The 140181-nt window shown below is 55.2% G+C and overlaps 1 protein-coding gene across 4 annotated transcripts; it reads left to right on the top strand.

Annotated features, from left to right (window-relative positions):
* The first annotated feature begins 5980 nt into the window (after window positions 1-5980).
* STARD8 (StAR related lipid transfer domain containing 8) lies at window positions 5981-45357 on the top strand. 4 transcript variants are annotated; one of them, XM_059859693.1, is made up of 14 exons: window positions 5981-6005; window positions 35259-35330; window positions 36639-36720; window positions 37740-37803; window positions 38076-39442; window positions 40078-40251; window positions 40718-40877; window positions 41132-41330; window positions 41449-41659; window positions 41818-41932; window positions 42212-42427; window positions 42640-42857; window positions 43448-43624; window positions 43733-45357. In XM_059859693.1, exons 4-14 carry the CDS (start codon window positions 37747-37749, stop codon window positions 43848-43850), a joined length of 3012 nt encoding a protein of 1003 aa, XP_059715676.1. In that variant the 5' UTR covers window positions 5981-6005; window positions 35259-35330; window positions 36639-36720; window positions 37740-37746; the 3' UTR covers window positions 43851-45357. The 4 variants fall into 4 exon arrangements, with proteins under 4 accessions (XP_059715676.1, XP_059715675.1, XP_059715677.1 ...); XM_059859692.1 differs by lacking the exon at window positions 5981-6005 and adding an exon at window positions 15378-15579; XM_059859694.1 differs by lacking the exon at window positions 5981-6005 and adding an exon at window positions 21310-21391.
* Window positions 45358-140181: the final 94824 nt, after the last annotated feature.

Genomic DNA, 140181 nt, shown 5'->3' on the forward strand with positions numbered 1-140181 from the left:
GGAGCTCCGGTGCAGCCCGTGGTTTGTGTGGCAATCCTCATGTGTCCTGAACCCTCTCAATGTGCCCATGCCCTGCACATCCCACTCGGGAGCTACTGGAGACTGAAGCACATCTGGATTATTTTAAATGAGGAGCTTTTTAATGGAGAAGCAGCGGTGGCAAGTGGGCAGGGGGCTCACAGGTGGCATGGGGCAGCTGTGGGACTGCGGGGAGCTGGGGAGTGTCTTCTGCTGCCCCTGGGCATCTCCCAGCTGCCTTCCTGTGGTCTGCTCGTGGCGGTACCTCTTTGGTGCCATCAGAGACATTTGGCCTCTTGGGCTGGAGCTGGGCACCAAGCTCTGAGCAGGGCTGGCCCCACAGTGCAGCCCCAGCCCTGGGGAGCTGTGGGGAGCCATGGGGTCCTGTGTGCTGGCCCTTGCCGGGCACAGCCTCCGCTCGGGGGCACAGAGAGGGGTTCAGCCCTGTCCTTGCCCTCTCTGCCTCCCCACTGGGGGCTGCAGTTTCCCCGCCTTCTCCCTCCCCCGTCCCTGTCTCACCGCCCTCGTGGTGTCACAGCCCCAGCACCGCCAGCACCCGCCCCGTGTCCGGCGTCGGGAGAAGAAAAGGGTCCCTGTTCCCGCTGTGCTAATGGGGAAACGCCAGCTCGGCGGGAGCTGCGCCCTTCCCAGCCTCGGGAAATGCCTGTGCCCGGCGGAAAGTGGAAAATCCCCGTGTGCCGCCGGCTCGGGGCTCGGCTGGCCCAGGGGAGACCCCGCTCACAGCCCGCGGTGCCAGCGCGGCTTCTGTGGCTGCGGGGACCCGGCCTGGGCTGGCACTGATCCTGGGCGACAGCCGCCACAGCAGTAGCTCATCGGCACACAGAAATAGCTCCGGCCCTGGACACGGGATCCTCCTTCCAGGGAATGATCTGTTGTGGGGAGAGGCTGTACCTGTCCTCCGAAATACCGGCCCTGTCCCGTGACTTTCGGAGAAGGCGGGATGTGTGTGGCGGTGGTGGGGCTGGTTGGTGACATCCTGGTGTCTGTCCTGGCTCTGGGCAGCAGTGGGCAGCTCTTAGTGAATGTCTACAGGGTGACAATTTCCTTAGAATCAGCTTCTTAAAATTAACTCAGGTTTAAAATGGGTTCTCATGTGGGTCTGAGGAGGATAGTGACACACACACATGCACACACACGTATTTATTTATAGAATGAATGGGTATTGCTTTTGCTTGTCCTGTAAGCTTGTCTGCAGAGTGGGTACATTAGGAATTTTGGGACAAGCCAAATGCAGCAGTGGGGTCAGTCCCCTGTCCACTCAGCAGAAATACCCATTTGGTGTGCACAGCTCCTGACACTTCCCCATGCATCCAGTCCCCAGGAGCTATTCCTGCCGAGGACAGTGTCCTGGCATGCTGAGGAAGGATCCAAGATGTAGCATTACTGGAATGCTTTTGGGATGACCGGGTAGGAAGAAGCTACACAAGTATGCAGAAACCGCTGTGGTTTGTCTCCCAGGCCTGGGAATGAGACAGCCTGCTTCTATTTGTGCTAGCTTGGCTTTTTTAGCTTCTGGAGGAAGTGGGAGAAGGACCTGATGCCACTGGAGCCAGCAGGGGCAATTCTCTGGGTCCTGGCAGGGTTATGGCTGAAGCAGCAGGGCCTGTCCTGCCCCAGAACAACACACAGTGCTGAAGGGTGAGCCTCTGATGGGAAGAGGAGCCCAGTGCCACCAAGCCTGGCAGTGCCTGCCTCTCTGAAGGGACAGTCCCTCCTGTCACAGCTGCCTTCAGCCTCACCCAGGCCCTGATGTCCCACAGCCTGTAAAATCATTAAAGAGTCTCCTTGGACTCCTCAGAATGACAATGGCAGAGCCTTTCACTGTGCTGGCAGTGCCCCTCTGTGTCCTGGCCACGGTGGTGGTCCCCTGGCAGCCTCAGCCCCAGGGCAGCAGTGCCCAGCGAGCTGAATGGAGGTGTCTGGCAGTAAGCAGTGCCCCAGCTGCCTTCATCCCTGCAGGGGACTATTTGCAAGTCCTTGGGGTAAAACTGCAGCTCTTGAGGCAGTGGTGGGTGAGTTACTGAGGCTGGGCAGCAGCACTGGGCTTTAAATCCCATGGAGAAAATCCCTGCTAGGAGAGGTGACCCTGGTGGGCAACGTGCCACAGAGGTGAGACTGTCTGTCCATCCCTGGGTTTTTGAGGGATGAGAAAAGAGTGGTGTACAAAGCTTGTGCTGCCTTGGTGTCCCCAGCCCTGCTGGGGACATTACTGGCCCAGTTACACCAGCAATGCAGGGGACAGGGTGAGGAGCTGCAGCTGGTGCCAAGGCTGGGAGCAGTGCCAGAGCCCGCTGAGGAATGAGTGAGGGGGAGATGGAAGGAGGCAGCTGGAGCCGGCGCCGGGACTGCTGCTGCCTGTGAGCTGCTGCTGGGGCCATGGCAGAGCTGTGCCAGTGCCACCAGGGCACTGCTGCATGTCTAGGGCCCTGGTGCTTCTCAGGTCTGCTGGATGCTGGATACGGGCAGTGCCTCATGCCATCCTCCCCAGGCAGGTACATCTGACATGGCTGTGCCATGGTCTTCCCTGCTTTTTGTGCTTGCCTTCTCTCTCTTATCCTTATGCTTTGGGGCCCCACACCCAGTCCTGGCCTGCCCTGACACGTGGCACTGGACACAGCTGCCACAGGCACCAGCTGCTGGGGGTTGGGTACAGACATGTCACATCCTGAGCAGAACCATTGTGCTTTGGCTCGTGTTCCTCCTGCAGGTCCTGTCAGAGTGGAGCTGACACCAGCCCGAGATGGGCAGTGGGCAGGAACAATCCCACTGGAGAGCCTGATGCCAGTCCAGGGTGGGTGACAGCCACCAAGGGTCCTTGGGAGTAGGGCGAGTGCAGACATCACTGTGGATCTGCTTGCCCTTGCTCCTTCTGAACTGCTGACACAAATCACCATTTGGGGGGTGTTCTTGTGTTCCTGCAGGAAGAATCCTGATCCGAGGGGCTGTGAGTGGGGAGCTGGCACAAATGTTTGTGACTTGACCTTTTATTGTGGCGCTTGTGAAGGAATGATGGTTGCAGAAGGCAGATACGGAGCTGTGAATAGCTGGAGTGAAGGGCTCAGACATATTTGATGGCTGGAGAGATTCCCTTGGGTTGTTTGCCCCGATGGATCCCACCAGCAGACTGGCCTTGCTCGACTGTGCCCGTGGTGAGGCCAGCAGCACCTGAGCACCCAGGGATGGCACCATGGCTGGGTACACCTTGTGCCTGCAGAGGAGAGCGCCGGGAGCTGCCAGCCGGCTCAGGCACGACCGGAGTGACAATCTGAACCGTCCAGGGTTTGGGTTTCTAACGTCCTACATGTGCCTTTGACAGCCAAAATCCCCTTTCTCCCACTCTGGAGTGTCGGTCACCCCTCGCCCCTTCCCACTGCCTGGGAATGGAAGCAGCTCGGGTGCGTTCCAGGCAGGAAGGAAAGCCTGGAGCTGTTTAAAACTCGCAATCTTCAGGGAATTTCAATCGCGTCCAAGCCCGTTCCCAACCAACTGAATAACGGTGCAGGGTTTGAATGCTGGCCCGCCTCCGCCGCTGCCTGCCGCTCCTCCCTCCGCGCCGTCCGCACCGGGCTCTGCCGGCTCCGCCGCCGCAGCGCTGCCATGGGGGTGCCGGGGGGGGCTCTCCCCGCTGCCAGGGGCAGCGCCGCTCTCTAAGGGGGTCTGCCGGGCCCCCCGGCACATCATGCCATTGCTGGACTTCTTCTGGGCTTGCTTCAAAAGAGCCAAGGTAGGGGAGCGCTGCCCCGCGGTGTCCGTCGCCGACACGCTCCGCTTTGCGAAGCCTCTGCAAGGGGCGCTGGGGACGCGTCCCCGGCGGGGCTCGGCTTCTTCGCGGTGTTGGCGTCTGCTCCGGGGGTGTCGTGCCCGCGGAAGGTTTAATTTTGGCTGGGCCGTGTGTAGGTGCGCTGGTCCCTGTGCACTGAGCTCGCCCGCTGCCCTTTCCTGGGTCACCGTGTCCCGGCAGCGACAGCCCTGGGCGGGCAGAGGGCTCTGCCCGGCGAGCTGGGCTCTGTGTGTGTATGTGTCTGTCTGTCTGTGTTTTTGTGTGTGTGCACACCCTCAGCCCCCCGAGGTGGTCAGCCCATGCCAGGAGGGTCCTGCAGTGCCTGCCTGTATGGACATCCTTCCCAGCCCAGAGGCTCAGGTCACCCGTGGCATGGCTGTGGGACTGTGGCCAGCCTGAAGGGTCAGGGCAGCTTGAGCAGGATGACAAAGGAGCAGCAAGGCCAAGGGCCCCCAGTATTTTATTTCCTGCAGCAGCAGTTCTCATGGCGTGACATCTGAGATTTTTCTCTAGGGTTTAATTCTTCATCTGCCACCTTAATAACAAACGACTCTCCCTGCCTCCTCCTGGTCACTGTTGGTTTATTGTGTTCCAACCCATGCAGTGTGGTGGGAGGTGAGCTGGGGAGATTGTGGAGTTATAGTTAGTGTGAATTTCAGGAGTTTCAGATTGGGAAAAGTGTTAAAATCCCTTTTCAGACAGTGCTGTACACCGGGCTGTGCTGAGTGAGTGGATTTGCTGTGGTGAAATGAATGTGGAATGCACGCTGTCCCCCTGGGCTTTCAGGGCAATGCTTAAAATAGTTGAGTCTAAAAATGACATTTGTGAAATTCATTGGTAATATTAGTGGCTGTCTTGTCCCTGCTGTCTCATCCCCGCTGTCTCTGGAGAGCTTAGCTGTCCTCATTAACCCTGTTTGTCCCTGTGTGCTGCGTGTTGGCATTGCCATCATACTGGTGGTGGCACGGACAGTGACACCGGGTCCTGCATGGCCACTGGCACAGCTGCAGCTTGGGATGGCTCCAGCCTGGCCTGCACAGGCTCTGGTGCCCACAGGTTTCAGCCTCCTTGGAAGCACCCAGCAGTCCCCTGCCTTCAGCCCATCTCTTTAGCCCAATGTGGGGTCTGGTGGCCCAGCAGGCCAGGCCACCACCCTCCTGGTTGCCTTCAGTGGCCTCCTGTAGGGCTGAGCCTTCTGCTTCAGCCTGGACCCTCTCTCCTCCCCATGCCAGCGCTGCTCAGCTGCTCACCACCAACAGGCGAGGAATTCTCACCTTCCTTGCTGAGGAATTTCTTGAACAGGGAGAAACGTGCTGGGCTCTGTCTGTGGGATTAAAGCTTTCCAGGCTAAATGAAGTGGATCTTGGCTGGTGGAAGATTTCATGGGAAAAGGAAAGTGTGGGAACAGATTGGGCAATGCCAAAGGATCCAGAGGATCTGGATGAGGGCACGCTGTGAGGTCCAGCAATGACTCCAGCCCTGGTGATGGCACCCCTCGGGCAGGCAGTGCTGGGGAAGCAGAGCAGCAGGGACATGGTTAAGCCTGGCTTCCCCGGGCCAGCTCAGCCCTGCTGCCCCGGCAGGAAGAGGGGTCCCGGGGTCCGTGGGAAAGCCGGGCTCGTTCCACGGCGCATTCCTGCGGTGATCCCGCCGGCACCTCCGGCTGTTCGAGGGGCAGCAGCACTGGAGGGGCTCAGTCTGCACCCAGAGAGGGACTGGGGAGTCTCCTGGGCTCTGGGCTCACCTCGGGACCAGGAATGGGGACCTTCTGCTGCTCCTCCACTCTGCAAAGTGCTGCTGTGTCCCAGGTGCTGCCAGGCCCTGCTGTGAATCTCGTTTCTCGTGGCTTCCCTCGGGAGCTGGGCTGGTGGGTGCCAGGTTTGCCATCTTTGCCCGGTGCTCAGGGCCCTTGCAGTGGCAGTGGTGTTTTACAACTGGGGTGATGCCCTTGGGAGAAGCCTTGTCCAGGGCCCCAAGCATCATTGCTTGTTCCAGCTCCGGGTCAGCACTGCTGGTCTCAGGTCACTTCTGGGCACAGGGGAGCTGGAGCAGGGACTGAGCCCAGATGTGAGGGGCGGCGTTCCACAATTGTGAGAATCAAAATGATAAAAAAAATTATTTCTATTTTTTTTTCTTTCTTTCTTTTCACAGAAATTCACGTTGTTAGAAGATAAAAAAGATGCAGGTAAGCTGCAACAATAATCTTTGGGGCAGGAGTGCCCTTGCTGTTAAACAAGGGCAGGTGAGCAGGGATCATAGGAAGAGAAATATCCCCTTGCTGGGTTCTTCTGCCAGCAGTGTGATTTTTCCCCCAAAACTGTTATTTTCATGAGAAAATATTTACAAAGGGACCTTGGTTCCTTTTCAGGTCCTCTTGTCTTTGTGGTGAGCAGCTTTGTGCTCAGCAGATAATCCCATGGGGAGCCCCAGAGCCTTGGCACTGCAGTGCCATGGGCAGGAAGGGCACCCCTGGCTCAGAGACCCTTGGCTTTGTGTGCCTGGGGTGTCTCACCCATGACTGTGGGGCAGGAGGGACTAGCAGTGCAGCTGCAGGCTGATCCTGGGGGTTGTGCACGGCTGCTGCTGCCCTGATCAGACCTCTGCCAAGGTGGGGGCACAGGCTGGGGATGGGGCTGCCCTGCCATGAGGGGTTTCTGGGTGCTGGGGAGGCTGGTGGGGGTCTCTGGGAGCAAGAGGAGGAGGAGGGGTGGGGGAGGGTGTGTGCCAGCAGGACCAGGAAGCAGGGATGGGGATAGGGCTGTGGCAGGGGGGCAGAGGAGCCTTTCCTCATCCCTCTGTTGGTGCCATGGAGGTCTTTGTGCAGTGACACCTCCATGTCAAACCCGTCCCATCCTACACAGGGTGCCCCATGGCCATGGCTCTGGTGGCCCTGGTGGCCCTAGAAGTGGAGGGACCTGGAGCTGGGGTAGCTCTGCTGCTTTGGGCACAGGGCTCAGGACGCGCCCTGTGGATGGTGGCTCTGGTGTCGGAGGTGGGGGCAGTGGGGCTGCCCACACTGCTGGCTGGAGCCCTGGCACCATGGAAAGGGAAACCCACTGTGCAGGGAGCCCATAGGATGTGCCTGGGGATCTCCAGGCAGTTCCCTGCCCAAAGGGAGGTGCACTGAGGGCCTCTTGTTCTCATGCACATAAGGGTGAGGTGAGCTCTGAGTCTGGCTGGTGAGAGCCCAGAGCACAGGAGAGCTCTGGGTAACAAAAGGTGCTTTGTGAGAGAGCCCCAGAGGTGTCTTGGGTGGTCTCTGGCCCTTGCATGGGAGAGATTAAGAACATAAAAGTCAAGAATTAAAGAGCCCTGTGGAAGGGAAGGGGCAGGGAAGGCTCCTATGGATCATGCTGTGACTGGGATTCTGGGGCAAAAAATGTTTATAGGGTTTTTTTCCCCCTTGGTTAAAACTGCCTGTAGAATCCAGGTCTCTCCTGATGAGGGCTCAATAACATGCAAATGACCCCAGTTGACACTTGCCTGTCACCTGTCCCTGTCCCAGCTCTGGCTGCTGGAGGGATGCTGGGTGGCCATGGGCTCTGGGGGCAGGAGGAGCAGGAGCTTCATGTCCTGAGCAGGAGCCTCGTGTCCTGAGCAGCTGCAGAGTTTCACACTGTGGGATTTGTCACCTGTGACTTGATGTGATGATGGGGCCATAGCAGCTCCTGGTGTCACTGTGACCTGCAGCAGCACAGTGCCTGGGGCAGGCTGCAGTTCTCCTTTTCCCATGGATTACACTGGACAGGAGCAAGCCTGCAGGGAGGTTGTGCCCTCCACTGGGAATAGGCCGGGGCAGATGCCTGCTGTCCTCTTCACCCATTGTCCCCAGAAGATGCTCAAACAAAGGGGGCATTCAGGCCATGCGCTTGGGGACACCATTCCTTTCCCTTATGATGATTTTCAGTCTCCTTGGATGGGTGGCACGAGGACCTCAGCTCCCAGCACAGTGGCACAAGGCAGGGTGAGATGGTTCTGCTTTATCCCAGCAGCTCTTGGCAAAGTGTCTCCTCCATCAATTCCCAGAGCTTGTCTCTGGCTTTCCCCCTTCAGCACTGCTGCTCTCCTAGCACACCTGGCAAATTCCCTGAGCTGCTTTCCAGGCAAGGACAGACCCACTCCCAACCCCTATTTGGAGCTGTGGTTGTGCTGCCACAGCCCCTTCCCTGAACATTGGCTGGATAAGGTCACTGTGGCTTCCCCCAGCATTAAAACACCTGGGTATGCCATGGCAGCTCCTGCAGCAGTGATGGTGGAAAAGAACTCGGATTTCATCTGCCTTCTTGGAGGTGATGTTCCAGCCGTGGAGCACATGGGGACTCCTCTGTCCCTACTCTCCCTTCTGCTGCCCTGTTTTGCATCAAAGCCCTCCCTGGCCCACCCTGAAGTCCCCTTGGCTGCATGGGACACAGAGCCCCTGCACAGCCCCAGACTGAACCACTGGAACAATCCCAGCTGGGTCAGGTTTCCATGGATTTCCTAACCCTTTGTTTCCTCTCCAGCATTCACTTCCCATGTATTGTTCTGGACTGAGCAAAAAGGAAAAGCTTGAAGAAAGGAAAGGCTCACAGCCTGGCCATGCACCTGAAAACTGCATCCTCAGAATAAATTCCTACCGAGAGCAGCACCAGGCCCCTCCAAAAGGGATTGGGAGGTGTTCTGCCCATGTCAAAGAGCAGTGGCTCCTCTTGCTGCTCAAGGACAGGGACGGAGCTGGTGGCTCCTGCCAGCACAGCCAGACAGTGGTGTCACAGTGGTGACATTGCAGCATTTCAGGGTGGGCTCCTGTGGCTGGATGTGGTGAACTAACAGGGAAAAGCAGCACAAGGGACTCAGCTGAACTTTTGCCCCTGCATGAAATAATAAGGTTGTATTTACTCAGCATCTGGATCACCGAAAATAACCTGCTAAATTTAGCTGTTGTTGATGTGTTGTCACAGCTGAGCTGTTCTTCTCTCCTTACACAAAAATCTCCTGCACTGGCTTGGTGGGCTTGTGGCCTGGGCACGAGGGCCCTGTTCCTCACCTGATCTGAGCCCATGAGTGTGGTTCCTGGGTTTGGGGGGAGAAGCAGAGACTGGGATCTGGTTTTGTCATTGTCTGAATGTGTTGGAAGGGAGACGGGCTGGGGGCTGACAGGTCCTGGGACCCGTGGGTGTGCAGGGGCTGCTGCTCTTGGCACTGGGGCCATGCTCTGGTTGTGGCATCAGAGCCAGCCAGGGAGATCAGAGGGGACCCATGGAGTGAGTGGGATGCTGGATGTGGCAGCAGGGACCCATTCTGGGCACTTCTGGAACTCCTTGAGAAACTGCTGCTCTTACATGATGGAAAAGGCAGTCATGGGGCTGGGCGTGGGTCAGAGCGCTAGGAAGTAGAAAAGCTGAACCGAATGTGATTATTTGTGGTTTTGGTGGGACATGTGATGAGGGGATTCTGTGCTGCTCCTTCCTCTTCCTCTTCCCTGCCCTCCTGGGTTCTGGCTTGGCTGGTGAATCACCAGTTCTCATTCTTGTGTCCCTCTGCCTGTAAAATTATTGTAGCTTTGACCCCCTGATGACTACTGCATTGACAGAGACCCCTCCCCCAGCTCAGCTCCTTCCTTCTGGGCTTTAATTCCAGGGCTGGAAATTTTCCCATTTCCTGTAGCTAACAAAATACAGATTCCCCCCTCTGGACAGCAGGATCCGCTCGCAGGTTGGGGAATTTTCTTTGAAGGCCAGAAAGGAAGAGCCTCGGTTAGAGAAAAGGTTTTTCTGTGTTGGTGAGCTTCAGAGCACGTGGGAAGTGCAGGGAATGAGCTGGGAAAAGGCCCCTTTAGCCACCTCTTGCCCGAGCGTAGCCAAGTTTTTCCCATGACAGCAAGGAGTGACTGAGACTGACTGGAAAGTAACTGCAGGCAGGAAAGCACATTTCTATCTGCATCCTCGGGTGGTTTTCATGAGACTGAAAGGAGCTAGAGGGAAGTTCCGAGTGTGGTCATTTCCCTGAAATTATCATGAGAAAATACACTGAAAACTGGCAGAAAGGTTTGGCTGGGCAATGGTTTTCTTTGGTCAGAACTTTGACATGCAAACTGCTTTAACTATCACGGTAAGGTAATCCTGTGCCTGAAGTAGCCCCTCAGTCCTTCTGCGTAAAGGTGGTGCAAAGGGAGCAGGCATGGGGCTGTGGCAGCCTCCTGGGTTTGTGTGATGCTCACGGGAGTTTGTTTTCAAAGCCCCGAGATGTCAGATGGGGGAAAAGTGGTGTGAGGTATTGGCAGGCCAGTCTGATCACGTTAATTCCTTCCCTTCTTAATGAAGAGCCACTGAGCCCTGCCCGGCGCGTCCGCAGGGCTTTGAACATCCGCCCGCCCCCAGGAGCGGAGGCGGCAGCGGAGCGGGGGTGACTCAGTTTTGGGAGGGTGCAGGTGAAACACGTGGCTCAGCATCACCTTCACCTCGGCCCCTGGTGATGCCCGAGCCTGGGGGAAGGGGCTGAGCGGGCTCCCAGGTGAGCGTCCGGGGGATGCTGCGGGCCCCGGCGGGGGGGGCGTCCACCGGGGCCAGCGGCTTCCTCGGCCGGAGGCGCGGGGAACGGGCGGAAGGGGAGCGGGCGTTCCCCGGGAGCGGCCCCGGTCCCGTGCCCGCATCCCGGCGGGGGAGGAGCCGCAGCTCGCCCGTCCCGCCGGAGCAGAGATGGGTCGCCGGGACGGGGCCGGGGTCGCGGCTCCGCGCTGGGGCTCCGGGCGCTCCCTGGGGCTGCGGCTCCGCCGCGCCGCGGCCGCGGCTCCGTGCGGGGGGAGACGGCGAGGGCGGGCAGGTGAGTGCGGGCCGGGGCTGCGGGGGCGAGCCCGGTGCGGGGTTTGCGAGCAGCCCGGTGCGGGGCAGCGCCGGGAGCGGGGCCGGCGCGTTCGCTGCTCGGCGGGCGGGGGACGGGGCTGGCGCAGGGTGGGCTCGGTGCGTGTCAGTGCGGCGGGCGCAAAGGGCAGAGCACAGACAGGGGATGCGGCTGAGGGGCGCGGGCTCTGCTTTCCGTCCAAACCCGAGCGATTTTGGTGGCGTTCTGGGCCATGCCCGGCTTTCTGTCGTGTCTGAGTGATGCCGGTCCCGAAGCCGAGGCGGGGGCTGTTCTGAGCCGACTGGTAAAGCAAATCATCCGCCCGAGGGTCGGTCAGGCGAAAAGGACTGCCACTTTTCATCAAAGAAAGAGCATTATTTTGTATTTGATAATGTTTTAATGATGCTTGTATCAGTCCTCTTGTCAAGGCTGTCAAAATGCTTAAGGAAGTTTTTGTTCATTTAGAACTCCGGTGCTAAAACTGGTTTGATGTGGCTTGTAAAGATGCCTGTGATAACAGGGTGTGGGTAATGATCTTGAAAGCCATTTATTTTGGGTTGTGTGAAGGAGGAACTGCTGCTGCCTGGTTTCTCCATTGGCTGTGATGCTTAGTGAACAATTCCACCTCACACCTGGAAACTCTTTCTGCTGATAAATTATCCCTTCAAGAATGCCCCAAAACACACTGGATGGACAAGGGCTATTCCTCAGGGATGAGTAGATAGGCTTAATTTGTTGTAGGCGAGGGGGAAGTGGAGTTCTCTAAAGATCTCCCACTGTTAGACCCCGTGCCAGTGACATTGCCTGGCTCAGAGCTGGCACATGTGGCAAGTTGTAGTCAGGGGCTGTTTGCCCCATGGATCAGAGGGGACAGGATCTCCTGCAGGGGAAAGGAGATTGTTCTGGGATCATCCACATGGGAGCAGGGAGCACAGATCCTCTCAGGCATCTCCTGGAGGGTCTGTGGTTGCTCCCAGGAGCCAGCCCTGCTAGGAAGATTTTCACAAGATTGCTCATCATCCTGTCTCTTTTCACACGTGCTGGTAACCCTGTGCATGCTTCCAAGGATGGACCAGAATGGAAAACCACGTTCTTAGACTTGCAAAGCATGCACTTATTTTTGGGACCACAGCCCACTTGCCTTGCCATATGTCCCCCGAGCAGCCCTGCAGCCCCTTGTGCCCCTGCCTGCTGCAGCCAGGTCCCCGTGTGGGCTGGGGAGCAGGGTCCTCACCCTCCTCTTGGTGGGCCTGTCTGGAGGCAGGAGCAGCAGCAGATATTCCCCCACCCCTGATGTGGTGAGAGGAAGCTCTGACTCGGGTGGGTGAGGCAGGAACAGTTGGATAATGGAGCTGGTTGCTCATCACTTGCCAGCATTTTGCCTTCCAGGAGCTGGGGGCTTTCTGCTCTGCTCCAGCAGTGGCCACATAATCCGGATTCCTCGGATAAATTCCTGCTGTTTCTCCCAGATCTGTGGCTGCTGTTTTAATTGCCTGGAGCTCCAAGCCAGACACAGGACCCTTGTTGCACAAACCCAGCTCCATGAATGATTCTGTTGTGTGTGTCTCTGAGCTTCTCTTTTCCTCCCTCTCGCCCTCCTCCTTTGGAAGCCGGGGAATTCAGCACTGCTGAGATCCTGCCTGCTGTGTTCGTGCAGCTGGCAGCACGGCTCCAGCTGCCATTTCGGCTGTGCCAGTCAACCTCTTTCCCCTGATTTTCCTCTCATGAAGGACATTGAAGCCATCCTCCTCCTCTTGGCTGGTTTGCTCCCTTCCTGGTGGTGTGAGGCCAGTGCTGAAACATCCCTGTGGTCCTGGAAGCTCCACGTGGATGGGCAAAGGTGGTTTCTGGGCTCTCTGTGCTGCAGATTCACTGTTTTCAGGGCTGTTAGGGATGCCCTGTGGGCCTGGGGCTCCTTGTGGGATTTGCTGGGTACCCTGTGTTGGAAGGGCTGCAGTGGCAGCATCTGGGTGATGCTTTTAGGGCTGGGGACTGGGAAAAGCCAAAAGATGTTCTGCACTAGGGCAGCTGGACAGAGATAAATGGGGCATCCCAAGGTGGGCAGGGATGCCAGTATAGGCTGGGCCAGCTCTGCCAGGGGGTGGCACCCTTCATGTGAAAATAACACGAGTTTCTCCCGTTCTCCATCCACAGCAGTGGAAAAACAGGAGCCATGGATAATGCATTAGCAGGGCAGGAGTCCCCTGGCAGCTGGGTGTGACACACATGCCCCAGACCCCATTGCCTATGGGTGCCTTTTGAGGCTCTGTTTGTATTTATATGCCTGAAAGAAAACGGTAACCTTTTTTTATCCCCATTTATTTGGGTTGTTGGAAAAGAGCAGCAGTGAAAAGGCTGTGGTGTGCCGGAGCAGGCTGTGTCCGGGGGGTGCCTGGGTTCCTCTTCTGCGGGGGGTTCCCAGCTGGAGCAAATGTGTTTTTCCTGTGGATTCGGAGTCGGTTTTTGTCCCTTTCCGCCGTTTCCTCGCTGTGACTCTTCCGGGGGTTTAAGGAGCCGGGGGCAGCAGAGGGATCCGTGTCCCGCGGGGGCCGGGGGGGGGTCGCGCTTTGGGACCCCCGGGCCCCGCCTGGGAGCGGCCGCCCCCGCTGCCCCCGCCGCCGCTTTCCAGCTCAGCGTCTCCGCGAGATTTCCTGCTCTTGCCTCCACACCCTCCCTTGTTCCTGCTTCACGCAAGGAACGAGCGGAAAAATGCCTGAAACCTCTGAGCCCGGCGCTTCTCCAGTGGCCGTCACCGTGCTGGGACCACCCGGGTGAAACAACCATCCTGGCTGTCCCCGGGGTGCTGGCTTTTGGGGTCAGCCAGCACTCCAAAGTTCTGCACCCGGAGTGTTTCCAGAGCCTCTGCTCACCCTCTGTCCCTTTTTGTCCCCTCTTCGGGGAGCCGGACTTGCGGGGGTCAAGGCTCGGCTGGGTCCTGACACCCGGATCCCCCTGACCCCTCCTCTGCCCGCGGGTGCTCACAGCCTAAATGACCTTCCAGTGATCCCCCCCGGATCAACAGCTTCTCCCTTCGCTGGGGCTGACCCCGGGGGGAACCGGCTGCCTGCTGTCACCCCCTGCCCGCCCCTCGGGTCCAGCTGGCGAGGGGCTCTCAGGCACAAAGCTGCGGGAGGAGTTTGTAGCCAACAAGAGGCGCATTGAGCAGCCTGTGCTGAGTCCCTTCCCTCCGCGGGGAGAGCCAGGGCAGGGGGGGCTGCGGCGGGGCAGAGGTGGGTGGGAGGAGAGTCAGGAGCTTGGGAAGGAAGGAAGGAGATGTGCCTCTCAGACTATGAAAACAATGGGGAAAAATCCTGTTTTTTAACTTGATTCTCTCGTGTCTGGAGCTTGGGCACCTCTCCAAGCAGTGATTTCCAGAGGAAAGGTGGTTTATGGCATCCCTGCAATGTACCTGGTCTCTCTCCTGCTTTTCTAGTTATCCCACCCCAGATAATTGCCTGCCTCCATCTCACCCTCTGCCTCCTCTGCCTCTCCCTCCATGCTCTGTCTTCTTCCTGACCTCCAGCCCTTTCACCTCTCATTACTCACAAAAATTTCATCCTTCAAGTCCATTTTAAGCACTGTTTTTCCCTCTTGCAAATCTCCTGTGGCTGTGCCCCTCTGGTGTGACAGGTGGTGTGGTCCAGAGCCAGGTTGTGAGGTGTGTGTGCCGTGAAGAAGGTCTTCCTCACTCTGCGCTGTTGGAATAGGAACTACAGAGGAGTGCAAGGGGATTTTTGGGGACATGAGTCCCTGCGAGCAGCCCCACTACTCCTCTCAATGCCACCCTGTGCCTTCCACCCCAACTGTTCCATCTGCTGGCTCTGACCAACAGGGAGAGCTGGGGACAGCCAGGTGTGTCCAGAAATTGTCCTGGGGCTCCTCTTTTGGGGAGCAGCCTGGGGGATCCCTGTGCATCCTCAGCCCCGCGGGGAGGTGGCAGCTGTTGGTGTCCCCATCCTGCAGCCCCACGGGCCAGGCCAGGCCCTGCAGTTGCTGCTGCCAGTCTGGGAGTGGAGGGGGAGGGACGGATGAGCTGGGGGGGGCACGGGGGCCTGGGGCACTGTGGGACATGGATGAGGCTTGAGGTTCCACTGGGTTCCACATGGCACAGAATCACAGAATGGTTTGGGTGGGAAGGGGCCTTAAAGTTCATCTCTTTCCCCCCTCTGCCATGGGCAAGGACACCTTCCACTGTCCCAGGCTGCTCCAAGGCCCATCCAACCTGGCCTTGGACACTTCCAGGGATGGAGCAGCCACAGCTTCTCTGGGCAACCCATGCCAGGGCCTCACCACCCTCAAAGGGAAGATTTTCACCCATCTAACCCTTCTCTTTTACAGTGAAAAGCCAATCCCCCTTGTTTTGTCCCTCCATCCTCGTCCCAAGCTCTCTTGGAGTCCCTTTAGACACTGGCAGGGTCTCTAAGGTCTCCCTGGAGCCTCCTCCAGGTGAACACCCCCAGTTCTCCCAGCCTGGCTCCCTGGCAGAGGGGTTCCAGATTCCATCTCCATGTCCCTCCTCTGTCGCGGCAGCCCCTTCCCCGGCAGCGGCCGATGCGGCACCGGGGAGCCCCCACCGCTCCGGGCCGGCGCCAGGGCTGCGGGCGGATCCCGGGGCGGGCGGTGCAGGGGATGGGGAGGCGGATCCCGGGGATGGATGGAGAGGCGGATCGCGGGGATGGGGAGGCGGATCGTGGGGATGGGGAGGCGGATCGCGGGGACGGGGAGGCGGATCGCGGGCGGGCTCGCGGCACAGCTCCGCACCTGCCGCTCACACCGACAACAGCCGGAGCGCCGGCTGGCACTGCCGAGCCCGCCCGCTGCCCGCGGCGGCCCGGCCACCGCGATCCCCCCTGCGCCCTCCATCTCCTCCAGGGCCCTCTGTGCTCCCCCTCCCTCGACAGGTCCCCCGAGAGCGCGGCTGGACGGGGCACAGCCACAAGGTAAATGGGGACCTGCGGCTGGGTGCGGGGGTCAGTGCAGAGGAGGTGCTGGGTTTTGGGAGAAAGCACTCAGCAAGCTGCTGCCTTTGGGCTGTGCTCCGATTGTTGCACAAGCGTGGCAGAATCTCTTCCTGAAATCACTTACAGCTCTGTGTGTGGTGGAGTGAGTCGACAGGAGGTGACGGGGAGATACAGTGGCCTCAAGTTGTGCCAGGGAAAGTTTAGTTGGATATTAGGAACAATTTTTTCTCTGAAAGGACTGTCCAGCCGTGGCACAGGCTCCCGAGGAGTCACTGTCTCTGGAGGGGTTTAACAGCTGTGTAGCTGAGGCACTTGGGGACTGGGTTAGTGGTGGCCTTGGAAGTTCTGGGGGAACACTTGGGCTCGGTGGTCACAGTGGATTTTCTAACCCGAATGAGATTCACCTGTGGCTCCAGAGAACGCTGCTTAGCCCCGCTGTCTCCAGCAGCACCGGGATGCCCCAGGTGGGATGGGCATGCTCTGGCACCGGTGTCCGTGTCGGGCCGGACTCGGTGCCTGGAGGAGGTGGCTGTCGCTGCAGGTGGGGAGGATGAGGAGCTTGGAGCTGGTATGCAGCTCCTGACAACCTCGTGCAGTAACTGGATCCCCCTCTGTCCTCCTGGGCTGAGTCACGGCCGTGTGTGGTGCAAGAATCCGGGCGAGAATCTGCCTTTGGAGCGGCCGGTTCGGGTTCGGCACGTTCGGCTCCAGCTCAGTCGTGCTGACCCGCACACGGCTGGCAGGGCTCGGGAGGGATGCGGGGTTTGGGCCACCTGCCTTTCCCCAGGGCTCCTCCTCACCGCCTCTGCCTGGGATTAGTGCAGGTAGCCTGTGGCTGGGAAAGCAAGGATTTGCCATCAATCAGGGGACTCCAGATCAGGCCCTCTCCCTGCAGTGGGGGAGGCTGGGCTCTAAGTCCTGGCTTTCAGTGCCATGGGCACGTTTGCAGCTGGTTGGCTCCTTTGGAGCCCTTTGTCGTTGGTAGGGAGGGGTGGATTTGCTGTGTGTGTGTCATTTGTCACATTGTGACCCAGCAGTGCTCTGGGGAAGCGTGCTGCCAAGGTGAGAGGCTGCTTCCTCAGGGGCTCTTTGATGTGCCGAGCTCAAACACCAGCTCTTTGTGTGTTTGGATTTGTGGTTTGTGTTCTGAAATGCTCTGTGTGCTGAGGGCAGCAGAGCCTCTTCTACTTAAAGACCTTTGTACAGTCCCTGGGTGTTGGAGTGCATATCGTGAATTTTTGGCAGAAATCCATACTCTTTTCCACTTGCATACGTGAACTGTTATCAATGGCTGTGCCTTTTGCTGTTTGCACTCTCACCAAAGCCCAGCTGAGGAGGTGGCTGTGCAGCCACCCCTTGCTGCTCTTGTCACACGTGTGCCAACAGGAGCAGGGGCCACGGATCAGCTTGCATCCCATCAGTCTCCCTCCATTCTTGCAGGGGAAAAATCAGCTCCCACCCTTATCCTGACAGCTTGTCAGTATTTTCTGTGTGTGGCAAAACATGAAGTTCGAGCACGGAGCAGGTATCAAAGCTCCTTCTGAGGAGCAGCTCATGTTCTTGCCATGTGCTCGCACTTCCTCCAAGAAATCCTTTTCTGATAAAAGACTGAGTGCATAAATCCAGCCGTGCTTCCGTTGAGAATTCCTTGTCTGCATTGCCTCCAGTGCCCAAACCCCAGTGTGTGTTCACAGAACAGGCTGCCAGCGCTTCAGTTTCATAAGAGAACAAAATGTGGTTGTGCCCAAGGGCACGTCAGTACTTCCCTTTGGTTTTGTACTAATTTCAAAAAGATTTGAAAGTTCTCAAAGTCAATTGAAGTGAATGGGGGAACGAAAGGTCGCCCTTTCCCCGAGGGCATGCTGAGGCTGCTGCGTGACTTTGGGCAGAAGGACCAAGCCTGGAAATTGGCTGGCACTGAAGGGTGCAGGCAGTGCCGAGGGTAAATCACTGCCAGTAGAGAGAAGAACGAAGTCTCCTTCCTTCAAATGATCACCCTGTGGAAAGCCTGAGACAGTTTGCCTGTTGCAGGGGTTTGGGATTTGCCTTTGCCCTCAGTGTGGCTTTGGAAGGGCTTTTGCATTTGGTGTCTGTGGGAGTTTAATCCCCAAATTCAGGCAGGGACTGCAGGGAAGGGAATGCCTTTGGAGTGGTCGCTGTGGCCCTGATGCATGGAGAGCTGAAGGTCCTGTGGTGTGGTGGGGTCAGAGCATCCCCTTACACGGGGGTCTCCTTTCCTCACCCCAGCCCCATAGCAGAGATGTTGCTCCATCCCTTCTGCCCATTGGATTTGGTGACAAGGATTACCAGAGCCCAGGGATGAAAGCTGAGCTGTTTTTGTGCATGTAAAAAGCTTTAGAAGTGGCATGGGGGCTGTAAAAGCTGAGATGCTGTTGCTCTGCCAGTCTTCCCATCCCACGGTGTGCTCGTGCTGGTCCTGCTGCAGCAGCAATGGTACTCCAAGGCAAGAGGAGCCACAGGGAGTAACAGCTCCCCAAACCATGTCACAGGTTTGCTGAGCATGGGAACATCTCCCTGGAACTTGGGATTTCTTATTTCTCAACTTCCCTTCTTGCACATGGTGTTCCACCCCTGCTGGGACGTGTGGCAGAGGTGTTTGGGGGGTTTACCCCTGGAGGAAAGTTGTGCTGGAAAGTGGCTGGAGCCTCCAGGGGCCGGTGGCCAGGGCAGAGGAGCTCCTGTGAACCTTTGAGCAGAGCTGTGGAGGGGACTGGCGGTGGCACATTCCAGCGAGGCCGGGGGTCTCAGCAGGTTAATGATTGAGCTGCTCGGGCCCTTTGGCTCCTGCCATTTGCAGAGGCACCTCGGCAACATGGGAACCTTTCCAGGCTGCCGGGGATTTAAAGAGACAGGGTCTGTCCCTGCATTTCCAGTAAGAGGACACTTTTTCGGTGCTCTTCTGGTGATGGCTTCTGGATTTTTGTTGTCTGTTCGCCTTCTGATTCACTGGGTGTGTTACCTGCATGTCCTGCAGGAGGAGCATTGTTAGTGTGGAGCTGTGCTGGCCTCACTCTGCCCAGGCTCATCACCCTCTCCCTGATGATGCAGGTGTGACCCTGATCCCACAGGATGTGGCTTTTACTGGGTCCCCATGTGTCCCCTGCCTCTGGGTACTGTGACACCCATGGGTGGCCATGTCCCCAGCCTGCTGCTGTCCCCTGCAGCTGCTGGGTTAATCATTGACAGGTCCCCGTGCCACGTGGGCACTGGCCTGGCTGTTTGCAGAACGCTTATCAGCACAGGGCACTTGTCACCCCGTGCCAGTTACAGGCAGAGCAAACGTTAACGGCAGGGCTGGGAGCAGCTTCAGCAGCTCAGGGGACCTTCCCCAAGGGCTCAGCCACTTCCCATCCCACTGCACTGGAGGCACGTGGAACCCCAGCAGGGGTGCAGTGTCAAAGCCTGGGGGTCTACAGGGGAGACAGGCTGGGGGGGTGGTCAGGATGAGCCCTGGGACACCTGGCTTCTGGCGTGGTCCTGGGATGAACAGCTGGATTTCCATGGGTGCTGCAGCCAAGGCTTGGTCCCATTGCTTAAGTGAGAGCAGGAGCTGGTGGCTTCTCCCAGGGTGTCCTGGTGCTGAGCCTGAGGGGTCCTGTGTGCCCCAGCCTGGGTGAGCTGGGGGATCTCCTGCCCTGCAGGTGCGGGGGGGAGGACAGGAAAGCTGGCATTTAAAGGGAAAAGGAAGAAAAAAGGGAAAGGAGTGAAGAGGACAAGGCTTTGCTGGAAGTGCTGAAGGCTGGGCTGGAGCAGGGGTGGTTCTGAGGCTGCAGGTGGGGTTTGCTCTCTGGGGTTTCAGAGGGTTGGCTGCTGGCCTCTGCTGCTCCTGCTGAAACTGGAACTGACCCTGGGCAGGGCTGTCACAAGGCTGCAGGACAGTGCCCACAGCAGTGACGCAGAGGGCACTTGACCTCATTTCATCAGTGTCATTGGGCAAGAGCAGGATGTCTGGGCAGCCAGGGCTGGGTGGTGTTCCAGCTCTGTTTTTCCAGGCACAGGGTTGCCCCATGGCCTCCGGACACCTTCCTGAGCAAATCCCAGGATGGCTGGTGCACGGTGAGAGCCACTGGCATGAGCCTTCTGATAGACACACTGGGGGCACACAGGGACTGTGGCTGGGTGATTTCACCTGGTATGAAGTCGTGGGAGCTGTGGTGCTGCTTTCTTGGGAGCAGCAAGGATGTAGGAAGCAGTGGTTCTCCCCCAGCTAAAAATAATGGACATACACAAAGTGCAAAATCAGGGAGAAGGCAGAGGTTGCCTCTCTTCTCCAGTCAGGTGATCTCTCTCCTGCTGAACCCTGAGCCCTGGCTGCTGCTCTGGACAGACATTTGCGTCCCAGCCAAGTGGCAGCTGACCCCATGCTTCCCTTTCCCATGCCTGGCCTCACAGCTTCACAGCTCTTCCAGAGAAATTCCCAACCACAGCAGGCATGAAGGCGTTCTGCAGCAGCAGCTGAGCTGGATCAAACCACGCAGGGCCTCTGGGGCTGAAAGCACCAAGTGTCTGCTTATTAGGGGATGTTCAGGGGTGCTGGGGGCTGGTGACACAGAGTGCTTTGGCTGTGCCCTTGGCCTTGCTTTGGTCTTTTCTGCTGTACAGAGAGAATGGAATCACCCTCTCTGTGGCTGTGACCTGTGAGTGCACAGGAACACTGCCAGATCCTGGCACTGAGCTTATTTATTGTTTTATTTATTGTGCTGTCCCGTGCTGGAGGGCCTGGGGAGAGCGAGCTCTCTGCTCTCCACACGGGGCTCTTGGCTTTGCTCTGTCCTTGACTGACTGCTGGAGGCAGCTGCTTCTCCACGTCCTGGATTTCCTGTATTTCTTCTCTTTTTGCTTTCTTGTGCCTTGTGTCAGGACGTTGGTGTGAAGGCAGCGTTTGTGCTTCCTAAGCCTCCACGTGTGTCCCTGCTGGGCTGGAGCAGCTGCAGAGCAGGGCTGGCACGGGGCTGGGGGAGCTGCAGGGGCCCGGGGTACCCCATCCCTGCCCTCCACAGGAAGCTCAGGAGCCACATTTCCATCTGCTGGAGATCCCAGCACAGCCCCTGAGGGACCCTCGGAGGGGGGTGACTGACACACCCCACCCAGGGCCCTTGTGGAAAGGGTCTGGGTGGGGAGGGGGGCACAGGTGCAGCCCCCTGCCCCCCCTGGCTGCAGTGCAGGACCTCCAGCAATGCCAACAGCTGGGCAAGTTCCCCTTCTGCCCAGTGCCTCTGGGAATGGAGCCAGAGCTTTTGTGAAGTCAAGAGTGGGTCCCCAGCTATGAGCCTTTTCAGGGATTTGTTTGTGTTTGGATTCTGGGTTTTGTGGCATTTTTTTCAGGATCTGGTGATGCCACAGATAGGCTCTTCTCACATCACCAATGCAGACTCCTGACACCTTGAGATTCCTTGAGGCACACAGGGGTTGCATTTGCAGCAGGGACTGAAAGGGTTAATAAAGCTGCTTTGCAATGTGATTTTAAAAAAAAAAAAAAGCCAACCCATTTCCTTCTTGTCCAGAGACAGTTTATTTTCTGGGCATTCTTCGGGACACAGGGAGGTGCCTTTTCTTTAAGGCATTTCCTGTAAGCAAATTTATATTTGGCCTGGGGAGGGTGGGGAGAGGAGGTGGGTGCTGGGGAGGGTCCACAGCTGAGCCGGGTGACCTCAGCTTTGGCTCCTTGTCCTGAATTGTGGAGGTGGCAGCTGCGGGAGGAGCTGGATGGGCTGGCTGTCACAGCAGGGTGAGGAGCAGGGTCCTGTGGGGTCCTTCCTGTCACAGCAAGGTGAGAGTGGGGTCCTGCGGGATCCCTCCTGTCACAGCAGGGTGAGAAGCTGGGTCCTGCGGGGTCCCTCCTGTCACAGCAGGGCGAGGAGCAGGGTCCTGTGGGGTCCCTCCTGTCACAGCAGGGCGAGGAGTGGGGTCCTGCGGGATCCCCTGTGCCCCGACAGTGCTGCTGCCACTGTGCTGAGGCTGAGCTGGCATCCACGAGGCTGCTTTCAGGCCATCCATTCCATTATCTTTAAGATGATGAAGATAAGGGCTGCTGAACCCCGTATCCTTGCTTGGTGTGGCTGTCTTCCCTCCCCTAGGATGGCTTTGATTGCCACTGAAAAGTCCAACAAGCCAAGGTGGAAATACACCAGATCATCCACATTCACTGTGCCCCTGGGGTGGGTAGTGCAGATTTAACTCTTTCCCTGAGTATCTTTGATCAGACCTTGATCCTGGGCCAGGAAGACCCCGATGCCCCAGGCTGGGCTCCCCCAGGCTCCAGCTGCTCCCCGATGTTCCCTGTGCCAAACTTCTTCTCCCCCATTTTGTTTTCTTTTTATTACCATGATTTCCTAACATCGGAAGAGGCGAGTTATGAAACTGGAGTTATCCAAACACGTCTTGTTTGAAGATAGCGTTTCATCCAGCAGATGCAGCTTCCTGCCCTGTAAATGGCTCCCATTGTTTTGCCTTGGCTCCTGGCCCCGCAGCTCTGGGGTGTCGCTCTGCTCCAGCAGCCACAGGAGTGGTGGTCCCAGGGCTGGACTGGGAGCACTGGTACTCTGTAGGCAGCCTCTGAAAGCACCTGGGACTGCTCCAGGTTAAAGGCAGTGAGCTGGCAGGGTGCTGGCTGGGTTGGCTGCAAACATCACCTGCAAACTCGGGTCCTTGTGTGCTGAGCCAGGCACAGGGGTAGCACTGATGGATGGTGTGTGCATGGCAGGAGGCAGGGAAGAGGGGGTAAATAAAATGAGGTGGTGCTGGTTGGTTTGGTGAGGACAGTTCCCAGCAGAAAAGAAGAAGCAGCACACATTTTAAATTTAAAACATATTTTTTTAGTGTCCAAAGAGAGGGGTCAGAGGTGACCCTCAGGTGCTGCTGAGGCACTGGGAAGAAATTTTTTCCTGTGAGGGTGGTGAAGCCCTGGCAGCACAGGTTGCCCAGAGAAGCTATGGTTGCCCCTGGATCCCTGGAAGTGTCCAAGGCCAGGTTGGATGAGGTTTGGAGTAACCTGGTCTGGTGGAAGGTGTCGCTGCCCATGGCAGGGGTTGGAACTGGATGAGCTGAAAGGTCCCTTCCAAACGAAACCATCCTGTAGTTCCAAGAGTCAATGATTCTCTGATTCCTGTGGTGCTGTGGGATTGAAGCAGTGGTAACAGTCAGATTTGCTGGTGAGCTGCAGTTTTTTGCTCCATGTTCCCCCTGGGCACGGGGCTGCCAGCCTGACCTCGGGTGAGTGTCCTGCAGCTCCAGCCAAGCTCTGGCTACTGCAGGATCCTGGGCACAGGGAGGTGCAGCAGGAGCAGGCTGGGACCTGGTGAGTTTTGGGTGGATGTCCTTCCCCACCGGCAGAGCCTGCTTTGAGAGGAGCTGGGTGTGCCCAAAGCTCTTCCTCCGACTGAGGAAGCCTGGTGGGGATCACGCTGTCCCTGGAGCTCAGGCACGGCTGCTGTGCTGCAGCCACTCTGTGAGGGTGCCTCTCTTCTCCTGCTCTCCATGGCCTTCCCACCTGCTCAAGCAGCAGGGATTGTTTTTTAATTAATTTTTTGTTTCTGTGAACACTGTTAGAGGCTGGGGAGCTGCAGCTGTTGGCTCATTAATGAAGTTCTCTGCAAAACCGTGGCAGGAAGCAGTGCTGGACCCTTGGCTGAGCTCGTAGGTTGATGCTTTTCCTTCCTGCCCTTCTCAGCAAAGCAAACTCGCTTTGTGGCTGCCCCCACCTCAGTCCCTGCTCCCTCCCTGCTTTGGGTGTCAATTTTTGCTCTGAGGGTTGGGCTGGGGTCCCCCAGGCAGGGTCCTGGGGAAGGAGCCTGAGTCTTGTGTCTCTGTTTCTTTGGCCGTAGCGGTTGGAGAAGACATTGACAGCAAGGTCAGGAGTCTCAATGATTGGTGTTTGATAAGGTTCACTGATATTTTATCAGTGGACTCCAAGGACAGAAGGAAACTTTGTGAGTTAAGAAAATCTGTCTTGGCAGGGCCACATGCCCAAGTGCTCAGTGCTGGCTTGGGATGCAACTCAAATCCTCAGAGATCCCAGTCTCTCCTTGCTGCCAGCACCCACAGAGATCTTGGCCGTTCTTGGGCTGTTCTCTGGCTGTGCTGGCAGAGCCACTCACCTGCCCAGCTGCTTCACCTGGGATTTACCTGCTCTCATGCTGCTCCTTGAGCAGGGACTGAGCCGTGAAGGGCTCCTGGCAGCGTGGAAGATGTGTAAGACTGGGTTCCATGGATTATTGAACATTTGTGTTTCTTGGCCAGGCTCCTCGGCCCATTGTGGCACAGAGTGATGCACTGGTGGCTTTGTCAGTGCTTTCCCTGTTTTTCCAGCACTGCTTCCCTTCAGCTCATCTCCAGCTCTGCCGAACTCCTGGGTGGGGATGGGCACGGGGGTGTTCTGCAGTGGAAAGGGGAGGAGATGCCCTATCCCACCTCTCCCTCTCTGGGAATGCTCTGGGGACCGAGGAGAGCAAAGATCAGCTCCTGCAGCCCTGCTGGTGCTCTCAGGCTGCAGGGACCTTGTGCCACTACTCCACAGTCCTGTGGGCAGGTGGGAATGAAGCACTCAGTGAGCAGCCGGCGGGAAGAGCAGCGCGTCCTTGTGTGCAGCGGTCACGGGTCAGTGTCACCTGTCACATGCCAGGCAGGGCAGTGGAGTGTGGCTGGCCTTGTGTGCATGGCTGTGGCTCAGTGAGGCAGTGCTGGCTGAGCAGCCATGGGTACAGGCTTTGGGACTGGGATTTTGGGCAAATCAAGGCACCAGCTGTCTTGGATGGGGCTGAGGGCAGGTGCCGCTTGTCCCTGGAGATGCTGAAGTGTGCTGGGGCTTTGGGTCCCTTCTGAAAACTCACATGTGAGTCAAAAATTAGTCATAAAATTAGATGGATAAAGTTCTAGAAGTGTTTGACGTGATTGATTGACCACAAAGACATCAGCCAGCAGCACTGGGGGAGAGCTTTGCTGAGACAAAGGCTTCCTCAGAAGCACCAGTGGGGCAACTGCTGCACACTGCTGGGATTGGAAAGGAATGTTTGCTTGGGGAAAGACAAGCATTTTAGAGTGCTGTTCTGAAGGACACAGCCCTGAGTGCTGGGGATGGCTCCCCTGCCATGCACAGCTGCTGTGATGGGGGCTTGGCTGGGGAGGTTTCTCCCTGTGTGAAACCAGTGGCTATTCCAGAATGACTGTCTGGAGGCCAAAGTGTTCTTAGTATCACCCCTGGGAAGCTCTGAACAGGCTGAAGCCTTTGCCAGCCCTGGCATCAGCCAACCATCAGGAGGGGATCTGTCACCCACGAGCAGCCCCATCCTCACCATGCCCAGCTCTGGGCACCAATGAGGCCGTTGTGCAGTGAGGCCCAGACAAAAAACCCCAAGTGGGCCTTGCTGTGACAAATCTTTTCCTTACAGAGGGGTTTTCACATGGAAGGGAAGCTGGAACAAACATACCCGTTCCTGCCAAAGGCACTGCTCTGCCAGTAACTGGCCTCTGCTTCCTACTGCAAGTGGTTGATGTGTGGAATTGGGGCTTCCTGCTGCCTGCTGACCCCTGGGCTTCTCCTTCTCCTGACCCCAGGAGCTGTTCCTCTGCTCCTGACCCTGCTGTTGGCAGCCACCACTCTGGCTCCGGTGTGCTCGGCGTCATAACTTCCCGTGAGCCGGAATAGCTGTGCCAGGGTGTGAACTCCTGTGCCTGGAAATCCCTCAGAAGGCTGGGAAGTGCTTGGTTAATTAACCAAATTGAAGAAGAGTTGTTTGACCCATGTCTGGGAAGGGTTCCACCTGACTTAGAGCAAAGGTCTTGGGATTGTCTTTTAGCCACGGAGCAGCCCAGGTCCCTTTGTGCATCCTTGGATCCTTCCCGATCCATGGCTCTCCTCTATGTCTCACAAGGCTTTGCTTGCCTTGGCTCCTCAGAAATGCTGTTTTTTACATAAAGGGCCCCATTTTGGTCTATGCCCGGGTGCAGGGTGGGCTTGGCTGTGGGAAGGGGCACAGGCAAACCTGTGCTGAATTCTCTGGTGGGAGGCAGATGGATGGGACCATGTAAGCTGACTCTGCCATTCCCATGATTTATCTTCCATTGGGATTCAGCATCTTGACTGTCAGACCAGCGTAAGAGTCTCTAATATTGCTTGAGGCCAGGTTTTTTAGCCTGTTTTATAATATTCCCTGACATTCCCCACATTCCTGTCAAGGAGACTTCTGTATTTTATTGAAATGTTCCTTCATCTCTTTGGAAAACTGTGACACCCTTTAAGACTTCTTCAAAATGCTGCTGTCCTGGCATTTCCTGTTAGCTCCATAAAGAACGGGAAGCCTTGAGTTTCAACTCCAGCCCCAAAATCATCTCCTTCCAGTCAGGAGATGAAGAAGGAGGTAGACCATGTGCTCCTGTTTGACTGAGTGACCTCCCTAAACCTGTGTCCCTGCTGTGTTTCCACCCCTGTCTGCAGGTTTCACAGCCCCCCATGTTTTTGGGGTGATATTGGGCCTGTCACCTGCGTTTCCATCATTGTCACAGCCTGTCAGGACAGCAAGGTCTGACAGGCTGGGGACGCTCTGGGTCTGTGAGCTGAGGGCGGGTGGGATGTTTCCCAATGCTGTATCCCTGGATAGGGATGAGAGACCTATGGTGTTTCTCACTGGGAATCAGAAGCAAGGTGAGATGATGCTCAGCTCATTCTGGGAATGATTTGTGCCAAAGCTCTGGTTTGGGAAGTGCAGGCACAGGGAACGTGGTGTTCATTGCTGAGACTAATCCTGTGTCAGACACAACTTTTTGCTTGGACTGTGCTGACCCCTCTGCTTTGGGCTGAGAGGTGAGCACACTCCTGCTGCATGGGGAAGAAGCATTCCCCGGGCAGGTGGAGCATACTGGGCTCAGCACAAACCGTAAATATGTAGGGAATTGGGCAATTTAATTTGGATATCTCAGATTGCAAAGAACTCAAGAACTGCTGTTCTTGTCCCTGAACCATCTTTTTGAGCTTTTTGTCCTCTTTGATATCTTGAGGGACTGGGAAATTTATGATGACCCAGCCTTGGCCACTTTGGGTCACTTTTCCCATCCCTCACACACAGAACCTGCTGGCAGCTCCTGCTGTTGTGCTCCGAGAGCAGCCTCGGCTGAGGCTCACAGCTCTGGTTTGATGACGATGAGAGTGGCCAGTCTGATGATGAGAGGGGGCTTTGGGGTGTCCATCCCGGTGTCCTGCTAGACAGGACAAACTCCCCACCGGCCCCTCTCCCAGCCCAAGCAGCCGGCACCATGCGGGACGCTTCGCCCTTAACCCTTTATTTCTCGGGTTGGGACGGGAAGCTGAGGCTCACCTGGCGGCATCGGGGTGCCGAGCTGGGCAGGACGGTCCCGTGCTGGGCAGGACGGCGGGGCTGGGAGCGGTACCGGATGGAGCCCTGCCGGCGCTCCCACCCCCGCCGTGGCGCTCAGCCCTGCGGGGCCGGGATGTCCTGTTTGCCGGGGCCCCGGGGACACGTCGGCTCGGCTCGGCTCGGCTCGGCTCGGCACAGCCCTGCAGCTCTGCCATGGAGTGCCTGTGCGAAGGTCTCCTGCCGCCGCTGGACAGTGCTGGGTGGCCGAGGAGGGCGTGAAGGAGGCTGGGGGTCATGCTGATATTTTTTCTGCATTTAATCCACGGGTTCCAATGAACAAAACCGGGATTAACAGCTCCTGCCATGGTGAGTCTGCTCGTGTCTCGGCTCTCTGTTAGGATTGGGAGGCTCCAGCCAGCAAACGCTCTCGGGGGAGGTGGGAAAGGCTCTAAAATGACCTTTTTTCTTGTTAGAGATTTCTTGGAAGCAGCATTTCCTGTACAGCAGGGCGGTTTGCTCCGGCTTTTACAGAGCGGGGGCGAGGGCAGGGTTCAGAGGTGTCGCTTGTGTTGTTGTTAAAATTGTTGGGGAGGTTTTTTTTCTCTTTTCTCGAAAACCAGAATTTCCTTCACGTTTTTTCCTGTGCCCGGAGCGGGGCTGCAGCAGGATGTGCAGGAGCCCTCTGCCCTGCTGGGACCGAGATGCGGCTGAGCGGGGCAGGGATGCGAGGGGCGGTGGCGGTGACAGAGCACGGGCTGGCCTCAGTCACACCGCCAGCAGCTTCTCCTTCCCCGCTCTGCTCCCCACGGGAGCTGCAGCAGGCAGAGGAGACCTGGAGCCCTGACAATATTTGGGTTTATTTCTGCCAGAGCCAGCCAAGGCGGTGGGAGCGCTGCGTGCCAACTCCTCCTGTCTCCGGTTGTTTCCTGAGCCAAAATCCTTTCGGTGAGCCCGAACCCCCCCGGCCCTGGCAGGCGGAGAGGGCGGCATGGCCAGGGGTGCGATGGTGCTGGTGCCAGCCGTGCTTTGGGATGTGGCATCACCTGCTGACACCAACTGACTGATTTAAAAGCAGCTTTTAGAAGAAAGAATGAGAAAAGAGCAGGGTTTGGAGCTGTGGGGTGGGGGTGGAAATACCCCAAGTGGTGCCTGTGGGTGTGGGATGCTGCAGAAGGGGGTCCTGATGGGAGAGACCTGTGAGCTGGTGACAGTCCTTCCCCATGGCACACAGACCTGTGTCCCTCTGAGAAATGTCCCTTGGCTGCCCTTTTGGAGTTTGGGTTATGCCTTGATGTGCCTGGAGGGATCCCTGCATGGACAGGGGTTCTGAGGCTGCACCCCATGTGCTGAGAGGGGCCTTCTGCTCGGCTGCACATCCAGGACTCTTTGGGGTTAAACTCCTGAATTTTGCAGATCTTTCTGATGTGGGATGGGATTTCAGGAGTTTAGCACATGCAGGCACCTGTACTTCCCCTGGGCAGCAGGGACCAGTCAATAAACCAAAGCTGAGTCTGATGGGGAAGGAGGAAGGATCTTGTGCGGAGCTGGGAAATACTTGGGGTCATTTTTGTATTGCAAAAGGGAAGAAGAGAGCCCTAAAGTAACCATTTATGCCTCTGCTGGGAATTCAGTGCCTGTTCCTTCTTGCAAGGGCTCATGCTCATGCCAGGGCTGTGGCAGTGGCCAGTGGCTGGGTGTGACAGCCATGGTTTGGGCTCCCTGTCCCTGGGGACGTGTAGGGCTCCCACCAAAGCTGCTGGAGCCTGAGCATTCTTCAGCCAGGATCGGGGTGGGTTTGTGATTCTGTACAACGTGGAAAAAGCTGCAGCAAGACCACAAGGGAATTCTGCTCCATGGGTTCCTCTGGTAACACACGTGTTTATGCTAAATAAATGCATAAAAGTAGGAGGGCATTCCCTTGTGTATTAAGGAAATAACTGTTCTTTAGTGCCTGGATTTAGCAGTAGGAGCTGGGGGTTGTTCCTCGGTGTGGGAAGCAGGAGAGCAGCTGCAGCAGGTCACATCGATGGGAGATACAAATGCTCCAATGGGTGATTGGAGCTGAGAGCTCCCTGCAAGAGCCTCTGCTGCTGGTTCTGTTTTTTTAGCAGAACTGTTGGTGTTTTCCTTTGACTTGGCCTTCCTTGGCCTTTGGTGGTGGTTGGTGTTGGTTCTCGTGCAGTACTCCGGATGCTGACCTCAGTCCATGCTGGGTTTAACATTCTTCCAGGTGGTAAAACTGGAAAAGTGAAAAACTTTTGCTGTTGTCCATGTAAAGAAAAGTGAGATGTGATGGCTCCTCTTTGGGAGATGCAGCCTGGCTGGTACCTGTGGTGGGTGATGGATGCCAAAGCTCTGGCACCGCTGGCTGCCCTTGGAGTGACGGCGTCCGTTTGTCCAAACAAAGTGCGTGTGAGATCCTTGGGATGGCCAACAGGAAAAGGGAGCAATTTTAGAAAGGGTGGACTACAGGATGGGCAAGACAGATTAATTTTCTTCAGCATCCGAGTAGCTGTTTTCATCTGGCTCCTTGTGGATGCCTCATGACTGTTCTAGGCCAGGTTGGATGGAGCTTGGAGCGACCTGGGTTAGTAGAAGGTGTCCCTGCCCATGGCAGAGGGCCAGAATGAGATAATCTCTAAGGTCCCTTCCAACCCAAACTATTCTGGGATTCTCTTCTGGATTTTTCTTTCTGGCTTCAGCAAATACCAAAGAGAAGGAAGAAACTTCACCCCAAGCCTGGATCTGACACAGGTGGCTGATGGCTGTGCTGGTGCTGATAGACCTTCTTGGGGTAGTGCACAGGGTGAGCTGGAGCCAGGGACTCTCTCTGCTCTGAACTTGCTTTGCCATTGCCTTTTCAGAGACGGAACCCCAGGTTCCCTCCATGCTGGGCTTGTTCTCAGACATGGTGGGCTGCTGCTATGTGCTCCCAGCACAGTGGGAAAGTCCTGCCCTCTCTGTTGTTCCTCTGGGTCAGAGCAGCTGCAGAAATGCAGGTGGGGGAGGCAAGGACGGATCAGGGTCCTCACCTTCCTGGCCCTTTGTTTCTGTTCTTCTCTTTTTCCATCCCTTGCTCCCCCCAGACATCTGCTCTGCAGCTGCAGCCTGAGCAGTGGGACGTGCAACCCCCGAGCTGCCGCAGAGCTCCTGCTCCCGAGTGCTCTGGAGCTGCTGGGAGGAGGTGTCCTGTAGGCTCAAGGGGCTACAAGACTCTGAGAAGCTGCCTGGAGGAGGAGGAATCTGTAATGTGCTGTAGGACACTCCCATAGCCATCACAGCAGTGCCAGGGGACACCGACTTGGTCTCTGTCACCCCACTGTGTCCTGCTGCCAATGTCCATCAAATGGCCTGTCCCAGAGCACTCAGTCCTTCTGGTGCATCCCATGCCCCTGAGCGTGGCTGTCCCCTGTTCAGCCCTGCCCTGTGGGGTCTGTGAAGATGTTTTGGTGTGAAGAAGGGACTTGGGTTAGTGGTGGCCTTGGCAGTGCTGGACTCGATGACTTAAACAACTTTCCCAGCTTAAACCATTCCATGACTCCATAATCCTATGCGTCATTTCTTGTGGCTAATATGTCTGCTTCAGTGCTTCCTTCTCATCTTTATTAAGGACAGCACTGACTGCAAACCTGAATTTAGGTTGTTCTGAGTGATGTTTGAGGAAGCAGAGGTGTTCCCTGAGCAGGTTGGGCCCCTCTCCCAGGTGCCTCCTCTGGGTGGACGGGTGCTGCAGCGTCACCTCGGTTTCCTGGTGCCCGCGTTCCTGCGTGGTGCAGCACAAAGCTCTGCACACTGTGGGCGTGAAGGGCTGCTTGAGGTTTTAGAACAGAGTAAACCAGGCCTGAGGCTGCTGTTGGGTTCGTTTGAAGGGAGGAAATGAGAGCTACCACATTCGGCTGATAAGGGTGGTCACACACAGCCCTGGAGCCCAGCGGAGGGATGAGTGGGCAGAGATAAGGTGGGGGGGTGCTCTGGGGGGCTCTGATGCTGCTGCTGGGGGTTTCTGTGCCCAGCCTGCAGGGATTATGATCCACATCTGATCCACACACCCAACAGCCACAGTCTCCTTGCCCTGTGGTGGCCAGAGGGGTTCCTATCTGGGTTGTAGCAGCCAGTACTCACAGACACCATCCAGCAATTCCCGTACAACCTCTAGGATCATTCTTACCCCTGGATGTCCCTCGTGTTCCTTTTCCCAGCAGCTGTCTGGGGGTGGCAGAGGGCTCTGCTGCCATCCTCCCTGCCAGGTGCCATCCCCAGGGAGCGATGCCCTTGGAGCAGACATTTCAGGGCTGGAGGTGAAGGAGGCATTTGAGCAATTCCTGATTGGTGCCATAGCAAGGAGCAGTTCCCAAAGCTTGTGGGACCTATTTACTGTGTGAAGGTTAATTATGGAAACGTGCCGTGTCTGGGAGAACATCCAAGAGCATTCCTCATTCCTGTCCATGTGCCCTGTCCATGTCTGTGCTGGCAGCTCTAAAATCTCTGCACTTTGCTGAGTGGAGCTGGCAGCTTGGCAGCTGGAAGCAGGAGGTGCCCGTGGCTGGCAGATGCCTGTGGCTGTGTGGAGCTCTGTGTGCCCCCTGCCCCAAGAGCCCAGCTGGGTGGGCAGTGAGTTCCACTTGTCCTGGTGCTGGGAGGGTACCAATGGGGGCTTCCTCCAAACCCCCCTGGGAGGGTCTGGGATTGGCCCTTGGCTGCTGTGGGAGGGATGCCTTGCTCAGGAAGGCAGCTTTGATTTCTCCAGGCAGAATCAGTCCCTCTGTCCCTGGTACCTTTGGCATGAGTAGGATTCACCTTTCCCATGGGACACCCCATTCAGATCCTCATATTCTCAAGCAGTGAAGGCACATCACCCTGGTTCAGGAGAGGTGTTGGAACTTTCTGTCATTCCTGTAAAAAGCAGGCAAGAAACTTCTGCTTATAGCTGGGAAGGAAAGTCCCTCTTGTAGGCAGTTTTACTTTCAGACAGGATGGAAAGAAATCACACCGACACGAAAGGAAAAACAGCAATTTTCTCCCCTTGGTGCTGGGGCCGAAGCTTCCCCCGCAGTGCCAGGCAGCTGCTTCCAGCTTTCCATGAGGTAACGTGTGAGCGATTTTGTGGTGGGGTTTTCTCCTCACACACTAATTGGCTGTGTGGGACGTTTTATGGGGATTTGGAACCTTGCTGTGGGAAGCTGAGAGCCTGGCCTGGGACTTCTTGTCAGTTTTGATTGTTAAAGTGAAAGTGCAGAGCTGAGGTTCTGGGAAGTGGCTTTCCTGCCTGTAATTCTGCTGGCCTCCAGTGTTCCAGGTTGCTTATTTTAGAGCTTTTATGGAATGTCCTGGGCTTTCCCCTTTTTTGCCTGGTTCACGCCTGTTCAAAAGTGGGTGGATGGAGCACCAAAGCACTTGAGAGAGAGCTATCAGGCTGCAGACACCCACAGCCAGGAGCCATTCCTGCTGGAGTCACCAGTGGTTGCCCCAGGGAAATGCCACAGTGGAGTGACTGCAAGAAGGAGATTGGGGAACTTTGTCCTTTTTTTCTCCACTTCAGTGTTGGTTTTCATCCTTTTTTTCTGGAACAATGGGAACATTTTTTTCTTCCTTCTATTTTGATTTCCACCCCTTCCTAGGGATGTTAGGAGGTCAGGCTGGGGGGGGCTGGACCCACTTGGGGCATTTCTGATGGACCTGCAGTCAGGAAGCTGGTGGGATTTATCCCCTTGTTTCTCAGGAATGCATGGACTCTGCCTGTACCTCTGCCCGCTCCTCCTGCTATACAACTGGAGTGGGATGAGTTCTGCTCCATTTAAAACACAGATCTCAAAGATACTGAGTTGCTATAAGCTCCTGGAAATTGTTTTCTGACCAGTGGAGGCACAGAGACTTTCTTTGTGCCCTGCTGAGGGTGGGTGTAGTGTTTGATGAGCCTGCATTAGGAATCAGAGAATCCTGGCATCTGGAGATGTTGGGAACCCATCTCTGTTGCTGCTGCCTGGGGCTCGGGCTGAGCTGGGTGGAGGGTGGAGGGTCTCTGGACAGCAATCCCTGGGCTCAGGCTGGATTCCCAGTGGAGGCTGCAGCTAGGGATGTGTGCTGGGCTCAGGTCCCATCACCCTGCCTGACAGTGAGGCTCCTGAGAGGTGACAGGGAGGGCTGGGAACACGGCTGGAATGGGTGACCCTGTGCCCAGCGTCCGGCCATGCCCCACAGCAGGAGTGTTTGCCTGCCCGGCCTTTCCTGCACTTCCCTGGGAAAGCACGTCCATGGGAAGGGTGGGAAGAGGAGGAAGCTGGCTGCTGGCTCCCTCTGGGACAGGACACTTGGAAACCTTTTCTGTGACAGCACTTCTACATCAGGAAGGCTCAGCCTGGGCTGGTCAAACATCCCCCTGCTCTAGGGGGCTTCTCCCTGTTGGAGGGGCTCTGGGGAGAGGCAGGACTAGCCACAGCAGGCAGAGCCTGGGACCTGGCTGCTGGAGAGGAGAGGAGAGGTGGGGGTTTGGGGCCCTGGCCCCCTGCCAGCCCGTGTGTGGGGAGGCGGCAGAGGGAAGGAAATGTCGTGCTCTGACTCCGCATTTCCACCACGATGATGGGAGGCTGAGCCCAGTCCTGCACAGAGAGAGCATCCTGCTGCAGCCCTGGGCTCTGGCTGCTCCCGGCCTGCTGGGTGGCCGTGGTCACGCTGGGTGTCCCCAGGCTCCGCCGTGGCCCCAGCCGGTGCCCGGCCATGCTCTGGTACCAGCTGAGCCCCTCTGCGGGCAGGGGTAAGCTCAGCCACGGCCCTGCTCCTGCTGCCCTCTGCCAGACCCATCCCTGGGGCAGGATCCATGGCACAGGTGGGACATTGCTGGTTTTACTCATGGCTTGGGGCACACGGAGCTGCAGTTGCTGGCTGGGATTGGCTCCATGGAATTCCCACTGGGAGCAGAGTCAGGCAGGAGTGGGAACTGGCAGGTCCCTTGGCAGGGGCTGTGGGAAGTGCCTGTCCCTGGGTCCTGCCCACTCCAGAGTGTGGGAGGGTTCTGCTTCCAGAGCTGGCAGGGCCAGAGAGCATTCCCAGGGACCACCAGTCTTGGTGTCCTTCTGCTGGACAGATCCAGCCATGGGGTGCCCTCTCCATGGGGTGTTGGGTTCTTTGGGAGGGATGTGATGCTCCACATGGACCAGCTGACCTAGGATAGCTCCGGGGTTGAGTTCTCCAATGGGATTGCTGGGTCACTGCCCTGTTGGGGGCAGGAGGGGTCAGCCCTGGGTTTTGGCAGGACTAATGGCATGGTTAATGACAGCTGTGTGGTTTGGACCCAGATCCTGATGATCATTCAAAAATTCTTCCCAAAACTTGCCAAGTATTTGGGTCCAGGGCTTTGGCTTAGTCCTGTCCTGAACTGAGCTGCTTATTTGGAACTTTTTTTTTTCTTCTGTAAGTTTGGAATTGGGAATGCAAACTGTAGCCAGAGCTCTGGACTGAGGCAGTGGGTGGATGGGGATGGAATCAGGGTATTCCAGTGCTGGGTGGGTCTGGCCTCAGTCCTCTCTGTGCCGGGTGCTGCCTCCAGATCAGACCCTGAGGCTGCCAAGGCATTTTCTACCCTTGAGGTCAGATGTTGTCACCCTCAGCAGCAGAAATGTCATCGGGCCAATGGGTGCTGACACTTGGCAATGACTTGCTGTGGCTGCAGGAGCTCTGGGCTGTTTTCCCTCAGTTTCTCTAAACTGGAGGAATTTCCCAGGAAATACTGCTGGCTGCTGAATGGGCTCATCTGGGCAATGACTGATCCCTGTGTGAGGGGTGAGAACCAGCTGGGTGAGGGGTGAAGAACCCCATCAGGAATTTGGTGCTGACTGGGACGAACACCAGCTTGAAAGAAGAGGTGGGGAAGGCTGGGTGGTGGGAAGGAGCTGGGGAGGAAGGGCTCGTTTGGCAGCTTTGCTTGGGGATGTTTGCAGAAGTGATCAACGCTGAGCTTTGACGAGCTCTGAACTGATGATTACAAAGAAAGATCTTCCTCTCCTGCCTGGCCAAGAACTGTGTTTGGTTTGGAGGGTTCAGAAACAAAACGTTTAATCAGAAGGTTAAAACTGCATCTTGTGATCCTGTCATTCAGGTGGCATCACTGTCACCTCCTGCTCTTTGCCCAGTGCTGGCAGAGAGCTGCAGCTAAGCTATGTCTGCCCAGGACCCTGCTGCTTGTGGGAGCCCTGGCTCTGCAGCCACACATCTCCTCTGCTCTGGGCACATGGTACATGGGCTTGGGGTAAGGGCTCTGGGGGTATGGGCTGCGTTCTCAGGGTGCTGCTGCTGTTGGCAGGATGCTCAGGCTGGTTCTTTGCTTTCTTACAGAAATTGAAGCCAAGAAAGCGTGCGACTGGCTGCGGGCAGCGGGGTTCCCCCAGTATGCCCAGCTGTACGAAGGTGAGAGCTGCCTCATGCCACTGACCCTGCTCTGTACCTGCCCAGAGTCTCTATCTCATCCAGATTCCAAGGGGGGTGCAGGGACAGCGCCCACAGCTCCAGGGAGAGGAGGGGATTGTTCACTGATTATGTGATTGTTTGTTACACTTCCAGCGCTTGGCCACGGCCTGGAGAACCAGCCAGTTAACTTCTCTGCATTCCTGAACTTTTCCCCTTCAGGCAGGGCTCTGAGGAATCCTGGGGCGGCTGCTTTGGCCAAGGGCAGCCAGGCTTTGGAGAGCCATCAGCTCTCAAGTGGCTCAGGGAGTGTTTGCTGTGGGTGGGTGCATTGGGGGGGGGCAGCCAGTGTAGGTAATGTGGAGAGCGAGCATGTTTTCCCTCCTTCTGTCCCTCCCCACTCCCACAACCCCTGCCCTGCTCCAGCCTGTCCTTCCTGAGCACTCAGCCTGGAGCAGGCCATGTCCCTGTGCCCCCCCTGGGGCAGTGTTCCTACTCCCAGCTCCTGTGCCAGGCACCCAGGGCGGTGGCAGGGTGGCTGTGGTGTGGTTCTTGCCTCAGGCTCAGCTGTGTGTACTCGGAAGCCGTGGGGGGATGCTGGTCCCAGCCGGTGCGAGGAGCAGCGGTGGCTGCAGCCGGCCCCGTCCGGCCGGACAATAGCGGGAAGCAGGGCCCGGGCAGCCGCAGCCGTGGCCATTGTTCACAATGGCCGGGCACTTCCCCCGCCCCCTGCAGCACCATCCCCGGTGATGGCTTTATGAGCAGCCTGTTTGCTGCCAGTGCCTATTTTGGGGGGCAGGCCCCACGTGCAAGGACAGGCCGGGTTCCTGCCGGGATAGCCAGCCCCAGGTGCTGGCCCCAGACAGTGCTCACAGCTGGGCAGCGAGGAGCGGTGCTGGTGCTGCAGTCTGTGAATCAACCAACCCTTCTCCAGCCTCCGTCCACAGAACTTCCCACATCCTCCAAGGGTTTCCCTCTGTTTCCCTTCCTGTGGTGATTACACTCCATGGCTTCATGGACAGATGGATTGAGACCCTTGGGGCTGAAGGTCCAGGTCCCACATGCATGATCCCAGCAGAGCTGTCTGTGCACAGGGATGAGCAGGGAACTGAATGGAGGCCCTTGGGCACCTTATCACCCTCACTTAACATACCTGGGAAGAGTCGTGCCCAGGGACTCTAGGCATACACCACCTCCAGGTCATCTCCAGCCACTTCGGCCTCTCCTCCCCTTCCCATGCCCACTGCTGCCCTTTGTCCCTGATGGAGCAGCTGGCTTGGGATCTGCCACTGATGTCACTTCCTCCCCCAGAGTCATCATTCCCTCTTGACATCAGTGCTGTGAAGAAGGACCACAGCTTCCTGGACCAGGATTCCCTCAAATCCCTGTGCAGGTAATGCTCCCCCCACATGGAATCAGCAGGGGGATGTGGCACAGACAAGGACAGCGGCCCAGGCTGATAGGGTGGTGAGCTCAGGGGGTGCCTGATGTGGTGGTGGGCTTAGTAGGGTGCCTGCCTTGACCTTGGCTGGCCCAGAGCCCGCTCCAGCACTGTCACTCCCCCTGCAGTGAGAACTCAGTTGTTCAGATCAGGGAACATTGCTGGTGTTGGGTGGTTCCAGGGAAACAGGAGGTTTTTATGCTCCATGTGATGCTGGTCGTCCCACTACCAGGCAACCCAGCCGGGCCGTGCGTTTCCACCTGGGCACGGTGCTGCTGCAGCTGCAGGTTTGGGAGCTGCCCAGGGCTGGTGTGCAGGGAGCAGCGTGGGGGGGACTCAGAGCAAGCCACAGCTGGCACCCACAGCGGGGCACTGACCAATGGTCAGTCTGGATGGGCCGTGTGTCACTCGGTGCTGCAGGTGACTTAGCCCTGCCTTGCCTCTCGGGACACGTCATCACACCCATGTCCCTGTGCTGGCTCCACACCGTCCCTCCCACCCAGAACAGAGAAGAGGTGGGAACAGGGTCTGTTTCCTATTTGTTTCCCAGCAGAGAGGCTGCTGTGCTTAGCAGGAGGAGATCCCCGTGCCATTTCCTAGGTGCAGAGAGGCAGGAGGTGATGAGAGGTCGCTGCCTGTCCCTGCCTCTTTGAGCTTTCAGGTCCTTTAGTAATTTTCTGTCTGGGGCACAGGAGCTTCTGAGGTGATTTTGCTTTAGTAGCCTGGAGCAGACCACACTGCCCACTTGCCACAGCAGCTGGCATGGGCATTGCCTGGCTTGGGCTACCATCTGCTGGCATTGTCCTCTTGTTAGTCAGGTGTCCCTCTGACTGTGGACTCAAAGCAGCGGGTGACAGGCACAGGCAAGGATCTAAGGCAGGAAAATCAAAAGAAGCCAAAGCCATCCCTGTGACCGCAGCAGGGCGGGGACAGGGGCTGGGACCAGGGTAAAGCCACTCTGTTTCTTGCAGGAGGCTGATGACCCTGAACACCTGTGCCTCCATGAAGCTGGATGTTCACTTTCAGCGTAAACAGGTAAATCCTGGATGCTCAAGGCAGGTGAGGGGCAGAGGGGTGCAGGGGATCATGTGCTCAATGGCGGGACAATGACCTGATGAGCTCTGGGACTACCCTGGGCACAGAGTGGCTCCTGGAGACCTCCACTGCCAAAGGGGTCCCGAGCTGGTTTAAGAGGTGACCATGCTGCTCTCCTCCCCACCTGGGGCCATGCTGGTGGCTGTGCCCCTCTGAGGTGGGGTGATGTGCTGACCCTCCTTGGCTCCAACCCTGTTCTCAACTGCCCACAGAATGAAGACTCTGAGGAGGAAGTCGACTTTGCCATCAGCACCCGGTGGTCCTACCAGAGGGACAGCAAAAGGTGGTCACGGGTGGGGTCCGCCGATGTCGTGTCCCAGGGCTCAGAGGCCCTGAGCTGCACCATGCACCCGGTGTCCAGCCACGAGAGCATCCTCACAGACCTCAGCACCAACCCTGAGGCCACGTCCCTGCACAGCATGGGCAGTGTGGGCAGCATGGGTGGCACGGGCAGCACGCTGGGCACTGCGGCTGTGCCATCTGAGCCCCCGTCCCCCCTCCGTGCCGCTGCCACCACCTCCAGCTGCAGCCAGAGTGAGGGTTCTGCGCCGGAGCAGCCCTCGGGCCACGGAGAGGCCTCTAAGGAGAAGCTGAAGAAACGACGGTCTCGAAGCTTCCTGAAGCGGATCGAGTCCCTGCGGAGGAAGGACAAGGAGAAACCCAGCCCAGACAGGAGGGTGGCTCCGCACAGCAGCGCCACTCTCCCGCCAGGATGGGGCCCTCTGAAGGGTGATAGGGACCTTGCAGCCACCAGGACCAACTCCTCTAAAAGAGGCACACCTGCCCCTTTCCACAGCAAAAAACACTTCTTTTCGGTATCATACAGGACTAACCGCTTGCTCGGCCCCGGGGGCACCAAGGGCAGCTCTGACCCCAAACGCGGTGGAGTTTATTTGGAGGATTACGACACAGACACGGCCACTGCTGCCGGTGGTGCCTGGGCTGCTGCCGAGTGCCAGCGCCGGGCTCGCCATGGCGACTGCCTGGTCTATATCCCCTGTGACCACAAGCCCGGCACCTTCCCCAAATCCCTGTCCATCGAGAGCTTGTGTCCCCTGGCCGGCAGCTCCCTGACGCACTGGAGCGCAGGGAGCGCGGCCGTGGGGCTGGGCAGGGGCGGCAGCAGCAGCAGCGTGGAGGGCTCATCCTCCCCGAGGGGCTTCGCCCGCCGGCGCCGGGGCTCCTGCAGCTCCCTGGGCAGCCGCATCAGCGTCTACGACAACGTGCCGGACTTCGGCAGCAGCGAGGATTTCTGCAAGGACGGGGAGGTCAACTTCAAGAACCTCGACGACATCATGCAGCAGGTGTGGAGGCTGCAGCAGAAGGTGGAGCTCTGGTGTAAAGCCGTCTCGCCTGGCCTGGATGGAGAGGAAGGGGGCGACGAAGAGGAGGATGAGGAGGAGTCGGACTCGGGAGGGGAACCCTCCAACCTGCATTTCGAAGAACAGTCCATGTCGGATGTTGGCACGTCTGCCAGTGACTTTGATAGCACTGGGAACTCCCTCAACGAGGCTGAAGAAATCGAGACACGGGAGCGCCGGGATTCGGGGGTGGGAGCATCCCTCACAAGACCCTGCAGGTACCACAGAACCCGAGGTGGTTTGGGTGGGAAAGGACCATAGAGACCATCTCGTTCCACCGCCTCTCTTATGGGCAGGGACATTTTCCACTAGACCGTATTGCTCCAAACCCCGTCCAGCCTGGCCATTAACACTCCCAGGGACGGGGCTGCTGCAGCAAGGAGGGGTGCACAGCCCGTGGGTCTGGGAAGCAGCACCTGATCCCGTCCTCGGGGGCTGGATGATCGCCTCTTCCTGGAAGGCAGAAGCGGGCGGAGGGAGGGGAGTGCTGCCGGAGCCGCGCGGTGTGGGCAGGGCAGCGCAGCGCGGGGCGCGGGTGCGCTCTGGTGGCCATAGGACACCGCTGCCACCGCTGCCAGCACTTCAGCACTGCCACCGCTGCCGGCCCTGTCTGCCTGCACAGACCCGCGATTAAAAGGTTTTCATTAACTAAAAACGAGTGTAAACGCAGCGGGTACGTGCCTCCCCTGTGCCAGTATTCCCTGGGGTTCTCGCCAGGAGAGCAATGGCTGGTGCCGAGCTTTCTGGCTTTGCTCACCCAGTTTGGCTGTGCTGGAGGATGATGTGGAGTAACCATGAAGGAATGGAGAGCAGTGGGGGTTTCCTTAGCTGGGAATGTTCCGTGTGTCCCCAGAAAGCTGCGTTGGCACAGCTTCCAGAACTCACACCGGCCCAGCCTGAACTCGGCCTCGCTGGAGATCAACCGCCAGTCATCGGCCCAGCTCAACCTGCTCCAGAAGTGCTCCCTGCTCCGGCTCACGGCCATCATGGAGAAGTACTCCGTGCCCCACAAGCAGGCCTGGACGTGGTGAGCTGGGGCAAGGGGGACCAGGATGGGGCCCGCGGGCTGCAGCTTGTGCTGTGTCCCCAGCCTGGGCAGCTTCAGGGTGTGGAGGGAGAAAAGCTAAACCAAGGGCTGTCTGCTCTGGCAAGTGTGAGCCAGAGCTGAGCCCCAGGCTCCTGGCATCACCCTGGCTTCCAGAAGGGCTCCTGGCATCATCTGCCACTGTGGAGGCTGCAGGTGTTCATGGCACATTAAAAATGCTGCAGCAACATAAGAGAGTGGGACGGTGGTTTTTTCATAGCCAAGTATCAAAATTATTTTAGCCTAATAAAAGCTGCTGCCATTCCTGCTGGGAAGCTGCCTTGCTTGTATTCCAAATACAGCAGAAAGGTGTTTATGTGTGTGTATTCCCAGGGTCCTGCTCCCTCTTTGAGGGGAGGTGCTGAGGGCAGCTATCATTGCACTGATGTCTCTCTGTCCCACTCTGCAGGACTGTCCCCAAGTTCATGAAACGCAGTAAAGTCCCTGACTACAGGGACAAGATGGTTTTTGGAGTGCCACCCATCGTCAACGTGCAGCGGACTGGGCAGCCCCTGCCCCAGAGCATCCAGCAGGCCATGCGCTACTTGCGCAGCCAGTGCCTGGACCAGGTGAGAATGTGGCTGCTGGGGAGTAGCACTGGGATTTGGGGGAAAAAACAGCTTTGGGGTTCTTTGTTTACCTCTTGTGGTGTGTGCTGAAGCGGGAGAGTACAATTGTCTGTAGGAACCCAGCAGCATCCCCTTGGCCGTCCCTCACACAGTGTCTCCTCTGGGTTCAGGGATGATCCCTCTGGGGAGGAAGTCTTTGTCCCACAGGTGCCCACCCAGGCCGGTGCCCGCTCATCCCCACTCTGCTCCGGCAGGTTGGCATTTTCCGCAAGTCCGGGGTGAAGTCCCGGATCCAGGCTCTCCGGCACATGAACGAGATCAGCCCCGACCACGTTGACTACTCGGGGCAGTCAGCGTACGACGTGGCTGACCTGCTGAAGCAATACTTCCGCGACCTGCCCGAGCCCATCTTCACCAGCAAGCTGACCGACACCTTCCTGCAGATCTACCAGTGTAAGGCCTGGGCTGGGGGTGGCTCGGGGTCTTTGGGGAGGAGGGGTCCCTCTGTTTGGATGGAGGGGATGGGTGGTGGCCGTGGGGATGCCCTGCTGACGCTGCCCCGTGCCCGCAGTCGTGTCCAAGGAGCAGCGGCTGCAGGCGGTGCAGGCCGCCATCATCCTCATGCCGGATGAGAATCGGGAGGTGCTGCAGACCCTGCTCTACTTCCTGAGCGACATCGCCTCGGCTGAGGAGAACCAGATGACGGCTGGGAACCTGGCTGTGTGCCTGGCCCCCTCCATCTTCCACCTCAACGTGTCCAAGAAGGAAAACACATCGCCCAGGTAAGGGCTGGCTGAGCCCCAGCTCCCCAGTGCTCCTTCCCTGCCTGCTGTGGGAGGAGCTGGCAGGGAATGGTGAGACACGGGGGGGCTGTTGGCTCTGCTCTGTGACACAAATGAGGGGGTGCCCACCGGTGCCAGCACTACCTGATCCCCCACAGGGCCATACACAAGAGGGGCACCATGGGGAAGCCGGACCAGAAGGACCTCAGTGAGAACATGGCTGCCACACAGGGGCTCTCCCACATGATCAGTGACTGCAAGAAGCTCTTTCAGGTGGGTGGCAATGGTGTCCCAGCCCAGCGCTCCCCATGGCAGGTGTGATCTTGCTGGCAGGTGCTTGTCCTGGAGCACCTCAGTGGGCAGCAGCCACCAGCCATTCGCCCTGGAGCCAAGCCCAGCTATGTCCTGGGGCAGAAGGTGGTGCAGGCTGTATGTCCATCCTCCCCACTCCCTGGGGACCGAGTTACAGTTCTCTGTGTGTCCAGAACCACTCACAAAGTCCCCACATGATCTCTCTGCCTCACTGAACAGCTGTGTGCTTTTGGCTTGCAGGTCTCCCATGACATCTTGCTGCAGCTGAGCAGCTCCTATATGGCTGCAGATGCTTATCCCCACCCCCTGGCTGACTTGGTGTGCCAGGGGGAGAGCAAGGATTTACACTCCTACTTTGAGCAGAGTGTCCAGAACCTGCTCAAAGAGTCGTCAGAGAAATTCAAGGGATGGCTGAGCACGCCAGGGCCCCTGAACACAGAGCTGTCCTGCAAAAAGGTAAATTTGTGTGGAGGGGCTTGAGAACATGCAGGGAAATGTGTATGGGGTTACCTCTCCAGCAGCCAGAGCAGGTCCCACCCCATCCCTCACTAGCCAGCAGATGGGACCGTGCTGCTCTATGGCAGTGGGAGCCATCAATGAAGCTGCTCTGGGATTAGCACTGGGGGTCCTGTGGGACAGTCTGTGTGACCCTCCCCTCGTCCCCTCAGGTTGGGGACGGGCACCCTCTGCGCCTGTGGAAGGTGTCCACGGATGTCGAGGCCCCTCCTGCCACGGTGCTGCACCGGGTGCTGCGGGAGCGTCACCTGTGGGACGAGGACCTGCTGCAGAGCAGGGTGGTGGAGGCGCTGGACAAGGACATGGAGGTGTACCACTACGTGACAGACAGCATGGCCCCGCACCCGCGCAGGGACTGCATGGTGCTCCGGTGAGGGGGCTTGGGCTCAGTGGGGCACATCCCCTCTGTTGTATTGCACTAAATAGTTTATTTAGTGGTTGTTTTGCACTGAGTGGTCCTTATATTGCACTGAATAGTTGATGTTATATCACGTGGTTTGTTCTTCCCCCCATCACATGGTCTTTCTCTCACCCATCCCAGTACCCCCCGGTGGTCTCTTCCTGGGTGACCCCTCCCCTTGCCACTCCTGACTGGTATCCCATTGGTTGTGGTCCTCCTCTTCCTCTGCCCTCCACTTCCCCAGGGTATAAAAGTCTCCCGCCATCAGGCCACGCCCTCTTTCTCACCTGGGGAGTCACCAGAGCCTGAGGTGTCTCCTAGCAAGACAGTAAACAGAGGACATCTGTCCCCAAGTGGAAAAGAGTGCTCTTGATCTTTTGCTTTTGTCTATGTAAGACCGTGTAGGCTGGGGTCAGTAGCTAGCCAGAGTGGACCCAAACAGCCCACTGAGTCCTACACCCCTCTGCTCCAGCCCCATCTCCTCCTCCTTTCCCGGGCTCTGTTGGGCTCCCACTGTCTGATCCCGTGGTGGGCACGCAGTGACCGCTGCTCTGTCGCAGGCGCTGGCGCACGGACCTGCCGCGGGGAGCCTGCCTGCTCAGCTCCCTCTCGGTGGAGCACGACAAGATGCCAGTGGAGGGAGGTGTCAAGGCCATCGTGCTGACATCCCAGTACCTCATCGAGCCCGGCGCCATGGGCCGCTCCCGGGTGACCCACATCTGCAGGGCTGACCTCAGGTAACGGGACCCTCCGGGGAGGGCATGGAGCAGCAGGATGTGCTGCTCCATGATATTGCCAGGGTCTCTACTGCCCACTGACCCCCTCCTGCCTCCTCTCTCCTCCAGGGGTCGGTCTCCTGAGTGGTATAACAGGGTCTTTGGCCACCTCTGTGCCATGGAGCTGGCGAGGATCCGAGACTCTTTCCCAGCCCTGAGTCCCATCGGCCCCGAGACAAAGATTTGAGGCACCAGGAAGATGCTCTGTCCTTTCAGACGTGGACTTGCCATAGGATCTGGACTGGGGCTCTCAGCAGGAAGCACGGTGTGGTGCAGTGCCCGTGGAGGGGGAGACAGAGGCACATATTTATAAACATCCTTTCACCCCCGGCTGGGCAGTCCCGTGCCACAGCCCAGGTGCTGTGGGGCAGGGCAGCCACAGAGGGGAAGCTGTGGTGTCCCGCAGGAGAAGTCGGGGAGCAGAGGGAAAGAGTGGCCATGGGGTCACCCCTGAATGCAGCCTGTGGCAGGAGGTTGGGCCCCCACACAAGCCAGGAGCAACAGCAGGGGTGAAGGAGCATGGAGTGAGGCAGGAGGAGCGAGTGGGGAAAATGGGGCCGTGTCCGCAGGTCGTAGCATGGGGGTGGGAAGTGGAGGGTGGGCAGCGAGGGGGGAACTGTGTGTGGTGTCACCCGGTGGGGACAGCCAGGGAGTCACTGTGTGGTACTGGAAGAGGCTGCTGTTCTGGGAGGAGGAGGCTGCCTATAGATACATAGGTGTCAGCCCCTGTTGAGGGGCAGATGGAACCTGTTGCAGCATTGGTGCTGAATGCATGGAAGAAGCAGTCCTGTACTCCCGTGCCTTGCTCTTCCTTGGCTAAAAGCCCTCCCTCTGCACTGGGTGTCACTGAGAGGAGGGGTGGATGGACCATGTTCCAAGCCAAGGACATTCTCAACCAGCCAACCTGTTATTTGCATGGGGCAAACACAGCTGGAGCCCTGGAGCAGCTGTGCCTGGGTGGGAAGGGGCAATGCCTGGAAAGAGGCATTGAGGTGGGGAGAGACTCCCCAGACCAGCTCCCCCTTTGTGCTGCCCTCAGTGTTGAGGGCTGTACCCAGAGAGGGAGGAGGGATGGCAGGAGGGGCGGTTGTTTGGGATTCACCCCTCTTTAGGCAGCTACACATGGCCCATGCCCACCTACTCCCTGCACAGACATTTGTTCCCCTTTCCACCCCTTCTTTCCCTTCATGAAGGAACTGTTCACTGGAGCTGTCAGCACCCAGGAGATGACCTGGTTTCTCCATTCAGGCAGGGACCCAAATTCCCAGACATCGTTCCAACTGGAAGGCAACATGACCCATGAGCTGGGGACCCCAGTGTCAGTTTGGCCATAACTGTCTGTCTTTTGGTAAAAAGAAAAGCACAAGTCAGCCTCGAGTCTGTGTTTTTATATATATGTATTTTATATATATATATATATATATATAAAATATAACTAACATGTGGGGGAGTGAATTTTCTCCTGATATTTTTTTAAAGTGTTTCTTTTTTTTTCTATCTATAAATACTTGTACAGGTGGAATATTAATATATAACTCTGGTGTCAGAGCTCAGCACCAGGTGACGCTCACTTAGAGCTGGTATTTTGTATTTAAGGGACTTTTATTTTGTATCATATGAAAGTGCAGCAGTTGTTTGACTTGGATTAGGGCTGCTCTTCCCATCCGTGCAATTAATAAAGTACTAACAAGGTCTGCTGGCTGATGAGGAAGCCTCCATGTTCAGGGCTTCTCCAGCACTGGAGCAGCCCAGTGCTGAGCAATGTGTGGCCTTGGGGCAGCCCCTGTCTGGGTGAAGAGACTCAAACCCAGCATTTTCCACATCCAGCTGTGCTCCAGAGTGTTGCCAGGGTTTGGGGCTCTCCTGGCATTGCCACCTGCAGCAGGGAGAGCACCTTGAGGAGGAAGATGAGCATCCAGCATCAGTGATGCTGATGAAGAACCACATTATGCTGTTGAAGTCCCTGGAGCAGACACCTCTGGCTGCTGCTTTGGAAGTAGTGATGGGAATGGGGTGGAACATGCTGGAGTAGATGAAGATGATGGTGATGAAGGCTGCAAGATTAAAGCCTGGAGAGGGAGGAATCCCTCTTTGAGCTTGGGATTGGCAGCAGCAGGGCTGCTCTGCCTTTTAGCACTGATGGGCAGAGATATTGGAGCAGCCCTGGCTTATCCCAGCTCCACCCATGGCCAAGGCTCCAGCACTGGGATGGAGAGGGTACCCTCCCCACCCTGGGATGGAGGCCAAGCTAGCATCTCTTCTTCCAGGGTCCCAGCAGGATGGCAGCACTTCACAGGCCCACCCAGGCATCCACTGCTGGAGGGGTGTGAGCTCTCAGGGACCCCCACTCCCACAGGGACCCCTGTCCTGCCTCACATCGTCCCTATCCCCGGGTCCCAAGTCCCCAGTGGATTGAATGAAGAGGTTCCCCATCCCCTGCACAATGCTGTGCTGGGTGCAAACACTAAATAACACCCCAAAGCCTCTGCAAAGCTGGCTGGAATCCCATGGCTTTTGGGCTCACCCCAGCCATGATCCCAAGTCTAACTCCCCTCACGGCCATCAGCTGATCAGTCCAAAACTGTTTTCTTCCAACCCCTGCTTTGCAGACGCTAACATGTAAAACCAATTTCTAACTGAAATCCTCCAAGTTTCATTAACAGAGATTTATGTTTTCTCCCTGCACATTATTACAGATTAATCTTTTCAAACCTTATAAAAGCCAATCCCTACAACTTAACAAACCCCTGCATTGGGAAATGATTGCAGAGCAGCAATGCCAGGCTCAGTTTGCCTTAATTAGAGATAAAAGGAGAGGAAATCATTCCTTATTAGCCAGTCAGGTAGAAGCTGTACTGTATTTAGAGCGCAAACAGCCCAATTACAGGGAGGAACATGCACAGTTGTCTTTCATTACAGGTACTTGAAAATGTGCATCTGGGGAAAATTAATAATGATTCTCTCCTTCCAAAGAGAAGCTGCAGCCATCCCAGCTGGCAGCGTGGGCCAGCCCCAGCACAGGAGTGATGCTTGTCCAGCCTGACCATTTGCCCAGCCCTGGGATCCTTGGGCTGTTACCTCAGCCCTGGCAGAAGGATCTTTAAAGGCACTGCTCAACCACAGCTGTCAGTGCACAGGTAGCACCTGGTGGTGGAGCCTACCTGCCTCACCCCCCCACCTACACAGCACCTACTTTCGCCACCCACCCCCACCTACCCTTCTCGAATTCACCTCACTCTGTACCACACCCGTGCCAGGACAGGGCACCTGTGGCTCTGCAACTTCTCTGTCTTCACGGGCAGAATGCTCCCCTTGCCTTAGATCAGCCCCAGCCAGGAGAGACCCTCTTGTCCCAGGGGATTTAAGCAGTATCTTCATGCTGGGGGGCTTCCAGTGGGCTGCAATAACTTTCTCAAGAGATAGGAGTGAACTGGTTTCTCTTCCTGCACTCAGATTGGGCTTTTTAGCCCCAGGCAGTCGCTCAGCACCACAGCCACTTCCTTCCACCACTCCCCATATGGGGATAAAAAAGGGAAAGAAAAGGGAAACTTTGTGGGTTGAGAGAAGAACAGCTTAGTAATTAATATAAAAAATTTTAATGATAATGAAGAGAGAGAAATAAAATTAGGAGAAACAAGTGATGCCCAGTCCAGTCACCCAACCCCTGCTGTCACAGCATCTTTACACTCTGGTTGTATTTCTCAACATGAGCTTTGTTAGTGGTCCAAGAATTTCCCACCCTTTGGCAGCAGTCCTGGTCCAGCTCCTGGGATTGCATCTCCTCCCAAGCCTGGGATGATGTAGGGCTGTTGGACACCTCCCACCATGGGTTCAGCCTCTGGGTCGTGCAGCACAGCAAAAATTATAATACAGACCCTGAGGGGCTCGGGGAAGGCTTGTGCAACCTCATGGCATAGATTTATATCCTGGGATTGTAAAGGTGTGACCTCCATGGCAGAGCTCTGCAGTCATGTCCCAAGCAGTGCAGCACAGCCACGCAGGCCCCTTCCCACCAGGATAACTTTGTGTTTGAGCAAACCAAGACAGCTTTTCCTTTTGCTTGGCTTGCCATGGGGATGAGCCCTCACTTCTCACTCAGGCCTGGCTTCCCTGGAGCTTTTTCCCTGTCTCTGGATGAAGACCACACCACATGCCTGGCCTTGCAGTCACACAAACAGGCACTCTGATTTCAGCATTCCTGCAGAACAGACATTGTCTGGTCATGGACGAGATGGGAATTCAGGCATCCTCCCTGCCTGACTCCACTGCAGAGATTTGGGACAAAACCATTCATCTTTACATCAAAGAAAGGGCTGGGAACCCATGCAGTGCTCCTGGCCCTGTCAGCACTGCATTGGCACCCTGACAGACACGGCTCCTCTTGGGATCACACACCCAGCTTGGAGAAGGGCCTGCCATGAGTCCTGTGGGATGGTGAGTGGTCCCAGCAGGAATCCTGAGAGATCAGCCCATTTCAGAGCACACATCCATCTGTAGCTCCCAGCCCAAGGCACCTCACTGGGCTCTGCATTCCTTTTCTATCCTCAGGTGCAGAAAATCCTTCAGGCAGAAAAGAGATGGAAGTGGGCAAATGGGAGATAACATTGTTTTAACTGGGACTCTGAAAGTTTAAAAAGGAACACAGGCAGAGTCATGCTGGAAACAGATTGCACAAATCTGACCTGATCCTGTAGGTAAGTGAAGTCAGACAGTCCTCGTGGCAAGGGGAAGACCCAGGTGCTGAAGGAAGCAGGAAACCAGGTCTTTCCTAGAAGCAGGGATGGTTTAGTGACATAGCTACAAAACAGGATGGAAGGGTATTTGGGCAAGGTGCCCAGAGGATGCTCCAGCTCTCCTTTTAGTGACAGTCACTGTGCCAGTCCCATGGTTTTTAACTGGAATGATGACACCATGCAGATCCCTTGCTGTGGTTGCAGAGGTCAGGAGGGGATCCAATCCGCCCCCAGCTGGTCCATCCTCAGTGCTGCTGCAGCTGGAGCTGGGGCAGCATCGAGGCACTCCCAGGGCACATCCATGGTAACAACAGATGTGATCCTGCTCCTAAGTGCCAATCATTCTCATGACATCCTGTTTCTGCTGGGGGCTATGAGAGGCTTTCTAGGGCAGGAGCACATCACATCACCTGCTGAAGTTGTGTGATGTGGGACAGCTGGCAGGCAAGTGACTCCTGCTGCCCTGCCCTGCTCTCACTGTTCCCTCAGTGCCTCTAGAAAAGGCAGTTCCACCCTGGGTGTTCCCCCAAAGGTGCTGCTGCCTCTGCAGCCCTGCCAGGAGCTGGTGGCATTTCATGTTTCTTCCCAGACTATTTACTGTCTCTCATCAAACTCCTGTTTGTCACCTGGTGTGAGTTTATCACATTTGTTATTTTATCAAGATAACAAAAACCTCCCCAACCAAACAAACCCCAGCCCAACATGTCACAATCTCTGGTTCCAGCTGAGATATCTCCATTAAGCACAGCCCCTCCCTGGAAAACCTGCTTTTCCCAGAAACTTCCCCAGCATCCCAGCCCCAACTCCAGATGTAGAAGCAGCGTTTGCAATAATAATCAAACCTTTAGCAAACTTCATTAGTAACAGCTTGCCAATGAGCAGAAATAATTACAGGTAATTGCTCTATGGACAGCCAAGCAGGGAGCACCATTTTCTCCATGTTAAACAGGGAAACGCAAGTAGGGAAAGAGAAGTACCAAAGGGCAAAAGTTGTTGTGTAAGGCTACAAAATGAGGAGAGACACTTGCTCTGACCCTACACCACCTCCTGCTTGGCTGGCCTTGTGCAGGGGCCTGAACTATAGCTCCAGGAGCATTATCGAGGCTGGGATCTGGAGGCACAGCTGGCTGTATTTGCCTTGTCACCGTGCCCCTGGTGTCCTGCCCCCAGCAGGACACCCCGGTGTTCCCCTGTCCCTTGGTTGGGACTCGGTCATCCCCACCCGGCTGCCGTGGGACACCTCGGGAGAATCTCAACAAACGGGTGGCAGTTTAGGGCACCGCGGGGAGCGGATTATGCAAATGAGGACATCCTCTTTAATGGCATTCCAAGATTTTTAGTCAAATTTAATTACCTTCCTTCTTCCCTCTCTCTGTGCCTGTCCCTGATCAAATTAAAACAAACAACCCCCAGCAGAGTGTTTGTGACAGGAGTCGTGTTGGAGACTAATTAAAACCTGACGATTGTCACCGCGACGAGCCTGGCAGCCGCCCGTGGCAGGCGGCGGGGGGACAGGGCAGGCGGCACGGGGACAGGGACAGGGCAGGTGGCACTGGATGCTCCCCACGGCAGCTCATTATCCGGTCCCGTGTCAAGGCTCCTGCCCGTGCCACGGCTGGCAGGGAGGGACCTGCAGCGGGAACACGTAGGTCTCAATTACTTCTGCGATAATTTAATGGACTAATTAATAAACCCATGCGGCACCTTCTCCGGGGTGCTGCGGGGTGAGGTCTGTGCGGGAGCTGCCGTCTGCCGTGGAGTGGGGAGGGGACAGCTGGGCTCAGCACCCTGTCACACGCCTGTCCCCTATGGGTCCTGGGCACACGGGGGCTCAGGCTGGTGCTGGCAGCTGCCCCCAGCACAGCACAGCTCCCTCTACCCCAGCCCAGCGGGAGTTGTGTGCTCCTGCCCTCCTCCCCCTCCCGGCAAAGCTCCAGGTTTCACCTTGGTGTGAAGAAGCCCCTGCTGTGCTCTCCTGAGGATTTTGCCTTCTCCTCCTGTGGTTTGCAGCGCCCGTGTGTGCTCAATCCCACTGAGACCGGGTCGGCTGCTCCGGGTCTCTGTTCCCCTGGGCAAACAGGTCCAGCCGGGCTAGGGAGGATGGATGGATGGATGGATGGATGGATGGATGGATGGATGGATGGATGGATGGATGGATGGATGTTTGCAGTCACTACTTGGCCGAGCAGTGGGAGGGAACAATCTCCCTGTCATGAACCAGCTGTGACCCAACCCCTCGCAGCCTCTTGTTATGGCATCGATGAAGTCACTAAATGATCCCTTGTTCATATTCCCGTAAATCAATAGGTCCTGGCGCTGTAACACACTGGCTGGTTCCAGTATTTTAGTTGGGATAGTCCTCAAGGGGAGCTGGGCTCGTTAATTAAATCCATCCAATCAATCTGGCCTGGAAGGGCACCGGTTTATTCATCAGAGGCTGAACTGTGCAGCCCAGGCGATCCGAAAGGCAGTAAATAAACATGGAAATGAAAAGCTGAGGCAGCAGAGTTTGGCTGGGCCTGGGAGACTTCAGAGCCGGGTCAGATAAAATGGGATCACATGTTTAATTTAACAAAATCCAATAAAATGTGCACCTGGATTGAACGAAATCCCTGGGATGGGGGAGCTGCCAGAGCTGATGCAGGAGGAGCCCCCAGGGGTCAGGGTGTGCTCAGGCCCTGCCCTCTCTGGAGAGCCCATCCATGTCCCCACACCCAGGGACACCTTGGGCCGAGGGCAGCACCAAGCTCAGCAGCTTCCCATGGATTGTCCTGCTCAGCTGCCTCTGCTGCCGAGGAACTCACAGCATGGTGGGGCTCACGTGTTCCTGAAGTTAATTACAAAGAGAGCCTTCCAGGAACCGGGGATGAGGAAAATTTGAGCTGATGCATGAGAAAACAAAGGAGGGCATAATGTCACTTTTCAGCTCATGGTTTTGCAGAATTGTTCCCTGCTCTACTGTGAAATGCTGAGGGAGCTGAGCTGCCAGAGAGGATGAGCTCCCTCCCATCCCGCCCAAGCCTAGTTTTGCCATTGTTGGAAACCAAAGTCATTTCAACATTGCTGTGATTGCAAAGATCTGCAAATCAGTTCTGAATAAAATATCACTGCTCTGAGTGGGGCATGGCTGAACCCTTGGTCCGTTGGGTTTGCTGTCTCTTGCAGCCTGAAGAGCTGAAATATCCCTTCTTCTGTCTTGGTTTTCATGCACAAGAAGCTGGATCAACCTCCATGGTGTTGGGATTGCCCAAGAGCATTTCCAGAGCAAAGGCAGAGGGCTCCCGAGGAGTCAGGGCAGGAACCCTCTGCCCAGCAGCCTCTGGGAGTTTTTACCAGCCCTGGAATGATGCTCCTGCTGCTGGCAGTGCCTGAGGGATTCGTGGACGGATGGCACAGCTAAATACTGGGGTGGGAGTGGGAATGTGGGTCAGGAACCCATATGGAGGACAGGAGGAAGATGAGGCCTTATTGTATTTGCAGGGAATGCCCCGATGAAGGGAGAAATGATGAGGAAGACTCCATTTTATCAGAAGGCTAATTAATTATTATACTATACTATTCTATACTATATTCCATTACATTAAACTAATTCTGCCAAGCACTCCACTGCACAGAATCTCGTGACTGTCAGTTGACAGTCCCGACACACACACACCTGGATCCAATTGGTCAGTGAATCAAAACACACCAGAATCCAATTATCAATTCCCTTCAGGTAAACAATCTTCCACGATGCATTCCACTTGTGAACAACACAGGAGCAGTAAATGAGATGTGTTTTTTTTTTTTTTTCTCTGAGTTTTAGAGAATGTGAAACCCAGAAATATTCTTGGGAAGAATTGTGCCTTGCTTTTCTCTGTGAAGAGAAATGTGGTGACAAAGCATCACTGTGCCTGTGCAGAGACCTTCTCGCACCTCTGCAGGGGCTGAGGAAGAGACATCTGTACTGACTGGATGGGGAAGATGAGGAAAACTTGCCAGAACACAAGCATGGGAAGAAGGAGTGGGGAAGAGTGTGGCAGAGACACTGCAGAGCAGGGACCAGCTCTGGCTGGACCCTGGCTGGAGTTTGAGGCTGAGCCTAATGCCCAGGAATGTTCAGAGCTGGGGTTTGCTCCCAGCTGCTTTCCACACCCTTGGGTGACTCTCAGAGGGAGGTGGCTCCCCTGAGACACCGAGGGCAGAGGTAGGAGGAGGCCTTGGCAGTCCCGTGGGTGGTCTTAGCCAGAGTCTGCAGGGGAAAAAGGTGATTCAAGTTTGGGTGGGTGCTGAGGCTGTCACGGCACAGGGAGGGGCTCAGGATTAGCCTGTAAACCATAATTAATGAATATGCAAAGAAGGGTTTGTCCCACTGAAGCTCCCTTTCAATGTGAGAACTCTTGGATGTCACCCCACCATGGAGTCATTTTCCCAAAGCCCCAGACACCTTTAACCTGGAAAACTTGTGCAAAGAGATGCTCTGCTCACATTTTGTGAGTGCACTGGCACCAAGGAACAAGAACCCTTTGGGAACAGCTGCTGTGGAGGGGGACAACTCGAGAGAGCAGGAGGGTGCCGTCAGCCTCCTCCTCCTCCTCCTGCTCCCTGGGATGCATTGAACTGGCAGAGCCTGCAGCCCTCCCTCCCTCCCAGTTCATCCAGCCCAGCAGCATCACCCACAGCCCCATGGGCAGGGTGGGGACAGGTCCCTGCAGGGCCAGGGCAGAGCTCTGGCATCTCCGAGGGGGCCTTTGCTGGGGGGGACAGAGGCCAGACCTTCCTGAGCCCCCCACCCCTTCACCAGCTCCTGCATCCCCCAGGCTGGGTTGGTTCCTGTGGTACCTGCGGCTTTCCCCTTCTGCTTTCCTGGGAGCTTGCGATGGAGCTCTAATGACACAAACTGTTAAGTGGTTTCAGTCATGAAGAAAGAAGCAGGATTTGCATCCAGGTTTTGTCCAATCCAGTGTTTTTCCAAGATGGTTTCTCCCCCTGCATCCCAGCCTCCTGGTGATTCCCCACGACCTCATTACTTCTGAGTTAACACAATGCACTTGGCTGCTGGAAGATGGTTTATTAATCCTGGAGACTCATTCCCGAGAAGATGTGTCCTATCTAGAGACAAAATGCTTTTATCATGTGTCCCAAGGTTCTGGCAAACCCCTTTGGTCTCCAAGCTTGCCTGGGGTGAGGACGAGAGCATGAGGAACAATAAATTGAAACTTTCAGGCAGTTTTTCCTCTGAGGATCAGGAAGCCCAGACATGCCTGCCCAGAGGGTGCCCTGGGCAGGGGATGGAGAGGAGGTGGTTCATCAGTGTCCCTGTAACAGCACAGAAGCTGTGTCCTGGGATGAACAGAGCACATTTCCCAATGCAGCACGTTCCTGAAATCCCTGAATGGAAAATCCATAGGCCTGGAAATGAGTACATTTGTTCTCTCGCTGTCTCCATTGTTAGCTGGAGGAACAGCTAACAGAGTGTGTCTTCTCTGGGGGCTGCAGCAGGAAGACAGATGGTGAGAGTGACTCCAGCTGTCAGTCCCTGGAGATGTGTGGAGGAATCAGTGTTTGACATCTGATTTAGCTCCTTCCTCAAGTCACCACCGTCCCTGGCTCTGAAAGACGTGTGTGCTTCTGAGACGGTTCAATTAAACCTCTCCCAACCAAGGGGCACATGCTCAGCTCCTCAGAAATGTCAACTGGCAGCTTGTCAGCAGGAGCCAATGGATCTGTGTTCCCTCCCTGGAATCTGGGTGTCTGCCTCCTTTCCCTTGCAGGGTAGAGTCACACTGGCCTGGGGGAGGATTGGCAGCCAACCAAGCAGGCAGAAATGAGCATAAACAGCTTTTGGAAAGGGGGAGCCTTTGGGGAGCATCCCCTTTCCAGGCTGGCTCCAGAGTGGGGACAAGCCAAAGGGAGCCCTGCTTAGGGGACAGGCTGTGTTACCTGGGCAAGGGACACCTGAGAAGCAGAAACACTGGAGAGGAGGAGGAGGAGGAAGAGGCAGACATTCCATGAGAATCTCCATCTGTATGCAAAGGGAGTATGGTCCAGGGCTGTAACACGTCCCAGATGAGGTGGGAAGGGCTCAGCAGAGCATGAGTCACTGCAGGGGAGGGGAGAGCAGCTCTCTGATAAGAGGTGAAGCAACTCCCTGTGGCTGGTTAATCTTCATTCACTGACTCTGCCAGTGGAGTCTTGCACAAGGCTTGGTGACCCGAGCATTCAACCCCGTCCCTTGGCTGCTGGACAGTCCTTATGTCCCTCCTGGGCACGTGGCAGTGAAGTTCTGGTGCCCAGAGAGAGTGTGGGGCACGGACACATGAGAGCTGCCTGTAGGGTCAATCCAGATGGGGCTGCCTCTGGAGACTCCAGGAGGTTCCATTTCCAGCACAGATTGGACCCGTCCCATCCCCACTGGCACAAGAAGCTTAAGGGACACCTTCCACTGTCCCAGGTTGCTCCAAGCCCTGTCCAACCTGGCCTTGGACACTTCCAGGGATCCAGGGGCAGCCACAGCTTCCCTGGGCAACCCGTGCCAGGGCCTGCCCACCCTCTGAATACTCTCAAGTAAATCTCCCCCAGTGTCTGAGCATTTCCCTCCCATCCTTCCCATCCCTCCTGGTGACCCTAGTCTGTCTCAAACTGCTGTAGATCTGTCTGTGTGTCTGGGCATGGTTTCCCGGTGGATGCGTGTCCCTCTGTCAGTGTGGATGCAGGTCTGTCCGTGGGTCTGTCCGTGGGTGCGGGTCTGTCTGTGGGTGCAGGTCCATCCGTGGGTCTGTCCGTGGGTGCGGGTCTGTCTGTGGGTGCAGGTCCATCCGTGGGTCTGTCCGTGGGTGCGGGTCTGTCTGTGGGTGTGGGTCCATCCGTGGGTCTGTCTGTGGGTGCGGGTCTGTCTGTGGGTGCGGGTCTGTCCGTGGGTGCGGGCCCGTGCCCAGAGCCGCCGCGCGGGGGCAGGCGGAGACCGCGGGAGGAGAGTGGGACCGACCGGGCTGTCGCTGCTATGGGACTATCTCCTGGAGGGAGGCGAAGCCTGGAGCAGGGGGAACCCCGCGGGCTGCGCTGTCCTCAGTGGGGTCTGCAAACTCTCTTGGGAGCGGTGGGATAAGGAGCTGTGAATCTGAACCGAGGCAGGGCTAAAGGGAACGAGTCCACCGGGAATGGGCTCCCCACTGCAGGGGCGAAGGGGTGAACCTGCAGGGTGACAGGGCAGGGGAGGCACAGGCAGAGGATGGCCCCGCGAGGTGGAGGGCACGAGTGAGTGCAGAGAGGGACCTGCACTGGGAGCAAATCCCCAGAGTGCTCCCGGACTCTCTGTCTGAGCTGGGGGTTCTGTTTGTGTCTGCCCTGGAGGCAGAGCCAGGCTGTGGGGATGGATGTCCACACCTACAGATCCCACAGGCAAACACTTCCAGAGTCACTCCCGTGGGTGCTGCCTAGGGCCAGCACCTGCTCCTGCCAAGAGCATCCTCTTCTGGGGCTGTTTTCTCCCGTCTTGGGTTTGTTACCAGTCCCCCTCCCTCCCAGAGGTGTCTCCCACTGGAGACACCTGTGTGACAGTGGGATCCTCGTGCCGGGGTGTGGGGCTGGCACAGGCCCCACCTGCCACCACCATCCCTGCCTGGGCTGCCGTGGTTGCCGGGGCAATGGATGTGATGTGATAAACAGAGGGAAATGGGGATGACGCCAGCAGGGAAAGGGCAGAATGGATTTTATTTCACGTTTATTGAAGCACAAATTGCCATAAGAACCAACTTCCTCGGGAGCAAACAAGGGAAGCTGAGATCCTCTGTGCTGCATGGTCTCTCTCTGGGCTCTGAAACAGCCTTTCAGCCACCATCCCTGACCTGCTGCTTGAGATGAGCTGTGGGTTTTCCATGGAATTGTCCTTTTACATTTGGATCTCGGAGTGTTTGGGAAGGATCTGCTGCAATCGTGAGGCTGGAATAGCCACAGCAGGGGGCTCTGCAGGGAGCTGCTCCCTTCTGTAGGATGTACCACTAGAGCAGCATGGGGAAGGAGATGGTGACCCCGAGGGCACAGGAGAGCTCTGCTGCCTCTGACCATGTTGGGAGGGGGCTCCAGAAGAGGTTATGACTGGTCTAACAGCAGATGAGGAATAAAAAATTCCAGATTTTGCATCTACATTTGTGCAAGCTCTGGTGATTGAAGTATTTCCATGTCTTTCTCCCACCCTCCGGGGCTGCAAGAGGTAGATTGGAGAGACAAGGAAGGCTCTGAGGGGCTGGAGTGTGTCCAGGGAAAGGAACAAAGCTGGGGAAGGGTTGGGAGCACCAGGAGTGGCTGAGGGAGCTGGGAGAGGCTCAGAGAAAAGGAGGCTCCAGAGAGACCTTCTTGCACTGCACAACTCCCTGACAGGAGGGTGCAGCCAGGTCGGGATCAGGCTCTGCTCCCAGGGAACAGGGACAGGATGAGAGGAAACAGCCTCAAGCTGTGCCAGGGGAGGCTCAGTTGGATATTAGGGATAATTTCTTCCCCAGAAAGGTGGTGATGCACTGAGAGAGGCTCCCCAGGGCAGTGGTGGAGTCTCCATCCCTGGAGAGATTTAACAGATGTCCTCTGGAAGAGTTACAGCAAAGGAGTTTAGGGGAGATCAAGTACCTTGGAGATGAATTTCCATCTGTAGGTAACAGTACCCCCTGGGCTGGTGCTCTCTGTGCATCCGTGTGTGTCCCCAGCACAGCCCCCAGCACACAGATGGCTCCTGGATGGAGCAGGGATGAGCCAGCAGTGGTAACCTTATCCTTGCTGCAGATGGAATTGCATTTACTGATATTCAGACCCAGCAGGGCCCATGTAGAACTCTCTGGTCTGATCTGCAGGGAGGGGAGGGCTGCTCTGAGTGGGAAGACCAGTGGGAAAATGAGCCAAGGAATGCTGATCCGTAAAAAGCCTTCCCAGGTACCCCACTCCATGCAGCTCCTGCTGTCCTGCTTCCAGCCCATCCCACTGTGCATGAAATGGAGAAGCCCTTGAGGAATTTTAAAGTGTCTACAGGAAATACCTGAAACTCTGTGCAGCAGGAAATGGAAGTGGAGGAGGTTGAGTGGCCATGAGGGCTGGGACACTGGCCCAGAGCATCCTCAGTCTGCTGTGGCTGAGGATGTGGAGGGAAACGGATTATCCACAGCTGGTGAAACAAAGGAAAAATATTTCATTTAAGAGAAGGGGAAAGATTCTCTCCACTCGCTCACAGAATCCCTGGTTGGATAATCCCCTGAGGAGAGGGGAAATGTGCCGATGGGGATCATTTATGGGTGAAGTTATTGGTCATTTGTTTCCACTGAGCTGGAAGAGAGCAGAAATCCATGGAGAAATGGAGGCAGAGGCCAGGAGACTTGGCTGGGCATCTCTTCCCCATGCTCCACTTTGTAAGGCGCTATTCCCAGCTCAGCTGTTCTCCCCCAGATCCCTGTTCCTGCCATCCCAATGGATGGATGAGCTTGGAAGTGGCTCCAGCATGCCCAGGACATGTCCCAAGGGCACTACCAGAATCCTGTCTCCAGACATGTCCAGCTCTTCTGGCCACCAGACTGACTTGAGACCCTCTAGGGAGAACAGAAAGGAGTTCCTTAGGAGGAGGAGGAAGGGGAGGAGGAGGAGGAGGGCAGCAGGGTGAGGACACACATCTGCTGGGGGGAGCCTGTTGGGAACTGAGCACCCCTCACCCTCTGGTCTCCTCATCAGTGACGAACACGTGCACCAAGGGCCACCGCAATGAAATATATATTTATAACAATCATCATTATTATTCTTTCATCAATTTTCTCTCCCGTGGATGGAGCCTGGCAGAGACTTCAGAGCAGGCAGAACTGCTAAAGCAGAAAGTAATGGTGCCCCCAGGACGAATAAACGGAGCACTTCAAACCAGCAGATGCTGCGGAAAGCCCCAGCTCAGGAAATATCTGCAGAATGAATCGGGAGCTTTATGGAGCTGGGGCTGAAGGAAAGGGCTGTAGGAAAGTTCACCAGCCCAGGAGGGGAAGGAAATAGGGAGGACCAGGAGCTGGCACCTCCTAGTGTGGGGCTGGCACCCTGGGGAGTGGGGCTGGCACCTCAGGGTGTGGGATGGAATCCCTTGATTGTTTAGGGTCTGACATCAGCCCTGATAGGAAAGACAAGCAGTTCCCTGCTCATGGATGCCCTAAATGTGCAGGAACCTGGAGTTCAGTGAAACCCCAGGAAAAGCTGAAGGGTCCCAGATGAGCACAGGCTCAACCCTGAGGAAGGAGGGAGAGGGCTCTGACAGGTACGGGAGCTGAGGAGTAATAACTGCAGCAGCATCCTTGGGACAATGGGAGGCCCCTGCTCCTGCCCCTCCTCACACTTTGCAGCTCCACTGATACCCACACTCCCAGCTCTGGTTTGGGGAGCCCTGGGCAGGATCTCAGGAGATGGGACCCAAAGATGGCATCACTAACTGTGCACAGCTGCCACCACTGCTACCCAGTGCCAGGAAAAAAAATCAGTAAATTAAGAAAAACAAGGTTCCTGTCCTGAAAAGCCTTCAGACTCAGGCAATCCAGCAACAGCTGGGACAAAGGCATTCCTGCATGTGCTGCTGAGGTTTGGCACGTGTCTCCTAGTTCCAGGTTGTTTTTTTTTTTTATAGTACATCATAAAATAATGTTCTATATTCTATATATTTTTATGGGCGGCAGGAGAGCAGTAGAAGGCAGGGATGGCAGGAGGCTGGTCAGGAGGAGGGAGGCTGGGGGAAAGAGTCTCCAGAGGAGCACCAAGGTGAGCAAGTGCCCTGGAAGTAGGGTCTGGGCTGGGGCAGAAGTAAGGGAGCAGCACCTGGAGGAGGGATATGTCAGGTTCAGCATGGTCAGAGCAGGGGCAGGTAGGGGTGGCTGGAGAGGGGCTACAGCCCTGGTCAGCTTTTCCCTGTGAGATGTGAGAGGAAATCCTGCACCGTGGGCTGGGATGATGCTGTCCCCTCCTGCAGCAAGAGCTGAGACATCCGAGGGCTTTCTCATCCATATACTGGGTGCTGTGTTATTCACAGCCAGAAAAGCACAGAGGGATGGGAAAAAAGCTCTGACAAATTGCCCTCAGCCCAGCCCTCAGGTCCCTCTGAGATGGCCATGGGTGGGACTGCTGCTGCCTGGCTCTGGCAGGGAGGATGCACAGCACGAAGGAGATGGCACCATGGCACGGAGGAGATGGCACCATGGCATCAGGGTGATGGCACCAGGGACAAACCCTTGGCTTTAGCCTGAGGGCACAGGAGACTGACCTTTCCCAGACAGCCATCCCTCCATGGCCAAGGGAACATGAACCACTGACAGCAAGACCTGAAAACAGGTTTTCAGGAAGTGAAATGTTTCTGTGAGTGGAAGAGCAAAGGGCTTTGGTGAGAGAATTCAGTGTCCCCAGGCCATTTAAGCAGTGGCTGTGTCCTGGACCTGCTCTGTCTCCCCAGCCCCACACTGTGGCATTCATGCTGTGGGACAGGCAGGGCCTGGTGTGGAGCCAGCGCCCAGCTGGCACCCAGCCCTTGGCTGCACCATGGGCCTCATTAGGTGCTTAATTTTTAAGATGTTCACAAACTTTATGGGCTCTTTCCTGGCCCAGAATGGAAACCTGCCTGTGGATCCCGGTGGCGTCTGCAGGCCGTGCTGCTGGAGCGCAGCGTGCCGGGGCCTGCGCCGCCGCCGTGGGTGGCAGGGCCGTGGCCTGGATCCCACCCCAATCTGTGCCAGGCGTGTTCCTGCAGCCCTTCCTGGGCCATCCCATCCAATTCTGTGCCAGGCGTGTTCCTGCAGCCCTTCCTGGGCCATCCCCCTACCCTGTCCGTGCCAGGCGTGTTCCTGCAGCCCTTCCTGGGCCATCCCCCTACCCTGTCCGTGCCAGGCGTGTTCCTGCAGCCCTTCCTGGGCCATCCCCCCCAATTCTGTGCCAGGCATGTTCCTGCAGCCCTTCCTGGGCCATCTCATCCAATTCTGTGCCAGGTGTGCTCCTGCAGCCCTTCCTGGGCCATCCCCACGGCAGCCCAGGTGATTCTTTCTCTTTGCTCTCTGCCCCTGGGGCGGCTCCAATCCTTTGATTCCAGAGGCTTGTCAGGACACTTCAGCAGCTCCAGAAGATGCATGTAAACACAGCGATTAAAAAACGCCATTCCAGGGGCTGTGCTGAGGCTAAAAATGGCACTGAGGTAGCCCAGCGAGAGAGAGGGGTGCCACAATAACTGTTCTATTTTTTTAAGCCCAAAGGAGGTCACACCAGTGGGGATGGGGGCACAGACACATGTGGGAGGGGGCAAAGGCCTGGGGATGACACAGGGAAGACAGCAGGGAGGAGAATGTGTTGCTGTAGGGTCCAGGGAAGATTCTCTGACTGTTCAGGGAGGAAGGAAGGAGCAATTTTTAGATAAAGTGACTGGACTACCCTGACAACTGCATTGTTTATTAGTGGAAAGTTGGAGGATTTCAGAGAGAAAGTGTTGTGAAGGTCATTTATTCTATTCAGCTCTGCAGAGCAGCAAGGGCCCCACAATTCCTGGCCAGAGATTGAGCATCTCGTGGATGTTCTCCCAGTAAAATACAGCTGGGCAAGGAAGGTCACTTCTTTCCTCCTTCCTTTACCGTTTCATACCTTTCTCTCACCCCATCAGTGCTGCCTTTTGCTGTGTCACATATTGACATGTGCTAAAGTTGAGGCCCAACCAGGGGAGCTTGGTAGGGAGGGGAAAATTGTTTTGGTTGTGGAGCTGAGTAGAATCCAGTGTGGAACCTGCACCTGCCCCTTCTCTGCACAGGATCAGCTGCAGGGACTGCCACAGGGATGCTCTGGTGGGTGGTCCCTTGGTTCTCCTTCAGCAGAGAGTCCCACTGACAGTGCTCAGCAAAGCTCTCATTAATGCACTCCTTGCTCTGGATTGGGGGTGATCAGATCTTCAGAACCTTCTCTGGCCCCTCCTCACCCTCAGTTCTCTCCCCCAGCCCCATCTCCCTTCCTGGGGCTGTATTTATCTTTGCAGCTTTGAGGAGGAGTAGGAATGGGAGCAGGAGTGGTGGCTGGAGCAGGACCTGTGGCTGGAGCAGGAGTGGTGGCTCTCGCTGTGCCAGGCACATGAGCTGTCTCCAAGCCAGCTGGAGGAGAAAGAGCTCTTCCTCAGAGCACTCAGGGTATCCCTCTCTGTTCCCCAAACAGACAGGCTGTGACCAGCAGTTAATATCCCTTTGGCACAGTGCCTGCCCAGGCAGGGTGGCAGGCTCTTCTTTTAATAACTTATTTATCTTTCCTTATTGCAGGAATGATGGCAGTTTTCATTATTAAGCTGCTAGGTAATAGTGTAGCCTTTGGTGGGAGCTGACTCATCATCCCCTCTTTGCTGACACTTGGATTCAGTTCCCCAGGAGAGCTGTGACAGGAGCAGGACGAGCAGTGCCCTACACTGCTGCAGCTCCGGAGCTGGCAGGGCAGGCACAGGCACTGGGCATACACACACTGGGCACATGTCCTGCCAGGCTTGGGTTCCCCAGTGATGCTCCCTGTCCCCCAGTGCTGTCCCCCACTCTGCTGTCCTGTTGTCCCTGTGTTTTGGAGGGGCTCCTGCCACGAGGAGCTGGTGTGTACCTCGCTGTGGTGGTGCCACAGCAGGGACACTGGGGACATTGAGCACAGGGCGATGGGAAGCACAGGCAGTGCCACAGACCCAGCTCAGCCCCAGCCCCAGAGCCCATGCAGGGGTGGCAGGACATGGAGAGAGCTCTCCTGCTCCTGCCTTGCCCTGAAAGCGGTGTCCTCCTCCCCAGCCCGAGGATTTGGAAACCACCAGCCCACAGTGGTTGTGTGTGGGCACCATGGAGCTGGAGGGAAGCCATGGAACAGCTGGAGAGGCTCTCCCTGCCCTGCTCAGCCTGGTGCTCCTCTGGCTAGGGGGAGCTGCCTGGGGATGGTGACACTTGGCATTGTGGCCATGCCAATGGAACAAGGGCAGAGCAGAAGGGACACTTGGGACCTAGCCAGGACCTGGGCCTGTTCCAGGGATGCAGCACTGCCACCATCACTGGGCTGTGCTGGCGGCAGCAGCAGTGATATATGAAATCAATTAAACATGACCCATTTTAAATTAGATGTACAAACACGCCTAAAGTTAAATGAGGGCTCTTTATAAAGAAAGAATGCAGTGTGGTACCACGTTAAATGAGAAACTCATGTAGTTCCCAAGTGGGAGCTTCCCAGACTTACACGTGGAGCTGCCTTTGCAAAGCAGCCCTTCTGCTGCTGCTGGGCAGAGGCAGGTTCCCACAGCAGGGATGTCTGGCTGTGGGGACAGGGAGCCAGAGTGCCATGGCCACTGGTGGGGCTGGCAGCTGGGAGGGGGCCTCATCCTGCACCTTCAGAAGCCTTAAAGCCACTGGATGGTTCCCCGTGTGTACCCAGCTCCCATGCTGGGAGCTCCTGCTGCCCCTTCCTCACCCCCCCAGCTGGACCCTGCTGCTGAGCTTGTCCATCCCTTCCAGATGCACACCTTGCTGCCCTTCCAGAGGGGAAGAAATCAGGAAAAAAGTGAACCAGTTTCTAATTATGCCTTGTTTGCTTTCATTTAGAGCTAATTCAGCCCACACAAAAGTTACTCACCCTATTAAAAGAAATACATATTTAAAAAAACCCCACAGATGCCTGATTCATTTTAGACTGTAGAAACAAGTTGTGGCTATTTCCACCTTTCCCCCTCTGATTACAAACTATTTGCATCTCAAAACAAACATCTTTAATTAGGACCAAAAGTTGCAGGGCTCTTCTCTCTGGCCTGGGTAGTGAAGCAAGTGGCAAAGCCTTGAACACTTCCAGGGAACTTCCTCAGCTTCTCTGGGCACCCTGTGCCAGGGCCTCACCACACAGGGAAGAATTTGTGCCTCACCCTTCTCCTTGTGTCTTAGGGTGGAAGGAAGCCATTCCATGTCCTGTCCCTCCATCCCTTGTCCCAAGTCCCTCTCCAGCTCTCTTGAAGACCCTGGTGGCACTAGAAGGGGCTCTGAGGTCTCCCTGGAGCCTTCTCTTCTTCTGGTGAACACTCCCTGCTCTCCCAGCCTGAACTCTTTGCTGGAGCTCTGCCTGTGCTGGGGACACTCTGGATGTTCATTTGGCCATGCTACCAGAGCCTGTGTGGGACATGGACAGGTGTGACTGCTCCCTCCTCTCCCCTGTTTTGGCAACCTGTGGGCATTTTGACAGAATGGTTGGGAATGAAAATGATTTGCCAAGACTTTTCACTCATCCCAGCTCCCTGCTGTGCCTGTGGCCGGTTCAAGCCCTGGGCACTTGGTGCCCTGAGGCACCAGGCACTGCCCTGCTCCCACCCCCAGCAGCTCCAGCGTCTGGTTCTGGGGGGATGTCAGCCAATGTTCCCTTGGAATAACATTCCAGAGATGTTTACAAGATACATACAGAAAATAAATACACAAAAAGAGAATTTACTAAAAATAATAAAGCTGAAAAGCTGTGGAACTCCTCGCCTGTCCTGCTGGCATGGCACAGTGCCTGGGGGGCTGCCCATGAACTGGGATGGGGCAGCCCTGCAGAGGTTTGAGAGAAGAATGGGGCTGTTTGCTTTTCCCATCCTCATATGTCACATTTTGAGCAGGACATGGAGCTGGGAACAGCCATTCTCCCCGGGGTCAGGCTGCTGCAGGTCCCACCCTGCCCGGATCCCCTTCCCCACCTCCCTGTGCCCCTCAGGATGCTGCGCTCAGAGCAGAGCGTGAGGCAGCTCGGAAGTGCTATGCCAGAGGAGGAAAAAGCAGCCTATTAATTAACAGCAAATGTACAGTTAATGGGGCTTTTTCCCTTCCTAAACAATTCATCAAAATGATTTCATCGAAATTTAGCTGATGGGGCGCGAAACGCAGCTGCTCTGTCCTGCTCTGCGCTTTTTCTGTCCTGGCAGGAGCAGAACGCTGAGAGTGCAGCCGCGGGTTTGGGCTTCATGGTGCTGCAGGATGGGGGCTCTGGGAGTGAGTCAGTGCCTCTGCCACTGCCAGAACTCAGAAGATAAAGGGGCTGTAAGTGAAGGAGTTCCACTGCACCAAGCTGACAGAGCGCTCACCCCTCTCTTTACACATTTACTCCTTTACGCCTCAAGTTCATTTCAATATGCAGCAGAAAATCTTGTTGGGCCGGTCTGGGGACTGCAATAGAACCAGGCAAGGGAGGAAGGCCGGGCTGGCTCTTGGGGATGCTGTCCTGGATATGTCCTGCTGTTACCCAGTTCACCTGGACAACAGACTGAGCCCAGGAATGGCCTAGCTTCATGAAGTACTTCAAAAAACAATAAGGTTGTTAAATTTTTAGTGGTTTTTTAAAGATTGCTCTTATATAGGAAGAGGGAAACCAGCTGTTTACAGCTTTAAAGGCTTGGGTTTTCCCTTAGAAGTCACAATGCTTTTGGAATTTAAAGGTATAGAGAAAACCTAGAAAACTGCAATATTTTGAAGTTCTGCCTCCACCCGGACTGAGGGCAGGCACTGTGCTCCGAGCAGCACAGCACCCAGAGTGGTATGAGATGGAATTGGAAGGAACAGAATAAAACAGAATAGAGTAGAATAAAATAGAATAGAATAAAAACTAAAACAGAATAAGGATAATAATAAAAATAAAAATATAATAGAATAAGAATTAGAATAGAATAAGAATAAAAATTAGAATAATAGTAAAAATAAAAATGAGAGACTATGACTAAGACTAAGATAGAATATTGTATTTTCAGCTGGAAGGGACTGACAAATTAATCCGTTTCAACCACCTGATACTTTCAGAAATCACCAGAAGCTGAAGCATGTTAAGGGCACTGTCCAAATGCCTCTGACATCCTGACGGGCTTGGGACACTGACCGCCTCCCTGGGAAGCCTGTTCTGGACATGTGGGGTGGGAGCTGCAGCGATGGACAAACAGGATCCAGCTGCCAGAGGAGCAAATCCTGGAGCCTCACAACTTTCCCATCCAGCCATGAAACAATCTGCTGATTTTATTGAAACCAGATCGCCGGCTCCATCTTGCAGCCGCTGCTGCAGCGGGTTCGGCACGTCCAGCAGCCCCCAGGAGCTGCGAGGGGAGCTGCGAGGGGGACACAGGAGAGGCCCTGGCCACCTTCCCACCAGCCTTGCCCACACTCACAACGTGGACACATGTTTTTAGGAAGGTGGATCAGGCACTGCTAGGATCTAGAGGGGCTTCTTGGAGCCCTCACGGCTCCCATGCAGTCCCAGCCCTGGTTCATCCCAAAGGCTGCAACTGAAACTGTTTCACAGTGAGTTCATGAGTAAAACCATCCAGACCTGGGGTCCCTTATCTCTGTGTGGTGGCACAGGGAAATTGTGGCACTGGAGCATCCTGGACTGAGAGAGCGCAAGGACAACACCGGGTTTCTCCTGGAAATGCTGCAAAGCCTGGAGATTCCATGCTGGTGGAAATCAGCCCTGGTGAGCCAAGCAGAGACAAGAGAAGTTCACACAGGGGCTCAATGATGTCAGCAGCTGGCAAGTGCTGCCACACACTTGGTGCTAGGGCTGGAAAGTCTGAACAAAATCCAGAGGATTTGTTCTTTGTTCACAAACCTGGACTTGGGACTGAGCCTCGAGGAGGGTTCTGGATGTCCAGGGATCCCCAAGGGAGCTCCTCCGCCCCCAGGGATGAAGAGAGGAGGGCAGCAGGATAAAATCTTCCAGCCATGGCAGACTGCCCTTTAATGTAGCAGGAGGAGATACAGCTTAGGGGGATTGCAGTGGGACCCTCTGAGTCACTGCTGAGGCATGGCAGGGGTCCCACACCATTCCCGAGGGTCCCGGTGTGGATGCCATGGAGGGGCTGATGGAAGGGTTTTGTTTGCATCTGCAGTTCCTGGGCAGGGAAAGCGGCAGCGTTCATGTTGCTAAGGAACTCCAGCAAGGTCCAACCTACCCAAAACCACCAGCACTTGGAAATCAGAGGCACCATCCCACCTGACACTGTCCCTCTGCCCCTGATGGGACAGTGACAGGACTGGGGGATCAGGGAGGGTGATCCCCCCTGCTGCTCCTTGCCTTCCCTCCCTGGGAAAGCATCCCTGCTCTCCAGGCAGGGAGACAGTGGGTGCAGCCACCCAGATGTGCTTAGAGACACCCCAGGTGTGCTTAGAGACAACCCAGGTGTGCTCACAGAGCCCAGATCTGCTCACAGAGCCCAGAGCTGCTCATGGACCCCCAAATTTACCCACAAACTCCAGATCTGCTCACACAACCCAGATTTGCTCATGAGCCCCCAGGTTTTCTCTCTTGGGTTCATTTATCTCTGACCAGCAGCATCAGGGCAGAGTGAGGGCCCCCCTCCCATGGGACACAGGGATCACCTTTGTCTGTGCAAGGAATTCACCCAGGCGTGCTGCAATAACACTCTTCCTGGGATGACTTAATCCTGGCAGCCTCTTTCCATGCAGGAAAATATCCTGAATGTTTTAACAAGGCAGAGAGTTATCCAGCTCCTCACCTCCCCTCTCGGCTCAGAGAAACCATTCCCAAATTTCCACAGGGATGTAAGCAAGGCAATAACTGGGGATGATGGGCTCCTCTCTGGGACCACTTGGCTGCAGTCTGCTAAAGAGATATTTTGGGCACTTTTTTCTCCGAAGCCTGAGGTTTTTTTGTAACAGAGCAAATTACCAAACCCCGGAGCTGGCTGATTTCAGCTGAGTGTTTTGATGAATAATGTGCCATAATGGGCCCAAACAAGCTGGGGAGTTTATCTCATCCCACTGCACATCCCATTCCCTGTCGCATCCGCTCGCTCCCAGCCCTCCTGCCCCGGCACTGATTGGAGAGTCTGTTCTCCTCCATCATCTGCTCTGGCTGCTCCAAAATGGAATATTTTGAGGATTCTAGAGAGAAGGGGGGTTTTGTCTGCCAGAAAGCCCTTCTGCCGAGAGGTGTCTGCAGGAAGCTGAGCACAGTCAACTTGCAAAGTTGGGAAATTTGCTCAAAATGCAAATCCTGTCCCTCTGGCTTGAATCCCAGCACAGCACAGGTCATGGAGGTGAGGAGCAAACATGGCCCCAGGTATTCACAGCTTCCCAAACCAAACACCTGAGCTGGTTTGGGAACGGATCCATCATTTCCATTTCCGTACATATTTATTACACTCAGCTCTCCTGGGTAAAAAACAAGTGCAAATTAAGCCATTGATTGATTGATTGATCATTGCGTGCGTTTACCAATTGGTTTTTATTTGTCTGTCTGAAAAATACCCACAAGCTTTAAAAGCCAAATTCTTGCTGATGTCTAGAAAAGAGAATTACAAAAAAAGGTGAGGGAAACCTGCAGGTCCTCCTGAACTAGGATGCTGAGAGCTCCTGAGGCATCATCCTGAAGTGCTCTGGGTAGGATCACAGAACCACAGAATCATTTAGGTTGGAAGAGGCCTCTAAGATCATTGAGTTGGTGGTGCCATGTGTTCCTATTTATAAATTAATTAGATCTCAAATGCACTTGTGGCTGTTGTGGGCTCCCTGGCTGGTGGGATCTACTGATTGGAGACAATGCAGTTCTGACCCTCAGCAGCACAAGGAGTGGCTGGACGTGGAAACAGGCTCCCCAGGGAAGTGGTCATGGCCCCAAGAGTTCACAGAGCATTTGGACAGTGCTCTCAGGCCCAGGGAAGGATTTTAGGGCTGTTGTGTGCAGGGCCAGGAGTTGGACTCAGTGACCTTGTGGATCCTGAGTGATTTGCCCACAGGCGGGTCCAAGGGGTCATTCACAGCTCAAGAGGTGGCTGAGGGGTGAGAAGCTCTTCATCCCCATCCAGTTCTGAGCCACAGCTGTTCCTTTCTCTAATCCATGGACAAAACATCAGGAGCAGCAACATTCCTCAGGGAGCATGGGGGGTTTATGTCGGACAAACACAAAGCTGTTCTGCAGCACTGGGATGTTTAACCTTGGCAGAGGAATGGTTGTGCTATTGTACAACACAAAATTAATTGCTCTAACCCCAAGAGACCTGACCAATGGTGGGCAGCTCCCAGCAAATTCCCAGATTTACACTGTTCCTCTTCTGTCCCAGAAAATTGCATCCATTAGGGACCTGCATCCAGCAGGTACTGGCATCTTTCCCCTGCAGCTTCCCCCAGGGCAGAGACCTGCACCCTTGCCCTGGGGGGTGCCCAGGTGGGCAGCTCTGCCAGATGAGCAGGCAGCTGGTCCTGGTGTGCAAGAACTGGCAGGGATGTGGTGCTTGCTGTGCTGGAGCCTTGCTCCCCTCTCCTGCCTCATTCACCACATTTCCTGTTGTGGGACAAATCTGCTTTTTGTGTAAATCTGTCAGCAGCAAGAAGTCAGTGAGTTTCCCTAAGTGAGTTTTTCGTGTATTTTTAATAAAGGTCACTCTGTGTTTACTGGCAAAGACGATCGATATCGGCTCATAATTCATGAAGGATCCCACTGGTCTGTAACGACCTGCGGTCAGAGCACACAGTGAGCCTTGTCCGCAGCCTCTCCCTGCCCCTAGAGGGTCCAGCTGCCTTCTGCCCCTGCCCTGCAGGCTTCTGCCCCTGCCCAGCTGCCTTCTGCCCCTGTCCAGCCTGAGGGTCACTCCCCTTGGAGCTGTTTCATCCTCGTGTCCTGAGTGGGGCTGGCAGGAGCTCCCAGCCCAAGCTGTCCTGGCTGGGCACTGCTGCTCACCCTTTCCCTGCTGCAGCTTGAGGAAGAAGCATCCATTTCCATCCATCCCCTGGGTCCCAGGCTGCTCCCAGAGCTGAGGGGTGAGCTCTGATGGGGCTGATGGGGCATGGCCAGCCATGAGACTCCCGAGGTGCCCGTGGGTGGACATGCTGAGCCCCTGGCAGTGGCTATCCCTCACTCTGAGCCCGTGACATCCCCCCTGTGCCCAGAGCCAGCTGTGGCAGTGGCTGCAGGGAAGCTTGGGCTGGCTGTGATGAGGGAGAGAGGGAGGAGAGAGGGAACAGGAGACTAATGCCTTAACAAATTTGATTTCAGAGCAAACGAGCTGGCTGCTGTTGTGCAGCACTGGTAACCTGGTTTTGTGTTGCCGGCTGCACTGGGAAGCGTGGCTATTTTTAGGCTATTTTTAGGCTCTTAATGCCAGTGGAAGAAAAGAAAAAGAAGGGGAAAAAAAAAATAAGAAGAAAGTATAAGCCCTGCGGTAAATAACTGGGCCTGGGTAGAATCGGGGTGAGCTCTGAAGGTACATCTGGAGCTGCTCTTCCCAGTGAGCCCCATATGAGGTCCAAGCAGGGGTGTCCAGGCACACCAGACCTCAGGGTGGCGCCTCTGCCAGGGGGGGATTGGGATATGCTGGCTGGATGGGGACACTGGAGTGATAGGAGGGCTCCAGTCCAGGAGGCTCAGCAGAGACTCAGGCTCAGGGATGGCTCAGAGGCTTGTCCTGCTGCGGGGTCACCACATGCTCTGCTGCTCTCCCAGTCCAGATCCTCATATTCCATGGGTGGAGGCATCCATCTCCCCTGCTCTGCCTGCAGTTCCCTGCCCACTTCCCAGTCACTGTTAATGCCCTTAGCTGGGGTCTGCTCCTAGCAGCTACTGAGTTCACTGCCCTGAACTTTGGAATCAAAAAGGGAGAGAAATTTTAAATAAATGTTCCATCAAGTTTGTGTTTGCACAGGATGGTGCTGGGATAAACCATCCCGGGGATGTCAAAGCTCTAAGGACTGGTGGGAGCTCAGACCATGGAGTGAGCAGGAGCTGGCTGGAGATACTGTCTGTGTGAAGGAGCTCGGCTGGTGATCCCAAATATCAGTTTGGAATGATCAGCTCACTTCCCCTTCACAAAGGAAATCCCTGGGAAGATTGCAATGGGAAGACAAATTAATAGCCCAGAACTTTGTGTTGGGCCAAGCATGTGGCTGTGTCTGAAGAAGAGGCCAGGCTTGTGAGCAGCATATGAGGATGGGCTTCCCAAGGAGCCCTCAACTTGGCTGGAAATCCTTGGGGATGTATTTGGGGTCTTCATGAGTTCTGTAGCTGCCTGGAGCTGCAGCATGGCTGCAGATGTGGTGTCCCTTGCTGGGACAGGGGCTGCTCTTGGCCCCTCAGGACCCTACAGGCTATTTCTCTCCCTCTGGCTTTTATTCCAGTTGGATTTTGGCAGAATGTACCTCAGTATGAGCCTGGGAAAAGCTGTTTGTACATGGCCTTGGGCTCAGGTGGACTCTTACTCTCAGGGGCTAGGGAGCAAAGTCAAGCAGGCACTGAAGAAACAGACAATTTCTGATCAAATATTCAGCCTGAGCTGCCTCTTAACCTGCTGCTAATCCCTCCTGGGCCATGGCTGGGATTGCATTTCCCAAATACCAGTGCAAGGATGTATTTGCACAGCATAAACCTGATCTGTATCAACATTTTCCCCTTTACACTTTGGCCCCATTTCCCAGGTCTCGAGGTGTGAGAAGCTCAGCCTATGAAGGGTTTGTCACCTGGTCTGTGGGTCCCTGCCAGTGGCCAGGGGACTCCCAGCCTTCCAGCTCCCCAGTGGGACCCTCACCCTCTCTAGCCTCCTACTCTGAGTGAGAGACTTTTGCAGCAGCACAAACAGCACTTTTACAGTTCTGTCTCATGCTGATTTTTCCACTCCTCTCGGCCCAGGTCCATGGGCTGGGAGCCACCAGCTGCTTTCAGTGACATCTGTGACAAAGCCACTTCAGTCCTCTCTGCCTCGCTCCTGCTTGTGCATCCCAAACCTGCTTTCACTAATTTGGAGGGGGAAACAACAACCATTAAAACTGTCTCTTTGTCAGTTTTTCTCTTCTGCCATTCTCATCTGCTGTTGCTCCCATTACTTTGTTCTGTGAAGAGCCCCTTTGGGTCCCTCCTCCCTTCTCCCCTCTCCCCAGCTCCCCTTCCCACAGTGGAGCTACAGCGGACACAGGATTGTCCTGACCTCCAAACATGTGGCAGGAAGTGGGGGGCAGCTTCACATGACAGGGACAGAACCCTCTGGGAAGCTTTGCCAAGTGTAGATGCTGTCAAGAACTTCCTGGAAGGTGGGGTGGAAGGATGGAAATACAAGAGAAAGGATGGAGAGCTGTGGTTTGAGACCTAGAAACTGCCCAAGCTGGGAAGAGGCAAATTCCCATCCCAGGGTTTTCTGCAGTGCTCAGAGACACCCTAGGGCTGGTGCTGCTGGGACTTGTCCCTGTTCCTGAGGACACCCTCCTTCATCTGTTCCCTGAAGAGGGAGGCAGCTCTGGTGAGTGATACTCACCCAGGACACTGAGTTAGAGAACAATAACAATAACAACAGGAATAATAACTGAGCTTCCCTATTCTACAGTGAATGACTGGGGGACCCAGGGTGAGTTAATGAAATCTGTGGCTCACTGAGTACCGTCCCCCAGCCGAGGTCATCCATCACCTCATGCACTGGGATTGCACCTTTCAACAGCTGCAGCTTATTTTTAATTATTGATACTATCTCATAATGTCCCAGTAAATGTGTGGAGGTGAGTTTTGTGGGAACACTGAGGTCCCTGTACAAATGCTGGCAAGCCTTTGTGGGTAGCGGGGCCTCAAGGGTGTGCAGGGAAGGGAAAGCAGTGCCTGACCCCCCCAAACCCCCAGCACCAGGGACCCCTGTGACAGGGCTGGGCTGAATCGAGAGGCAGCTGCCCTTATTTCCCTCGGCAGAATCGAGCAGGTCTTCATGACCAAACTGCTCTCCCATCAGGCACAAATTGCCTTTGTCCCTGCTCCAGCCTGCTCTCCACACCCTCCTCCTGTCCACACCGTGCCCAGGGTGCCCCCAACCTGCCTCATCCCTCTCTCCCTCCCTGCTTCCCCAGCCAGAGGTATTTTGCAAACACAAGCGCATTAACAAGCTGGCGAGAGCCCCCATGCATATTTCATGTTTAACATGCCCTCGTTTCCTCCCGGTTAATGGATCTCTCCCATTATGCCTCTGCCTGTCTGAGCAGGATACCTTTTCAGTGGAACATAAAAGCTGCTCCCTGGTGAGGTGGAGAGGAAACCACTCAGCTCTGGGATTCAACCGCCCGAGAAGCAGAAGGTCCAGTGCCTGCCCTCGTGTGCTTGGATTATTGGGCTTCCCTTACGAGCTCCTATTTCCCTCCCTCAGACCATGTGCCCTCCTTTTTTTCCCCTTTCTCACTGAATTTTGCTGGCCTGGATGTCCCTAACACATTTTGCTCCTGGAGCTTCCTGTGCTAGGATGATTCAGCCAGAGCAGAGGGACTCGGTCGGAGCTGCTGCTGGGAAAAACTTGGGCTGTGGGAATGAAAAAAAGAAAAAGGAATTGATCCAGATTTAACAAAATGTTACATTTTACTTGCAGGGAAACATTTGGTTTGTTCTGGAGTGCTGATTTTTAAAAAGAAGGATTGAAGGGTGTTTTAAAAAAGTGAGGGGTTTTGGAGAGCAAAATCAACACATTCCATTGTCGAAATGTCAAAGGAAGGTTCTTAATCTGGGAAAAAGAAAATTTAATTTCAAGATCTCAGTGTGACTGAAATGAAGGCGGAAAGAGCAGAATTGGAGTAGCTGCCCAAGGAAACTTGAACACAACAGGATGATTTCCCATTGTGGAGGCTCCAATGGCAGCTCCAGTGCTGTGGGACCCCTGATCCCAAGGGAATCCTTGGCTCTGCCCTGCCCAGTGCTCTGTCCCACAGCCCAGGATGGGAGCAGCCCTCCTGTATCGTGGTGCTGGCAGGGCTGGGGTGGGCTGGCAGAGCAATCAGCTCTTCAGTTTGATACAATTAGAAATTCCATGGAGCAGGAATGAAAACAAAGTCTGGGCCAAGAGCTGCTCCTGCCAAGGCGCCCTCGCAGGGCTCTGGCTCCAATCAGGTGCTGGGGTGGTGGGTGTTGATAGACCCCAATAAAGTGTGCACACAGCAGGAGGGCCATGGACACCCTGTGCCACTGCCACTACTGGGGACCATGCCAAGGTCCCCTGGCTCATCCACAACATCCCAGCACCAGGATCTGGTTGCGCTGCAGATCCCGAGGGCACGGCTCAGCTCCAGCTCTGGGAGCAGCTGTGCTGGGGATGAGATCATGTTCTCCCATTTCACTGGCACTGAGGGATTCTCATTCTTGGATGCCAATGGTGCCCCCCATTCCCAGCCTCATTCCTGGCATCACCCATTTCCAGCCCAAAATAAGCTACTTTTCTGTATGAGGTGATCTGGAGCATCTCCCAGCTGGGAGTACAGGGGAGCAGTGGGAGGGTTGTGCCTCAGACTTTGGGTACTGGGGAGGGAAGGGCATTCCCTGTCTCACTCCATTGCCAGTCACTTCCTGACTCCTCAGCCAGACTTGAGTCCCCTTTATGCCCCCTCTCCTCCTCCCTGCTTCCCTCCATGCCTGCTCCCTGCCTCCAGACCCTTTTTCCTTTTCCATGCAGGATTTTAATCTAATTTTCTCAATGCAAATCTTAACAGGGAAAAGCCTTGAAATCGAATCTCCAGAAGTCTCCTTTCACAGTTCAGAGATCTGATTAAATTGCAAGCTTGGTTAATATTTGGTGCGACGTGGGGGGGGGGGGGAGCAAGGGGTGGGAGGAGAGGGGAGCAGAGTGAGTGGATCTGTCGGAGGGGCTGGGGCCTTTTCAAATAATCTGTTTACCCCTGCAGCTAAGGAGCCCATTAGCAAGTGTTCTCCGTTCTAATTTCCCGTCGTGCCGTGTCCCGCAGACCTCACTGTGTTTATTTGGAGAAGCAGAACAAAATTGTTTGTATAATTAGATCTGCTACAAGGGCTGCCCTTGAAGGGTCCCCAGCAGGAAGCTTTCGATTGCAAAGGGCCCCCGCTGCCGTGGACCCCCAGCCTCAGCCCCCAGCACGGCCAACAACAACATCATCCCACTGGGATGGGCTCTGGGGGGCCCAGATGTGTTCCCTGCCTGTGGACATGCAGCCCTGCATGGGGCTTTTCCCTAGGGATGAAGCAAAGGGCTGCTCTGGCTGCCTACTCCAGTCCCTGCCAGAACAGGGACAGCCCCATGAAAGCTGACCATCTCCAGCAGCCCAGAGTCTGGCTGCTCCAGCTTCTCACCAGCATAGCCTCAGTCCAAAGCTGGGATGTTTTCCAGCTGTGTCAGTGTGGGGAACCTTCCTCCTTCCCCAGTCGCTGCCCCATGGCTGGAATTCTGACAGAGCTGCCCTGCTCCCCCCAAATATCCCAGAGCCAGAGACACTCTCACTGCCAGCTCTGACTGGAATCACCAGGAGGTGTTCTGGTGGCTGACAGATCCCTCCTGTTCCTCCTGTAATCCCACCACAAGCTTGAAGGTCATTATTTTGGTAGGAGAAGCAGTGAGCAGTGATAGGTCAATCAGATGTGGCAGAGGCAACCCCGCAGAGCCCTTGGAGCTACTGACATTCCTTTATTTCAAGAGTGTTTTACTGAAAAATAATTTTTTGGCTGTTGACAAAAATTTCAGTGGGTTTTTTGGTAAATGAAAGTGCTTGAAAAACCATATCTTCAGAAAAGTTTTGGTATTAAAAAAATTATTAGGAAAAAAAGTGGTCTTTAAAGATCTCATCACTGAAAAAAATAGAAATTTTTCCCCAAGAAACAAAGACTCAAATGATAAAAATAAAACATCTTTTTTCTCTGTGGAGTAGAAACCTCCCATCTCTTTAACTCCAACAGGGACACACAGCAGAAGGGCTCGGAGGCAGATGTAGCCATGGGGATACTCTGCCTGTGTTTGGTGTTTAACCACCTCATCCCAACTCCAAATACTTCCTAAATAAGCCCAATGAACAGCACTGGGCTCAGTGTGGATGATTAATTGTGGTGCCATCACCCCGCAGATGTTCAGACCATGTAATTTCCATGGTGAACATCCCCATCTCAGGGTGCTCACCACATCCCACCGTGCTGCCCTGCAGCTACCATGCTCTCTCACACACAGCTCTGCTTCTCGGAGCTAATCCCACCAAAGAGCACTTGGAATCCACCCTCCCTCCTCCCAGAGATGCCCCTGGGGCAGCTGGAAGGGCTGGAGCTGCTGGGACCCCCGCAGCACTGAGCACCTCCAGGGCTCCTCTCCTGTTGTGGCTCTTCCTCCCTTGAGGTGGGTGGGAGGCAGAGACCACATGAGCAGCTTAATGGAGCAGAACTTGGCTTTAATCTGTTCCCATAAACGTTTATGATCCCCTAATTATTAACATTTAATGCTGTATTAATTCATTGATGGGCTTTCATTTTTGATTTTAATGGCTCAGCAATTCCTGCTCTCCCTGCTTGGCTCTTTTGTTCTTGATGGGAGGAAGAGGAGGCAGCAGAACACAGTGGAGCGTGATGAGCATGATGGCTTTGCCTCCTCCACTCCTTCTCTTTCAGGAATGTGGATCCCCCGGGGATCTCTCACCACTCTTCTCCACATCAGGGAGGAGGGTTGGGAGCAAGGAGAGACCTCTCAGCCATGGCAAGCGTCCCCCTGCCTGGGACCTGCCTTGCTGAGGGGGCAAAGTAGCACTAGAAATGCTGTCGAGCTTTGGACCAAGCTGAAGACACAGTGGGAATTGCAGAGAGATAATCTCGGAGGCAAACCCCTGGAGGGAGAGCACACAGGGTTTAAAATGCTGTTTATTTGAAGTGTCCGGCTGAAGTGCTCCCTGCGCTGCCCAGCTCGCACACGTCCCCCGCGCCCCCACCCCTGCTCCACCGGCTGAGATGTTTATTTAAGCGTCCTGAAAACTTTATCTGGAAATCAGTTCCCTTCTCTTCCCCTTGTCCGCCTTTCCACTTTCTTTTCCTCCCATTCATCACTTTGAAAAATGACCCCTTTTCTCTGCCTGGCTGGTGCCTCCTCCTGCCCGGCCGGCAGCTCCGACAGCCCGGGCTGCCCGCTAATTAATGGGCTTCTCCGGGCAGTCACAACTACATCCCAGGGAAACGGGGCTGACAGATGGTCCTGCTCACACCAGGACACGCCTCAAGCCCTGGGACATCGCTGGGGTGGCAGAGGGACTACCCTGTGCTGCCCACGCTGTGCGAGCTCAGCAGAGGAGGAGGGATGGGATGGTACAAGAGCCTGGTGTGGGTTTCTCCCACCTTGGGCTGCAGTGCTGCTCTCACTGAGGGTTCTTTCATCTGGCCACTGCTCCAGCTTCCCACATTGTGAGAATTCGTGGGGGGAAAAAAAAAAAAAGAAATCAATTAACTAAACCAAACCCTGAAACAATTATTTGTCCACTTCCCAACCTCATTTGGGAAGCATAAACCCCCCCACACTTACTGCGGGCTGACGTGCGAAGGCACATGCTGACTGTGTTTTCATGACTAATTTCATCTGCACCAAGAAGCCCCCTCCCCTTCACCCTTTTCCACCTCCATCTGTTCCGCACACTCCGAGCTGCGACAGCAAAAACATGGAAAAACAGCAGAAAAGAGGAAGGAAAGATGGGAAAAGGCAGCAGACTGCCACTTCACCCAGCACTGCCTTCCAGGCAGGTTCTCCAGGACCTGATCAGAACATTCCACGTGGGTCTGTGCTCACGCCCTGGTGCTGGGGGAGGATGGAAGTCAGGGAATCCCATGAGCCCTCAGTGTCCAGTTATGTCACCCCCTTTTCTCTGTGGCTGCCCCCAAAGCAAGGACGTGACCTGATCCCATGCCTGTTCCCCCATGAAGAGCCCAGGTATTCATTTCCAGAGTGCAGAATGAGCAGCCTCTGGCCCAGTGCTCCCTGCACTCCCTCTGCTGATCCTGAGAGCCATTCCCACGTCTCCACTGGACTCCTCCTCCAGGCACTCATGACTGTGGCATCAGCTGTAGCTGTATCCTGTGGCCTGGAGCTGGGGACAATGGGTACATGGACCTTTCATTCCCACAGTCAGGCTCCTAAATCATATCAAGTCATAGAGACCAAAGGAATGATTTTCCAAAGCTGTGGGGATCATCCTGTGAGTTGCTTTGGCACTTGGGAGGGTGCAGAGCTGTAATATTGGGGTTTTGGCTGCTGAGCACCTGCAGGGGAAGGGAACAGAAGAGTACCCAAGACTGGGGCTGGAGCAGGGGTCAGAGATCATGGATAGGGTCTGGGAACAGGGGTCAGGGACTGGAGTGAGGTGGGGAACAGTCCCTGTGGCACAGCAGCACGTGGGTGTGGGCCCTGGCATGCTCATGTCCCCAGGACAAGGTGAGTTCACCTCTCCCTCCTGCCTTCTCAGCAGCCCTCATCCATCAGCATTCCCTCCTGGAACATGGGCTCCTGCTGCTGCTGCTGCTGCTGGGACCTGCAGCAAGCAGAGGCTGAAGTGCAGGGGCAGCACCAGATCTGCCAGAGATACCCTGTGTTTGCACAGGGTTTCCTTTCCCTTGATCACTCTTGGGTTTTTAACTCTACTCTTCCTGCAGTTTTTCTTCATGTCAGCAATTAATCTATTGTCCCTCATGAGGAAACATGAATTTCCCTGGGAAGAAAGTAAATGGGTTGTGTCACACATGAAGGGGGCAGGACCACGTGTGGGATGTGAGGGGCTGGTGGCAGGGAGGGTCCCCATGGATCCCCACAAGCACAGACCCTGCCTGTGGGATGTATGTGTGTGGAGGCTATGACTGGGGACAATGATGCTGCAGGTTTTTAGGGATGCAGGACCCTGCATGGTCACACACCTTACAGTGCCATTGGTTTTAGAGCTATTTGTTAAATGGCCCCTACAGACAGGAAAGTTTTAAGGTCTGCTGTCAGCTGCTCTCACTCCCAGCTCTGTATTCCTTGGGATACCGTGGTTCTCCAGCTCTGACTTGCCTCTGACTCCTCTCCCCTCCCTGTCACGGAGGGAGGGAGTGGAACAAGGGAAGCAGGGGCTGGCTGGGCTGGTGCTGGCAGCCCTGTGCTCCCTGCCAGCCCCACAGCCCCCCAAGGCTGTGTGAGCAGATGCAGCTCCTTCAGCCCTCACTGCAAAACGCTGATCCCAACTTTGATACAAGGCAGCATTAATGGGGAGTTTATTTGTGAGTCTTCTCCTGGCAGCAGCAGCAGCAACAACAGCAACAACAGCAACCATGTCTCTGCAAGGAGCTGAAAAGCTGCCAGGCAGATTCTCGAGTGAAAAGATGGCAATAAAAGGGCCCTGGCCATAGCACAGCCCCCACCTCCCCATGCAGCTGCAGCCAGTCCTGGTGTTCGGGGCTTGTCACTGCAGAGCACTGGGCCCATTTCTTGCATCCTGAGCCCACCAGCTCTCAGTGATGTTTCCAAGCAGCAAAGGTGGGAGGGATGGCAGCTTCCTGCAGTCCTGCTGCTGCACGTGGCTGGGAGCGGGATCCGACGTGCCTGAGAGCCAGGGGCAATGGAGCAGCCTGGAGAGAGCCCCCTCCACAGGGTTTAGACTGTGCCTGGGTGAATGGAAAGCTCTGCCTTGGCTGTATTGCCAGAGCATGCTCTCAGCTGCCGGCACACTGCTTCCATCCAACGGTGGGAATCACCAAATCCCAGAAAAATCTGGGCTGGAAGGGACCTTAAAGCTCCACACCCCTGCTATGGTGACACTTGAGCCCTGTCCAACATGGCTTTGAATAATTCCAGAGGTGGGGCAGCCATGCCACAGCTTTTCTAAGCAGCCTGTGCTAGGGTCTCATCACCCTCACAGGGAAGGATTTTTTCCCCAATATCCCATCTAAACCCACCTCTTCCAGCTGCAGCCTGTTCCCTGAGAGCAGGTACCCACTGCACTGCCTCAGCATCACACCAACAGGCTCAAAGGTCCCTTCCCATACATCTGGGCTGTTTCCAGGGAGATCCCTCAGTTAGGATTCCCTGATTAAAATGTGGTATCCCATAAAGGACAGAGGCGATCCCGGCTGGAGTGAAATCCCTCATGGCCATGAACCTGGCAAACAGCATTTGGAGCTCTGCAGCAAAAACAAAACAGACCCAGACGGCACATATTTTCCCTCCTTTGAAAGGGAAAACACAAAGTTAAAGGATTTAAACACCCCCAACCCCCCCCTCTATTTTTTTTTTTTTTTAAGAGGAATTAAAGCAAAAATTCACATCTGGAATGACAACTCCTAACCCTACCCTGTACCCCCAAATTAATCAGGGCTCATAATGGAAATGCTGACAGACTCATAATTCCAACCTTTCAAACACAGATCTGGTGTTAAACTGCCCCTGCAGCCCTCCGAGGAGGGGACTCGAGTGACTCAGGGCGGGGGGAGCATCATGGGGCTGGTGTTGGGGGGCTGCTCCCTCTGCCACTGCTCCTCTGCAGGACACTGAGCCCCCAGCACCGGGTGCATGGGCACCCCTCTTCTCAGCCCTTCCCAGGGCTGCAACATCCCTTTTCCAGGTGCAGGCAGCAGGCACAGCTTGTCCCCTGGTCCCCAGGCTGTGCCCGCCCGCTGTCCCTGACTCCTCTGTGCTGCACTGGGAGCACCGTGCCTGGCCTTTTGTCCTCCCGAGTGCTCAGCTCACACTGGCTGTGCTAAAGCCGGCCTGTTCTTCCTTGCAGAGCTGCTGCTCCCTCCCGATTGTCTGAACTTCGGGAGCATTAAGGTACAAGCTGTACAAATAGAGCCCGACGCCAGGAGCCCCTCGCACAGCGCTCCGAGGCTGATGTCGCCCTCCCGGGGCTCAGGTTTCACCTCCCTCCCCCGAACAGCATCTCGAGCCTTTGTGACAGTGACTCCAAGTGATGGTGGCTTTAGGGTGACAGTGGCTCTGGAGTGATGGGCAGTTGGAATATCCAGATCCTGGCTGGAGGGAAGGGCTGTGGGGACATGTGGGTACCCAGCTGGGGACAGGCACAGGGCTTGCCTGGTGCTGGCAGTGCCAGGGGCTCTCATCCTGGGCAAGGCAATGGGGGGCAACAGCATCCCCCCATCTCAGCTCTAAGGTGGATAAAACATCCCCTGCCTACAGCAGATGGACCTGGAGACTGGGATGGACCTGGAAGCAGGGATGGGTGTGCAGTTCTCACACACCCCTCGATAATTCAGGGCTTTGCCAAAGGGTCCCTGTCACCAGCGCCAGCCCTGTCCCACCCTTGGCTGTGGCTGTGGGGTCCCCAGGGTCCTGAGGAAGGGAGCAGCCCCCAGGCTGGGCTGGCTGGGAGTAGAAACCTCTATTGTTTTCCCACCTGTCCGAGTTACAAAGGGCCAAATGGATTTTCATGAAATGTTATTAAAAAATGAAAAGGGTTTGGCTTCCGGGCCGAGGCCCCGAGTGCCAAATCCGCCCCAGGCAGAGTTTTATGACTAAGTCTGTAATAAAAGCCTTTGAAAGGGGGGCTTAAAACTGGAGTCTCCACAGACCCTCTTCACTCAAGGGCAGCACATGGGGGATTGCAATGTGTTCATATCCTGCTCGGCCTCTTCTGAAGGCTTTTTTCTGTGACAGGGACAGTGTACCCCTGCTCTGCTGTCAGTGTCCTGCTGGAGATGGCTCCCAGGCAGGCAGGGACCCATCCTCTGGCAGAGTTTGCCTGGGGGGAGCATCAAGGGACCAGGGAGAGAGGGGACGTAGCTCCAGACACATCCTAGGACAGAGCAGCTCCCAAAAAGCCCCGTGCTTGGTGCATGGCAAGGAGCCCCTGTGTCCTGAGGGTGCCTGGGGGGTACCCCGGGCCAGCACCCCATGGAACAGGGGCACCCTGTATTGTCACCCCATGCTTCAGCTGATATTTTGGCCTCCAGAGGGTGGAAAAGGCATTTCTGAGGGTTTATCTGAGGGCTGGAATGCTGTGAGCACCCACTGGCTTGGGAAGGTCCTTGGGAAGTGAGCTCGAGCAGGTCCAGGTGGGTGATAACTGGATGTCACACTGTGAGGGTGGCACACGTGCTTCCTGCAAACGTGTTCCGGCTGCTTGGAATTCTGTCTGCAAACCTCAGCTTCAAATGATTTGTAAATAATGTTCTCATTACTTTGCTAGCTCTAATTAGGACAAAGGGGGGGGGGAAATGAAGTATTTAGGCTGACTCCCAGGGAAACTGCATAGAGCAGAGCAGCTCCATGGGCTGCAGAGCAGTATCCTAAAGGGAGAGCTGGAAACCTTGAGCTGTTTGAATTTAGGCTGGGGAAGCCCTGGAGGTTAATGCAGGGCCTGTATTGGCCCGGAGAGAGGAGGTGAGAGATAAAAAGGCCCCTTTCACTGCTCTCCAGGCACTGCAGTGAAGGGCAGGCTGCAGATCTCCCTTCCCTGCCATCCACCGCTCCTCGGGCTGGAATGTCGGGCTGGGCTCTTTTGTGATCAGGGTTTCAATTGGCGTTTAACAGGATCAGTGCAGCAGAACAGTGAGACATCACTTCAGTGCTGCAAAGCCCCAGCTGCAGCTAAAGCTGTGTCACTTGATGGCTTTGCTGCCACCGTGGCCGTGTTTGCTGTCACTCACAGGCTGAGCAGGCTCCGAGCAGCAGCAAGGGCTGGGAGGGTGAGGGGGTGTTGTCTGAAGTTAATGACCATGGGGGGAGACAGGAGCTGGGGTTGGATGAAGGTGATGCCTGTGGAGCTGCTGGCAGCCAAAGGACAGGTTGGGGTGGGCTCCTGGGTGATGTCTGGTCAAGATCAGGGCTATGATGAGATCCCAAGGGGCTCCTTGTGGTCATGGGTGGGCTCTCGGGTGATGTCTGGTCAAGATCAGGGCTGTGAAGAGATCCCAAGGGGCTCTTTGTGGTCATGGCTGGGCTCAGCTGCGTCACAGTTCACCAGATAAACCTGGTGGAGTTTGGCTTCTACATGATGTCTAACAAATGAACACTCCGGTTTCTCGTGCCTTCTTCTTTGCCTGCAGAATAATCAGATATTGGGTGGCAGGAGTAGCTGTGAAGGTACAAAACCTCTGTGCCCAACAGAAAATGGGCTCTGAGAGGGGAAACAGCTGAGCCAGAGTGGAGACACCTTGGCACAGGATGCCCAGAGAAGCTGTGGCTGCTCCATCTCTGGAAGTGTCCCAGGCAAGGCTGGATAGGGCTTGGAGCCACCTGAGATACCTGTCAGGGTTGGGGTGATGGCTCTGGGATGGCGGGGAGGAGTTGGTGACACTGAGGGGGCTGGATGGGCTCAGGGTGGCCAGTGCCAGCTGGGCACCCCCACAGCTCTGGCACTGTGCAGAGGGACAGTGGGTGATTGCAAAGGAGGGGTGGCAATTCCCCCTCATACCCCTCAGCAGGGCAGCAGAAGGGGGCACACGGGCCTGGCCATGCTGGGGTGGGCACTGCAGCTCCATGAGCTGCAGGAGAAGGGAAGCTGGAGTTTGGGATTGTTTGCTGCAGAAGGGAATGAGCTGAAGACAATGTCAAGCTCTGTAAATATTTATCAGATGAATGGGAGCGGGGTTTGAAACGTTAGACAGCTGAGAAATGGCTGTTTTAATAATTCTCCTGATAAATGAAAACCTCGGGTGGGGGGACAGGGAGCAGGTCATGGGGGAGGGGAGTTGTTTAGAGATTTGGGGCTTGAGAAGCTGTCCCGGGCTGAGATGGGGCCATGGGCCTTCCCCCTTGGGGATGAGGAGCTGGGACAGCCCTGCAGGACCTGGACTCTGCTGCCTCCCACACCCACAGCCTGTGCAGGGCTGGTTTAGGGGTGACACAGGAGAGGCACACAGGGATGCATAAGGGAAAAAGACACAAATCTCATTTTTCAGACCTAAAATTCCTGCTGCAGTGGAGCACGGGGGGAATGTGCAAGCAGGGCATCCAGCTCTCCCTGTTTTCCCACTTAAGCATCTACAGCTCTGTGCCCAAGGAATGCAGGATCAGGGTAGCTCCAGCCTTGGAATTCTCCCTCTGCATCCCCTGGAGCTGTGCCTGGGCCAGGACCCAGGTCTGGCTCAGGGAGGCTCCATCAGATCCTGGCAGGGGACACCTGAAATCCCAGGATGGGGGCTGGCAGGTGAGCAGGGAGCTCAGCTCCACAGGCTTTGCTTTCAAATGCGTGTGCAAGCTCGGAGCCTGCACGGAGAGTTGATTAATTGCTGGCCATCTTGGAAGGGCTGTATTTTTTTTTAAATAGTGCTATTTTAAACAAAACTTTGCTGTTCCCCTTTAAAGGAGACATCTGGGCTCAACGTGGCAGGCAGGGGAGAGGCTGGAGAGTGGGGATGGGCTCAGGGAGAGGTATGTGCAGGAAAAACACCGTCCCTGCATGAGATCCATGGGACAGCTTGCCCTGTGCCAGGCTGGGCCAGGGCCAGGACATGCCCACCCTCCTGGCAGTGCCAGGGGTTCTGTGCCAGGGGATCTGTGGCCAAGGATCCCTGATTTGCTGCAGGGAGCCGAGATTTGGCTTCCCAGTGACTTCCAGGAGGGAACACCTTGGAGATAATCCCATGACAGTGCTCAGGAATAGCCATGCTCTGGATCCGCCAGGAAGATTCCTGCTACTGCCAGGACACAAATATGGGGGAGATAAACCTTCTCCCCTCCCCTCCTAAAGCATCCCCAGACTCCCTGGGGCTGGGTAGGATTATCCCACGTGGGCAGGCTGTCCTATCAATGTCCTTTATGGGATGTGCCTCTGGCTGTGGGCACTGGGGGACATTGGGGTGTTTGGGGTGCAGGGAGCTCTGGTTTGGCTTTTTATCCACTGTAAAGTCTTGGGCTCTTCTACTCCCTGGGCTTTGGGGCAAGCTGGAGCACAGCTGAGACAGAGGAATAAAGCAAAGCTTTTGTATTTATTTGTCTTTTAATGCTCTGCCATATTCACCTTTCAGGAAATTTCCGTCTGCTCCACGAGCTCCTCGCCCGGCTCTGCACAGAGGCTCCACATGGTTTCGTTTTCCTCGCAGCACCAATAAATCTGTGAGTGAAAGCGGCTGCTGGAGGGCTCTGCTCCACGGCAGAGCCTCCCTCACCCACGCAGGATGTCCGTGTCAGCAGCCTGCAAATCCTCCTGCTGCCCGGCGGGGAGCCGGGGTGGGGGCCGGGGATGGGGCTGCCTTCCCGCCGGGATGCTGCAGGGATCCTGACAGGGCAAAAACTCCTCCAGTGGAGCTGTTCACAGCTGGATGGCTCTGCCCAGAGCTCCCTGAGGTCACTGAGAGCTGTCACTGAGAGCCAGGGGACAGGGCGATGTCCCTTTGGGTGTACAGGACAGGCAGGCATCCACACAGGGCACAGCACCCAAAAGGTTTTTTGGGAGCTCCAGCTGATTGCCCAATGTTGTTCCATCAGCTGCAAAGCCTCCAGAGCCACTTTCTCCCCAAACAGGGTCCTGGGAAGCTGAAATCATTGCCAGGTTCTCCTCACTTCAGCCAACTTCTCAGCTCCCACTGTGAGAAACGTGTGTTTTTAGTTAATGAAAGCCGAGATTAACTCATGACCCCGGAGTCTGGGAGATGGCACTTTAATAAAACTGATAAATAGCAGCTTTCTGATAAAAATCACTTCTTAAAATGCAACTCGATTGTTTTCCCTCCCTCCCCGTGGCCCCCCAGGCTCAGGCGTTGCTTGGGAGGGCCTGAGGGCACAGAGAGGGTGTGAAACAAGAAGGTTGTGGGTTTGTTCCCCGGCAGAAATTGCCTGTGGTTTGCTCCAGGGCTGGCAGGTGCTCCGAGCCAAGGCTCTGGCTCTCAAACGGGCTCCCTGCATTAGAAGCAAACACTGTTATCCTTTATTCCTCTAGATCCTGTTGATATCTCATGAAAATGATTTTGGCTGCACTCATGGTTCAGGCTGGGAGCTCTGACATCTGAGGGCAAAGCCTGTTCTTTGCCAAGCAGAGACTGGAAATGTTGGGGTTGCCAAACCCCCTCCTCACTCTCCCTCCTCCCCAGCCTTAGGCAAAGGTGGTGCAGGGCTTGCTGGGCTGGAAAATCGCATTTTCCCACTCATATCCCAGCCAGGGCTTGGCCTGGAAGATGGCAGGCTGGACTCTCCTGTCCCCCCTCCTGGTGACAGGGGTGTCATTTGCAGAGTCCCAGCAGCTCTGTGGGTGTGTGGTACTGGGAATGGCCTCAAGCTGAGCCAGGGGAGGTTTAGGTGGATATTAGGAACACATCCTTCATGGAAAGGGTGGTCCAGCCATGGCACAGGCTACCCAGGGCAGTGGTGGAGTCACCATCCCTGGAGGGATTTGACAGACATTTGGATGTGGCACCTGGGGACATGGGACAGTGGTGGCCTTGGCAGTCTGGGGAACAGTTGGACTCCATGGGCTTTTCCAACCTTTTGTAAACAATTCTGGGATTTTACAATGCCATGGCTCTCCCATCTGAGCAGGGCACAGATCAAGCCCAGTGCTCAGTGATACCCTGCTCCAACTACCTTCATCCCCTCCTCCTCTTCTTCTTCCTCCTCCTCCCCCCAGCTGCCTGGTGCTTTCTTCCCAAGCTTTCCCTGGCTCCCCTGACTGTCCCCATTTCCAAATCCATCCTGAGTTACAGCTGAACTGGGATGCTTAGGGAGGGCTGACTCTGCAATCCAGCCCCTGGTGTTACCTTTCCCTTTGCTCCAGGGTTTGATCCATCTTGGATAACCAGAGAGCTCTTCTGGGGAAAGCAGCTATTTTTATTTCAGTTCTTACACCAACCCGAGCACATTTCTGCAGGCACAAAACAAATTCCACGTGGAAGAGAATTAATGTGGCCCCAGAGCTGTGCTGGGAATGATACACACATGGCAGAGGAATGAGGCCAGAGCCCTGAAGATGCCTGGGAGTAAGAAAATGTTCACTGACAAGAAAAGCTGTCATTAGTGGTTTATGAAGGTGTTTGTCCTGCCTTGTGGCAGGAGAGAGAAGGGAGGAGTGGGATTTGGAGGGGGCTGTTTTAGCCATCCCCCACCACAGCCACCTCCACCCAGAGGAGCTCAAATGTCACTTGTGGTCCCCTTTGCCCCTGAGCTGCATCCCCCGGTGCTGCTGGCAGGGAGGGGGGCACAAGCAGGATGTTTGTTCCTGGGGATGATGATCCCACTGTCCCCATCCCCATCGCTGTGCCTGCGGGAAGATCAGCAGCTGATTGGGGAAGTCATTTTCCAACAGCACAAATCAATATTTATTATAATGAAAAAGAGAGATTGATATCAGGAAGGGTGATAATAATAAAAAAACCCCATGTCTAAAGTTATTACTTGTATGTACAGGCGAGGATGAAAAGACCATCCCCAAACAGAGGCTTTGTTGGTTTCTTTTCCTTTGTAGAAACAGATTCCTCTGATATTCTCCTTCAGATGCTCCCAGGCACCCTGCTGAGGTTTTGATGTTCGGCTTGCATCCAGAATATTGAGCATGAAATCCAAACATTCCTTCTGGTGGCAGCTGAGGGATAATGGAGGAACCTCTACCATTCCCTGGGGGAGACCCAGAGCTGGAGGGGCTGCAGGTAGGGCACAGCACCAACCAACCAACATTTTGAGCTGTTTTGATGTTGTTTTTTGTACTAGGGCTGCAAACATCATGCCCAGGGCTCTGCCACCTGAGCTTTGCTGCCTGGGCCACAGGGCAGGACTGTGTCCTGTGGAGGCAGCAGGAACCAGTGGTCAGAGAGAGCTCTCACTAATATGTGCACCACAGACAACCTCACCTGGCCAGGAGGTTGTGTGGTCACTTCCCAGCCCCACCTCGAGCTCTCCTGAACCTGGATCAGGTGAGGCCAGAGAATGCTGCTGGAGAATGGTTTGGTAGCTTGTGGAAAGAACCTCCCCAAAATCTCAGAGATCATCCCAAACCTCAGCACCTTTTCACCAGTGATGGCTTCTCAGAGTGCAGCATCTCCAACTCCATCCTCAGAGCACACACACATGGTTAAAGCAGAAGAAACAAGGCAGATTTCAGGATGTTGTTGTAGAAATGGGACTCAGAGGATGCTAAGTCATGAGCAAGCCTGTTCCTGTGCCAGCTCCCTGAGCTCCTGCTCCCCAAATTCCTGCCCTTTGGCCCAGCTGGCAGTGGGGGAGAGCAGGGACCAGGCAGCAATGAGTTGTCTCCTTAGCAAGGCGAGCTTCCTGAGTCATCAATAAATCAATTTTGTGCTCATTAAATCACCATTCCCACCTGGAAAAGCAGCCATGAACTAATTGATTCTTCTGGTGCTGTAGCCAGGCTCTTTGGTGCTGCTCCCACTGACACCCTGCTGTCTCCTGTCCCTGTCATGAGTGCACTCCCCTGGCCATCTCCAGCCTCTCCAGCAGCACTTTGGAAAACAAACGGCATTTCAGCATCAGGAACCCCACTAACCAGGTCTGGGATTCGGGTCTGATGCCTGGAATGTGATCCCAGTACTTTGGGGGGATTCATTTGCCCTCATTACCCCCCCTTCTCCCTCTGCACTCCTGCTCTGGGCTCCCTCCCCCAGGTCCTGCCAGGGGGTTCCCACTGTCCCCCCATCCCGGCTTCTCATTTCCCAAAGCTGACACCAGTAACTGTTCCTTCCTTTGCATAGCTCATCCCTGTTCAATTTTCCCTTCTGAAATGCTCTAAAGCTCCCAGGTTTGCTCCTTCAAAGGACTCAAAGCTTTTCTCTCTTTCCCAGAGATTAATTATAGCTTCAAACACCTGCAGTAACTTCCTTCAATTACCAGGATTCTGCTCAGGAACTTCTCAAGGATTAAAACTTCTTCTGCCTTTCACTTGACAAAATCTTGCTCTGAGCCAGGCCCAGGCCCCACTGGCAGTTACAGCTGAAAGAGCCATAAATTTGGGTTAATCTGACTAAAACCCTGCAGTGTGCAGAGAGGGACTGTTTTCCAATCTCTCAAGAATCCTGCCTATGCAAGGGTTACTTTCCTGCAGTCTTGGATTGGACCTGAAAGCCAAATCCTTCATTCCTGCTCACACAGCACCACTTAAGTGCCCAGTTTTGCTCTTCACCTCATCAGCAGTGGCTGCCCAGGGCCAGGCAGGGCTGTGGCAGGAGGAAAATGGATCAGGGATGGGAGCTGGGCTGGGGATGTGGCTGCTGGAGCTGGAGGGGGCAGATGCCCTTGGCAGCATCCTGGCAATGGCTCCTGCAGAGCTCTTCAGGGGACAGCCAGAATTCCTGGCTGTGACACCAGAGGATGAACAGCTGCTGCACTAGGAACCTCCACTGCTCTGTGGGATGGAGGAGAGAGGAAAAGGCATGGAAAAGAAATGGGAAAGGAGACAGAGAAGAGGTGGAAAAGGGGTAAAGAAGAGATGGAAAACAGCATGGAAAAGAGAAAAAAGGGGATGGGGGAGAGATGGGAAAGGGGGTCACAATTCACTGAAGGTGGCAGGGGGCATATTTCACCCTGGTTTATCACTCTGCCCCCTCTCTGCTGCCTGTAGCAGGGTGGGACAGCTCAAGGCACAACCTCACTGGAACCTCTCCCCACTTGGAAGGCTTCTCCTTGTCCCAGGGGTGAATCTGAAGGGTCCAACATTTCTCTGAAGGGCCCAACATTCTTCCTCCCCACCCAGGCCCTGAAGGAGACCCAGAATGATTTGATTGATATTTGGAGACAGTGAGATGACAAAGCTGACTGACAAACTGCTTGTTTCTCTCTGTGTCTCTTTAATTTCTGCAGTTAATGCAGCATTCCATGGGTCTTCCCCAGCAGATGAAGCTCAGAGTGATCCGGGGGGGCTCTCTGGGCTCCGTGGCCCCTCACATGGTGTGTGCTGTGAACATGGACCCCCAAGGTCTTTGCAGTGAAGGGAGGATGAAATTTATATCATTCCAGTGAACTGATCCTCTTATCTGCAATGTCTGCTCAGCATCTAATGAACTAATGAAATATGCAACAATTCAGCTCTAGAACAGACCTCGCTTTTAAATTAGCACTAATTAGAGATAATTATCTTGGCTGGTTTGATGTTTCTGTGTAATGAGCTCGGGTTTTCTTTTGTTAGGAATTGGTGTGGTCAAATATACGAAGCGACACGCTGGATTTCCTCAAGTGCCTCCTCATTCCTGACTTGCTTCAACATCTCCAAGGGCTGCCCTCCCCTTCTGATGCCTTTCCACTGAGCTGCTTGGCTGCTGCCCCTCCTTGAGAGTGGGAGGGGACGTAAGGCAAGAGCCAGGAAAAGGCACTGCAATGCCTGCAGCTCCCACCCTCCATGCCCTGTTTTTGCTCCCCCAAAAGCTCTGGGGAAGGGCTAGGACTGACACACGGCTCTTGCTGGCACTTGGCACCAGTAAGTTGTGGCACAGGCAGTCAGAATTTTCCCTTTCCTGGCCCCAGCCCCATCCTTGTCCCTTTCCCAGCCCAAGGACAGCCCAGACACAAGGAGTGAGTGGCTGTGTGGGGCTGGGTTTGGTCTGGGGTTAAAGCACCATCCTATAAACAGTAATGTGCCATGAATCCCTCATTTCTCAAGGGGATTTTAACAGCCTGGCTGGTGACAAGCTGCCAGGGCAAAATGCTGTAAAGGGTGATAAAATCACACGTCCCTCTGTGCCAGAGCAAGGCCCCCACTCCTTGTGCTCCATCACAGGGGAGCTGCAGGGCTGGGGGAGCTGTAAGGGTCATGGGTGGGACAGCCTGGCATTGTGGGGCCGTGAGGGACACGTGGCAGGACAGCCCAGCATCATGGGGCCACCCAGCCAGCCCTGGGCTGCCTCCCCCAGCCTGTCCAATAATTCTGTCAGCACCTGTTTCATGGACTGAAACGGGAAAGAGTGAAAGGTGCCGGTTGTGCTGCATTAGTGGGAACAGGAGGAAGTCCTAAAATCACTCCCTGCCAATGGAATGGGACCTCTGTCCCCAGGCCCCCTCTCCCCACGGCCAGGACTCCAGCAAGGCTCAGTTTCCCTGCACATCTGGCTGTGGGTTGAGCAGCAAACACCACAGGCCCTCGTGGAGCTTCAGCAGAGGGACGAGGCACAGTCCCCTGGCACTGGGGCCGTGTGCCAAGGGAATTCCAGCTGAATGATCCTCAACAAGTCCTCCCTGGAGAGGCTTTAGAACCATGGGGTGCTGGCTGTAGCTCACCAAGCAGGGTCCTTGGGGAGCAGGGGCAGTCACTGAGGTGTTGCAGCCCTCTCTGGCAGCACTTGGCCCCGCAGCCCCTCACTGCTGTGTCCACAGGGAGGGCTGGGGGCACATCCCCCCCAGCATGGGGCAGGTCTGGGGGGAGGGCTGGGGAATGGGGGCCTTGCAAGGGCTGCAGTGGGCTCAGGAAAGGGTGGGGGAGGGGGCTTGAGAGTGGAGATCTGCTCACCACCTTTCATCCCACCAGCACCACAACACCTCTTTACTAACAGCCATTTCCCATTTATTTCCCTTTCCCATTTATTGTGATTAACACTTGGAGGTTGTGCTGGATCAAATATTGGCTTCATCAGAACATTTTTATAAACACCCATATCTGGATCTCTATATCAGCTTGCACATAGCCATGGAGATTTTTCTGCACGGACACATCCCAGACTTTCCTTCCCTCCCAGCACAGCCTGGAGCAGAACCATTGCTGGGGGAAGCACTGAGCCAAGGGGTTTCTGTGCCACAGAAGGGAGCCGGCAGAGCTCCCAATAATTTACATCCACTGGTCCTTCCTCCTGTCTCAGCCTGGACTCCCTGAGGCACAGGAAGGGCTCATGAATCCTTAAAGCTGACAGGGACTGTTGGGCTTCCCTGGGTGCTGCACAACCAAGATGCCATGGTGGGCAGTGCCAAGTGCCCTGGGGCTACAAGAAAATGCTCTGAGCTGCCTTTCCATGGAACCACTCATGAGTGGGAGCAGGTGGCTCAGAGCTGGTGTCCATGGAACCACTCTCCAGCAGGAGCAGGTGGCTCCTCCGGAGCTGGTCCGGGGGCACTGGGAGGCATCGAGGCTCTGCAGGTGCTCGTAAAGAGAGGAGGCTTTTGCAGCATCTTACACCACACAGACTGGGTGGGGGTGGCTGCAGGGCCCCCTGGATGGGTCCCTCTACACAGGGAATGCACAGTGAGGCTCACTGCCATCAGACCTGAACCTCGCTGGTATTACTCAACCAGAGCACAGCAAGACAGACGTGGGAGCTCAGCAGCCCTGAGGCACCTTTCAGGCAGTACAAGCACTCACACGAGGAGCAGGACCCCGCAGGGGAGAGCAGGGAGGAGCAGAGTGCCTCGGGCTGCTGCAGCCTGCCCACAAACTCTGCAGCTCCCCTTTCCCTCTCTCCGCAGAACGGCAGAGACCCAAGGCTGGGAACAGCCTGAGCTGCTCCTCCTGGGCAGGAGGGATGGTGAGAGCTGAGCAGATCAGGGGAATTTAGGCAGCAAACAGCAAGGATGGGGAAAGCATCACCCAACAGCAACCTTGGAGCCAGGCACCTTCTGCCACCACAGTTGTGTTGCTACAGCCAACTCATGTCACCTCCTCTGCCTGGCCTGGACAGAGGGACAAAGGTGCAGGGAAAAGTGAGAACCGGCATTGATCTCCTGGGAGTGGTCAGGAGCTCTGTCATTGTTATTTCTGAAGTTATCTGGAGAAGAGCTTGTTCCCATCAAGAGCAAACTCCTGCTGTGTCTGGCATCTCTGGCAGGATTTTACTTTTCCAAATGAGACAGGGATTTTACTTTTCCAAATGACAAATAAAGCTGCATTTATGGGCTGGTATTTGCCTCTGATGCCATCCCAGCTGTGAGCAACACAAGGTGATGTCACTGTTTAATGAGAAATGACACAGAGTCATCAGAAGGCTGAGTGGCATTAGCACCCATCTTTATCCAAATTGTTTCATTTATACCCTGATCATACAGGTGGACCTGATTGGTCATTTAATCAATACATTTCACCTGATTGGCTAATTAACAAGACGCCCATTTGTAAACAATCTTATGAGAATAACAAGAAAACATATTAGAAAAACACCACCTGCAGGTTGTTTATAATAACTGGCTATCATTGTTTATCTCCAGCTCCCTAAAGTCTCCCAGGCCGATTCTGGGAAAACTTATCGAGCTTTCTCGCTCTCTCTCAGGCTGTCACATTCACGGGGTGATTTAAGGCACCGTTCCGTGTCCCCACCTTCCCACGAGGAGCTGCCCCTTGTCCCCTCTCCACTGCCCACCCCACCTGCGGCTCTCCCCGGTCCCGAGCAGCCCCTGATGGGCACAGCAGGGCTCCAGGAGCTGCTCCCAGTGATGCAGCCGCTGCAGCGGGGTCTGGATAGCCCAGTCCTGCTCAGCACAGCCTGTCCGAGTTCCCAAGCAGCCCCAGTCGCTGGCTACCTTAGCAAGCTTAAGTGAGATCAGCTCTCAGTGACTACCAGCTCATTTGTGATTTCAGCTCTTTGGAGGGGCTGAAGCAGAGGCAGCCCACAGCCAGCTGTCCCCAGGATGATGTCAGGCAGGATTTGCACACAGCTGGTGGGGGATCCCCAAGGTGTGACCTCCCTGGACAGCTGGAGCATCTGCAGACACCGCACCTCCTGCATGAGCCCTGCACCCCAGAGCCAGCCTGCCACGTGTGGGCAGAGGAGGAGTGCTGAGGGATCTCACAACCATTTACAGCACCCAAACCCATGAATTTCCCTGGTCAGGCCCCCCTGGCTGGCTGGGAGCTGGGGATCCCTTCTGAGCCCATCCCACAGCACCATCAGGCTGTGGCAGGGCTCAGGGCTGCAGCTCCTAAATCACAGGGAAGTTTGAAGTGAGGAGGAGGAGGCAGGAGCAGAGCAGGACACTGGTTTGCAGCAGAACCCCCCTGCTCCAGCCCAGCATGGGCTATTTCCAGCCCTGCCCTGGTGGCACCTCTGGGAAGGTGGCAGGTGCTCTGTACCTTCACCCACTGAAAGCTTTGCTAGCAAAAGGCCCTTTGCCTCGAACCCTCTGTATTGCCTTTTATTCCTGGGCATTCGGGATCCCTCTCCCTGCTGATGGAAGCTCCAAGCTCCTTTCCCTGCCCTGTCCCAGCCTTGTTGAGGAGAAGCAGCTGCAGACTAACCTCGTTAAAAGCCTCTCCCCCTGCTCTGGTGGAGCAGTGGTTTCTCCACAAATTCATTTTTCACATGGTGGGGGTGGCAGGGCACCCCTGAAAGGGGAATCGCTCTGTGCAGCCAGTGTATCCCTCCAGGAATGAACGTCCCCACTCTGCTGCTGGAGATTGAGCACCCCCAAGGAGGCTCCTTCACCTGCCCTCCCTCAGATCACACCAGAGATCAGCTTGGAAATGGGACAACTACCCCACTTTTTATTGCTGCTTCCCCTTTCATCCCCTACCCAAGCACCCTGGAGTCAGCTCAGGCTGCAGGAGTCAGATCCGTGCCCGCTGGCCCTGTGGGTTGGGAGCCAGGCACACGAGAAGAGGAAGAAAGCAAGGGAAGAAGGTCCTGGAATATCATAAGAGGACAATGTGATTTCATTATCCTGACCTAGAGGTGCTTCCTTTTAAGAAAAAAGCATCAAATTAAGGTCTTTTAAACAACAGCAGAGAGGAGACACAGCAAGTGAGCTCCTCTTCCCGCCTTCACAACATCTGTCTCACATCGTCCTGCTAATTTCAAGTTACTCCAAACTCCTTTAATTCCCTGCCAGGGCTTTCAAATTTTTTTTTTTTTTTTTAAACCACAGGCTAGCCAGTTCCACAGCCTCGAATTGGACATGCAAGGGAGCAATGAGAACGGGAATTTAAAAAAAGAAAGGTCAGGCTGTGTTCACAAGGCACACAAGCTGCTGCCCAGCAAGAAGGGGGAGGGGGGACAGCCCCCTTAGTGATGTGCTGGTCCAGCCTGCCCAGGCCCTGGAGAGCCAGGAGATATGAGTCCACAGGAACCAGTGGAGAGCAGCCAATCTCCTCTGCTTTCCCTGCAAAGCACCTGCTGGACACGAGGCAGGGAAAGGGGAGCTGGTGTGACACAGCTCCATGACAGAGATGCTCCAGGCCTACCTAGGCTGGCTCAGCCAGACCAGACAATCCCCATTCCAGCCTTCCTCCTCCCCAGCAACCCCACCATCCATCTGGGGCTCCCTTTTCCCAGAGACCCACTCTGCACCCACTCACACATAAGCAGTCCCAGCTGGTCCCAGGCATGTCTCAGCAGGAGGTTTTAATCTCCAAATTGGCACATCCTGGTGGAAAAGCATTTAGGGAGATCCTGGTGCTCTTGGGAGGTCCTTCTCCCATGGAAGTGCTTGTGCTGCTGTCTGTCCTGTGCCCAGCAGGTTGGGCTGGCTCACCCGAGACAGTGGCACTGGGCCAGGGGGGAGCAGGATGTGTGGGGGACTGGCAGGAGGGCTTTGAGGGGCAGCACAATGCCCAGCAGGGAGGAAGGAATTCTGGCTTTATCCACGGGTAGCACAAAGCTGCAGCAGTGCTGAGGGGACAGGGGCAGAGATCAGGTGGGTCTGGTGGAATTTGGATCCAGAACCTCTCCAGGTCTCCTGGTCCATCATGGTGCTTGGGAAGCCAGAAATAAAATAGGAATGGGATCAAATCTCTGCAGCAAATGCACCTGAAAAAGCACTCCCAACGTCCCTCCACTCTCATCTGCTTGGGAGCAGTAGCAAAGGTGAAAAGCCAGGGAATGCAGAGCTCTATGAATCCATGTCCTGGAGCAGTTCCCCTGGTTTGTGCCTGTGGAAGAGCTGCCTGCAGAGCCAAGGCTGTGCCTTCTGCTTCTGGACAGGAATGGATTGAATAAAAACACAACCAGAAAACTGGGCTGGAACAGCCAATTCTGTCAGAGCCCCTTTGTCACCCTCCACATCATGCTCTGAACATGGAGCCCTCAGGAGGGTCCCCCTGGCAGCAGCAGCAGCTCAGGCCCTGCAGGAAGGGAATTTCCTCCCTTCCCAACGAGTCCTGGCCTGGAGCTGGGATCGGGGGCTTAAATAAATATGTGCCTATGTAAATAAATAGGAGTGTGGAGTTGAGAGGCAGGTTAATGGCTGGAGAAGCCGGGCTTGACCCTGCTGACATTTCAAATTAGTTCTGCTGCGCTGGGCTGGGCCTTTGAGGGGATTTGTGCTCGGGCTGGACGTGGAGAGAAATGTTAAAATTCATCATGTGAAGAGGCTCTTTGGAGCTTCCTTCCTCCTGGGGGGAGACCTCTGCCTCCTCTGGCACCCTGGTATGAGTGTCCAAGCCTGGGAGGTGCTGGGGCAGGTGGGCAGTGCAGGCTGGGCTCTCAGCCTTGCTGTGCTGCTCTCAGCCTGGGGTACCCCCAGGGATGTGGGTGATCTCTCAGGTGTTGGTATGCTTTACCCACACCTGCAGGATGTATCAGGATGCACCTCTGCGTGTGCAAGATCCACACGTTCATGAGCATGCAGAGATAAAATTCATTAGAAGTGGGCAGGGAATGCATTATTAGTGCTGAATACATGCACTGAAAGGCAAGTGGATGGCAGCAGGGAATACATTCCAGGAACAAAAAAGGGTCATCTGCACGGGTCTGGCTCGCCCCTCTCGTGCCTCTGTGTTATGATACAGGTTTTAATTCTCTCAACTCTTGCTATCCCTCCTGCCAGGCTGCAGCTCTGATTCTGGGGCAGCCCTCAACCCTCACGTGGGAGGTGTGTTAATTCCTCATTGAACTGATACAGTCATTTTTAAAGTGGAAAGAAACCCAGTTTCCTGCTCCCCCTGGGGTCTGGCTGAAATGTTCCTGTGGAAATGGAGCCTTGGGCAGGCTGTGTGCAGGGACTGTCAGCCCAGCTGGGTGCTGGCAGTGCCAGGGACACAGACATCAGCAGAGAATGCTCTGCGTGCCTGGCTGTGGCTGCTGCCTCTGCCTGGGACAGCTGGCATGACCCCTCATAGCTGACCCTGGTGGGTGCCTGCCCCACCAAGGAGGAGAGGTGATGACTGTGGGGCCAGGTGGCACCACCAAGATCGCCCTGTGAGCACCATCCCCAGGCAAACAACAGCCCCAGGCTGCCCAGTGCTGGATCTTGATCCCCTTCCAGCCCTTCCCATCCTCCAGCCTGGGTGAATTTGTTTTCCAACCTCACTAAGAGGTTCTTTCCAGGGTCTGAGGTGAGGAGGAGCAATGGAGAGCTTTGGTTGTCCAAAACCATCCTGACCTGTAGCCTCCCCTACAGGAGGGGGCTGCCAGTATTGGACAGGGATGGGGTCCCCTCCCTGCCACTGCCTGTCCCAGCCTGGGGCTACTGGGGCTCCTGGGGATGGGTTGGAGCTGTTCCCAGTCCCGTCCAGCTGCCTCAGTGGCTCTGCAGGGCACAGAACCCACGGCCCAGGGATGGCTCTGGCCCTCCTGCTCAGCCCTCTGTGCCACAAAGGATGGAGGAGCTGGTGCCTGTTGTGAGGAGGATCCAGCTCATCCCACCTGCAAGGATCACTGGGGGACATTGTCCTCACCCTGGGCAGGACCTGCATGACCTGCTGCCAGTGCTTGTCCCCGCACTGGTGGCAGTGCTGACACACTGTGACAGAGGGTGGAAGGGGAGAGACAAAGCTCTTTGCTCCCTTCCATGGGAGGGAAACTCTATTTTGAGTGGCTGTGTAGGAAGATGCTGCAGGAGTTGGGGGTGTGTGGGGGATTGGGCTCCCGAAGATTTCAGACACATTTGGATCAGTTTGGCTGTGGAGTGACTCAGCTCCTGACAGCCCTGCGAGACCTTTGCACTCTTCCTAAACAGGGATTATTTCATCCTCTCAGAATGGCTTAAGCGCTAATAAAAGGCATTAAAAATTAATTTTCCACGCTGTCTGTTGGTGTTTCTCCCAGCCCTGGATCACACTCAACAAGCAGAACTGATCAGCAAACTCAGACCGTGTTCTCTGCGCTGATGCCCCCGCACAGACACTCCCCCCCTCCACCTCCAGCACATCACCAGGGGCCAACGTGCAATTATTAACCTTCCTTCTTTTCCCTTTCCTTTAAAAAATTAAAAAAGGAAAGCTGTTGCTGGCAGCTTGGAGATTTGCTACGGGTGTCAGGCCTGCTCCTCTCTCTCCTTGTGTCAAATCCCATATGCAAAGGAGATTTGTACACAGGCACAAGGCATCGCTGTGTGTGACATCCACTGCCCCTGACAGGCACCATCCCTCTCCCAGGGGCTGGGAGGGAGGATCCTGGGGGAGAGGGGGAGGGAAAAACAGGGAACAGAATCACAGAATGATTTGGGCTGGAAGTGACCAACTCATCCCTGCACCCCATGGGCAGGGACCCTTCACTGCACCAGGGTGCTCAGAATGTTTTGGGGTGATCAGGCAGGGTCTGTGCTCCAGCCTGGGCTGTGTGGGGTGTCACTGGGACTCATGGCAACTTCTCCTTTGGGCCAGGAACTCTCCAGAAGGGACATTTACATCCCTTCTGCTGGCTGGTGGGGTCTTGAGTGGTGCCTGTATCATGCAGGTGGCCGCTGTCAGGAGACATTTGAGCCTTGGTGCTTAAAGGTGAAAATGTGGGACATGTGCATGGGTGTTGAGCAGGATCCCTCCCAAAACAGGGATGAGCAAGCCCTGGAGAGCAAATGGGATCCCAGTGCCCATCAGACAATGGAGAGATGCTTGGCAGAGGGACCATCAAAACACAGAAAGCCACGTGAGAACCTCAAGGTGACCCTGGGAAGCAGCACCTGGCACTGCCCCACTGCAGGGGCACCACCCCAGAGACACCCCTGAGCTGGGCCCTGGAACAGAGCCTGCCCAGGTGCCAGCAGGACTCCCACCCCTGCAGAGACTGGGACACCAGTCCGGGAAAGCCAGTGGTGCCCCATTCCCAGCCAGCCCCGCTGCTGCCCCTGCCTTCCTTGCCTTGGATCCACCCAATTACATCTAATTAGCTTTTCTGCCATAAAACCCTAAGGAGACAATGGAGAAAAGCCTCCTGCCTTTGACAGTAATGAAGTTAAATAGATATTTATTTATCCTTTTATTAGACAAACCAATTATAATTTTACGCTTGAAATAGCTAATTTTTAAAAGTGATGTCGAAGCATATGTATGTACTGGGTAATATATGGCCAGCCCTGGCCTGTAACAATCCTGCCTCATTACCAGCACGGCTGACGTGGTATTTAAATATCCTCTAATGCACCCATTCATAAAATGATAATTAAAAATACGCTGAAATGCAGCTATTAGGACAGAGATCCTGGTTATTTATAGGCTCTGGTTTGAGTTTTGAATGATAAAATCCTGAGTAATTGCTTGCAGTGGTGAAGTGTTGCTTCCCTGGCACCCTGACCCGCCATGGCTGGGAAAGCAGAGGCTGCTGATTCCCAGTGAGCTGTCAGTCTGTCCGGGATCACGGGATGAACAGGCTGAGCCTCCCGGTGCCCTGCGGGAGAGAGGAGCCCAAAACAACACCAGAGTCAGGGAGAAGACTCGGAGTGTTCCTCCTGCTGCAGGATGAGCTGTGTCCATCTGGCACCTCCAAAGCCCTGGTGTCTGACAGTGGGATGGGCAGAAAAGTGGTGCTGATTGCAGAGCAAGCACTGGGAGTGAGAATCCCAGAGAAAACACCTGGGAATGTCAGTTCCAGAGCCAACACCAGGAGTGAGGGTCCCACAGCAAACACCTGGGAATGAGGCTCTGCAGCAGGCTCTGGTTTCCCCACCTCTCCCTGCCATCTGGACGTGGAGTCGGGTGGCTGGAGACCACCTGACTGCTCAGCCAAACACCAGAGACCAGAGATCATAGAGGGACTCTTAAAAAATTAATTTCCCTGGCTATAAAGCCCTGGTGAGTGCTGCTGAGTGCTGGGCTCAGCTGGCCCGGGTGGCTCCGGGCGGGGTCTCTCCCTGCAGCGTTCGGAGCCATCTGGCCCCGCCTGAGCCCCCTGGCCCGGTCTGGGTCCTGTGCTGCTGATCCTGCTCTGTCCTCTGACTCTTCATCCTCTTCCCTCTTCCCACAGGACCAGGGCCTCCTGCACTCTTTTCTAAAGGCAACAGGAATGACTTGGGAAATGAGAAATTTGCTTTAAGATGTGATTTCAGCCGTCTCACACCTAGGTGGGATTTTCAGCTAATTTCCCCGAATATTCCCAGTTGGAGTTTTCTTGCCTCAGGGCTAAAGGGTCAGGACAAGCCACCAGAAATGGATGCTTCCCATCCTGCAGCCCAGGGCTGGGGTACATCACTGGTGCCATTCCTTGGAACCATTCCCAGGATACTGGACACCCTTTTCCAGCCCATCCTGTGTTGCAAATGGAGCTCTGCAAGGTGATGGCTGAGTTTTTGGGAGACAAAGCCAATTCCTCACAAATCTTCATAGTTAAACACATTGTTTTCCAAAGAAAAAAGGCTTTCCAAGGACAGCCAGCTGCCAGCAGATGGACACAACAGAGCAGGGCAGCTGCTGGAGCTGGAGGTGCTGCAGGAGCCTGGAGCTGTGGGGGCAGGAGCCCACTCTGGGTGCTGCTGCCTCGCCAGCCCTGGGCAGGTTCCTCACCATCCCTGTGGCAGCTTCATGGCTCTTGGGACTGTGGGATGCCCCTCCATGCATCCATGGGACGTGGTTTTCCATGTCCCATCTGCTCCCTGCTGCTGCCATCTGGCTCTTTCTCAGCCTGGACACTTTTTCCTCACACCTTTGCCCCTCCAGTGGCTCCAGAGCTCTGGTGAATGTGGAGTCCTGGCTGCTGCTGCCATTTCCCAACCATTGGAGCTCTGGAATAATCTCTGTGCTCTGGCTGTCTTCCACAGGTGGTTTCTACCCTCCTTGCTGCCTCCTGCCACACTCCTGAGAAGCCCCTGGGGAATGCCCAGCAGGTTTGCTGCACCTCCTCTTTTCAGTTTTACTCCAGTTACTTTATCTTCCTAAACTGAGCTGTTCTGGGACATTCTCTGGGGAGCCTTTAGGAGCCAGAGAAAAAGCAAGACCCCTGGGATGGCAGGGCTGGGAGGGGATGGGTGTCACTGTGTCATCACCTGGCTCTGCCAGCCCAGCCTGGTCCTGCACAGGCATGGTGCTGAGGACAGGCAGGTTTGTGTGTGACAGATGTGAGCCCAGTGTGTGACAGATGTGCTGCAGCATCTGGGCATGAGGAGGGACAGGGCTTCCAGGGCTGGGAGCAGGCAGGCTGTGGAGCAGAGCGACTCCAGAGCCAAATCTCAGTTTCCACAACACAATGATGAGGAGTGGACCAGAACTCCTTAAATCTCTTCTAAACGCACCCAAGCACGAGCTCTGCCTCCATCCTGCCGGGAGCAAAACCTTCTGCAGAAGGCTTCAGGACACCCATCCTTGCTTCTTCGCAGAGATCCCGGGGATCAGGGGCTCCCCCAGTGCCCCCTGAGCCCCGTCCCCCATGGCTGCTGGCAGTGGGCTGGGGTACCGTTGCATCACACGGGGTGCGGGTCTGTGCCGTGCCCGGGCTCTGCCACAGCCTCCTGCAGCCCCTCTGCTGGAGCAGCCCCGAGGCCGCCGTGGTGGCTGGAGCACCTTTAGGGGGCACCCCAGGCTGGGGTTTGCTCGCTGCTTTGCTGGGTTCTGCGGGGACACTGTGGGGACCCTGAGGGACCTCACTGTCCGGGTGCCCCCTGCCCGCCCCCAGCCGGGCTGCGCTCCCGCGGGGTCCCCTCGCTGCAGACACTGGGTGGCACTCGCACGCCTTGGCACGGGAGCTGCCAGCAGGATTTTTGCGGAGGAAAGCACAGAGATTGAGGGGTGGGAGGAGGATTTACCGCCCTTCCCCGGCCAGCCCGCGGCTCCGGGTGTGCCGGGGGTCCGTGAGCGCTGCGCACCCCGTGGCTCTGCCCTGTTGGGGTCCCCTCGGCGGCTGCTCCCCGCTTCCAGCGCATCACCAGAGGCTGCACAGCCCGGCGACCCCTGCCCAGTGCTGGGCTATAGCTGTGTCCCCCCATCCCAGTCCCCAGCCCCTCCCAGCTGGGGGAGCACTGGCAGAGCTGCGGCTCGGCCGGGGCCGCTGCCACCCCGCAGTCCCCACCCAGCACCATCCCGTGTGCTCGTGGGATCTCCAGCTTCCAGATCCCACCCCCCAGCCCCGCACCGGCCCCCGGACCCGGGGAACTGGGTGGGAATTACAACACATCATTTATTAAAGGGTTGCTGTCAAGGTTGACAAGCCCCCAAATTAAGTAGCTTAAAAATTCCATTAGCTGAGGTCTTTCTGGTGCCATGTCCTATCTCACTTTTGTTTATCAACCTTCACGGCTCTGAATATCTGGTAGCTGCTCAGCTGTGTCCGTATGGTGGAGAGACTGGGGGAGGATGGGGGAGCCGGGGGAGGGGAAAGTTCACCACCCGCAGCACGTCCGAGGAGCTGGGAACGCGCCGGGAGCTGCTCGCACCAGCCCGGGAACGCGAGGGGCTCGGGGCCATGTGGATTCAGCACTCCAGGAACACGAGAGGAGAATCCCCCACAGGGAGGGCAGCAAGGGAAGGGGTTGGATGGGATTCCAGGGCTCTGAGGTGCTGCAGATAGTGGTGAGCCCCCCCCCCCCAGCCCTCCCTGCCAGGGTAAGGGGTCCTGTCCCTCTGCTCCCAGCCTGGAGCTGCTGCTCCTTTGGCCATGTGAGAAGGGGAAAATTCCGTGTTTGGGTCAAGACAGGTGCAGGGGTGGGCTAAGCAAGGGGACATGGATCCCTCGTGTCACTGCATGCAATGCCCAGGCAGCAGCTAAGGAAGAGGAGGTATTGTTGCACAGCTCCTCCTGGCACCACAGCTCCATCCCTGCCATGTGGCAGGACCTTGGAGATTCAGGGAATGGGGGCAGAGTGCCTGCACAGGCATCTCTGCAGCACAGCATCCCCAGCTCAGGAGAGGGCATTTGCACAGCTGGAATGTCACATTCCTTTAAAATAAACGCCGGGACAAGAAATGTCAGAGAAGCTCTGGCAAGGCTGTGTACGCGGCCAGCGAGAGGTGACAGAGTCTGGCACGTGTCACTTCCAGTTACCAGGGTCCCCTGCGGGCCCAGCAACGTGTCCTCAGCCATCCCATCTCCCAGAGCTGCAGGGCTGGGGAGCAGAGTGTGTGACAGAGGCCATGGGGACGGGCCACACCAGCACTGCCAGTTTGCTCACACTGTGTCACCAGCCAGGGGCTCTGGCCACAGCTTTGGGCAGGGCTCTGGGCACAGCTCTGGCCACAGCTCTGGCAGTGCACAAGGGAAGGAGGTGCTGCTGGCGCCTGTCCGTGTGGTACCACCCATTCCTTCACCCCATGTGCTGATGGAGAGCTGCTCCCAGGCTCCAAACTGCCACCCAGGAGATCTCCCTTTGTCAGGGAGATTTCCTGGGAATGCCAGGAGATGCATCCACGTATCAATGCCACCTGCTCTGGAAATGCAGCACAGGGTGATGGCTCCTCACTCATCCAGGCCTGAACCAGCCCAGAGCCGGGAGGGGAGATGCATCCCAGATGTGGCTGCTGGAGACAGCTTTGCTTCCCCACCCCAGCTCAGGTGTGCCTCCCCTCCTGTCCTGTGACAGTCCCTAACACTTGCACAGTGTCAGGAAAAGGAGATTTTGTGTCTTTAAGTCTGTCAGTCCTTGCTTTTCATTGTCCCCCTGCGCAAAACCAAAGAGAATGGGAGATATGAGAATCAACCAAACTCCAGGAGCCATCCCCAAAACTCCATCTATTTTTGAGCACTGAGTGTTAATCACTCTATGACATGGACCAGTGTGTCCCTCACCAGCCCTGTGCCCCTGATGGGTTCTCTCACTACAGGGGTGGCAGGTTTTTAAAGAGCAGGACTGAGGTTTGCTGTCCCCATCAGTGCCCTGTCCTGAGCACCCTGTGGCATTGGAGCACCATCACCAGCACCAATTCCACATGCACCCAACCTGAAGAGGTGGGAAACACCCTCATGCCCAAACCTGCCCTGTCCCCCCGGCACAGAGGGGAGGGGAGTGTGTGTGTGCAGGGCCAGGCACCCTCCCCGCGCCCTCCTGGCTCCAGCAGCAATTACTGGGTGTGAGGGGAACAAGAAATCTGCGTGAAAAATCTAGGAAAAGCAAACTGCTCCATTCCACCAGGAAGGAACCCGGCTATTTTTAAGTTCAGGGACGATGCACGTAGCCAGATAAAATATTCAGATTTGTACAAAAGAAAACAGGAGACTGAAAACATCCCAGCTCTGTCTGTCCCTCGCAGCCTTCTCCCCACCCACTCCCTGGGGCTGCCTGAGCCCCCCTCACTGTCCCTGTGACACTTGCCTGGGGCAGGGAGGATGTACAGACACAGGCACGGGGATGGGTGGCTGCTCCCACACAGAATGCCAAACGCTAAATACGTGCCAGGGCATCTCAAGGAATGGACTGTGAAACCCACTGACCCAAATTCTCCCACCCAGAACACGTCCTGGCTGCGCCACAGAGATAATGAGCTGAGGCAGCAGATGAATTGTTGGCAGCCAACGCGCCGGAGAAGCGACGCCGGCGGCCACGGCGACGAGCAGAGAAAGGGCTTGGGTTACCCCCACAGTTTGTTATCATCGTGAGATAAGAGCACCCCACAGGCCCCCCCACCCTGGGTGTGGCACCCCGAGGTGGGGGGGACAGGGCATGGCCCTGGATCAGGAGCGATGGCTCCTGACAGCACAGGAGGGACCCCATCGCTGCCAGGAGTGGGACCCCACTTTTGACCCCCACTCCTGACCCCCACTCCTGCCCCAGGTTCCTCAGGAGCAGCCAGCACCCAGGGGGCTCTGGGGCCCTGCCCAGGAGCTCAGGAGGTTGTGCTGCCTGCATTGCCCTGGCAGCACCAGTGCGGAACATCCCAAGCACCACGGCAGGAGCTCCTCAGGTTTTCGTCTTCCCTCGGTGTGCAGATCCCATAAATTAGACCCTGAGCTCTGCAGCACCAACAGGAGCTCTGCCTTTTGGGGCACATCCCACTGCTCACTTCTATTGTTGCTCCCATTCCCCACAGAATGGGGTCGGGGATGTTTTTATGCTCCCTTTGCACTCTTGGCCCTTCAATGCAACCACGAGGTGAACAAATCCACAAACCATGGGGGCATTCCTGCTGCTGGGAACTCTCAGGGGCTCTTTTCCAATCCAAGACCCCAACTCTGCCTTTCTGCTGTACAAACCAAACCAACTCAGTTTAATTTCAATTGAAGAAAATGGACTTGAAATGTTGGATTTTTTTACGTGAGGCTGTGCACTGTTATTACTCTTTGTCTATTTTTTTTCTTTTAATATTAAGAACAGTCAAAACCCAGGAAACCAATATTCCTGTTTCTTCCTTAAAATATTATTTTATTAGAACTGAAATTAAGGATTTTACTACAAATTTCCCTGTACAAGATGATAATGCCTAAATAAATGTTTTTGATGACCAAAGAAATACCTGTTCAGGAGCTGCTCTGGCCCATCACTGGGGTCAGACCTGCAGCTCCCCTGGCTGTGCTGGAGAGGCCATGGCCATGCTCTTGTGGGTGCCCTTGCAGAGAGAAACTGCCTCAAATTTCACCCTGGGAGCACTTGGCCATTTGAAATATTTTCTTTTTATATAAAGACCATGAGGATTTGCTGCTGGCTCCATGTGTCAAGATGTCCCCAACAGGCTGAAGGGTGTGGGTATCACCTCCTCTGACCAGGGTCAGAATGGCAAAGTTGTCTCTTGCTTCATTGTACTGAAAAATTAGAGTTTTTTTCAGTTTCTAATTATTTACCTCTCACACTAAAGCTACGTCCCTTTGGCGCTCATTTCTCATAACAGTTTTAAAACCAACATACAAAATTACCCCAACCAGGGAGGTGATGCTGAGGGTTTCAGAGAATTCCTCTGGCTTCTGTTTCCCCAAAGAGCATTTCATGGATGAAGGAGTTTAAAGTGTCTGAGAAGTGATTGCCAAAAAATGGATTGGAGGAATAAGGAGCAGCAGTGCAGAGCACTACCAAAAATACCCAGGATTAAAAACAACGTTTAATTTTAGTGTTTGTTTTGTTCTCAGCCCAAATGCTGCTGGGGGACGTGCACAGAGAGATTGAAAAGGTCAAATTACCCAAGAAGCACCCGTGTTAGAGGTGATTAAAGTACAGAGAGGTGTGGAAGAAAATTATTGTGTCAATTATTAAAGAAAAAAAAAGGAAAACCACAAGGGCTGGTTGATCACCAGCCCCTGCCTGTTGACAAATGCTCTTTCTGGTGTTCTCTGAGCCCTTCCAGCAGCACCAGGAAGGATGGAACCCCTCACTCCTGCCAGCCTGGTAGAGATGATCATTCCTAATGAATAATAATAGTGATTATTTAATTTATTGGGATAACTGCCCGTATCCTACTCCATTTGTGAAGAACGAAGCAGACTGGGATCCACATGCACACAGGAGTGGAAGACAATGATGAAACCACCTTGTCTTGGGTTTTCCCCACATTTCCTTCAGCAGTAAAACATTTTGATTCAGTAGGCCAATGATTGCCTGGTTTGTTTAAGTATTTATAGCCACAAATAGTAAATGTTAGTGGCAACTACGAGCATCCTGCAGCCATGGGAGGTGTGTCCCTACAAGTGCTGAGGCTCAGCTGGGATGTGGAATTCTCTGTATTTTGTAGGAGAACAGCAGATAAAGTGTTCACAGCAATTTTTACAATGATTTGCCATAAAATGTGGCATCATGACATCATGAAAAAAAGAAGGATTAACTTGGGGCTGTTGGTAAATATTATCCAGGTCACCAGCATTACCTGTATGGGACTGTCGGTCTTGGTGCAGCGAGCAAAGCCACCACCCTGTCCCTGTCACCTGCAGGACCTGGGCTGTACCGGCTGGCACAAATCCCTGGCATTTCCATGAGGCACAGCATCTTCCTCCTTCCTGTCCCTTCTCCTCAGAGCCTCCTCTTGCCTCTGGGGATGAGCGATATTATTGTTATTTAGCTCAGCAAAGCGGCGGCAGCCGAGGCAGCAGCGCTAATGGAACAGCTCCGGCGCGCTGCCAGCTCCATTCCCGCTCTCCTGAGAATGCCCTCGGGCAGGGACTGCGCTCCCAGCCCGTGGCTGCTGTCGTGCTCAGACTGTGGCCATCCCAGCCGAGCAATCAGTGCTCCATGGCGGGCATTAAACAGCTTTGGGGACGCTGTCCCTGACCCCGGTGTCTGGCTGTCCCTGCACAGACTGGCACATGTCCTGATGGCACTGAATCAGGGTGGCATGCCAGATGCACGCTGGATGTGTGCTGGATGAGTGTGGGATGGGAGTGGGATGGGTGTGGGATGGGTGTGGGATGGGTGTCGATGCCTGTGCACAGGCAGGAGCACACACACGGGCACAGACAGGGGGTGGCAGCGCTGGCACTGTCCCTGTGCTGCCGTGGGGTGACACAGGGCTGGGCTGCTCCTTAAGGCCTTTTCCTGTCTGATTTTTAGGGATGCCCCTGTGGCAGGGTACCAGTCTGGGTGCTGAGTGTAATTCTGAGGGAGGTGCTGATCTCCCCCCGGTTCAGGGCCAGACTGGTGGGTGCTGTGTCCCCAGGAATGTGGGTGCTGTATACCTGGGAATGTGGGTTCTGTGTCCCCGGGAATGTGGGTGCTCTTTCCCCGGGAATATGGGTGCTGTGTCCCAGTAATGTGGGTGCTGTATACCTGGGAATGTGGGTTCTGTGTCCCCGGGAAGGTGGGTGCTCTGTCCCGGGAATGTAGGTGCTGTGTCTCTGGGAATGTGGGTGCTGTATCCCCGGGAATGTGGGCACTCTGTCCCTGGGAATGCGGGCTCTGCGTCTCTGGGAACGCTGTCTGGGGCACCGGGAATAGCGGCTGCCCCTCTCCCTTTGTCTCCTTTCCCCTTGAGGGGGCATTTCACATCCCTATTGACAACGTGTTGGGGACATTTCGACATCGAAGTGACAGTGGCATTTCCATGACCTGAAAGCGGAGCGGGGCCGTGCGGGCTTTGAAGGCATTCGCTGTCCGGAATCATGAGCTCGACTGTGCCGGGCTGTTAAAGCGCCGTGATGGGAACAGCAAGTGACAAAGTGTTTCTGCAGAGCGCGATCCGGCCTGGCAGGACTCATCTCCCCGAGCCTTTGGAATGTGCAATATTCATTAGGACTTGGGAAAAAAATGTGCTTCCCTTGGAAGGATGCAAATTGTGAAAGGGACCCGTTCTCACGCGTGTGCCCCCGGGTGCTGAGCACGGCGTGGAGGGGACCAATTATCCCCTTCCAGTTCTGGATGTGTTTGGGAGGACCAGGGAGAAGGGAAATGCCGTGGCTGCTGTGTGGCCCCTGTGCCCTGTGCTCTGCCAAGCCAGGGGAAGGTTCCTGGAGGAATCCAGGCATTGGTGGGTCCTGGCAGAGGCTGGCTGGGGGACAGGCACTGTGTGGGTGACAGCAGCTGTGCCATGGCAGCCCTGGGGCTGGGGCTGGCAGGGACCCAGAGCTCTTCCTGCCTGTGCCACGGCTTTGTTGTGGCACTGTGAGGCACCACAGCATGTCACTCCTTGGGACATCACACAAGCCCATGGGACACCACAGCTGTTCCACGCCAGGAGGAACCATGCCAGACCACGTGGCATCACACCACGGCACACGGGACCATAGCATGGCACACCACATGACATGGCACCCTCACAAAGCACAGGGACACAGGGATGTTGCTTCTGCAGGGCTTTGTCTCCCCTGATGCCATGTGTCCCCATGCCATCTGCCAAGAACAACCACGGGGACCAGTGTCCTGCTCCAGCCCTTCTTCTTTCGAGGAGCTGATCCTGGGACCTGGGATGCTCCCCACCCTCCAGGGCTTCCTTCCCCTCCCCTCCCTGGCTTTGCAGGTACCTCAGCCAATGGTTATGGGGACTTTGAAGGCAGTGGTGACACCTGAGGGTCCCCAGCAATGCTGCCAGCAGTGTTTGATGGGGAGGGATGAGCCCAGGGGTGTTTAGAGAGCAGCGCTGTTCCTGTCCTGATGCTGCCCTGCTGGCAGAGCCCTGGGCCTGGGAGCCCAGCTGGGAGCAGAGAGGGGAGCATGGCCTGGGAGCTCAGGGGCCATCTGGAGCCTCTGGAGATGCTGTATAAACATCCACAGCCCGGGCCCATCTGTCAGGGCCCAGTGTAAACAGCCTGGAGTGGGAGCAGGAGCCCCTTTCCCAGGAGCAGGGCTCTGGGGGGTGACAATGATCCAGACTCTTCCCCCAGTGTCCAGGGGACCACGGGGCTGTCAGACCTCCTGCAGATACCCTGACTGTCCTGAGGGATTCCAGCACTGTGACAGCACAGCTGGCTGTGCCTGGGCTGGCCATGGGGAGCTTGGACATTTGAACAACCATGGAATTGCAGAATCTAGAAGGTTAGAAAAGGCCTCTGAGATCACCGAGTCCAACTGTTCCCCCAGCACTGCCAAGGCCACATCCACACATTTTTGAACACTTTCCAGGCATGGCTGTGGAGTAGTTGATTAGGACCACTGGCCTCTTCCTCTGCCCCACTAGTTCAGGAATCTTCTGCAAATAAATGAAATTTGGGTTTATTGGAGAAATGCTGCCTTGCTTGCCCTTGCTGGAGATGCAGCAGCACCCAGCCATGTGCAGGGCCTGGCTCTGCATCCCCTCCTGCTCCTCTCCCACAGGATCTCACAGGAATGAAGGCAGGAAAGAGAGAAGGGACCACATTGGGTGGCTGCAGAGTTGGGTGGGCCACCAGGCCAGTGCCAAGGGCTCTGCCATGCCCTGTGTGTGAGTAGAGCCAGCTCAGAGAATTAATGTCTTAAGGACAAAGGGGAGTGTTTTGATTGTGGACTGATAATTTTCTGCTTGACTTAAGGCAAGATTTCCAAGTTTCTGTCCTGATTTGATAGAAATAAGCCTGTTGATAAAGGGAACAGTGGGTTTGTACTGAGCATGAGGCACACACACGATCCACGGTGGGGCCCAGAGCAGGCACAGGCAGCTCCCTGCCTCTGCCTGGAGCCTCCCAAGGGGTGGCCACCGGGGAAAGGGTTAATTTAACCAGTTCTCATGGGGTTTTGGAAAGTTCCCTTTTTTCCAGGAGGCTGCCTGACGCGCTCTGACAGGGCCCTTTGAGCTGGCACAAAGGCAGTGCTCTGCCCCTGCCCTCCGAGCGCTCCCACCCGCGCCAGCAGCAGCTCAGAGCAGCTATAATCTCACTAGCAGCGCCTTTTACTGCTGTCACTTCGAGCCTCCTGCTCCATGTGAGTGCCTCAGATCTCCAGCAACGTAAAGAAGCTAATGAAGGAGGAATAAACAAGGGTAGCCAGGCAGAAAGGCTGCACATGGGGACATCTGAGCCAGCCCGGCTGCTGGGCCAGCCTTGGAGACACCGCTGCCAAACTGATCTGTAATTAAAAAAGTCTAATCTTCCTTGGTATCCAGAGATAAAGCAGGGGGGAGGGCGTGCGTGGAGGTGACGGGGAGGGGAAGTCATGGTGGGAGCAGAAATGGAAGCAGAGGAAGAGGCAGGAGCAGAGAGGAGAAGGGAGGTTGGTGGGAGAGTGCTGGAGGCAGGGGGGTGGCACAGAGGGAAGGGGTCCTGGGGACCCAGCCCTGTCAGCTTGGCTCCTGTCCCTGCTTCTGAGGGACAAAGGGCTGGAAGAGCACCCTCCTCGCTGAGCCCAGCTGATCTCTCTGCTGCGAGCCAGAAAATCAGGATCCTGCCGGGAGCCCTGCCCTGCTCCTGGCCCATCTCTTCCCATCCCAGGAAAGCCTGGCCCGTGGTGTCACCACCCCAGCACAGCCCACCCAGCCCTCCAGGCTCTGGCTCCTTGTCCTGGGGTCACTGCTGGAGAGGAGCTGCTGGTGGCACAAGGTGCAATCATTCCTGTTTTCCCCTGGCCCATCAGAAGGGGAAGAAATGTTGCTTTTCTTTTTGTAAAGATAAATAAGAGAATGGAAAGCCAAAGCTCATTAAAGTCATGGCTGTGAATCATTTACTCTTCAGAGCCTTCAGAGGCCATGGACCAGCAGGGTTAAGTTGTGGCACTGGGCCAGGCTGTGTCCCTCAGCTGTCCCCAGAATGCCCATTTGTCTGGCAGAGAAGGGACAGCTGAGACTGTGCAGCTCCCATAGCTCTGCTGCACACCAGCCATTGAGCTTCACCCCTAAACAGTGTGAGGAAACCCCAAATCCACCTGGAATACTCAAGAAATGCTGGATTAATGTTACTTGAGATAGCAGCTCTAAGCATTGGCAGTTATCCCATCATTTTCCTTTGTGCCAATATTAAAAGTCCTGTCCAGAGCAGCATGACAGAGCGAGTGAAACTCCAGGAGATCTTATGAGGAATGACAACCTCATACCTTGGGATGGAGTCACAGGTCACCATTTTTTCCTCCTAATTTCCAGAGTTAAAAAAAAAAAATAATCGCAGCCCTCTTGTTCCCTCTGGTTAAAAGTCATAAGAGCAGTAAATTAACAGCATCAAAGATAGAGAAAAAAACCCAGCCCTACATAAAAGCAAGTGGTCAATTTGGAGCCTTGGGAGGAGAGCTCAGGGCTGATCCAGCAGGGCTCAGTGCCTTAAATGTCTCTGTTGTTCCTTTGAAGAAAATCATTGAAGTCAATGGACTCACTTAAGTGTTGGAAATGAGATGTGTGATTAAGCCCCTTGCTGAAGGGAGGCCTCCAAAGTTAAATTATCCCATAGCCACAGCAGTGAAACAGCCTCAGGAATGGGGAGCATTCCCTGCCCCATTGCAGAGAGCCCTGCTCTGTGTTTTGGGGTGCAGGCTGGGGGAGAGCTTTGTCCTTCAGCTCCAGCCCCTGAGACCACAGCCTTTCAGTGCCCACATCAGGGAGTCGCTGTCTCTGCTCACCTCTTTGGCCATTTCCTCCCTAATTGGCGACTTTTAGAACCAATTTTATTGTCAGCTTCCTTACATCCCACATTATCCTCATCGGGAGCAATTTAAGGATGAATTATCTCACCTGGAGAGCTGCCCCCCCTGCCTGGCAGCACTGCACATCTGTCCAACATCTGCCAGAGAGGAATGGGGGGAGTGGGAGAGATGCAAAGCAGAGGTTGTTTACGGAGGGCTTCAATAAACTCTGCTTGGTGCAGGAGCAGGTTCCTGCAAGCTCCGATATTCCAACCTGAAAACATCTACAGAGCCCCCAACAAAAGGAGGCAAAGAGTATATTGCATGTGGTATTTCTTCTCCAGATTGATTTATCACTGTCACGTCTGTTCCTTCCTTCCCAGGGCACTCCTGTCTCCTGGTAATGCTGCAATATCGTTTATTATAGGACATTATATAAAGCACTCTGTCGCTGCCAGTGTTGTTATTCCTAGACCAGACTTCTTTATTCAGACCCAATTCTGCAATCAAGGAGTCTCCTGCTTTGAGGCAGAGCCCTGCAGAGACACCTGCACTTTGTCCCTGAAGGAGGAAGGGACATGCTTCATGCTTTAAGAGGTCCTAATCTGAGGATTGGTGTGGCCAAGCTGCCACATGGGGTCTGTATGTGCCCCAAAAAGGAAGAGGAAATGTCAGTATTTGTGCTGTGAGTGGGTTTTGATGTAGGTTCTGGAATCTGTGGTGGGTTTTTCCTGCTTTCTGTGGTGGCTCTCAGACCTGGCTATGCCACAGCTGTCCCCACGGCATGACCCTGGGGTGATGATCCCCTGGGGATGTCCTGCTCCAGTGGGAGCAGAGCTGGGAGCTGTGGCTGTGGTGGGTGGAATTGTGGGCACATAAACCTGAGAGATGAGCTTTAAGATCCTGTCTAACCCAAACCATTCTGGGATTCTGTGATTTATTCTTTTTTTTTTTTTTCTGACTTGAGCAGTCCAAACTGATCCTTGTGAATCATTGTAGCATGACTTCCTGGCAAAGTGATGTTTCCCTTGTGTAGCAGGACAATAAAAACAGAATTACAAATTGTTCTTCTGCTGGAAACCACACACAGAGCCCTTCTCTGCTGCTTTGGTCCCAAATACTGTCTATGGTTCCCCAGTGCCCCAGCCATGGAATATCATTCCAGTGGCTGGTGACTGGAGTGGTGGATGTGAAGGGATGACAAATTCTGAGGGTCTGTTTAAAGTCTGAACACCCCTCTGAAGCCACTGGGGATGGCAAACAGCCAGGAGAGCTGATGCTGAGGAAGGACTGGCCAGGCCCACCATAATTCATGGCCACAAAGCAGCGAAGCAGCCAAAGGTATTAGGAGGTTTCCAGGAGGGATTAGGCACTGTCTTTGAAGGCAGGTCCAAAGGGGTGATTAAGCAACTCCAGAAGTACAAACCACAGCCCAGCAGAACGTGGGAGGGCACCCAGGGGATAAAATCACCCTGAACGTGACTGATTTCTTGAGCTCTTCCTGGAGAAAGCCCATCTGGCTGGGGCTGGAGCATCCTGAGCTCTGAGGGGAGGGGCTGTACTTTTTTTTTCAAACAGCTGAAATATCAACAAAGGGGCTTTGGTGGGCTCTGGCAGGGGGGCCAAGGGAGTGGGCAAGCTCTGAAAACCAGTGACTGAGGCAGCCAAGGCAATGCTGTGGAGAGGACAGGACACTGCAGGGGAGTGAGGGTGGATGGGCACATGGCAGCAGGACCAGGGCATGGCTGTGGAGGGGACAGGACACTGCAGGGAGCAGCTCTCCCTACTCACCATGGCCAGGCTCACACCCAGCTCTGGCCACTGCTGCCTGCCCAGGCTCCATCAGCTTTCCTGATTTGGCACTGGGAGGGCTCTGGTGCTGCTGCGAGACCAGGAGTTAACATTTTCTAGAACCCAGAGAAGGGGGACCAGAGGAGAAGGTTCTCGAGTGTCAACAAAAAAATTATCTTGTGCAAATAAACAGGAGAGATGGATTATCGCGCGCTGTTTGTGCAGGGAACCGCTGGAATGCCTGCTCACTCCCCAGAGCTGCTGGGGGCCCGGGCTGCTTTTCCACGGGGGCTGGCTCCAGCCTGTCCCACCATGTCCTTGGGCTCGCTGAGGGAGCTGCTCTGGGTCACCTTCCCAGGATGTGGTGTGGCCATGGGCTGAAACAGTGCAGGGGTTCAGCCCCTTGTACCACAGGCAGCTTCTCCTCCTCTTCTTGGGTGAACACAAAGCTCAGACCTCCAGCACCCCTGCTTCCCTGCTTCCTGCCTTCAACCTTCCTTAAATCCCTTTTCTGGGAACAGAGGCTTAGATCAGAGTGAGATCTAGCCAGGATGCACAAAGATGTACGAGAGATAAAGAGCTACATGCAAAGTGATCCTCATGCTCTCCAAGCAGAGGCTCTCCAAGCACTTCCCAGGCAGTCCATGGCACTACAGTGTCAGGAGAGGGTTGGGGGTGACACCCACAGCTTTGCCTGAGAGGGAAATTGGACCTGAAGCTCAGGGAGGTCCAGCCTTTGTGCTTGAGGAGTATTTGGTGATGATGGGAAGCCTGGGTGGTGCAGGAGAGCTGGAGATGTGTGTGACACACAGGGGAGATGCCATGCCATGACAATTCCACACTGATGTTTCATGCCATACTAATCCCATGCCATGATCCCCCTCCCTGCTCTCAGTCATCCCATTCCTGGCTTCACCTTCACCTCTTGTCCCGGCAGAAGGAGCTTCACCCATGCAGTCCCTCCCCAGCCATGAAAACTTCCCCCCAGCACATTTCCCTCCACCCCTCCACAGCCACTTGGTGCTGAGCAGGATGGAGAATCTGCCCTGGAGCCAAGGCTGAATTCCAGCCTTGTTTAGGCTCAAGTTGGACCTTTGACCAGAGCTGAGCTGTGGCAGGTGGCAGGGGACACAAATCCTCATGTCCATGGCTGGCTGCTGCTGGTGAGCATCTGTGGGACACACAGATGGTTTAAAGGGTGCAGAGGTGTTTTAAGGGGCACAGAGATGTTTTAAGGGGTGCAGAGTTATTTTAAGGGGCACAGAAATGTTTTAAGAGGCACAAAGGTGTTTCCAAGGGCACAAAGATGCTTTAGGGGTCACAAAGATGTTTTAATAGGTGCAGGGAGCATGGCCAGGCCCTGGCTGACACACAGCTGACACAGCCCAGCACGTGTGTATTGAGGAGGAGTCTGTCTGCAGCAGGGAGGAGCAGATCTCCTGGGTCTTCAGCTTTAATATCCTCTGGATTAATATCTAGGAGCTACACATTTATGGGAAGCCGATCACACACACACAGACCTGCACATGTGGCAAGTGAGGGGTGACCAAGCACAGACCCCTGTTCTGCTGGCAGGACCAGGGAGGCACAGGGCAGGGCCAGGGAGGCACAGGGCAGAGCCGTGGAACTGGAGAGGAGCAGGAAAGCAGCCCTGGTTCATTTGTTTTTTGTGACATCATGGCCTCCTCTGGCTTTTTTCACAGTTTTCCTCTGTTGTATTTAATAGACTTAATGGATCACACAGCACTATAAGAACAACAGACCTTCAATGTTTTTATTAAAGCCATCTACAAAAATCCCTCTGTGCTCGAGCTTTCCTGCGGGGTGACTCTGCTGAGATGCTGTTTCCATTAAGGACAATTGTGGCGAATAAAGAAGGAATGAACAAACAAATGGAAAAAGGGAAGGGGAGGGAGCAGTGGAGCAGAGAGGGCTGCTGCTGGAAAGATGGTGATGCTGGCTGTGTCCCCCTGCCCACGCTTGACTGGGGCCCCTGTCACCCAGCCTGGCATGGGGGGCAGTGCCAGGGCCTCCTGCAGAACCAGACTGGTTTGGGGAGTGCTGATGTTGGAATTGATGCTCCATCCTCCCAGAGGGGTCACAGAGGGGAGATGCTGCATTCACACCTGCCTGGTGGGGTTATTCCCTCTCTCCTTCAGAGCTGTGAGCGCGGCAGGGAAGGAGCTCTCCCTGTGCCATGTGTGTGACTGTCACCACACAGCCACTGCCAGGTTCCTGGGTACCAAACCTTTGTGACTGCAGAGGTGCCAAGCACCGAGCAGGTTGGTGGGTGCTGTGCTGTCAAAAATAATAGGAGCCACGAGCTTTGGTTGGCAGGTTGGGGCTCCATCCCTTTGCTCATGTGCTGGGGTGGAAAGTGAGCTCCACAGAAAGCATCTCTCCAGCCCTGGTGATGCAGCATCCATGTGGGGCCTGCTACTGCTTCAGTGTGGGGTAAGGGGACAGCAGCAGGGAACATCACAGCCACTGAAATGCCACTGAGGACCCTTCTCTGTGCACTGGAGCATCCCCAGGGAGATCTACCAGGCCAGGGAAAAGGGAGTGATGTCCAGCCCTAGGCCCACATTCCCCGATGTGCAGCTGGGTTCTGGAGTGGCTGGGAGGGGCTCTGAGCTTGGGCACACTTGGTGATGTTGGACCAGCCTCTTTGTCACCAGCTGGAAGCAGCTGGCCCTGCCCAGCCAGCCCAATCCCCTCTGAGGCCGAGCTGGCCCCACTGCCTGGCCCAGCCATGCTCCAAGGCTGAGCAGGGCAGGAGCTGTGGCTGCAGTGGAGTGTGTTGGACAGCCTGTGCTCACCCTCAGCCTGGCAGGGAGAACATCCTCCTCCATCTGCCAAAAGACTCTCAAAACACTTCTGCTGCTTTGATCCTTTTTCTTTCCCAAAACTGATGCCCAGACCTTTCATTTTGTGGGTGCTCAGAGTTCAAGAAGGTCTGAAAAAGCCCTTCTGTCTCTGCAGAGCCCTGGGACTCTTGTCTGGCTGCTGCTGTCAGCAGCCCCTGCCCGCAGTCCCAGCCCGGACATGGTGCTCTCCTGCCACATGCGGTGGGGAAAATGAGGGACACACCAGAGCTCCTTTGAAGGGGAGATGTCAGTTTCTAACTGGAGCTTTGAACCTTCCTCTGAAATCCCAGGGAACCTGACCCAGCTGATCCCATCAGTCAGCACACACAGCTCCAGCTCTGAAGTTCACTCTTCCGTCCGTGCCACCATCCCAAGGAGCACGATGATGAATGAGGCCTGTCAGTCCTGCAGGTATTCTGGTTGTGAGAGCACCCTGGGCACTCAGGGTCCACCTCAGCACATCAAATGTCGTGGCCTCTGGATGGCAGGAAGGGAAGCACACAAACCCCATGGGTGGGTCGATGGTTGAGTGTTGGTTGTTCTGTTACTCTGGGGCTCTTGGAGTCACTTGGCTCGTGAGCCCCTTGGGGACACAGCAATGCTGAGCAGGAGCAGACATCTCTGTGCCACCCCAGGTGGCTGAGGGAAGGATTTTGGAGCCCAGCCTGGAAGCACATGCCACAGGTTGGTGTCTGGGTTTTTATTTTCCCAAGGACTCTGTTTCCATCTCGTTACCCTGTACTCCTTTGTGCGCCCTCAGACACCGCCGAGTTCTCCTCGAGGGTCTGACAGACACGGGCAAATCTCTCTGATTTATGCCACTCTGACACGACTGAAACACCTGGAGAAGCCCATCCTACCTGCCCTGCCAGAACTGCTCACTCAGCCCTAAATCAACAGAGCCGGCTCTTGCCTGCGCCTGCCTCTCGCAGCTCAGAGCAGCCCCGTCTGTGCGCGGCCAGCGCTGTTCCCTGTAATGCGCTAAGCTTCCCGACATGATGTTTAGCACATGTTCCCTGCTCTGCCCCCCCGCTCAAAGGCTGCCTTATAGTTTGCAAATGGGATGAAACCACTGTGCGGCCCCGCGCCTTGGCCGAGCTCCCGCCCCGCGCCGCGGCTGCCAGAACCTTTGCCGCACCTTCCAAGTCATTATGTGTAGTCAAAAGCCTGCCAGAAGGGCTGGGAGGATAAAAGAAAGAAGGGGAAAAAAAATAAAACAGAACCAAAAAGCCCCAAATGCACGTGAAGGAGCGGCAGAGTAAGCGAGGCATGTCCTCCATGGAGCACTGCCCGCCGCTCACCGTGCGCTGCCTGCTCCAGGTGGGTCTCCTCCTACGCTGGTCTTTTGGGGAACAAAAGCCGTGCTTGCCCGGGGAGGAGAGCTCCGTCCCCCCTGGGTTTGTCTGGGACGGCTGCCACCATCAACAAACCCAGATCAGTGCCGAGAAGCTCGGGGGGATGTGTCGGGGCAGGCTGGGGAGCGCGGAGATGCGGCTCAGCCCCGCGCAGACACTGGGACCGTATCGTGGGGATCGGGAAACGCCTCCGAGGAGCTGATGAGTGCGGATACAAAGAGCTGTGGTTGTCTGTGTAAACAGGGAACCGCAGCCAGGAGAAAGGATCAAAGCGGGGATATTCACCCAAAGCCGCAGACCTCTACTCCGGGCTGGAGGAAAGCGCCGGTGCTCGCCCCGGGCTGTCAGCGAGGGCACGGGGCAGCTCGCGAGGGGTGGCACACAGGGACGGGTCTCATGGCCCTCCCGCCTGCTCTCGTGGTCACAGAGGTGGCAGCGGAGCCTGAGCTGCCCGCGGGCACCGCAGGGACCGAGGCACCTGCGAGAGCCCGCAGGGGGATCGGCCTCTCGCGGGGTGACAAAGGAGGGGACAGCGAAGGGGGACAGGGTGAGGAGCAGGAGCAGTGGAGAGAGGAGATAAAGAACAGGCTGAGCCGCCACGCTCCTGCCGATGCAGCCAGTCCTCCGAAACGAGTGCTCGGTGTTTTCCCGGCTCCCACCATCAGGAGAGGCTGTGCGCTCACCAGGGAGCTCCGCTCCGCTCTCACAGCCAAGAGAACGGGATATCTCTGCCCATATTGGCACCTCCCTCTCCTTTTGTTTCTTTTCTCCATCCTCTTCAGCTCTGCCTGCTCTGGATGCGGTATTTCGGGAAGCAGTCCTTCGGGAAGCAGTCCCTTGCGCTGCGCGGGGGAAGCGCTTTCCAGCCCGAGCGGTGCCAGGGTCGGGAGCGGTGGCGGTGGCACTGCCCGCGGCTCCTCTGCTGCCAGGAGCTGCTCCCGCCGCACGCCAGCGGCCCCTGCCACCCCTCGCTGGAGGTCCTGGACTTCTCCCAGTGACCTGGAGCTGTTTGCCGTGTTCCTGCACAAGACCTAGATTTTAATGCCAACTGAGCAGCTGTATAAATGTTTTGTGACATTTCGGAGACAGAATGGATCGTGCTGCTCAAACCTCCTCTTTCTGAGCACATTCAAATGGTACCTTTTCAGTTTCAGGGAACTTTGTTTGCTTTAAAGGCTTTCTGATCATTTGCAGCAGAGGCCTCAGACAGCCAGCCTGCCTCAGTCCTCCATCCCAGGACATCCTGCAGGCCAGCACTCCCTTTTTCTCTGCGGGGTGGCCTCCACCACAGTCACACTCCTCTGCATTCAGAGCTTCCCGGGGGCTTCAAACTCTTCCCAATCCTGGAGCAGCCATTCTAGTTATTAACAGCCCTTTCTGAACACACACACAGCCTGCTGCAGCGTCTGCCTGGCCCACGGGCTCCGGGCTACCTGGAAAAGAAAAGTTTAAAGCATTGCTGAATTTGTTAATTGGCACAAACTGCAAAACTCCTCCGTGGAGATTCTGCCATCTTATTTAACGAGACCATTCCCTTGGCCTCGAGGCAGAAGGGAAAGACCCCAGACACCTAATGAGCTTCACAAAGGCTGTTGAGTTAATAGAGCTCAGTGTGTCGACTGGAAAAATTAACTTTAGAATCAAGTTTTCTGCAGTAAAAGAAAATGGTTTGAGGTCTAGAAATGATCACAGGGGCCCAGTACACCCAGTACACCCAGGGGAACCAGCCACAGTGGTACCTGCGTGACAGGGACACACCACAGAACTGGCACAGGGTGCCCAGAGCAGCTGGGGCTGCCCCTGGATCCCTGGAAGTGTCCAAGGCCTGGTTGGATGTGGCTTGGAACAGCCTGGGATAGTAAAAGGTGTCCCTGCCATGGCAGGGGTGGGAGTGGATGAGCTTTAAGGTCCCTCCCCACCCAAACCATCTCTGATGAGTGCTCTTGTCACAGCAAATCCACTGCTGTCACCTCTGGCTCTTCAGCTGGGATAGCAAAGTAAATATTTCAGCATTTAACAGCTCCTTTTCTGTATTTCAGATCTTGTGGGGAGAGTACAGGTTCATAATTGTACTTCTGAATATAAGGCTCTCTCTTACATATTGTCTGGGCTAAAAAACAAAAAACTTCCTGTGCTGTCCCTCAAAATAATTTCCAGTTACTGAGAAATTGCACTCCACACTGGCCTCTCCTTGTTTAAGAACAAACAGTGTCTCCATGCTGATAAGGATTTAAAGCCAACTAAACAGCATCTGATTTTTACATGAGAATTACAAATTTAGTGCTCTGTGTGCTCTCAGAAAAGTGGTCTGAATTGGTCAAAACTTCCTTCCAGGTCTGTGCACACACAGGGACCGATGTGGCTGCACGATGAGGGTGTTAAAGACAGCTTTCCCTCCCTCCTGGCAGACACAGGCTTATTCTTTACCCCAAATCCTTACAGTTCATTTTTTAAACCTCTTGAGCAACTTATCTTTCAGTATCTCTCTTTGGAGCCTCCCATTCATCACAGCTAATTGTGGGCTGCCAGCACCCAGAGGGGATTCTGCAGCTCGTGCTGGTGTCATGGTCTGGTGGATGGCATGAGGGGAATGGCTGAGCCTGGGCTGGCATTTATCATCTCTGAGAAGAGCTTGCTTAAAAAAATAAAAAGGCAGAGTCTGGATGGATGAAACTGAGTCAAGGGCCCACACAACAAGTCTGCAAAATCCTACAAGGGGAAGGAAAACCATTCTCCTCTTTTCAGGAGATTGGGAAGCACTGAAATTCCTTGGAGCAGGACATGGCAGGGACAGCAGAAGCTGCAGCTCCTGGCAGTCCCTGGGCTGCCCCATGCTTTCTGCAGATTCCCTGAGAGAAGCAATAAGGCCTTTGGTGTTTTGGGATTTTTCTCCCTCTCCTCTTCAATAGAGAAAGGGAATAAGGTTTTATATCCTCTTCCCAGCACCATTTCACTGAACACCAGCCTATCAGCAGGAAGAAATTATCTTCAGCTGAGGTTTGTTTGGAAGGAAGAAATAAGCCTTTTGATAACCTCTTTGATATAATGGAGGATGTTGATTTCTACTTTTTTTTTTTAATATCTCATGATTGCTCTTAATCTCCAAATGTTTGTCATAGTCAGTTAAGAACAGGGAAGGCAGCAAAGTGCCCGGGGGTCCCACAGCAGGGACAAGGCAGGTTTGTCACTGCACAGGAGGTGCTTCAGCCCTGTCCTTAAGGACCTCTGTGTTCAGATGGATTTTTCATCCCTGCCTTGTTCCATGGCCTCCCCCCAGCCCAGGGTGCCATCCAAACTCATCCCTGACAGCATGGCCAGGACTGTTCCAGGTGCTCAACCACCCAGACCAGGCTGGTGCTCCATGCCTGAGGGCAGGTGTTGGGATTCACAGGATATCCATGAGAGAGATTCTCCCACTTCCTCTTGTTCTGGAGCACATGTCCAGAGGCAGAGGCATCCCCTCCTGTGGGGTGAGCAGGGGGAGCAGAGCACCCCGAGCTCAGCTGCCTCCAACCAGAGCACTGAGAGCCACTGCACAGGGTGGGCAGGGGACAGCCCCAAACCAAGCCAGAAAATCCAGCCTGGAGGGAAAAAAAAGGCAAAACCTACAAAGCTGAAAGGCAGAGTGCAGTGAGAGTGAGTTACCAGGATTTTGAAACACAAAGCCAGAGCCAGCCCAGAAAGAATGTACATAGAATGCATGAAAATCTCTGCTCCTCCTCTGACAAAGAGTGTTTTGCAGTTCCTCATGCCTGTGCCTTCCCTCTCCTGGGGCTGTGGGGAGGGGGCTGAGGGCAGGGCTGCAGGCTGCCAGCCATTGATGTCTTCTCCAAAGGCACCATGAGCTCTCCTCTCTGCTGCAAACCCCAGAGCAATTTGGAGGGATTCACCCAGAGCATCCTCAGGCAAAGGAAAAACAAATCTGGAGCTCCCAGCAGGACCTGCAGCCTTGGCACCTCCCTGTGTTTCCCACAGTGGGAACATTCCAGGGTTATCCACAGCAAGGGGGTCCCAGAGACAAGTGGGATTCAGCAAGGATGGGCAAATCCCCATGGCCACAGCCTGGGGAAGGTGCCAGACAGAGGTGATGTTTCTTTTCAAAGTGTAAAACCCGTCCTCATCAGGCACCTCATTCCCAGTGAGAAGTGCAAAACTCTTCCTTTCTGCCCATTCCTCAATCTCCAAGGCCACTGGGTGGTCCATGCAGTGCTTGGTGAAATATCAGGAGCAAACCATGCTTGGAAAGGCTCTTCTGCAGCTGTTGCTCCCTGAGTTATCCATGTGCTCTAGATGGGAGCAGCTCTCTGGACATTGCACCATCTCTGAACCATCAGGGTGTTTTCTCCTGCTTGGTCACACCCTGTCACCTGTGCCAGTGCTGGGGTCCCAGCACACACCTGGCTCCTCTGCCCACCTCATCTCTGTGTAGGAAAAGCCAAACTCCATCACCCCAGGCCATAACCTTGTTTGACCTTTCATTCTGAGCAGCACTCTGAGTTGGTAACCATCCTAATCCATCTCTTTGGTGCTGAACTTCCAGCATCTCTCTCCCTTAAAATTCCCTGGAGGCCACTCACAGGCATGGAGCTGCTGTCTGACCACAGCAAAGACTTAAAAGCATTTCAGCAAAAAAAGAACATTATTAACAGCAAGGTGATAAGACTTGCAGGTTTCAAAGGCAGGAGACATGAATGATTCCTTTTCCTAAAGAATGAGACCCAATGAAAATGCAACATTTCCTTCAGAAGCAAGAGCTCCCTCCCAGCCAAAAGGAGGACAGAGAATGGCACGTGCTCCTGAGGATCCCCAGGAAGGAGGGCTTTCCCTGCACAGAGGGTCTGCACTGCACCCCCTCGGTCTCCCCTCTGCAAGGGCAGCAGATCAGCACTGCAGAGGGAGGCTGATGGATTCTGTCTGCCAGAAGGCCATTAGGATAAAAGGAAAATCCCACTTAGTAGAAGTTATGAATTTCCCACAGCCAGGCTGTTGGCACTGGTGGGGATGGGAAGTGCTGATTATTAATGGAGGTGTTGAGTGATTTCCTCCCTGGGCTGCCTCTGAGATGAGCAGGAGCTGCCCAGGGGAACATGGAGCAGGTTCTTCTCTTCCCAGGGTGTTCATGGGTGGTGGCATTAACCACAGGGCCCTGACAGATCTCACCTCCCTGCAGCTGCATTCCCAGGGGATGCTCACCCAGGGAATGGACTTGGTACAGACAACCCAACCTTCAAGGGCTGGGCTTGTCTTCGGTCTCAGGGTAAGAGTAGGAGAACTGAGAGTCCCTTCCAGTGCCTAAAGGAGCTCCAAGAGAGCTGGGGAGGGACTCTGGACAAGGGCCTGGAGGGACAGGACAGAAGGAAATGGCTTCTCACTGATAAATGAGATATTGGGAAGGAATTCCTGGCTGTGAGGGTAGTGAGGCCCTGGCACAGATTGCCCAGGGAAGCTGTGGCTTCCCCTGGATCCCTGGAAGTGTCCAAGGCTGTGTTGGACAGGGCTTGGAGCAACCTGGGATAGGGGAAGGTGTCCCTGCCATGGCAGGGGGTGGAACAGGATGGGCATTAAGGTCCCTTGGTCCCTTCCAACGCAACCATCCTGTGATTCCATGATTCTTTGAACGTCATCACAGAGCAACCATAACTGAGCAACGTGCCCAGCCCCTCCCAGCACCCCAGAGCTGCTGCCTGAGCTGCAGGAGCCCCTGGGGCAGAGCTCCCCAGCGAGGCTGGGGGTGCTCAGAGCTGGGCCAGCCAGGGGAGGCAGGATCAGCTGCTCCCTGCCCTGAGGAGCCTGCACAGCGCATGCTGAGCTGTTAAGGACAAAACCTGTTGCCTGGGAGGCAGAGTTCCACCTGCAGGCTCTGATGGATGGAAAGTGTTTAAGTGAGAGCATGGCAGCCCCAGGACAGCCAGCCCAGCTCTCTTCCATCCCTGCACTGATTTATTCCCTTCTCTGCCACCCCTAATGCTCCTCTCAGCTCTGCGTGGCTCAATGCAGCACAAATTAACAGAGCCCACAAAAACCCTCTGAAGCCATTCCCCTGATTAACAGGTCTGTAGTGCTGAAAGATATCTTCATTTTCATAACCTGGCACTGAATGGATGGCAGCCACGGAGCTGCAGCACGTCATTCCCCAAAGGGAGGAGTGGCATGGATTTTTCTATACTGCAGGAATTGCCAAAGATTGAGACAAATGACTCAAGAATCAAAAAGGGGAAAGAGGAAAGCTGGGGAAGGAAGGAAAAAACGCTGCAGGACTCACTGGGGACTGAGGGGTGGGCAGTGATGGCCCAGATTGTGACCTGCTGTGGCTCTGTCCATCCATCTGGGCTGTGCAGGTCAGAGTTCTGCCCTGGGGCTGGCCCAGGGACATTGGTGGCTGCAGATTCTTGTGTCCCTCTCTCAGGAACCGACACACTCATCAGCAGACAGCAGGGCAGTGACACACGTGTCCCTTAGAACCATTAAATATGAAGCTGGAAAATACCTCCGAGCTCACGGTGTCCAGCCCTTGCGCAGTGCCAGGGCTTACACAGCTGCTTCTGCCACATCACTGGAGTTTTCTGTTCCTTCCTGGCCATGGTGGTGCCTCCAAGCAGGGTCATGAGTCCTGCCTGGCTCCCACCCAGGGGACAGCTCCTCAGCTGGACCCCTGAGTGCCAGCCTGGCTGTGAGCAGAGCAGGGGAGGAGCAGAGTGGGGCAGTGCTGCGTGGCCATTCCCAGGTCCTCACAAAGCTCCGTGTTCACTTTGTCATCAGAACTAAAACCCCAGAACACCCTGGGATTCATTCAGGGTGAGAACCCTCCCTGCACAGGAGGTCTGGGCATTGTTTAGGGTCTGGAAGATGGGCTTAGGCCACTTAGTGGCTCTCCAAGCACTTGACCCTGGGATTTAATGACTTACTGAGCCTGGCTGCACCTCCTGCATCTCTCCAGAATTATGCAGAGGCTGTTCTGTGCTCCAAAGGAATGATGGGGGTGGGGAGTGAATCTTCCAGCTGTCCCCTGAGCTGGGACTGGGGCAGCCCCACTGGCCAAGTTTTCTGCTGTTCCCCCTCTGCAGCCACATCCTCACCCCAGATAACCCCAGCCAAGGGAGGGGAGGAAAAGCTCCGGAGCCAGATAAAGACAGAGGGATTATAAGGTGTTTATGCTTTTGCAAAATTAAAGTCTTGAAGGTGAGACAGGTTTACATTGGCACAGAATTAATGGTTTGATGCAGCACAAGGGGACAGCGAGAGCAGGGAGCGGGGCCATCCATCAGCACGCGCCGATGGCACCGGGGAAGGCGATGCTGGCATAAATCAGGCCCTGTGCAGGAAATAAGCAGGATGGATGACAGGCAGGAGCTGGTGATCTGTTATTCCCACAACACCAGAAGATGCAGGAAATGTGGCTGGGTGAGTTCAGGTCTCGCTCCAGCACGGTGGCTCTGGGATGAGCCTTCCCTGCACCGCCAGGTCCGTGCATGGGGCTGCAGAGCAGCCCTGGGCTCACCCTCGTCCTGCACGGACACTCATGAGGCACAGCAGGACCTGGGGGCTTCACCCCCCTCTCTGGAGGTGTCAGTGCCACTGCTATCACCACAGCCTTGGAGGAACGAGCCCAAAATGAAGCAGAGGAGGTTTTCCTTCCCGTGGACAGCAGCTGAAGGGGATTAGGGGTCTCTCTCCTGTCCTTCTGGCAATCTCTGTATTGATCTCCCTCCCTGCCAGGGTGTTCCAGCTCTGCTTTGGGAATGTGGGCACTCTCCTGAGGGAGATGAGACAGGAGCTGGGCTGCTCCGTAGGCTTGGGCTCATCTCTAGTGTGCAATTCCCTAATTTTAAGACTTTGGGCTCAGTTTCTCTGGTTATTCTCCAGACCTCCCCAGCAGTTCCTGGTGCCGCTCTGACTTCAAAGGGAAATGAGACCTTACACGTTTAATTGAGGCAAATTTCCTCCCTGTTGTCGGGTCAGCAAGGGGGGATTAATGGGGGCCAAGGCTCAGCCCTCTGGGGACACCCAAACATTTCAACACATGGGGCAACCCTGGAAGGTGGAAAACAGGCGATGGGGAGCTGGAGGTGACCAGGGCTGATCAGGAGCAGCTGAGACACATAAATCTCTCCAGACATCAAGAGCTGCAACCTCCCCCCACCTCTTTATTTAGGCTGTGTTTTTTAAATGTAACCTGAAGCAATTAAGCTCTTTCATCAGATGTCCTGCCTTCAATTTACCTCCTGCTTAGCAATATCACCGGTAAAGGAAGGACGTGGGAGGCTCCTGCAGCCTTGCATGGGTCTGGATGTGGGCAGAGACAGCTCAGGTGAGTCCTGCTGTCCTGGGCCATCCCTGCAGCTCTGTCACCTTCAGCAGCAGCCCTTGCCTGGGGTCACCTCTTGGGAGAGCAGCACAGCTGGTGGGAAGCAGCTTGGGTGCCTCACACACTGTTCCCCCCATCTCCCCTCCCCTCTCCCGGTGCCTGTCCATGCCGTTCCCGGAGGATGAAGAGTTTTAGCAGAGAGGAGTGAGGTGTCGGTGTGGCTGTGCCGGGGAGCTCCAGCCCTGTCCCTGTGGGATGTTCCCAGGAAGAACACGCACAGCCCTGCTGAGCTCCTTCCCCCCTGCACAGACCCAGAGCCAGTGACAGACTGTGCCTCACCCGGCCAGGATGTGAGACGGGCCAGTTTGTTTGGACAGTTTTAGGGTCACTTCCAGGCTCCCGGAGATCCAGCTGCTGTCAGCAGCCGGCGATGCAGCCCCGCGGGGACCCGACCTCTGCTCCTAGAGGTCCGACCTCCGGGGCCGCGGTGCTGACACCTCCCTCCTGGCTTGGGGAGGAATTTCGCATGGGTTTCCCCCCACCGAGCCGCCCCAGCCCTGAAGGTCTCCTGCTGGGATGCAGCTGCTCGCAGCAGCCGTCCCTGATCCTCACTCCCCCCAAAGCAGAGGGGACAATCTAGCCCCGGTGGGGTTTGGGATGGCCCTAAAGGATTTCGGATCCTACAGAATCACTGCCTGCCGTAGGGAAGGCAGCGAGTCTCACTCTTGTCAGCGAGCCCGGGGAAGCCGCGGTGCCCTCGCCGTGCCAGCCCCGCGGGAAGGGCAGGCGGAGGGTGCAGGGGCCAAGCCCTGCAGGAAAAGTCCCCTCATTCCTTATTTGAGTGCTCAGCCCCTGCTGCGAGGCTGAAGCCCACGAACATTAACCCTGAGGCTGTAAAACCTGACTCAGTGTTTAACAGCCCCACGGCGAACCACAGCGAGCCGAAAAACTGCGCGGAAATTCCCAAGCCAAGGACTGCGACTGGAATTAATTAGTTCTTGCTCTGACAACCTTTTCTGGTGCCACCAGGTGGTAACAACGTGCAGGAGCCGGCTGTCCCTTCATGCCACCCGGTCCCGGACAGCTGCTCTTAGGCACCGGTGGCTGGAAAAAGAAATCTCTGCGCCTAGGGACATCGATCTCCAGGGAGCAGCGGCGGAGCATAAATCCTCCCTGGAGTGTTGTATGGCAATGGGGAAATGCTTTTGAAGAATGGAGGCATCTTACTGCCTCCATGAAAATGTCAATTTTCTCGGAAGCCCTTTGTAGGAAAAGGACTTTTCGTGAGCCCCGTGCACAGCGGGGCAGCGTGGGGGAGTTTCGGTGGTCCTGCCTTGACCAAGCACTGCGCTGGTGGAGCCGTGTCCACGCTATGACTGTCCCCAAAGCAGGCACCCACAGCACAGCACGGCGGGAGGACCCGGGACACGGGAGGTTTTCCTGGGAAACCCAGAGCCTGGTCCCCCAAGCAGGGGAGGGAGAAAAAGGCTGGAGAGGGGAAGGGCAGCAATGACCTCAGCGCTAAACGCTCCATGATAAAAGTTCTTTCTGGGCTTTTCCCGAGCCCTGATTGCCCCCGGGAGAGCAGAGCCGCGCAGGGCGCTTTTCATCCTGCCCGGCCCCTGCCCGCCCCGCTCCACCTCCCGCGGTCCTGCTTTTCCTTCTTCAAGGAGCAAGAAAGTGAAAATCCTTTGATGCCAGGAAGCGATAGAGAATATTTTCTGCTCCCAAAATAAAGGATACAATTTTCTAAGCATCTCCTCTCCTCCCGGGGCCCTCCCACCTTCCCCATCCCTAGCTCTCTGCTCCTCCAGCCCCCGCTCTCTGCCCAGGTGAACTCTTGGGCAGAACCGCTTGTCATCTTTTCAACAACTCGTTTTTCCCTCGCTCCGAGTCTGCAGGGAGCGGTTCTTAATGTTTACACACCTCCGGCTCCGGGGCGGGAGGTGAAACAATCCCGGCTTTCATTCCGTGGAGGGGACCGAGAGATGGAGCAGCCCCGGCCACGGTACCCACCACAGCGCCTGGGATGGCCAAGCTGCTCCTCCCCAGGGAGCCCCTGTGCCAGGATACAGCTCCTGCCGCTGGGATGGCTCCTCCTTCGTAGGGGAATGCTCGGCCTGGCTCGAGGTGATCCTGGACATCACCTGCCCATGGCCACTGGCACATCCCTGGGTATCTCCCCCTATGGACGGTCCCATCCCTGATATCCCATGTGTGTGCTGGGTGCAAGCTGAGTTTACTAGGACTGGTGCAGGAGTGTGGGCTGCCAGCAGCCCCTCCCTGAGTTGTTTTGTGATTTATTAAAGGCTGAGCCCATCCCAGCTATCCTAAGCTCAGAATGTGACCCCACTCCCCTGCAGCTGCAGCATATCAGAGCCTCTGAGCTGGTAACTGGAAAGGAAAACTCTCCCACCCCTCTCCTCGTGTAGCAGGATTGTCTCCATGAAAAGGTTTCTCCCGGGGGCTCTGCTCTGGGAGTCTCACAGCTGTGTGTTTGTGAGGCTGCCCCGATGGAGTGTCGTCCCCAGTGCCAGCAGAGGTGGCACATCCCTGAGTGTGCAGGGCACATGGCCCACGCCCGGGCTGTGCCTTCTGCTGGTCCTGAGCCCTGGAATGTGTCCTTGGTGCCTCCTGAGCACTGCACAACTTCTGCTGTGGGGAGCTGAACAGACTGATCAGGTGTGGGGGAGCTGGATGCTGAGAGCCCCTGAGGACCTTCCCACAGAGCCACCACCTTGCTGCAGGAGGAGATGGGAGCACAGAGCCACCAGGAGCAGTGGGCACTGCTGGGAGCTTGGGGATGGCCGGGGCAGTGGTGGAGAGGGGAGGGAGTGGACTCAGGGAATGAAATCTCTGTGCCAGACCCCTCCAGGAGTGACCTGAGAGCACCCTGGCCCTGCAGTGGGTGCTGAGCATCACCCCTGTGCCCTCACAGGCCCCACAGACAGGAACAGGCTGGTTCTGGTTCTGGTTCAGCTGCTGCTGCAGTTCCTTTATTAATTTATCATCTTAGTCCCATCTCTGAGACGTGACAGAAAACACACAGATGAGGGAAAGAAGTAAAGTTTGCTGAGCAGGGTGGGATTTCTGTGCTACTTGGGGGACTGTGTCCTACTTTCTGCTTTTTCTTTCTCTCTCTGACAATACTCCAAGGGCAAAGCCTCCAAGGACCCCAAGCCCTTGACCTTCTTCGTCAGGCAGAGCTGCTCAGACGCAGCCTCCCCGACGGAGCCCGGCTGGCATCGGAATCAAGGATGCTGATTGCATTCAGATTCTAATTTACTCAACTTGCTACTAGGAAGTCATCAGAAAAGATGGTTTAAAATCATTCAGGGAAAACTCAGAGCATAAAATTTTAATTGCCACCTTGTGAAATGAGGTTCTCCCGGGCTGGCCAAGCCTGGCTGCTGTGCAGGCGTGGATGGAGATGTTTCTCACCAGTTTGGCTGCTGTGGGCAGGAGGATGGAGATGGGGACAATCAGCTGCAGTAGCTCCTGCAGAATTTGATCCCTACAAGCAGTTTTGGGAAAATATTTTGCTGGATACCAGCAGCAGCCCCGGGTGAGGCACACTGCCCCCATCAGCACCCAAACTTTCACCCCTTCAGCAAAAAACCCTTTTGACATCTGTAAGAGGTGCCACCTCCACCTCTGTAAGCAGGATTGCATTATTCATGGTAACCTGGTTAATAGAATAATTCTGCTTGGTTTTGACTCAAAATTGCCCATGAACAGCCTCCAGTTTCGGTGATGTAATTCAAAACAGAGAATAAAACACCCCTAGGGACGAGGCCGGTCCCTGAGCCTTAGGGCTGTGGCATGCTGGCTCTCCCTGGGCACACACTCCAGCCATGGAGCACCCTGGGCTCTGTTTTTGAACAAACTCATGTAAATCTATCCCAGATAACTTGTGAACATCTCCTTAATCCTCTCCAGCCCTGCACAATGACCTGAACCCCTCAGGAGCTGAGGGAACGGGGCAGGTGAGGGTGGATGGAGCCAGCACAGACTCCTGCAGAACCTCATGAGTTTGTGACTGGAAACAGGAAAAAGCCTCTGCCTTCCCCCCTCAACCTCCCTCTCTCTGAGCAGGCTCCTGGCCTTACACAATTATTTACTTGCTGGAAGAGGCAAATCAAAGATCATCAAGGTGAGCCCAGCAGCAGAGAGGCAGATGTAGTACTGGAGCAGAGCTTTGCCGGGTGACCCGAGCCTGCTCCCCGCTGCCTCAGCCACCCCTGTCACCTGCCAGTGTCCCCAGGTAGCTCAGAACCCAGAGATCAATAATGGCACACTGGGGGCTGGAGTGTGAGTGTGCCCAGGACAGCATTGATCCCTCGTCACTGCAGAGAGCAGAGTCTGTAATGGGCTGGGATGAGCCGGGGCTGACGGATCCTCGAGCAGCTGGAGATCAATAGCTTTCATAAAGCAGACTGAAAAATAGGGGAGAGGCCTAATGGCACCAGAGTGCTGGGCTACACTTACACAAGAAAAACAATTTGAGGAGGACAAAATAGCAACATTGATCATGCCACTATTCCCCCATTTTTATCTTTCTTTGGGAAAGTTCTCGGCAAACTCCAGACATCACAAACCTTTACTGGAGCCCTGGTGCAAGCAGAGGCTGCATGTGGCATTGCTGCTCTTTGCATTCCCAGTGTGTTGTGCTGGGTTTAACCCTTACTTTCATCAGGAAAATTCCCTGGGCAGGCCCCCTCTCCCCCTCCTTGCATTGTCAAACCCTTGGACTGGAGGCAGGAAGGAGCATCTTCTGCACACAGGGAGAGGGGCAGAACTGCTCTGCCCCACACTGTGTGCCCCACTCTCACTGGGACAAATGGTGGGAATTTTGGGGTTCTCTGTCCCTGCCAGGGAGTCAAAGACAGCCAGAGCTGCCCCAATGGCACCACTGTGGCCACAGGACACGGCCCCACAGCAGCTCACAGGAAGAGTTATGTGCTCAGGATTAACTCCGTGCTGTTCTTGGCAGCACCTGACCAGATGATTTATCTTGGAATACACCTGCCTCATTTATTATTTTTTTTAGAGATCTGTTCTGCAGTTGTGGGTAAGTTCTGCCAAACAATGTTGGACTGGGGTTTTCTGTGGGATGCACCAAGCAATTCCTGAAATCTGGGGCCATGTCAGAGTCTGTGGGGAGAGTGTTCAGCTTGTCATGGACTTAATAAAGTTTATTGAGTCTTTGAGCCTTTAGTCTGTCTGATCCTTCATCAGGGCTTACAGCTAAACTGCCAGGGAAAATAAATTTGCTGCTCAGGGGCAGATGGTGAAATTGCCATGGATGCCAGGGCAAGGCTGGCAGGAGGGCTGGGCAGAAAGGAGGAGGTGACCACAATGAGAGCTGGGTCACAGCCAGGGAGTGTCAGCTTTTAAAGGAACAATTTGCCGAAGCTGCCATGGAAGTTACTGTAAGGTCAAAGTGATAAAGCAGAACACAGTGGTTGGATAAAGCAGTTCAGGAGAGATTTATCTGCCGTGGAAGGAAGAATTGTGGCAGGATTTGCTTGGTGGCAGTACCAGAGAGATGTCCTGAAACTGTGAGGTGGTGGAAAGCTCAGGGAGGCTTCAGCAAGAGAAGAGATCATGGAATCATGGAATCCTAGGGTGCGTTGGAAGGAACCTTAGAGCCCATCTCATTCCAGCCATGGGCAGGGACAGCTTCCACTATCCCAGGTTGCTCCAAGCCCCATCCAACCTGGCCTTGGACACTTCCAGGGATGGGGCAGCCACAGCTTCTCTGGGCAGCCTGTGCCATGGTTTTACCACCCTAATTTTAAAAAATATATCCAATCTGACTGGACCCTTCTTCAGTTTAAACCCATCACCCTTGTCCCAGACCTTCCCCTGCTTCAGTCATGGCTGAGAACAACAAAGGGGGATAAAACTGATGATGGACAAACCAAATCCTCACCCTGCCTGCAGCCTCATGCGGTGTTTCCCTGGACCTGGGGCTCTGTGCTGGTGTTTTGTGGGGTGCACAACTGCTCCCAGAATCCTGAGGCAGGAGGGCACTGCCAGAGTTGTCCTGAGTCAACCTCTCCATCAGCCTCCTCATGGAGCCACCTTGGGAGAAGTTCAGTCCTTGGAGACTGAAAATCACCCAGGCAAAAACCCTTGTGAAATGTCTCCTTTCCATCACTTCAATCCCATCCACTCCACAGAGCCACAGGAAAAAAAGGGCCCATCTGTTTGGAATTTGCTTTGAAAAGGAAAACCAACCTTCTCTGGGACAGCATCTTCCAGCGCCTGCTCCTCATCCGCTGATCTCTGCAACCTTGGCACACGGAGCATCTCAGCAACCATTCCTCAGCACACCCGAGTGCAGGAGAGAGCCTGATTTACAATTATCCTTCAGTTACAAAGGTAATTTTAACTGGGATTAGCTGATCCTGTAAAGTAATTGAAGCCAGGAGGTCTGGGGCTGCTGCGCTGTTATTATCACCAGATGCCATCGGAGAAACAAAGGGTGAGGGCTGTCTCCAGAAATGCTTCTCAAAACCTTCCAATTCCATCTCTCCAGGTAGGAAGGGAGGGTGAAATCTGACAGGCAGGGAAAGGGGGAGAGAAGTGTAGGGATGAATGAGCAGAGATTCTAAATGGATCAGGATGGACAAAGGGAAGGCGGTGAGGAAAAGGGCTGCTCGTGGGCTGCACTCCTGCCCAGGGACCTCTCTGCAGCTTGCTCTGGGCCCAGGAAAGGGCTGGCTCTTCCAGAAGGCACTAATTATCTCTTCTTTTAGATAAAGAAACCCTCCTGCAACAAAGGAACACCCCCTACCCTCACCCTCTTGGGATACTTTGATACATTTGCAAATGCTGCAGCTGCATTTGGGGTCACCAGCCCAGCTGGCACCCCTGGCCCTTGCTGCCAACTCTCCCCAAATCAGAGAGCCCTCAGGGGCTCCCAGGACACTGGTACTGCTGTCCCAGCTCTGCTTGGAGTGGGGCTGCTCATCTGGCACCAGCCCCAGCGTGTCCCTGCAGTGAGCATTGGGTTGTGCAGGAGTTCATTTAATTGCTTGGAGGGTTTTTGGCTCCTCTGAGAAATCACCAGATCTCGCAGGTGATGGTTGGTGGGAACAGGAGCACAAGCAGGAGTGTGGGGAGCACAGAGGGAAGGGCTGGGAGCTGCCTCAGTCTCTCCCTGCAGCACCTTGGGCACAGCAGGGTCTGGCCTCCAGCCTGGCAGAGCCACCCCAGGGCACATTCCAGGACCTGTCCCAGGACCCGTCCCAGGACCCATGGGAACCTCTGACTGGAGCAGCTGGGCTCTCTGACAGGGGCTTGACTGGCACCTGCTGCTTGGATTGCCCAAATTGCCCCCCTGTGGCACCACCTGGGTGGCATTGCTGCCACACCTGAGGGTGGTTTAGCTAAAGTGCTTTCAGCTGCCAGACACCCCCAGTGCAAAGTGGGACCAAGGCACTGCTCTTGCTAATGAGAGCCCAAGATGTGTTCAAGTGAAATATTTGTGCTGTTCAATAAAACAAAGGAAGTTTTAGGACAGTTCAAGTGCAATTGAAGCCGTCATGTCACAGATGTGGGGGACAATCCTGTGTAATCAGATTACAGCAATTCCCTGACAGGACCAGATCTGATCCTAAACTACACGTCAAGGTCGCTTCAACTCCACACCAGAGAGAGAAAAACCCCAAACACAATCAGGAAGAAATCACAATAAAAAAGGAATTGCTTCTGCTGGGATTGCAACCAGCAGCGATCCCTGTGATTTGCACTAATCAAGGCCAGCCCGGCCCCGTCTGCTGGAATTATCTCTCCCACTAATCCCCAATATGTTTCCTATTTGGGCTCTTCTGGGCTTCCCTGTGGAGCAGCCTGGGTGAGCCCCTGGTGGAACTGGCAGGGCTGGAGCTCTCCTTCCCAGAGGAACACCTGGGACCACTTCAGTGACACTGGGGCTCTGGAGAAGGGTGGCAGAGGGATGCTCCTGCTGGGGGCCCCTACATCCCAAGAACAGGAGCATCCCAGTCCCCAGATGGTTCAGCTCCCTGTGGCTCCCAGAGCTTCTGGTCTCTTATTTTAAGTACAGAGCACGAACTGTGTCCCCCCTGAGAACTGCTGGGGCAGAGGGAGGCTCAGACACAGTCAGGAGCCTTCCCCAGCAGCACAGGGAAAGGAGCAAGACTGTCATCCTCATCTTCAACCAGATCAGAGGGAACTGTACAGGTAAAGGACTGTACTGGTAAGGGAACTGTACAGGTAAGCTTTTATGGTGATTTGGTTCTTTTTAAAAACTGTTTTTCTTCCAGCACAAAACCATTTGTCACAGAAAAAGAAAAAAATAAACCAGAAAAAGGAAAAGGGAAAGAGAAAACCAGGAACATTCCTGAATGACAAAGGAAAGCAGTTTCTGCTGCTCCACCAGCTGCATTGCTCTGTCCTCTCACCCCTCTGGCTCTGTGGTGCCTGTTAGGAAAACAGCTCAGTGTTCCCAGCACCATCTCCAGCACTGGGACAGCAGCACAGTGAGAACATGGTATCCCCATAGTGGCACAGGTGACAGACTTGGTGGGTGTCCCCCTGGCACTGCCTGGTGTGTCCCCACACCCCCAACTGCAGCTCCACAGGCTGTCCTGGGAAGTCACTTCTTCCTTCCTTCCTCCCTTCCTTCCTCCCTTCCTTCCTCCCTCCCTCCCTTCCTCCCTCCCTTCCTCCCTCCCTTCCTTCCTCCTTTCCTTTCCTTTCCTTCCCTTCCCTTCCCTTCCCTTCCCTTCCCTTCCCTTCCCTTCCCTTCCCTTCCCTTCCCTTCCCTTCCCTTCCCTTCCCTTCCCTTCCCTTCCCTTCCCTTCCCTTCCCTTCCCTTCCCTTCCCTTCCCTTCCCTTCCCTTCCCTTCCCTTCCCTTCCCTTCCCTTCCCTTCCCTTCCCTTCCCTTCCCTTCCCTTCCCTTCCCTTCCCTTCCCTTCCCTTCCCTTCCCTTCCCTTTCCTCCCCTGCTGTTTATCTGGCCCAAACATGGGCTGGCAGTTTGAATTTGCATTATTCCTGGTTTGTTATTCTTTACCTTGAGCAGGCTAAGCCAGCGACTCGGGGAGCACAAACCCCGTGGTGGCCTCGGGGCACAGCTGGGACTGCTGGGGACCAGCCTGGCCTGGGGGGGCTTCCCCTGGGGGCCACGCTCTGGGACAGCCCCGTGTGACACATGGGGGTCTGGGGGGGCCTGAGCTGGGGGGCCACACTCTGGGACAGCCCCATGTGACACGTGGCAGAGCAAGGGCTGGAGTGAGCAGGTGTGGTGGATTTTGTGTACACAGAGCAACGTGTGAGTCATCAAGGACACCAGGAGGGATCACCCAGGCACTGGGACACTGGGACAACTGGTGTAGGAGCAGGACTGGTGATGCTCATGGGAGCACTTGGTGCTCTGGGCTAATTGACAATGTGGGGATTGGTCACAGGTTGGACACAATGATCCTGGAGATCTTTTCCAACCTCAGTGATTCTGGGATTCTGTGACTGGTCCGAACAGACTTCTGAACAGCTTAGCAGGACTTCAGGTGAGTCCTGGCTCATTTGACACAGGGGTTTTGGCTCTCTGTTGGGGGCCAGGCAATGAGCCCACTGCCAGCTCTGAAACAACGTAAAGAGCTCTCACTGTGCCAAGAGGCTGCACATCCCACTCAGACCTCAAATCCAGAAGCTCCAACACAGCATGAGCTGGAGGAAGAAGCAGAGTTCCTGCAAAAGACAAACTTCCCAACTGCACCCCTGTGTCCCAGGGAGGCAGGGCCAGGACAGTGGGCAGGGGACTTTTCCTTTTTCTGTGAAAAACTTGCAGATACAGGACCCACCAGCACAGAGAGCTCTCCAAGGGCACTCAGTGCATCCAGTAAAACCCTTTGCCAAAAAAAAAAAAATAGTCAGGTAAGACCAATCTGAGATTAATTGAAGGGAAGTGTGATCCATTCACCAGCAGAGTGTGAGTGATGTCCACAGCCAGATTCACTGAGTAAACTCTCCATCATGGAATATTCATTCATCTCAGCTGCTTATGAGGAAAGAGTAGAAAGCCGAAAATGTTCCAGTGCCAATTATTTATTGAAGGGATGTTCTCCTTGGCAGGCTCAGGACACTCAAGCACAGTGTTTATCCTGCCTTCCTTGGGAGAGGCTGGATCAGCAGAAATAGGGAAAATCTCTGCCGGTGTTCAGGCTGAATTTCCCTGTGTTGTTTCATCACCTTTATTCATAGCTCTGCTTCTTTTGGGCCATTCTGGACAATATTTCTTCCTTTTCAGTGTTTACACCCTTCAGATATTCCTAGACAGCCATTATATTCCCTGTTAGTCTTCTCTTAGCCTGGCTGTATTTCCTTATTTTAATCTTTCCCCATCATCAATCCCTTCTGCCCCTTCATCATCTGTGCCTCTCTTCCCTGAATTCCCTCTGATTTGTCGACATCACTCTTGTTTATGATTCCGAGATCTCATTTAGCATTTGATTTCTGCCAAAAATAAAATTGAGCTTGATTGTTTTCGCTGATGACTGAAGGAGACATGAATTGTTGCTTGGAAAACAGTCCTTGAGACAGCAATATGTGAGGGAGGGAAAAGCAAGGCAGCTCCATCAGGCAGACAAACACCCAGATAATGTCGGCTCTGGCTCGATTGGATCCTGGGAGCTGGGACGTGCTGACAGTAATAGCCCCCACTATTGGAGTGTTTAGCTTTTAAACAGAAATGGGAGTTATAACTCAGGCCCTGGCATGAATCACCAGGCTGGGAAAATCTCCCAGATACAGGCCTGCACAATAAACTGGGCTGAAATTCCTCATCCTTGAGGAAAGTAGCAAAATTGCAGCTTCTTTCATGTGAGAAAGTGAGGGGGGGTTGAGTCAGATCCAGCAGTTTGGTCACTGAGACCTTCAGCTGGGAAAGTCACAAAGGGTTTTGGTAGGCAATGTCTGAATTGCCACAGGGCTGGGAAAAAGAGTGGTGAAGGGCAGAAGGATCTTCATCCAGGGAAGGACATCCAGCCTGGCCACCCCCAGGGCAGCACTGGGACTGGCACTCACTGCCCACACCTCTCAGGGCTGCCCATGGGTGTCTGCCTGTACCTGCATCTACACCTTCATCTGCATCTACACCTGTACCTGAACCTTCATCTGGATGGAGCTGTGGGGTGGTGCTGCAGGATCTCCACAATTTCTGGCCACAGGTGATATCATTTCTGTCTCCAAATGCTGGTTTAGGGACCTGGTGTTGCTCATCTGGATGACCAAAAGCTGGGTGGCTCCAGCCTGTGAGTCTTCCAGGTGTCTCCTCGTGGCTTCCCTGAGGAGGACCAAGCTCCCTGCCAGTCCCACCAGCGACTGGCACTGTCCCCTGGGATCTCTTCAGCCACCACTGGGACAGTGCTGCTCCACACATGGAATCACAGAAGGATTGGGGTTGGAAGGGACTTCATCTAGTTAGACTATTCCGTGATTCCATGGTTTTACTCCCTCGGGAAGTCACCGTGTGTCCGTGCCCTGGGCACCCCCGGGCAGTGTGAGTCTGGGCAGAGGGCAGGGAGCAGCAGTGACCGTCCTGTATCCACGGATGCAGCAGCTGGGGCTGAGGAGCAGCCCCGCAGGAGAGGGGCTGCAGCCGGGAATGCTGTCCCCATACTGCAGCACATGAAAACCCCCCGGATCTGAGATCCACATAAACCCCCCGAGCAGGTGGGGGCTGGTTTCCCCTGGGAAGCAGCTACCTTCCAGGGAGACGCCGAACAGAGGATCTGTATCTCCGGGGGATTTCCATTTAAATGCTCCTTGGCAAAATCCCCTTAAAAGGCTGCTGGTGACTCGTGGAAAGCTTTGGAAAACATGCTAATTACTGGGAAACAATGCTCATCTCCCTGGCTAGAGACCCTCTGGTTCCCTCCCTCCCTTCCCGGCACCACCAGAGGCATTTCCATGAGAAGGGCAGCTTTGTCTCTCCGGACTGCTCGTGCTGCTTATTCCTGCACCTGAAGTCAGGCTCCAAAGTGTGGGATCCCTCAGGCATCTCCACAGCAACCCCTCTTCCCTCCCCCGAGCAGGGCTTGGGACAGGGAGCTCCTGTCACCCTCGGGAGTGGGACAATTAGGGACGGGATTCATTAGCGTTATTGCTATGCATGGCGTGTGCTGCAGCAGCATCCCAAAGCTCCCGTCAGGATCAGGTATCCTGTGTGCTGGGAGTGTGTAAAACTGCTGTCAGACACAGCCCCTGCCTCTGGAAACTCCACTGGCTTCTCCACGGAACACGTGTTTGCTTCAGCAGAGGAGAGGACCCCGGGTGTCTCTGCTGTCACCTCCCACCGCTCTGACTCCACCGAGGGCTCTTTTCCAACGGGAGTGTCAGCTCAGGAATCAGCTCCCTGCACCGTGGAAATAGCCATGGAACTTCTTTGGCTCATTTCTGTTGGGTTTGTTTTGCTGTGGCAGAACTGGGATAGGATGGGATGGATGGGATTTCACCCCCTCCCCTGGGCAGCAGTGGCCTTTGGCTGGGGGATGAAATAGCCATGAACTTCGCCAGCAGAAGTCAAGAAAAATGTCAGAGAGAACTTGGATCATCTTGCAAGGACTAATGATCCCTCCTGATGAGAAGGGAAGGAGAGAGTACCCTGGTTTTAAACGTAACCCAAATACCTTTAAGGAAAACCCTAATTCTGAGTGTCTGTGCCCCATCTGCTCCTTGTGCCGGTGTCAGAGTCGCTCAGGCTTTTGGAGACTGCCCCATGAGTCATCATCTGAATCTTAAATAGTTCATTGGGGTAGGGATGTACAGAGACATTCCAGGTTTGCTCAGGAGCAGTTGGATATTCTATTGCTCAGGGGGACAGGGACGAAGCGATGAAAGAGGAGGGAGCTGTGCAGGGGGAGAGCACCGTGGCTGAGCCGCACTGCGGGAGCATGGAGAGTTCCCATCAGCCAGGGGACAGCCAGGAACACACACAGCAGCTACAAGATGGTAACAAAGCAGAGGGATGGCAGCAGCTCCAGTTCCCGAGCTGGCACCAGGCAGCCAAGGCTGGCAGAGCCATCCTTGCAGCAGGTGCAGTGCCAGGCGTGTCTGCGAACAGGGAGTGGGATGTGCCCGGGACATTCATTACCCAGGCCAGGAGAGGAAGCAATCCCATGAACGCTCACTTCCCCACACCTAAATTCCTCCTTTTTCCTAGAGAGGCAAGACCAACACGGCTCTTTGCATCCGAGCAAGGGATTAGCCGTCCACGGTGCCTCAATGCAGGCTGGAAACCTTCCAGGAAGTCAGCACCCTGGCGCTGCCTCTCCCCTAAATGCTTTGGCTTCCTGCAGGAAAATGAAATCCATTAACAAGTTCCACCCCTGCTCGGAATTCAAGGCTAGAACTGTCAATGCTTTGGGAAGGAGCTAAATGGGGGGATTTCCATAACAATCAGCAGCTACAGCATTAATCCATAGTCATATTAACCTGGGATGACAAGGACACGTCTGGCTGTTGTCTCTAATGTAATCTGCCATTGTGCCCGGCCCCGCTGAGCCCGGCTTTGTGCTGGGCCTGGGCTGGGAGCAGCTCCTCTCCCTGGCTCTGGCCACAGCTCAGAAATGAGAGAGAGGGGATACAGACAGGGAAAAACATTGCTGTGTGTCTGCTTGTGTGTGTGTGTGCTAATGTGGATGTGAGCACAAGTGTGTGTGTGTGTGTGTGTGTGTGTGTGTGTGTGTGTGTGTCCACAGTCTCTCCCTGTGCCCTTTGCCCCAGGCTCTGCGCCCTGTGCACGGACGGGTGTTGGTGTTGGGCCTTTGTGAGGTGTCAAACACACCTGGTAAAACAAGGGAAAGGGCAGAAACTCGGGTGTGGGATCAGGGCTCTGGGAGGCAATGTGTGGATGGAGCACTGGGCAGATGTGTTGGGTATTCACTGTGTTGTGGCTCCCGTGCTCTGTCCCTGCGAATCTGCTGGCACAGGGATGCTGCCATGCCAGGCACTCACAGGGGGTGCTGGTGACGATCCTGGGCAGCTCAGAGGGATGGAGAAGGCATCAGGCCCCTCTGCTCCTTTACAGCACTGGCAGTGTGTCCCCTGCAGGGCTGGGCAGCCCCCACCGACCTTTCTCTTCCCCTCTTTTTGCTGTATTTGCCTTCCTAGAAGCACCTTCTCTGTGTGGAAGGATTAGGACATGGATACAGAACTGCAGTGCTGGGGCATCCCACCCCAAATGAGCCTCATTTCTGGCCCTTCTCTTTTCAAAAACCTTCCAATCCATTCCGTGATTTCTGTGTTACTATTTACTTCAGTTGTAAAGGGGGTGGAAATCGGAAACTCTGATTCACCAGGATCCTTGCACAGAAACTTCACACGCTGGAACAATTAATTATCCATTAAACCCTTTGTCTGTGTCATTGCATTGTTCCAGGCTCCCATTGAAGCCCCTCAGCGAGGCAGCAGGGCTGCCAGCTTGCAAGTGTGGTTAATCAGCTAACGAGCTTAGAAATAACAATAGACACAGCAACACGGTGCTCTCCAAGAGCCACCATGCCCAAGGGTCTCCAGCCATTCCAGAAAACAGGGAATTAGCCATGGTTTGGCCCCAGTGTGGGCCAGCAGAGCTGTGTGAGACACGGTGCTTGGAGATGTGACATTAAAAAGCTTCTACCAGCTCCAGCATCATGGAATCATGGAATGGTTTGGGTTGGAAAACCCATTTTGTTCCAGCCCTTGCCATGATCAGGGAAACCTTCCACTATCCCAGGTTGTTCCAAGCTCTGTCCAACCCAGCCTTGAACATTTCTAGGAATGGGGAGTCCACAACACCCTTGGGCCACCAATGTCTCAGGGCATCAGGGATGCATGGAGTGATGGGGACACGCAGGTGGCCAGGTCACACCAGGAAATGGGGACAGCGCCCAACAGGGCAACAGCTTCAGGGCAGCACTGCAGTATGAGGTGGATTTAATGGGGAAAAACTGCTGAGAAACTGGGAAAATTTCAACTTAGCTG

This window comes from Haemorhous mexicanus, chromosome 14 (assembly GCF_027477595.1).
Source record: "Haemorhous mexicanus isolate bHaeMex1 chromosome 14, bHaeMex1.pri, whole genome shotgun sequence".
In the NCBI taxonomy this organism is placed as follows: Eukaryota; Metazoa; Chordata; class Aves; order Passeriformes; family Fringillidae; genus Haemorhous; species Haemorhous mexicanus.

Excerpts from the sequence above, each read along its gene's own strand:
- STARD8 (XM_059859694.1), top strand. The coding sequence starts at position 21,328 with ATGGGCTGGCTGTCACAGCAGGGTGAGGAGCAGGGTCCTGTGGGGTCC. Across the intron at positions 36,721-37,739 it reads TCCCTCAAATCCCTGTGCAG|GAGGCTGATGACCCTGAACA; the intron begins GTAATGCTCCCC and ends TGTTTCTTGCAG. Across the intron at positions 41,933-42,211 it reads ACTGCAAGAAGCTCTTTCAG|GTCTCCCATGACATCTTGCT; the intron begins GTGGGTGGCAAT and ends TTTGGCTTGCAG.